The 120,955-nt window shown below is 47.4% G+C and overlaps 5 protein-coding genes, 1 long non-coding RNA gene and 2 pseudogenes across 14 annotated transcripts; 5 read left to right on the top strand and 3 right to left on the bottom strand.

Moving 5' to 3' along the window:
- Positions 1 to 18,565: 18,565 nt before the first annotated feature.
- LOC103665489 lies at positions 18,566 to 43,250 on the bottom strand. The gene is made up of 3 exons (XR_569305.1): positions 42,890 to 43,250; positions 21,867 to 22,039; positions 18,566 to 18,984 (listed from the first exon to the last, which is right to left on the bottom strand). It is a non-coding gene; the product is annotated as an uncharacterized LOC103665489 (long non-coding RNA).
- Positions 35,402 to 36,286, bottom strand: LOC103665488 (annotated as a pseudogene).
- Positions 43,251 to 43,362: 112 nt separating the features above from the next.
- On the top strand, positions 43,363 to 55,173 carry KIFC1 (kinesin family member C1). The gene is made up of 11 exons (XM_008693431.2): positions 43,363 to 43,542; positions 47,797 to 47,937; positions 48,114 to 48,213; positions 48,898 to 48,951; positions 49,069 to 49,119; positions 49,324 to 49,721; positions 50,386 to 51,165; positions 51,812 to 52,102; positions 52,202 to 52,275; positions 52,423 to 52,498; positions 55,032 to 55,173. The coding sequence occupies exons 1-11, from the start codon at positions 43,531 to 43,533 to the stop codon at positions 55,074 to 55,076; spliced, it is 2,022 nt and encodes a 673-aa protein (XP_008691653.1). The 5' UTR covers positions 43,363 to 43,530; the 3' UTR covers positions 55,077 to 55,173.
- A 1,152-nt stretch (positions 55,174 to 56,325) lies between these two features.
- Positions 56,326 to 61,430, top strand: PHF1 (PHD finger protein 1). 5 transcript variants are annotated; one of them, XM_040644754.1, is made up of 15 exons: positions 56,328 to 56,521; positions 57,240 to 57,414; positions 57,507 to 57,588; positions 57,699 to 57,794; positions 58,226 to 58,326; positions 58,425 to 58,573; positions 58,746 to 58,841; positions 59,015 to 59,083; positions 59,221 to 59,344; positions 59,456 to 59,523; positions 59,686 to 59,790; positions 59,914 to 60,103; positions 60,193 to 60,287; positions 60,562 to 60,639; positions 60,801 to 61,430. In XM_040644754.1, exons 2-15 carry the CDS (start codon positions 57,256 to 57,258, stop codon positions 61,087 to 61,089), a joined length of 1,701 nt encoding a protein of 566 aa, XP_040500688.1. In that variant the 5' UTR covers positions 56,328 to 56,521; positions 57,240 to 57,255; the 3' UTR covers positions 61,090 to 61,430. The 5 variants fall into 5 exon arrangements, with proteins under 5 accessions (XP_040500691.1, XP_040500689.1, XP_040500690.1 ...); XM_040644753.1 differs by having other exon boundaries at positions 56,329 to 56,521; positions 60,559 to 60,639; XM_040644757.1 differs by lacking the exon at positions 59,914 to 60,103 and having other exon boundaries at positions 56,326 to 56,521; positions 60,801 to 61,001.
- Positions 61,431 to 61,528: 98 nt separating this feature from the next.
- Positions 61,529 to 63,175, bottom strand: CUTA (cutA divalent cation tolerance homolog). Of its 4 annotated transcripts, XM_008693424.2 has the most exons (7): positions 63,022 to 63,040; positions 62,887 to 62,936; positions 62,420 to 62,628; positions 62,189 to 62,248; positions 62,035 to 62,080; positions 61,870 to 61,919; positions 61,529 to 61,756 (listed from the first exon to the last, which is right to left on the bottom strand). In XM_008693424.2, the coding sequence occupies exons 2-7, from the start codon at positions 62,926 to 62,928 to the stop codon at positions 61,630 to 61,632; spliced, it is 534 nt and encodes a 177-aa protein (XP_008691646.1). In that variant the 5' UTR covers positions 62,929 to 62,936; positions 63,022 to 63,040; the 3' UTR covers positions 61,529 to 61,629. The 4 variants fall into 4 exon arrangements, with proteins under 4 accessions (XP_008691646.1, XP_040500693.1, XP_040500692.1 ...); XM_040644759.1 differs by lacking the exons at positions 62,887 to 62,936; positions 63,022 to 63,040 and adding an exon at positions 63,059 to 63,175; XM_040644758.1 differs by lacking the exon at positions 62,887 to 62,936 and having other exon boundaries at positions 63,022 to 63,151.
- A 2,117-nt stretch (positions 63,176 to 65,292) lies between these two features.
- Positions 65,293 to 97,362, top strand: SYNGAP1 (synaptic Ras GTPase activating protein 1). Of its 2 annotated transcripts, XM_040644751.1 has the most exons (19): positions 65,293 to 65,359; positions 68,615 to 68,736; positions 70,851 to 70,956; positions 77,143 to 77,234; positions 77,704 to 77,825; positions 79,583 to 79,736; positions 79,955 to 80,053; positions 81,515 to 82,141; positions 82,285 to 82,429; positions 82,656 to 82,800; positions 84,279 to 84,515; positions 84,654 to 84,855; positions 85,064 to 85,242; positions 85,916 to 85,957; positions 86,354 to 87,428; positions 87,833 to 88,006; positions 89,652 to 89,863; positions 91,001 to 91,091; positions 94,697 to 97,362. In XM_040644751.1, exons 1-19 carry the CDS (start codon positions 65,293 to 65,295, stop codon positions 94,841 to 94,843), a joined length of 4,038 nt encoding a protein of 1,345 aa, XP_040500685.1. In that variant the 3' UTR covers positions 94,844 to 97,362. The 2 variants fall into 2 exon arrangements, with proteins under 2 accessions (XP_040500685.1, XP_040500686.1); XM_040644752.1 differs by lacking the exon at positions 85,916 to 85,957 and having other exon boundaries at positions 89,658 to 89,863; positions 91,001 to 91,105; positions 94,697 to 94,844.
- Positions 97,363 to 97,586: 224 nt separating this feature from the next.
- On the top strand, positions 97,587 to 100,429 carry ZBTB9 (zinc finger and BTB domain containing 9). Its single transcript, XM_008693423.2, has 2 exons — positions 97,587 to 97,736; positions 97,923 to 100,429. The coding sequence occupies exon 2, from the start codon at positions 98,005 to 98,007 to the stop codon at positions 99,427 to 99,429; it is 1,425 nt and encodes a 474-aa protein (XP_008691645.1). The 5' UTR covers positions 97,587 to 97,736; positions 97,923 to 98,004; the 3' UTR covers positions 99,430 to 100,429.
- Positions 100,430 to 114,446: 14,017 nt separating this feature from the next.
- On the top strand, positions 114,447 to 114,845 carry LOC103665556 (annotated as a pseudogene).
- Positions 114,846 to 120,955: the final 6,110 nt, after the last annotated feature.

The raw sequence follows: 120,955 nt of genomic DNA, 5'->3' as shown, positions 1-120,955 counted from the left end.
TCTCAATTTGTGCTTTTCCTGCCTCAGCCCAGGAATCAACCATGTCTTTTTCTGGCTTCTTCTAAAAGGATGGTACTTGGAAACCAAGATCTGGGTACTAGATGTCCTCATTGCTACAGGGATGCCATTGTTTCTAGGCCCCATCCACAAACCCAGCAAGGAAATATATGAACATATATATGTGTGTGTGTGTGTGTGTGTGCGCGCACACACACACACACACACACACACACACACACTGTTCCAGATACCATTGCAGCCTAACATACCCAAAACTTAGTGGTATAAAACAACCATTTTATTATGCTTGTGGAATGCTGTCAGGAATTCAGAAGAACACAATAAGGATAGCTCGCCTTTCTCAGTGATGCCTGGATCCTCAGCTGGGAAGACTTACAGACTGGGGGTGACTTAACCACTGACGTGGAATCATCTGGAGACATCTTCTGGCAGTTGATGCTAGTTGTCAGCTGGATCTCTGCTGGAGCTGTTGGCCAGAACACTTACACAAGTCCTCTCCATGTAGCCTGGGCTTCTTCAGCATGGTTACCTTGGAGTAGTTAGAATTCTTACATGGCCCTCATGGCTCTGAAAGGACGTGTTGCAGTGAAAAGGACAGAGGGTACATCACTTTTTAGATCTAGCCTCAGAAATCATGCAGCATGACTTCATTGCATTTTATTGGTTACAAGAGAGTCACAAAGCTATTCAAATTTATAGGGAGGAGATATAGATCTCATAAATCCACCTCTTGGAATGTGTGAAGAGAGTTTAAGAGAGAGTGGGGAGTGAATAAGAGGAGAACAAGAGCACAGCCAGTTCTTTCAAAGAATGTTGCCCTAAAGGGAAGGAGAGAAATGCAGCATAATGTAGAAGGAGATGTGGCATCAAGAGGAAGGATTTTTTTTAATTGGTATATTCTGGTATTTTTATATGCTCATAGGAAAGACTAAGTAGGGAGGGAGGAGACAAGGGGGTAAAGTCGTAATTGTAGTAGTGGTAGGAGTGGTATCCTTGAGTGAGAGGGCCTGAGGTTCAGTGCATAAGTAGAGCAGGTGACCTTGGATAGACACTTAGATTTGGTGCCTGGAGGGAAGACAGAGTCTAGGGGCAGAAATGTAGGTGGGTAGGGAGATGTAGTGTGAGGTGGAGAAAGCTCTCTTCTGTTGCTTCTGTTTTTCAGTGAACTAAGAAGTAACATAATCAGCTGGGCACCAGGGGGTTGATTCACCAGGGAGAGAAAAGAAGCTGTAGACATTTGCAGGGTCCCAGTGCAAGAGTAAAAATGGAGGCTTACATATCATAGGTCTAAATTTTTTAAAGCCATTAATCAGGCTTATGGACTGTTAAGTATGTTCTGTACTCATACCTTGACAAAGGTACCCTCATAACAAAATTTTAAAAATATGTGTGAAGCAACACAATTAAAAGAACATCAAAATGACTACATTTAATTATTATTACATGTGTCTAGGTATCCTATTTGTGGATCACATTTGGTTGGACGAGTAAAAAAGATATGCATTATTTACAAATTAATAAAATATGTTATTTTTAAAATAATTTATTTATTTTAGAGAGAGAGATCAGGGGAGGGGCAGAAGGAGAGGGAGAGAGAATCTCAAGCAGAATCCCCACTGAGCCCAGAGCCCAACATGGAGCTTGATCTCACAGCTCTGAGATCATGACCCGAGCTGAAACCAAGAGTTGGACACAGCCGACTGAGCCACCCAGGCACCCCTAAAATATATATATTATAAAATGAATTTTAGGGGCACCTGGGTGGCTTAGTCATTAAAGCATCTGCCTCTGCCTCAGGTCATGATATCCCTCCTTCTCCCCCCCCCACCCCCTGCAGCTCACCCTGCTTGAGCTCTCTTGCTTGCTCTCACTCTTCTCTCTCTCAAATAAATAAATAAAATCTTTAAATAAATAAAATGAATTTATTTATCTTTATTTTAGCAAAGTCTCTATGTTGTTATAATCAAGATTTTCACTTTATCTGTGTTCTATTGATGGCAATGGGTTAAAGAATTTAAAAGTCAGGGGGCGCCTGGGTGGCACAGCGGTTAAGCGTCTGCCTTCAGCTCAGGGAGTGGTCCCGGCGTTATGGGATCGAGCCCCACATCGGGCTCATCCGCTATGAGCCTACTTCTTCCTCTCCCACTCCCCCTGCTTGTGTTCCCTCTCTAGCTGGCTGTCTCTATCTCTGTCGAATAAATAAATAAAATCTTTAAAAAAAAAGAATTTAAAAGTTAAATGCAACTGTATTCAAATTTTACATTATTTGAATATATTTCCATACAGATGTAAAATGAAATTAATGTAAGATTAAAATTATACTCATGCTTTCAAATATTATTTTTCTAATGTTTAAATCATCTATTCAAACTAAGTATAAAATGCTGGTACTGACACAAAAATAGACACTAGTTCAATGGAACAGAACAGAAAACCCAGAAATGGACCCACAACTATACGTTCAACTAATCTTCAACAAAGCAGGAAAGAATATCCAATGGAAAAAAGACAACCTCTTCAACAAATCGTGTTGGGACAACTGGACAGCAACATGCAGAAGAATGAAACAACTACTTTCTTACATTATACACAAGAATAAATTCAAAATGGATGAAAGACCTAAATGTGAGACAGGAAACCATCAAAATCCTAGAGGAGAGCACAGGGAATAACCTCTTTGACCTCGGCCTGAGCAGCTTCTTACTAGACACATCATTGGAGGCAAGGGTAACAAAAGCAAAAATGAACTATTGGAACTACATCAAGATAAAAAGCTCTGCACAGTGAAGAAAATAATCAACAAAGCTAAAAGTCAACCTACAGAATGGGAGAAGATATTTGTAAATGACACATCTGATAAAGGGTTAATATCAAAAATCTATAAAGAACTTATCAAACTCAACACCCAACAGAAAATCTAGTCAAGAAATAGGCAGAAGACATGAACAGACATCTTTCCAAAGAGGACATACAAATGGCTAACAGATACATGAAAAGATGCTCGACATCACTCACCAGCAGGGAAATAGAAATCAAAATCATGATGAGATAACACCTCACACCTGTCAGAATGGCTAAAATTAACAACACAGGAAACAACAGATGTTGTTGAGGATGTGGAGAAAGGGGAACCCTCTTTCACTGTCATTGAGAATGCAAACTAGTGCAGCCATTCTGGAGGACAGTATGTAGGTTCCTCAAAGAGTTAAAAATAGAACTACCCTGTGATCCAGCAATTGCACTGCTAGATATTTACCCAAAGGATACAAAAATATGGATTCCAAGAGGTACATGCACTCTGATATTTATAGCAGCATTATCAACAATAGCCAAACTGTGGAGAAGACCAAATGTCCATTGACTGTTGAGTGAATAAAAGAAGATGTGGTACCTATATATACAATGGAATATTACTCAGATAACAGAATGAAATCTTGGCAAAAATGATGAGATGACACTTTTTTTTTAACAATGGATTTTTTTTAAGATTTATTATTATTTTTTTTTGACAGAGAGAGAGAGAGACAGCCAGCAAGAGAGGGAATACAGGCAGGGGGAGTGGGAGAGGAAGAAGCAGGCTCCCAGTGGAGGAGCCTGATGTGGGGCTCGATCCCAGAACTCCAGGATCACGTCCTGAGCCGAAGGCAGACACTTAACGACTGAGGCACCCAGGCGCCCCAACAATGGACTTTTATTAATGGTAAATTACAATATATGCCCTTTCCCATCTCCCACCTTTACTCTGCCTAGCTCATCCAAATTAACAAGAAAAGGAGCAAATATTCAGTAATATACCAACAGCAGTATTACTCTTTTTAAAGATTTCATGTGCCAGTAATTTTATTTTTTTTAAGATTTATTTATTTATTTCAGAGAGAGAGAGAGAGAGAGAGAGAGAGCTCTCACAAAGTGGGGTGGGGAGTGGAGGGGCAGAAGGAGATGGAGTGAATCCTCAAGCAGACTCCCTGCTAAGGGCAGAGCCTGACCCAGGGCTCATCCCAGGACCCTGCGATCATGACCTCAGCCAAAATAAAAAGTCGGATGCTTAACCAACTGAGCCACCCAGGCACCCCAATGTACCAGTAATTTTAAAGGGCCACAATATACTTCAGATTTTGCTGGCAAATATTTCTGGATTTCATGATAAGTCTTTCCAACATTTGTGGGGCCCGAATGGAATACGATCTTCCATTGTATGGCTCTGGCTTCGTGGTATCAGTTAGGTGGTATTCTTAAGTCACTGATCTTACCTAGGTCATCTTTACATTCCAACACAGGAAATACCTGTTTCTCACGTCTCAAGAAAAATGGAAATAAATCATCTACAGGAGCTGCACTGAAGCAAGTATCATTCAAAATAATGTAATATCCACATCCAGGGAATGAGGCTGCATGATATAATTCCTAAAGCTTATGAAAGCTTGGTGGAAGAGACTAGCATTGAGTCCTTAATCAACACCCAGTTTCTGAATTTCTTTTCTCTTGTAAAACCTGTCTAAGACCTTCTTTACTTCATTCTTGTCCAGATCGTGGGTTTTCTTGGCCCCGACATTGCCATCCACACTGGGACCCTGAGGTTTCACAGTTGGCTGCACAAACAGGGACGTATTCTGGGCTTTGGAGCCTTCTCAGTTAGAGGAGGAGGCAGAGGCAATCGCACACATGCCCCAGAGCCCCAGGAAGGGGTTCAATGTGCGCACGAAGGACAAAGAAGTCACCCGCCCAGTGGCCAGCCGGGCGCCACACCAGGAGCCAAGCCCATGACAGGGCACACTGGGGTAAGGACATCAAGGCTGCCAGCCCTAAAGGAGGGTGGCTGGAGCAGCCTGGGACTTAGCCTGGGATGTCACTTCTAAGATCGAGTTATAAAAGACATGATTTTCATCTTGCTGGCACTCTATTGCTGGCTTTGATGAAGCAAGCTGCCATGTTGGAGAGGCCCATATGGCAAAAAATTGAGGGTGGCCTCCGGACAACAGCCAACAAGAAACTGATGGCCTGAGTCCAACAACCTTTAAGGAACGAAATCTCGCCAACAACTGCTGGAGTGAGCTTAGAAGCAGGTCCTTCCCTAGATGAGCCTTCAGATGAGATCACTCGCAACACCTTGATTGCAGTTTTGTGAGATACCCTGAAGCAGTGGATCTAGCTAAGCTTCTCCCAGATTTCTGCTCCCCAGAACCCATGAGATAAGTATGTGTGCTGTTTGGGGCCACTAGGTTTTGGGGTAATTTCTTTTACAGTAGTTAATAACTAATACACTGTGCCAGAACTAAGTGTCAGCCCTTAATAACAGAGAAACTCATATATCTTTTGCAAACTTATTCTTTTCGTGTTATGACATGTGGGGACCTCTTAAATGTGGAGCTCAAGCCATAGTCCCTTCTTGTGTGGGTATAAAGACAGTGCTAGGATTAGTCCAAATTTTTTGCTTGCACGTTTTCCTCATGAATTTAAAGAACTACGAAGAGTATAAAAATTCTGATGTCTTATAAATCTTGACATTTTTAAGATTTTATTTATTTATTTGTCAGAGAGAGAAAGGGAGAACACAAATGGGGGAGCCACAGGCAGAGGGAGAAATAAGCTTCCCACAGAGCAAGGAGCCTGATCAAGGAGACTTGATCCCAGGACCCTGGGATCATGACCTGAGCCGAAGGCAGATGCTTAACTGACTGAGCCACCCAGGCGTCCCAACAAAATATATATTTTTTAATTAGTTCCTTTTAATTTTTTTTAACCAAAACATTCTAAAAGTTTCCATTTTTCTTCTGGATTCAGCCATTAGCAGTAGCACAAACTGATGAAAATCACATAAGTATATTATAAAATTTGATAATTATTAAATATTAATATAAAATGTTATCTAAAATGCATCCGTTAATGAGTTTTCAACTAGTTCATGTATCATTGAATCATGTTGCTGGAATGAGGCAGGATTAATTATCAATTCCTTTTCTATTTTTTCTTTTTCATCAGAGTAAGGGCTGAGAGTCCTTATTCACATAAATAAGTAAAAGGGAATGGAAATACTTTTATTATAGCAATAACACTCACTTCTTTGAACTCCTTCTGAATTATATGTCAAAAATCACATAATGAACCATCATTAAAAGTATTTTTAATGATATTCAAGCTGACAACTCAATTATATTCTCTTTTAATTTTGTTGAAAGCAAAGAATTGGAAACCACCTGACTTGCTAACGGATTCATTACTCAATCATTAAAGTCATTTTCTTTCAAAAACAATATTCCAAATATCCTAAATTGTACTTTTTTTGACAACCCAGATGTTTTCACATTTCCTCACCTTGAGAGAATGGCATATAAGCAATGGAAAAGAGGAGGAGGGAAAAGAGACTCGGCAGAACAGTTCTCAGGCAAATCATTTCTAAGGAAAAGGACATATAGCAATAGAGAACGCAAAAATGGGTACCTTCATAACTGGCCATGCCCTCATACCCCTTGTAAGGTCTTTGTGTACTCCTTGGGTTTCGAACACTCTCAGGTGAAGGGCACTGGAGTAGGGAAATGCAATATGATTGTCAGACAGCACGGAGGTCTACTTGAGGCTTACAATAAATTCAGAGTGAGATCAGCCAGCATGGTCGTGTGGTTTTCATTCCCTCTGGCTATGTCCAGCCACATGAGTACAGTGGCAGAGCTGGCAGAGTTAGAGCTTTGCCAAGAATGCCAGGAAAGAAAAAAGTAGCAAAGGAGTCCAGGCCATATGCAAAAGTAACATCAGAATTATTGGTGGAGGCCAGACAGGAGAGAAGTGCCAAAATTTCCAGTTATTTTGATGTTTTTTTTTTTAAACTAAACTCTATTCAACATAGGGCTCAAAATCATGATCCCGAGATCAATAGTTGCATGCTCTACTGACTGAGCCACACAGGCACCCCTAAAATTTCTAGCTCCTAAGGATGAGATCTCCTGGGGCACCTGAGTGGCTCATTCAGTTAAGCATCTGCCTTCCGCTCAGGCCATGATGTCTAGGTGCTGGGATCAAGCCCTGCATCAGGCTTCCTGCTCAGCAGGGAGTCTGCTTTTCTCTCTCTCTCCCCCTCTGCCCCTCTCCACCACTCCTTCTCTCTCTCTCTTTCAAACAAATAAATAAAATCTTAAAAAAAAAAAAAAAGATGAGATCTCCTAGGATTGTAAAGTGAGAAGAGAAGAGGGTCCACGACCAAGCTTTGGACAGCTCCTGTATTTAATGTCAAGGTAGAGAAGGCAATGGTGATCAAAGGCAATCAGAGAGGTGAGGGGGGCATCAGGAAGGTGTTGGGTCACATAGGCTAAAGAACAAGTGTCCCAAGAAAGTAGAAGTCCATTTGTCATCTGTTGCTGGAAACCAAACACAAGGAGGTTTGCAAAGTCCATTGGATTTGGTTATATGGAAGTCATTGGCAGAATTTAAAGAGAGTAAGAGGCAGAAGCCCAACCGGAGTAGGTTGTGGGAAATGAGTGGGAGGTGGGATATGGAAGCAGTCAATACTAACAATACTTACTGGGATGTGAAAAGGAGGAGGACAATAGAGTTTTCTTTATTGTTGTCTTTTGTTTTCACTATAATATTTATTATACTTTATAATATTTTTTTGTTGATTTTCTCTTCTTTATCTGTGTCTCTCCTTTCTCAAAACTGGAATCGAGGGCGGGAACCAACCCTGTCTTGTCCAGGCTGTGCAGTATACAGGATACTTGGAAATATTTTTTAATGGATTAATGAGTGAACCAATGCTAAATTAAAGGTTTACAAAAGTAGTCCTTCTCAAAACAAAGGTATATCTTGATCCAAGGACAAATTCTAGCTTCGTTTCTTTCAATACAAAGGCAATTTTAAGCTCTTTTGGTTAAATCTTGAGAATTGGACATTCAAGTTGATTTCTCCTCATGCCCCAAACCTCCCTAAGGTGAAGGAATAAAAAAGGCACAAACCTACGGGACAAAGAGAACGGGGAAGAGACAAATCAGACAGGAGAAGCCAACCTTTTAGGAATTGGAAAGCTGATAGAGCTGAGAGAAGAGTGTTAACTGACTTTGTCAACCTGGGAAAACAAAACCCTGGTGTAAGAGCAGTAGCTGTAGGTCACAAGACACAAGCTGATTTCTGAGGCAGAACTTGGGGAAGATACAGGAACAGAGGCCCCCGTTCCCTTTGAAAGCAAAGATACAATGGGAAGATGGATTAAAAGGTTTTAAAGAAGCAGTTAGTTCTCCCCACAGTTGGTAACCAGGCAACCTCCTAGGCCAGCACATCATGCTGGGGGAAGATTGGGGAAAGCCAAGCCACACAGATTCTGGCCTTGGGGACACCAGGCCCAACTGAGAGCCGAGGTGAAGTCCCATGCCAAGCACAGGGGCCTTTAGTAAAGTCCACATCCCTAGCAACGAACCCTTCAGCTCCCTTTTCTCAGCTGCTTCCCAGAAGATTGGCAATCTCCTTTTACCCCATGTTAGTCTGATTCTCTAAGGAAACTGAGCCCCTCAAGAAAAAATACCTACAGATTTTGACATTTGGGGATTCTTCAAATTTTTAAAAAATCTGGGTTCTCCTATAGTGAAGGTTACTAGTTCCCACCAAGGCCCTGAACCCAATTTTGATTTGCATTTTTTGAATTCATTTTTTAAAAATTTTCTTAAAAAGGGCCACAAGAACTGTACAAGTTTCAGGGCTCTCCAAACCTGGATCTACCAGAGATAGCGTGCCTTTATACACAAGCATGTATTCATACATATTCTTTAAGAATACATAAATGGTAGTGTATCATACTCATTCTCTGCCTTGCTTTTTTATACTTAATATCTTTATGTACGATTATTTATTTATTTATTTATTTATTTATTTGACACAGACAGAGAGAGAGCACAAACAGGGGGAGTGGCAGAGGGAGAGGGAGAAGCAGACTCCTTGATGAGCAGGGAGCCTGACTCCAAATCCGGGCTTGATTCCGGGACCCCAAGATCATGACCTGAGCCGAAGACAGGCGCTTAACCGATTGAGCCACCCAGGCACCCCTTTTCTTAATATCTTGATATCAATATTTACAGAGCTTCTTCCTTTTTAATTATTGTGTTACATTCTATTGGAGGGATAAACAGTATATTATTTAACCATTAATTTATTGATGAATAATTAAGTTATTTCCAATATTTTACCAATACATACAATGCTGCAGTGAATATTCTTGCACATAATTCATGGTAAGAGTGACTCTCCATGCAGATATCCAGGTGAGTCCTTGTTTATAATAGTGCTCCCTTTGATTCTCAAAAATGTCCAGTGGAACTATATGGCTTAGAATTGTTAGCTCGAAGAATGTGTAAATATTTAATTCTGATAGATATTGTAAAATTGCCGTCTGGAAGTTTGCACCAGTGAACCCTCCCATCAACAATGTGTGATAGTACCATTCCCTTCTTCCATTCCTGCCAACTGAATATGTTATCTTTTTTTTTTTTTTTTGGCTATCAAACTTTTTTATCTTTGTCTATCTGATGGGCAAAAAATAGTATGTCATTGTTATTTTAATTTACATTTCATCAGTTATGAGTGAAATTTGAGCATGTTTCTATTTCAATCAAATGGTTCAAAAACCATTTGGATTTCCTTTCCTATAGTTTATGCCCTTTACCCAGTTTTGATTGATTGTCAGTAGTTTTCTTATTGATTTGAAAGAGCTTTTTATATATTGGAGAATGCTGCCTATTGTTTAGAAATAGTAGAAAAGCTGGAAGTAACAATATATAGATACCTTATTTTAAACCCATGTTCCTCAAACTGGCTTACACACATCCCAGGAAATCCCTGTCCGTGTGGCAGGGAACAGAGTAGATAATGTTTAATAGCATCAGGTCTGGAGCCAGAATACCTGGGTTCACATCTCAGCTCTGTCTTTTGCTAACTGGGTGACTTTGGACAAATCTTTTAAATGTCTTTGACTCAATTAGCTATCTATGAAACTAGGATAATAATAATCTCTTCCTCACAAGGTTGGAGTCAAAGAGCCTACGCCAAGAAAAGATAGCTCAGAAGACCAAAACAAACAATAATATTTGTCCTATTATTTGGTTTCTTAATAATAATCCTAAGGACATTGTTTTTGAGGAAACTCCATACTGTTTTCCAGAGTGGCTGCACCAGTTTCCATTCCCACCAACAGTGCAGGAAGGCTCCCCTTTCCCCCACATCCTTGCCAACATCTGTTGTTTCTTGTGTTGTTGATTTTAGCTATTCTGACTAGTAAGTAAAATAAGTCAGTTAGATAAAGATTAAATACCATATGATTTCACTCCTAGGTGGAATGTAAGAAACAAAACAAATGGGCATAAAGGAAAAAAAGAGAGAGAGAGAGACAAACCAAGAAACAGACCCTTAACTACAGAGAACAAACTGATGGTTACCAAAGGAGAGATCGGTGAGGGGATGGATTAAATAGGTGATGGGGATTAAGGAGGGCACTCATTGTGATAAGCACCAGGTATTGTATGGAGATTTTGAATCAGTAAATTGTATACCTAAAATTAATATTACACTGTGTGTTAACTGATTGGAATTTAAGTAAAAACTTTAAAAAATTAAAAAAAATCCTAAGGACACAAATTTAAAGAAAAGTCATATGGGACACCTGACTGGCCCAGTTGGTAGAACATGTGACTCTTGATCTTGGGGTTGTGAGTTAGAGCCCCCTGCTGAGGGTAGAGATTACTTAAAAATAAAAGCTTAAAAAAAATAAAGAACAAAAGCCTGGAAATACCAGCTCACAGTGTGCCCATCCCCATCCCCCCTCGCAGGGGACAGGGAGACTCTACCCAAACAGGGTTGCCTGAGTATCGGCGTGGCAGGCCCCTCCCCCAGAAGGCTGGCTGAAAAATCAAGAAGCCCACATCCCTAAGGTCCCTATAAAACAAGTGCACACTGCATGGGTCCTGGTCAATAATTTGGGCTCTGGACAACCCTGCAACCTCTCCTCATCAGAATGACGAGAAGGAGAAATCCCCCCAGCAAAGAAAAGATAATGAGTCTGTGGCCTCTGCCACAGAACTACTGGATATGAATATAACCAAATTATCAGAAATGGAATTCAAAGTAACAATGGTCAAGATGATGTGAAGACTTGAAAAAATATTAACGAAAATATTAACGAGAATATAGAATCTGCAAGGGCAGAAATGAGAGCGAATCTGGCAGAAATTAAAAATACTATGAATCAAATGCAGTCAAAACTAGATGCTCTGACCACCAGGGTGAATGAGGCAGAAGAACGAATCAGCAAATTGGAGGATGGGTTAGTAGAAGAGAAAGCTAAAACAGAAACTTGGCTCAAAAAAATCCAATCTCAAGAACGCAGGTTACAGGAGATTACTGACTCAATGAAACGTTCCAATGTCAGAATCATCAGCATCCCCGAGGGGGTGGAGAAAAACAGAGGTCGAGAAGAGATATTTGAACAAATTGTAGCTGAAAACTTCCCTAATCTAGCAAAGGAAACAAGCATTCATGTCCAAGAGGCAGAGAGGACCCCTCCCAAGCTCAACCATGACAAACCTACACCACATCATGTCATAGTGCATTTGGCAAATATTAGATCCAAGGATACAGTATTGAAAGCGGCCAGGGCAAAGAAATTTCTCATGTACCAAGGCAAAGGTATCAGAATTACATCAGACCTGTCTACACAAACCTGGAATGAGAGAAAGGGTGGGGGGGGCATTTTTAAAGCTCTTTCAGAGAAAAACATGCAGCCAAGGATCCTTTATCCAGCAAGGCTGTCATTCAGAATTGATGGGAAGATAAAGACCTTCCAGAATCACCAGTCACTGACCAATTTCGTAACCACGAAACCAGCCCTACAGGAGATATTAAGGGGGGGGTTCTATAAAAGTAAAAAGGCCCCAAGAGTGAGACAGAACAGAAAGTCACAATCTATAGAAACAGACTCCAGGCAACATGGCATCATTAAAATCATATCTCTCAATATTCAGTCTCAATGTAAATGGCCTTAAATGTTCCCATAAAACGCCACAGTGTTGCAGATTGGATAAAAAGACGTGACCCATCCATTTGCTATCTACAAGAGACTCATTTTGAATCTAAAGATACTTCCAGACTGAAACTAAAGGGATGGAATACCATTTTTCATGCCAATGGACCTCAAAAGAAAGCTGGGGTAGCAATTCTCATATCAGACAGATTGGATTTTAAACTAAAGACTATAGTTAGAGATACAGAAGGGCACTATATTATTCTTAAAGGATGTATCCAACAAGTGGATATGACAATTATAAATATATATGCCCCCAACAGGGGAGCAGCAAGATACACAAGCCAACTCTTAACCAGAATAAAGAGACATATAGATAAAAATACATTAATAGTAGGGGACCTCAACACTCCACTATCAGAAATAGACAGAACACCCTGGCAAAAACTAAGCAAAGAATCAAAGGCTTTGAATGCCATACTCGACGAGTTGGACCTCATAGATATATATAGAACACTACACCCCAGAACAAAAGAATACTCATTCTATTCTAACGTACATGGAACATTCTCCAGAATAGACCATGTTCTGGGACACAAAACAGGTCTCAACCGATACCAAAAGACTGAAATTATTCCCTGCATATTCTCAGACCACAACGCTCTGAAATTGGAACTCAACCACAAGGAAAAATTCGGAAGAAACTCAGACACTTGGAGACTAAGAACCATCCTGCTCAGGAATGACTCGATAAACCAGGAAATCAAAAATCAAATTAAACAATTTATGGAGACCAATGAGAATGAAAACACAACGGTCCAAAACCTATGGGATACTGCAAAGGCAGTCCTAAGGGGGAAATACATAGCCATCCAAGCCTCACTCAAAAGAATAGAAAAATCTAAAATGCAGTTTTTATATTCTCACCTCAAGAAGCTGGAACAGCAACAGAGGGACAGGCCTAATCCACGCACGAGGAAGCAGTTGACCAAAATTAGAGCTGAAATCAATCAAGCAGAAACCAGAAGTACAGTAGAGCAGATCAACAGGACTAGAAGCTGGTTCTTTGAGAGAATCAATAAAATTGACAGACCACTGGCAAGACTTATCCAAAAGAAAAGAGAAAGGACCCAGATTATTAAAATTATGAATGAAAAAGGAGAGGTCACGACGAACACCATTGAAATTGGAAGGATTATTAGAAATTTTTATCAACAGCTATATGCCAATAAACTAAGCAATCTGGAAGAGATGGAATCCTTCCTGGAAACCTATAAACTACCAAGATTGAAACCGGAAGAAATTGATTCCTTAAACAGGCCAATTAATTATGAAGAAATTGAGTCAGTGATAAACAACCTTCCAAATAACAAAACTCCAGGCCCGGACGGTTTTCCTGGGGAATTCTACCAAACATTCAAAGAAGAAATAATACCTATTCTCCTAAAGCTATTTCAAAAAATAGAAACAGAAGGAAAGCTACCAAACTCATTCTATGAGGCCAATATTACCTTGATCCCCAAACCAGGCAAAGACCCCATCAAAAAGGAGAATTACAGACCGATTTCCCTAATGAATATGGACGCCAAAATCCTCAACAAGATACTTGCTAATAGAATCCAACAGTACATTAAAAGGATTATCCATCACGATCAAGTGGGATTCATACCTGGGATGCAAGCGTGGTTCAATATTCGCAAATCAATCAGCGTGATACATCATATCAACAAGAAAAGACTCAGGAACCATATGATCCTCTCAATCGATGCCGAAAAAGCATTTGACAAAATACAGCATCCTTTCCTGATTAAAACCCTTCAGAGTGTAGGAATAGAAGGTACATTTCTCAATCTCATAAAAGCCATCTATGAAAAGCCTACTGCAAATATTATTCTCAATGGGGAAAAGCTGGAAGCCTTTCCCTTAAGATCAGGAACTCGACAAGGATGCCCACTCTCGCCACTATTATTCAACATAGTACTAGAAGTCCTTGCAACAGCAATCAGACGACAAAAAGGGATCAAAGGTATTCAAATTGGCAAAGAAGAAGTCAAAATGTCTCTCTTTGCAGATGACATGATACTCTATATGGAAAACCCAAAAGAAGCCACTCCCAAACTATTAGAAGTTATAGAGCAATTCAGTAACGTGGCGGGATACAAAATCAATGCTCAGAAATCAGTTGCATTTCTATACACGAATAACGAGACCGAAGAAAGAGAAATTAGGGAATCCATCCCATTTACAATAGCACCAAAAACCATACGTTACCTTGGAATTAACTTAACCAGAGACGTAAAGGACCTATATTCTAGAAACTATAAATCACTCTTGAAAGACATTGAGGAAGACATAAAAAGATGGAAAGATATTCCATGCTCATGGATCGGAAGAATTAACATAGTTAAAATGTCCATGCTACCCAGAGCAATCTACACTTTCAATGCTATCCCGATCAAAATACCAAGGACATTTTTCAAAGAACTGGAACAAACAGTCCTTAAATTTGTATGGAAACAGAAAAGGCCCCGAATCTCCAAGGAACTGTTGAAAAGGAAAAACAAAGCTGGGGGCATCACAATGCCGGATTTCGAGCTGTACTACAAAGCTGTGATCACAAAGACAGCATGGTACTGGCACAAAAACAGACACATAGACCAATGGAACAGAATAGAGAGCCCAGAAATGGACCCTCGGCTCTTTGGGCAACTAATATTTGATAAAGCAGGAAAAAACATCCGGTGGGAAAAAGACAGTCTCTTCAATAAATGGTGCTGGGAAAATTGGACAGCTACATGCAAAAGAATGAAACTTGACCACTATCTCACACCATACACAAAAATAAACTCCAAATGGATGAAAGACCTCGATGTGAGACAGGAATCCATCAAAATTCTAGAGGAGAACATAGGCAGCAACCTCTACGACATCGGCCAAAGCAACCTTTTTCATGACACATCCCCAAAGGCAAGAGAAACAAAAGATAAAATGAATTTATGGGACTTCATCAAGATTAAAAGTTTCTGCACATCCAAGGAAACAGTCAGAAAAACTAAGAGGCAGCCCACGGAATGGGAGAAGATATTTGCAAATGACACTACAGATAAAGGACTGGTATCCAAGATCTACAAAGAACTTCTCAAACTCAATACACGAGAAACAAATAAACAAATCAAAAAATGGGCAGAAGATATGAACAGACACTTTTCCAATGAAGACATACAAAAAAACAAAGAGGCAGCCCACGGAATGCGAGAAGATATTTGCAAATGACACTACAGATAAAGGACTGGTATCCAAGATCTACAAAGAACTTCTCAAACTCAATACACGAGAAACAAATAAACAAATCAAAAAATGGGCAGAAGATATGAACAGACACTTTTCCAATGAAGACATACAAATGGCTAACAGACACATGAAAAAATGTTCAAAATCATTAGCCATCAAGGAAATTCAAATCAAAACCACACTGAGATACCACCTTACGCCAGTTAGAATGGCAAAAATAGACAAGGCAAGAAACAACAATTATTGGAGAGGATGTGGAGAAAGGGGATCCCTCCTACATTGTTGGTGGGAATGCAAGTTGGTACAGCCACTCTGGAAAACAGTGTGGAGGTCCCTTAAAAAGTTAAAAATTGAGCTACCCTATGACCCAGCCATTGCACTACTGGGTATTTACCCCAAAAATACAGACGTAGTGAAGAGAAGGGCCATATGCACCCCAATGTTCATAGCAGCATTGTCCATAATAGCTAAATCATGGAAGGAGCCTAGATGCCCTTCAAGAGATGACTGGATTAAGAAGTTGTGGTCCATATATACAATGGAATATTACTCAGCTATCAGAAAGAACAAGTTCTCAACATTTGCTACAACATGGACAGCACTGGAGGAGATAATGCTAAGTGAACTGAGGGCTTCAGAGGGGAGGGGAGTGGGGGAATGGGATAGGCTGGTGATGGGTAGTAAGGAGGGCACGTATTGCATGGTGCACTGGGTGTTATACGCAACTAATGAATCATCAAACTTTACATCAAAAACCAGGGATGTACTGTATGGTGACTAACATAATAAAAAATATTATTATAAAAAAATAAAGAAAGAACTGTCATGCAAATTATGAACTAGAATCCAACTGGCACAGATAACTTTTTTTTTTCTTCAGCTGTTGTTTATTGACACACAGTTAGTTTCTATTAGCAACAGGCCTGGAGGGGGCCTCAGTAGTAGGGAAAACGGAAGGTAGGGGGTGGAGGGTAGGAACAGAAGTGCACCATGCACCACAAGGTAGGAGGGGAGAAGTTAGTAAGGGGCTGAGCCAATCCCGTTAAACTGGAACCACTGCCTATGCTGCTACTCTTGCTGGTTGTCTCCCAACCGAGCCCAGATAACTTCTTTTTTTTTTAAAGATTTTATTTATTTATTTGACAGAGATAGACAGCCATCGAGAGAGGGAACGCAAGCAGGGGGAGTGGGAGAGGAAGAAGCAGGCTCATAGCGGAGGAGCCTGATGTGGGGCTCGATCTCATAATGCCAGGATCACACCCTGAGCCGAAGGCAGACGCTTAACCGCTGTGCCACCCAGGCGCCCCTAGTCCAGATAACTTCTTAACAGACTTTATCAGTTAACTAATTGCTCTGATCTGATTTCTGCCACTACAGATTTTTTAAAATAGTTTTTCTCGATGCATCTGTCTAGGGGTTTATTGATGTTAATGATCTTTTTGAAAGCCCTGCTTCAGGTTTCATTGTTTTTTTCTCTACAGTTCTTCTGTTCTCAATTTTATTGATTTCTGCTCTTACTTATGTCCTTCCTCCTTCGCTTTGGATTTAATTTGCTCTTTTTTTCAAATTTCTGGTTTCTTAAAGTGGAAGTTTAGATTACTGATTTGAAAATTTTCTTGTTTTCTAGTTTGTTTAAACTTCCATTTAAGCACTGCTTTGGCGGTATCCACGAATTTTGATGATGTTGCTTTTCATTTTTATTCAATTCAAATTATTCTCTAATTTTCCTTGTGATTTCCTCTTTGACCCGTGGGTTATTTAGAAGTGTGCTGTTTGGGGCGCCTGGGTGGCACAGTCGTTAAGCGTCTGCCTTCACTCAGGGCGTGATCCCGGCGTTATGGAATCGAGCCCCACATCAGGCTCCTCCGCTGGGAGCCTGCTTCTTCCTCTCCCACTCCCCCTGCTTGTGTTCCCTCTCTTGCTGGCTGCCTCTCTCTCTGTCAAATAAATTAATAAAATCTTTAAAAAAAGTGTGCTGTTTAATTTGCAAATATTTGGGAGATTTTCCAAATATCATTCTGTTATTGATTTCTAATTTAATTCGGTTGTGATGAGAGATCATACTTTTTATGATTTCAATTAATTTAAATTTGGTGAGCTTATTTTATGGCCCAGAATGAGATCTATCTTGATAAATGTTCCATGTATTCTTGAAAAGAATGTTGTTTTTCTAAAAAAAAAAAAAAAAAGAATGTTGTTTTTCTGTTGTTGAGTGGAATATTCCCTAAATGTCAATCAGATCAAATTTATTGATGGTGTGTTCAAGCCTTTATATCTTTGCTGATTTTCTGTCTAGTTGTCTTATCAATTTCTGGGACAGGAATTGAAGTCTCCAACTATAACTATGAATATACCTATTTTGCCTATCACTTCTAGAAGTCTATAATATATTTTGAAGCTGTGTTCAATGCATGAACATTTAGGAATGTTATGTCTTCATGAATTGATTCCTTTATTTTTAGGTCCCCTCTTTATCCCTGGTAATATTCCTTATTGTGAAGTCTAATTTGTCTGGTATTAATATAGCCCTTTTGCTTTCTTTTGATTAGTGCTTGCATAGTATACCTTTTTGTATCCTTCTATTTTTAGCTTAAATATGGCTTTATATTTGATGTGTTTCTAGTAGAGAGCATATAATTTGGGTCTTGCTTTCATTTGTGCAACATAGTTCCAAAGTAAAATAGGTAGCCATTAGAGTGAGAGAAAATATTCACAATACATATAGGCAACAAAAGGCCAATAAGAAAAAAGGTGATGAATTTCTACAAATCAATAAGAAAAAGATAGAAAACACAATAGAAAAGTGAGCAAAAAACTTGGAGGGACATTTCATGAAACTGATATTTGATGGCCAATAAACTTAGAAAAAAGTACTTAACTTCATTAGTCATCAGAGAAATTCTAATTAAATAAAGTGCAATACCACTATGTATCCCCAGAAGAGCTAAAATGAAAAAGATTAACAATAGCAAGAGTTGGCAAGGATGTGGAACAACTGGAGCTCTCATACACTACTGGTGTAAGTGTAAAATTTGTACAACTACTTTGGAAAATAATCTGGCAGCATCCAAATTGAAAAAAATAGATGATAGATAGATAGATAGATAGATAGATAGATAGATAGATAGATAGATATCTTCTATGGCTAAACAATTCCACTCTTAGATACAAATGGCCAACAAAAACATGTATTTAATGTCTACCAAAAACATTTACTAAAATGTTCATAGTATCACCACTCATGGTAGCTCCATATTGGAAACTATACAGGTGCCATTTATAGTAGAATGGATAAATTATAGTATATTCTCACAATGGGACATTATAGGAATGAGAATGAACTACAATGGGACAAAACAACATGGATGAATCTCATTGACATAATGTTGAATGAGACAAGTCAGACACAAAAGATGATGTACTGCGTGACTCCATTTATATAAAATACAAAATGGTCAACATTAATCTATATGTTAGAATCAGGAAAGGATTACCCTTGTGGGTAGTGATTGAAAGGGGTATACGAGGCCATCCCATAAGGTAATATTCTGAAATATCCTGTTTCTCTTGAGGGTAGTTGCAAGGCTGTGTTCACTTCGTGAAAAATATCAAGTTGTATATTTATGATATGTACACTTTGGGTATGCATGTTATACTTCAATAAAAAATTTTCAGTGAAGAAACTGAAAAACAAAAAGCCAAATAAATTTTACGAGCCTTTCAACAAAAAACAACAGACCACTGACCCTTACATTCACCTCCCTTCCTGTTTAGATTCCTAGTCTTTATTTTATTTATCGGTTTATTTGGGCATTAATTTCATAATTTTATTGTTTTTTATCAAAGTTATTCATGCATACAGCTTAAATACTTCTACAGGGCTTGTTATGGAAAACAATACCCACCCCATCCCTGGCCTTATCTGCCCACCTCTCATTCCCACCATCAGTCCAACATTGTTCATTTTGGTTAGATGGATAGTCACTATTTATCTATTATGACTGTGCAAGTGTTTCTTACTGCGTAAACTCTCATTTTCCCTTGACCTAATAATTGCCTTTTTGTATATTTATTTCTATGTTCTTTCCATGAATTCAATGCCCAAATATCCCCCAGTGCATATTTCTTCTCAATTTCTTCAAACACATTAAGTAGTCTGTCACTCTTCTGAACGAAACTCCCGTCTGACACCTCCAATGGGTACTGGCTGCCCTCCAGTCCTTGGGGTTTCCCTAAACTGTCTTCCTAGGAATTCTTTCCCTCCTCTCTTGTGGTGGATCCCCTGTTTCATACATATCAGGTCTTCTTTTTTATTTATCTCTTTGTTGTAGTAGAGCATATCCTCTAAAAGTTTCCTGAAAAAAAGGTGCATGGGAAGTAAATGCTTTGAGATCTTGCATGTCTGAAAAATGCATTTAGAACAGTAGACTGGAAAAAAAAATTCCCTCAGAAATTTGAAAGCATTGGGGTGCCTGGGTGGCTCAGTTGGTTAAGTGTTTGCCTTTGGCTCAGGTCATGATCCCAGAGTCCTGGGATCGAGCCCCACATGGGGCTCCCTGCTTAGTAGGGAGTCTCCTTCTCCCTCTGCCCCTCACCCTGCTTGTGTTCTCTCTCTCATTCTCTCTATCAAATAAATAAATAGAATCTTTAAAAAAAAAAGAAATTTGAAGGCATTGCTTCACTGTGATTTAGCTTCCAGTGGACAACATTCTGCACTTGATCCTTTGTATAAAACCTGTTTTGTTTTCTGTAGAAGTTTTTAGGATCTCCCCTTTGTCCTCACTAGTGAAATTTTAAAATGATATAGCTCTGTAACTGGCATATTTTCCTTCAATATGTTGGGCACCTTCACTCTAGAAACTCATGTCTATCAGTTCTGGGAGATTTTCTTAAATTATTTCTTTGATGATATCCTTCCAAGTGTTCTCTCTAGACTGTCTTTATACAATTCCCCAGATCATATATTGGACCTCTTGGACTGCCTGAATTTTTTGTTTTTTGTCTAATTTTTCATATTGTTTTCTTTTTATTCTACTTTCTGGGGGATGTCATTGACTTTATCTTTCATATCTTCTTTTTCTTTTTTTATCTTCTTTTTGTCTATCTTCTATATTATGTTTTTCATTTCTGCTATCACATTTTTTTTTATTTTCAAGAGCTTTTTTTGTTTTCTGAATATTATTTTTTATAGTCTTCTATTCTTATTTCATGAATCTAATTTCTTAATTCTCTTGAAGATATTAATAATAGATTTTTGGGTAAGTTTTCTTCCCCCTTTTTAGTCTCTGTTTCCTCCAAGTTATTTTATTTTTGTTTTGTTTCATTTCCATATTTCAAGAGAGAATTTTTTCTTAAATTTCTGGCCATCCTTGACTGTTTATATTTAGAAGGGGACACTACAAAGCTGATTAGAAGTTCTATTCAATTTGCATGGGTGTTTTCAATTTTGATGTGATTGTCTTAGTTTGGGTTTTCTCAAAAGAGACCCTGGACATGTATTCTAAGGGAAGTACTCAGTGGAAGCACAGGTAGGGGAGCAAGGAAGTAAGACAAGAAAGAGAAGGCAGCCATAATGCTAGCTATAACTGAGAATGACAAAGGCTTAATCCTATGGAGAAATTCTGAAAAAATGGTGTAAAACACACACCTCAGAATTATTGCAAGCAAGGATAAGGGATATTTATCCTTGGGGGTATGTATACAACAAATCCTGACAGTCATTGGTTGAGAGTCACTCTTGGTGGGAGGTTATTAAATCCCTAGCACTTCCAGCCTGCCATATGCCTAAGCAGAGTAGCTTTCCCTGGCTTTGGACAGAGACCACAGGCCAAGAGACTCAGATGCTGGCATTTGGAAGTCAGCAGGAGTACACTGAAGTGGAACTGCCCAGGGGATATGGGGGGGGGGTAGTGACCTAGCTGGGCTATTACTTGGATACACCCATCTGCATTTTTAGGCCTTTTCTTTTGTCCTTGTCATATTTTTTAGACAACCTCTTGTCTGGAGGGTTCCAGTATAGCTGCCAGAGTACTGTGAGCTAAGTGGGGGGAAAGGCTGTGAATGTCAACTTTCAGTGGGAAACTCTAAACTTTCACACCCTCCTATTTTAGGATGATACCCTTGCTGTCTGGTGTCCTCCAGCCCAGAGACTCTCTACTTGGTAACTTCCAGGATATCAATTCTCAGACTTCTACTAATTTGGGAGGAGTAGTCACATACCTGGTCTCAGAGGAGAGGTATTTGGGGTTCAGCTGCTTCTTAAGTGGACTTCCAGCTAAACATTCTGCTTTTGGCCCCATACTCACCTCCATAGGTGACTGTGTCCTTTTGCAGCTTCTGTGATGTAAATTTAGTTGCTGCTCTGCTTTCCACAGCTCTTTCTAGCCTACTAAATTAGTTACTACTTGCTTTTCAGCTTTCCAGTTTCCAACATTTTGTTGCTATTGTCTCCTTCTCTATTCTCTTTGCTGTGTGATTTTGATCATTAAAAAGAATTCCTTAGCAGAATTCCTTCTGTGTCCTTTTATAACCTACTAATTTATTACAGACATGTGTGACATTTTACCTCAATTGCCTGGGAGAACTCTACTCCAGTAACTTCTTAGGAAGAGATTGTCATGACAAAGTTGTGTGAGTAACAGGGCATCTTGTTTGGCTGGTGAAGATGTGTTCCCCTCCTGCTTTCTGACTTCGTTGCTTTAGAAGCTTGAGAGCACTGATTGACCTTTTGCTTTGTATCTACAAGAAAGAGAAAGAGATAATGTGATGTCTGCTCACCATCACCACAAGCCCCAGTACAAATTTGAGTGCCAGTGGTTCATAGGCCCCAGCTCATCAGCGGAAGGAGCTGTTTCCTGAGAGATATCAGGGACTCCAGACATAAGTCCTACTACTGTAGGTCTTATTGTCCCCGTTTGTCACAAACTGCAGCATTAATGTGGTGCTCTGAGGATTGGCTGATGTCATTTTCTGTAGAATATCAGTTGTAGTAACAGCAAAGCTTCCTTAGCAGCTTTAAAAACTATGAGCATTGAACCAGAATAGGAGAGGAGGAACATGGCAGACACTTCATGGTGGCTACAACTGATGTTTACAAACACACGTAAGGCTTCTTGTGGTCTCATCTAAAAACACCAAGGGAGGGAATTTTCTGCCGGACTGGCTGATGCAGGTTGAGACCTATGGTGGTCTGCTGCATTGGTGACCCCTAATGGATGCCTCCCAATATTCACAACATTGTGTAGTCCCCTCTCCTTGAATCTGTGCTGGCCCTGTAACATGATATAACCAATAGGGTACAGTGGATGTGACTATGACCCCATTCTGAGCCTAAGCCTAAAGAAACCCTGGTAGTTTCCATTTTTCCTCTCTTGGGAACTTTGAGTCTCTAGGTAAGAAGTCTGTCTACTGTGCTGGAGTGACTGTGTGGAAAGGCCACATGGAGAGGGAGGGGCCCTGAGATTTCACAATAAAGAACTGAAGAAGCCAGCAACAATGAGAATTGAGGCCTCAGATGTATGACCCCAGTTGAGCAATTGCAGTCATCCTCTGGCCACTCGAGACCTCCAAACTGAGGCTCAAGACATGTGAATGAAGAAGCCTTCATGGACATTCCAGCTCCAGCAGACACCACATGAATCAGAAGCAAGCTACGACCTGCTGGAATTCCTGACCCACTGCATTGTGAAAAACAATAAAATGCTTACTATTTTAAGACACCAAGTTTTGGTGCTGTTTGTTATGCATCAATAGATAACCAAACTGAGCCAGAAGAACTCTGGGTTCTTGATGTTTGAGGGACTTCCCTTACCCACCAAGACATTTAGACTGTGTTCAAAAGAGTTAAACGTGCAGGGCAGCTAAAAGCATGGACTGGTCTGGAAGAAAATATGCATTTTAGAATTTTTTTAAATCTCTAAAAAAATATTAATCTAGGCATTGTTTTCTAATGGGAAATGTCCCAAACATTACCACCAGATTGGATGGCTTTTTGACCCATCCCAGTACAAACTCCCTCTAATACATGGCAAAGGAGCTGGGGCCTTTCTCTCCACTTGTGATATTTTTTAGCAGTGGCTTAAATCTGACGGCTTTAGTTTAAAGCCAGGTTAAGTAAATTCACTTTCATACTTGTTTTAAAAATAAACTCCTGTAAGAGAGAAAATGCTCATCTTTATAGAATCCTCCCCATGTGGTGCTGGCACTTTCTCTTAAGCGGTAACTTAATGTAAGGAAAGGATGATGGGGTTAGAAATCACAGGGGATAGGGTTTGAATCCCACCTCTTTCATGTTTTAGCTGTGAGGCTTTGGAGAAGTTATTCAACCTCTTTCAGTCTGTGTTCCCTTGTCATTAAAAAGTAGAATGCTAATACCTACCTTGAAGGATTGCTTTGTGAATAAAATGAGGTAATGTGTATGAAAGTACATAACATATTGCTGGGCATATGGTTAAGATTCAAAAATATCTTGACTTCATTTTGCTGCATTCAGAGGTTATTGGAGCCAGGATTATGGCTCAAGGAAGTTGAAAGAGGAGCCAGAGGGTTAGACAGCTCAGTGGCAGTTTGGTTAGGTCACCATTACTGCCTTCTCTTCTCTCTATTGCCATTGACATAGATCCTAGAGGTAAAAGATCTTCAAAATAGTAACCAATCATCCTATCTTTCCTGTAACCCCTGTCCCTATTCTCATCACAGAAAACAACAGTTCTGGTTTTATCTCAAGAAAGGAACGATAATAGTTAACACCAATTATACATGAGTCAATTTTTTTTGCTTTGGGGTTTTAAAAGCCAGATTTGTGGCATCAGAAAACAGTTTTGAAAGAATAATTGGAGGGGCGTCTGGGTGGCTCAGTCTGTTAAGCGTCTGCCTTTGGCTCAGGTCATGATCCCAGAGTCTTGGGATCAAGCCCTGCATTGGACTCCCTGCTCAGCAGGGAGTCTGCTTCTCCCTCTTCTTCTGCCCCTCCTCCCTGCTTGTGTGCTCTCTCTCACAAGCATGCTCTCTCTCTCAAATAAATAAATAAATAAAATCTTTTTTAAAAGAAAGCATAATTGGAGAGTTGATTTTTTTCAACATTGTCACACATGCATACACACATACTGACACATGTGTTCATGTCCTCACTCAAAGAGCTGGACAAAATTTCACTGGACTTCAGAGTAGGGAAGTCAAGTAGAGCAGGGAGCTGGAATGAGTTTCACCATTGGCTTAGATCCTTAGAAACTATTAATGTGTTTTTCTCTTTGCCCTTAGCAAGGAAATGAACTCCTCCTTATTTGATTATGGCATCAATATGCTTGTGAGGAGATTCAGACTGTTTCAGAAGGAATACTGAGAGAGGAAAAGAGGGCAACCTGGGTGGCTTAGTCAGTTGAGTATCCAGCTCTTGATTTCAGCTCAGGTCATCTCAGGGATTGGGATGGAGCCCCATGCGTCTTGGTCTCTGTGCTCATCAGGGACTCTGCCTCTCCCCTTGCTCTATCTCTCTAAGATAACTAAATAAATCTTTTTTTAAAAAAAGAAAAGAGGAGCACCTGGGTGGCTCAGTTGGTTAAGCGTCCAGACTCTTGGTTTCTGCCCAGGTCGTGATCTCATGGTCATGGGATTGAGCCCTGCCTTGGGCTCTGCGCTCAGTGTGGAGTCTGCTTCAGATTGTTTCTCCCTTGCCCTCTGCCCCTTCTTTCTTCTAAAAAAAAAAAAAGAAAAAGAAAAAGAAAAAAAAGAAAGAGAGAAAGAAAGAAAGAAAGAAAAGAGCCAATATGCATTGAAATTCAAAATAGGATTTTTCAGCAAGACAATAGGCTTGAAAACTAGACTCTGTGAGAGAGAAATAATTTTCTATATTCACTTAGCTCCTCTTTAAGATCAAGATCCAAACCTAGATTCAAATTTCTACCAGAGGAGGGGCTAATTTAGTCTATTGTCTTTGATTTCCTCATCTACCCATGATGATGATGAGTACAGCTACATCAAAGGATTGTTTCCAAAAGGAACTCTGTCTTCTGAAGTGGCAACTAGAGTCAGGAAGCCAAGGATATGATATGAAAGGAAAAAAGAGAAGCCTGCCATTTCCTGTCTTGGACATTGAAAAAGATAGCGGGGAGGTGAGAGTGAGATAAGAATCAAAGAGGTTTAAGTTGGAATTGGGGGAATAGCTTCAGAAATATCCAGAAAATAGAAGAAATCATTGAGGTTGGCACAAACTGGTGCCCAATTTGATAAGTGGGCAAAGCAGGGTGAACTGTCAGAGAGATAGGGTCTAGTTTGTGATTCTAGTCCTTCCCCAGCGATGAGTATTCAGTTGAGAGCGATGGGCCTGCCTTGGGGCCATGGTGTGGCAGAAAGATGGCAAATGGGAAATGGAGGCATGTAGTTTGGACAGCTTGGGTCAGGGGATGGATGGGAAACATATTGGACATTCAAGGGGTCCACTGGGCTCTGCAGAGCTACGGGAGGTTGAGTCAGCCAGAGAGTACCAGTGAGATCAGACCTAGCCAAAAGAGACATGTGAGACACTCTAAGTGCTGACTTCAGCCAAAGGCCAGCAGGTTAAACATGACCAAGTGCATATTGGCCCATAAACCAGAGAAACCAAAGGACACACTGAGAGCATGAGGATCTGTTCTCCCCTTATACCTATCCTGAGGAGATCACTTAAGCTTCATCTCTCTCTCCATGCACCCCCAACAGCTACTTGGCAAGAAGTCTGGGAGGAGGGAAGACCTCTGAGAGATAGGAGACTCTGAGCATTTTTACTTAGAGACTGAAAAGTATCTGAACAGCCTGTTTATTCTATGGTATTGCACTGAAACAACTCCAGCTTTTAATGCTGCCCAGTAGGTGAAGGTTGTAAGAAAGACCACATTACTTAAAGATAAACTATTTCTCCACATCCCTAAATTGTGGTGTAAGATAATTGATCCTATTAAAGAGCTTAGACATTGGTGGAGCCCTCAAAATGGTCTGCAATAGTCAGTTTTTGGTGTGTAACAAACAGCTCCAAGATCTCAATGGCTTACAACAACAACCATCTATTTTTAGGCTTTTGGTGGTAGAAGTTGGCTATGGTTTCGCTTATCCAAGTTGGGCTTAACAGGGAGTGGTAGAACTTCAGGCTCCTGGTTATGTTCAGTTATTTAATCTGAGGCCCAAGCTGAAGGGGCACTGGATATCTGGAATTTGCTTTTCTCTTGACATATCACAGGGGTGTAAGAGGCCAAGCCAAATCACAAAAGCACATTTTTAAGATTTTTAAAAATTTTTAAATTTATTTAACAGCACAAGCAGGGGTAGCAGGCAGAAGAAGAGGGAGAAGCAGGCTCACTGAGCAGGGAGCCTGATGTGGGGCTCGATCCCAGGACCCCGGGATCATGACCTGAGCCAAAGACAGATGCTTAATGATTGAGCCACACAGGCACCCCAAAAGCACATTTTTAAAAAAGATTTTATTTATTTATTTGTCAGAGAGAGAGCACAAGCAGAAGGAGTGGCAGGCAGAGGGAGAAGCAGGGCCCCAATGAGCAAGGAGCCCAACGCGGGACTTGATGCCAGGACCCTGGGATCATGATGTGAGCCAAAGGCAGATGCTTAACTGACCCAGGCATCCCAACACAAAATCACATTTAAAGTATCTGCTTGTATCATGTCTTATGACATTCTATTGGCCCAAGAAAGTCACATAGCAAAGGGCATGAATGTATACTTAAATAAAGAGGAAGCAAAAAATGGGGAATAACAATCCAAACCACCACAAGACCACCATCACTTGCCCATTCCTCACCCCCTCCCCAAACAGCAATATTCCCAAACTGATTTAGGAAGTATGGGAGTAAAGTTTCCCTTGTGCAAAAAGTATCAGTGGAGCATCACAAAGGTCCCAAAAAGTCAGCATACCAGGCATGACGGAGCAAGATGAGGAAAGCCTAGGTCTTGGAGGATATAGTTGAAGGTCTTTAGCAGACACCTACCTCTAGAACTTTTTGTAATATGAAACGATTTAATGTCCATATTGTTAGCTGAGATTTCTGTCAATTGTATCTGAGTGCATCCAAACTGATACTGGACTCTTATTAGCCCTATTTTTCCATGAGGCCTAGAGAAGTAAGTACTGGAGGTTGGATTTGAACCCAAGATTTGTCTACAGAGCACGTGCTTTTACTTTACTATGATACCTTGCCTTCCTAGTCTTATGTGAGTCTGAAGTCTCTAACATACATGTCAGCTGATGCAAAGGATAATGCAGTTAAATGCCTCCATGGTGAAAAAGCAGAAAATCTGGGCATGGTAAAAAATACCAACATGGCTTTTGTCTGACCCTGTAGCCCTACAGCTCAGAGAAGAGTCAGGACCAGGCATCAGAGGCTACTCAGATATAGGGCTCTACTCAGATAGAGGGCTAGTCCTGGGGTTTGCCTGAGTTTTATGCAGAGAGAGATGTTATATGATGGTGACCCCACTCAACAATTTAATCAACCTACACACTTAAAACAAGCCCTCTCAAGCACCTGCTCCCTTCATCCCCCTGTTCTTCTTTGAAATGACGAAAAGGAAATTTGGCAACTAGCAGGCCAAAGTTATCAATCTTCAAATCTATTCTATAGATCCAGATTTATGGATTACATGGAAATAGCTGTCTAGGTATTATATCCCACACAGGAGGTGTTNNNCAGGTTTACTGAATGAACGAACAAACTACAATCTAGGATCAGGTCTTGATAACCCTCACTGCAAGTCTAGAGTTCTGTTGGCCAGTATATTTAGAGTAATTGAAGCTCAGAGGGCTAGCTGATGCTAGTCAAAGTCATGTGAGACAGATCAGCCTGGATACCCAGGATATCGTGTCTTTCCAGTGAGTAGATTTCTCATACCTCTGTCCAAGGCAATTCCTACTACTAACATAAATATATATGAATAAATATGATAGTCACTGAGCATGAATCAGAGGGACATGGTGAGTGAGGTTTCCCTAGCTCCCCACAGAAGACATTGAGCCATCTCTGCCTTGAGAGGATGTGGGAAATTTGAAAGTGTAATCTAATTTCTCAGGTTTGGATGCAATTTTGTCACACAGTGCAAAATATATATATTATATAAAATTAAAATAATTATATGAACTTAAACTGATATTTTTAAGGACTCCTCCTCCTATTAAGAGAAATCTTCCCCTGTCCAAGCCCCAATCTCTCATCTGTGAGAGTATCTTTAGGGTCTTCCCCATGACCCTACATAGCACTTGGCTCTCAGGTGGCATGATGACTGTCCAGGGTTGTTGTTGTTGTTTTTTATCTATTTATTTGTCTGAGAGAGAGAGTGTATAAGCAGAGGGAGCAGCAGGCAGAAGGAGAAGGAGAAGCAGGCTCCCTGCTGAACAAGGAGCCCAATAAGGGACTCGATCCCAGGATCCCCAGATCATGACCTAAGCCGAAGGCAGATGCTTAACTGACTGAGCCACCCAGGTGCCCCGAATGTCCAGGGTTTTAACAGACCTCCAGTGACGATGGGATCCCTGGTGCTGACACATCTGTGCCATCACTATCTTTTTATACTGGGCTTCTGCACAGAGGGACCAGGATGGGGCATCCGCCTCCACCCACAGGCCTCTGCTTCCACAGCTGGGGCTGTATGGTCTTTCTTAGTTCTTATCTTTTACTTGCTCTGAAGCAGAAGGCCTTCTTAGGGAGCTTGAATTTGCCCATATCTAAGGATAACTTGATTCATGCCCCATTTTGCGGCTATTTCTTTTATTCAGTCACACAACCAGTCAACAAATATTGATGGCCAACTTTGTGCCATCAGTGTGCTAACTAGTGGTTAACAAAAGATTAGGTCCCTGCCCTCATGCAGCTTGTGGCCCAGCTGAAAATATTAACATTTAGTAAGACATTACAATGCACATGAAGTGAGTTATGATAGAGGCAATAAAATGTGCTATGAGAAGTATGAACAGGGACAGCTAATTTAGGGCAATGCAGTAAAGAGCTCGCTAAGGATGAGAACTGAAGGATGAGTAGAAATTAGCCCAGTAAAAAAGTGGGGGGGGCCTTAAAAAACATTTTTTTTTTAATTAGAGGCACCTGGCTGGCTCAGTCAGTAGAGCATGTGACTCTTGATCTCCAGGTCATGAGCATAATTCCCACCTTGGGCGTAGAGCTTACTTAAAAAAAAAAAATTAAAGAGTGGGCGGCTGAGGGGCTCACTGTTTGGTATAAGTTGTTTCTGATGGTAGAAGAAATGCTCCGGAGGTGCCTGGGTGGCTCAGTCAGTGAACCGTCTGCCTTTGGCTCAGGTCATTATCCCAGGGTCCTGGGATTGAGCCCCACCTTGGGCTCCCTGCTTAGTGGGGAGTCTGCTTCTTCCTCTCCTCCTGCCCCTCACCCCGCTCATGCTATCTCTCTCTCTGTCAAATAAATAAATAAAATCTTTTTAAAAAAATGCTCCATGAAACTGTTACTTGGATACAGAGTTATAACCAACATTAAAACAAAAACAACATACACTTTCCCAGAGAAGAGAAAGAGTATATGAGTATATTTTCAAACTATTTTATACTAATATAACTAGGTTAACAACATTAGACAAAGACAGTCTAAGACAGGAAAACTATAGGCTAATCTCAGTGACATACATAGTTGGGAAAATCCTAAACAAGATTTTCATAAGTCGAGGCACCTGGGTGGCTCAATCAGTTAAGCATCTGCCTTTGGCTCAGGTCATGATCCTGGGGTCCTGGGATTGAGCCTGGTGCGTCTCCCTCTCCTTGCTCAGCGGGGAGCCTCCTTCTCCCTCTCCCTCTGCCCTTCCCCTTGCTCGCTCTCTCTGGCTATCTCTCTCAAATAAATAAAATCTTTTTTAAAAAGAAAATATTTTCATAAATCTAATCAAGCTGTGGTGTGTGTGTGCTACTAATCTGACAATAAAAAAGGGGGGAAACCCATAAATAATTATTGTATTGTTTATAGGGATTTTATTGTCTACATAGAAAACCCAACGCATTATTAGAATTGATAGAAAAGCTTAGAAATGGTACTGGATATGAGATTAATATGCAAAACAATTGGTTTTCTTTAAACAAGAAGCTGATAGTAGGAAAATATAGTTTTATAAAAGCCCTTTTATATTTACAATAAAGATTTTAAGATAACTAGGAATAAACTGAACAAAAATGTTCAAGAAAGTTCTGGAAAAATTATAGCATTTATTGAAAGGTGCTAAAGAAGACCTAAATAAGCAAAGAGACACACTATGTTTATGGATGAGAAGATTTAATATTACAATGATGGCAACTGTCTCTGAATTAATCTATAAATCTAATGCAATTCTAATAAAAATCCCTAGTAACAGTTTTTCTGGATTGCACGAGCTGATTCTAAAATTTGTACGGATGAATAAAGGGCCAAGAACAACTAAGATAACAAGTTTGAAGATTTGCCTTACCATATATCAGAATTATGGCAATTATTTAGGAATTAAGATAATCTGGTATTGATACAGGGATAAACTCATAGAGCAGTGGAGCAGAATAGAAAGCTTAAAGATAATAATCATGCATAGATACTGACATAGGTACGCTGTCCTTGTTCTGTGGATCGGATTGAGCATTCAACAAATTGCACTGAAACAACTGGTTATCCATATGAAAAATAAAATAAAAATAGATTTCTACCTCATTCCATACAGAAAAAGGAGACCCAACTGGATTGAAGTCCTAAATGTGAAAAGCAAAACTTTTAAACTTTCAGAGAAAAATATAGGACAGTAAATTATTGGGATAAAATAGAATTTCTGAAATAAAATCCTTGAAAAGCACAAGCCCAAAGGGAAAAGATTGATGTTTGTCTCTGTTAAAATTGAAAACTTCTGGGGCACCTGGCTGGCTCAGTCAGAAGAATATGCGACTCCTGATTTTGGGGTCGTGAGTTTGAGCCTCACATTGGGTGTAGAGATTATTTAAGGGGCGCCTGGGTGGCTCAGTCATTAAGCATCTGCCTTCAGCTCAGGTCATGATCCCAGGGTCCTGGGGCTCCCTGCCCAGCGGGAAGCCTGCTTCTCCCTCTCCCTCTCCCCCTGTTTGTGTTCCCTCTCTCTCTGTCAAATAAATAAATAAAATCTTTTTTAAAAATAAAAATAAAGTCTTTTTTTGGAACAAATAAATAAAAGTCATTATATGTTACAAATTAACAACAAAGCATTTATTACCCTGAGAAAGGATAACAGAATAGCCAAACAATAAGATTATGAGGGAGACTTTTTATTGGTTACCTTTTTAAAACTTTTTAAAAATTTTAAAAAGATTTTATTTAGTTCTTTGACAGCACGAGAGAGCACAAGCAGGGGGAGTGGCAGGGAGAGGGAGAAGCAGGCTCTCTGCTGAGCAGGGAGCCCTACGAGGGGCTCGATCCCAGGACCCTGGGATCGGGCCCTGAGCTGAAGGCAGACACTTAACCGACTGAGCCACCCAGGCGCCCCATGGTTACCTTTTTTAAAAAGGAAAATTCACATAGTGTAGAGTACATTTTAAAGTGTACAGTTCTGAGGTATTTAGCATATTCACAATGTTATGTGACTACTACCTTTCTCTAGTTTCCAAAGCTTTTTCATCACCCCATAAGACTACTCCATATCCATTAAGTAATCACTCCATATTCCCCCAACTTCATCCCCTGGTAACCTCTAATCTGCTTTCTATCTCTGGATTTGCCTATTTGCCTGTAGACTGCATATATCTTATGAAAAGGAATCACATGTGGGCGCCTGGGTGGCTCAATGGGTTGAGCCTCTGACTCTGGCTCGGGTCATGATCTCAGCAGGGTGTCTGCTTGTCCCTCTCCCTCTGCCTTTCCCCCTGCTCATGCACTCTCTCTCTAGCCCCCAAATAAATACATAAAATCTTTAAAAAAGAAAGAAAGAAAGAAAGAAAGAAAGAAAGAAAGAAAGAAAGAAAGAAAGAAAGAAGAAAGAAAGAAAAAAGAGGAACCACGCAGGAGCACCTGGGTGCTCAGTCGGTTAAGCCTCCCACTCTTGGTTTTGGCTCAGGTCATGATCTCAGGGTCTTGAGATTGCCCGGCACTGGGCTCCCTGCTCACTGGGGAGTCTACCTCCCTTCTCTCTCTCCCTCTGCTCCTCTCCCTGTGCATGCTCTCAGTCTCTTTCTAAGATAAATCTTAAAAAAAAAAAAAAAAAGGAATCACGCAACATGCGATCTTTTGTGTCTGGCTTCTTATATTTAACATAATGTTTTCGGGGTTCATCAAAGTAGCATGTATCAGTACTACATTCCTTTTTATGGCTGAATACTTACTATTTCATTCTACCTATATATCATAATTTGTTTATCCGTTCATCAGTTGATGGACATTTGGGCTGTTTCTACCTTTTGACTATTATAAACAGTGCTGCTATAAACATTGTACAGTTTTCTGTGTGGACACATGCTTTTATTTCTCAGGTAAAATTGCTGGTTCATACACAAAACTGGACCCTACTTAAAGTGCTAAGGACAGATTCTAGTCAGTAGAATACTGTTGCGGTAAGGAAAAGAGGCCAGCATAAGTGAAACTCAACTCTGATTCAGACAGACGTCACTGGGCATTTAAAAGGGAGAATGAGGGAACAGGGAGTAGGGGCGAGTGGGGACTTTGTTGAATGGAAGAGAAGAATTACAAAAAGCAGGAAGCGGGGTGGTTGGTCCACGTGACATTCATTTGGGTTTATTAACTGGGGCTTGTCCAAGTTAGGCTCCTACCCTCCCCCAGTGGTTGGGAGGCAGGAACTTACCTTCAGGCATTGGCTAGAACAAACAGTAAGTTCTTTTGGCAGCCTTGAGTTTTCTCAGGCAGGCACTCTAAGTGGGGCAAGGGTCATCCGAGGGATGTGGCCTTGAGCTGTTAGAAATGGTGCTGGGATGGAGCGCCTGGGTGGCTCAGCCATTGAGCATCTGCCTTCGGCTCAGGGCATGATCCCGGTGTTCTGGGATCGAGCCCTGCGTCAGGCTCCTCCGCTGGGAGCCTGCTTCTTCCTCTCCCACTCCCCTGCTTGTGTTCCCTCTCTCGCTGGCTGTCTCTCTCTCCGTCAAATAAATAAAATCTTTAAAAAGAAAAGAAAAGAAATGGTGCTGGCATTTAAGTCTTTATAGGGCTAGATGGAAAGGGCTTAGAGGAACCTGGCTGGAATTTGGTCAGTCATATGGTAATTCTGTCTTTAACTTCTGAAAGAACCATGGTATCTTTGTGTGCCTTTTGAAATACATGTGAATATATTGCTATTCCAAAAATTAAATTAGTAACAAAAAGCACATTAGAGGAGACATCATATATAGGCTTATAACCAAGAAGAATTACTATCTAGAATTTGTGGAGAACTTCCTCAAATCAAGATGGAAAAAGACAATAAACCCAACAGAAAAAGTGAAAATAGTATGAAAGACAATTCCTCAAAGAAGAAACAAAAACTGCCAATTAAAATAACAATGAGATAACATTTTACATCCATCAAATTAGCAAAGATGAGTCTGATAATAGCAAATGTTGGTGACTCTATGGGGCAATAGGGACCCTCTTTTTTTTTTTTTAAGATTTTATGTATTTAGGGGCACCTGGGGCTCAGTCATTGAGCGTCTGCCTTCAGCTCAGGGCGTGATCCCGGAGTCCTGGGATCGAGCCCCACATCAGGCTCCTCCGCTGGGAGCCTGCTTCTTCCTCTCCCACTCCCCCTGCCTGTGCTCCCTCTCTCGCTGGCTGTCTGTCAAATAAATACATAAAATCTTTAATAAAAAAAAGATTTTATGTATTTATTTGAGAGAGACAGTGAGCAGGAGAGAGAGGGATCACAAGCGGGGTGCGGGGGGTGGGGATGGAGAAGCAGACTCCCCGCTGAGCAGGGAGCCCGACATGGGGCTCATCGCAGGACTCTGGGATCATGACCTGAGCCGAAGGCAGAAACTTAACCGACTCAGTCACTCAGGTGCCCCGCAGTTTTGAGGAATTTAAAAAAGCTTTGTAGCTGGATTTGCCCTGGAGCAGTCTGGCCATGTGGACGTGGACAGCACACTGGACCATTTAAGCCATGATGACAGAAAAACATACGTAAGGCCTTCTTCTTCTTCTTTTTTTAAGATTTTATTTTTAAGTTATACTCTACACCCAACCTAGGGCTTGAACTCACAACCTTGAGATCAAGAGCCACCTACCCTACAAACTGAGCCAGTCAGGCACCTTTTTAAAGGCCTTCTTCATAAAGAGGGTATAATAGGCAGCTGGCTGGCTCAGTCTGTAGAGCTAGCAGCACTTGATGTTGGGGTCGTGAGTTCAAGTCCCAGGTTGGGTGTAGAGATTACTTAAAAATAAAGTCTTAAAAAAGAAGAGAAAATATAAGGTCAGATATGAATTTTTCTTTGAAGAATGGAAGCCTGTTTTTAATTAGCAAAGGGCTCACTAACTAGATTTGGAAAACTTCAAAAAGTTAAATACAAATCTCAAAGTGAATGCATTTTTACATTGCATTCACTGCTCTCAAGATTCTGGCATCCAAAGGGAAGAGAATGCATACCACTGCGCACGCGGTGCTGAGGCTGCCACACCCACGATCTCTCAGTTCTTCTCATTGTCTATCTGTTCACCTATCTGTATCCCTCCCTGGGTGAGAACTTCCAAAAAGGCAGGGACGGGGGCGCCTAGGTGGCTCAGTCGGTTAAGTGACTGCCTTCAGCTCCATCCTGGGGTCCTGGGATCGAGCCCTGAGTTGGGCTCTCCTCTCCCTCTGCCCTTCCCCCTGCTCATACTCGTGCCCGCGCTCTCTCTCTCAAATAAATAAAATCTTTAAAAAACAACAAAAAAGCAGGCACCGTGTCTGTCCTGTCTCTTCTGTGTGTCCAGCATCCAGCAGTGTGGCACGTGCACAGCTGTGTCCCTGGCTCCGTGCCACAGCTGGCCCACAATAAAGGCTTCTTTTTTGGGGTTTTGTTTTAATTGCTGAGGCAGCCGCTTTCTTCTTGTTTATACTTATTAGATAAACCAAAAGAACTGTTCAGTTTGTTATATGAACATGTGTAGAGGCATATATGACTGAAATTAACCATCTAACAATATAAAATGTCTATGTTCAGAGTCCATCGACGCTTCGGGATTCTGAGCTATTTTCTAGAATGGAAAACCGACTTAGCATCTCCATCTCCAGCAGATGCATGCTGTCTCCTGTGATAATTAAGGAATGCGATGGTCCTCCCAAGTCCAGAGTACATGTTTGCTGCAAGTGCTGGCTGCAATTTTCTGGTCTTCAGTTCCAACCCTGGCTAAGCTAACACAGTGTCTCCTTGGTGACTACTGATCCTTCTCCTCGTATTCTTTGATTTCTGAACAATCTCTAGAAGTTGCTGCAACACTGCTTGGTTGTCATTCATATACCAAGGAGATCTTCCTTTCTTTAACGAGACTTTCCAGAGACTGCTCCTTTACTTCGGTGTCTAGTAAGCACAGTGTGTGCATGCTGTTCCTTCTGTTCTTCACTTTGTTGAAGAGGCTTTCTGGTCTCCAAGTGTCTGTCCAAAAAACAATAGAAATTGTCTCTCCAAATTTATACAGCTGTAAACTACAGCAGCCTACAGCATTTATTATGGAAGCATTTTGAATAACTTGATAAGAGATTCCCAGTTTTGTTGCTCTCAGAATAAGAGCACTGTATGTTGTCGTCCCAAAGGGATCATCAACATCATTGATATCAGTGTCCTTCAAAATATTATCTACTTCTTGTGCCACTTCTTCTCTATGAGCAAGAATCAATTTTCTTCCATTAAACTCTTCCAGGACTTCATTCTTCCCTTCTGTCAAGTTAAGTGTCTGCCTTCAGCTCCAGTTATGATCCTGTGGTCTTACAACTTCTGGACCCTTGGACGTTGATGTTCTTGGCATTACCCAGGCCCAAGGTGACCTGGTAAAGCATTTCAAAGTCCAGGGGGAGGGAGACCACTAACTGCTGCCTTTCTGAAGAAGCAATTACTGATCAGAGTTCCTCTTACACTGAATTTGCATCCTGCATAAAAATGAAGCAAGACATTAAGTGTAGTAACACATTTTTTTTCTTTTATAACTAATTCTTCTGAGGAGCACTGACCAAAGAAAGGAAGATGGTTTCTTAGACCTACTTTAAAGCGTGTATCTTCCCTGGATTTTTGACATTGCTTTTCAGAGCCATAATGGACCTTAGCCGGGGAGTGGCTGTCTCCCAGGAGGCCTGTCCGTGCAGATGGAGGGTGTGGTGGTGGTGAGTGATGCCTCCTTGGCAACTGGGACTGGAGACTGGAGAGGGAGGTCTTCCACTCTCAGGGCAGGGATCATGTGCATTCACCCCCTTTTTACTTAGCATCTTTCATTTCCCATCAAAGAAATGACAGTAAAATATAGAAAGCCGCACTTCCTTCTTCTAGGCCAATCTCTACCCTACTTATGTGACCAGTTATTTCCCAGTCTGGATAGGAAAAGTTCACCATTATGAGACACTCTCTAGGATGTTCATTCAGTATGGTTTGTAGTAGTGGAATTTTGTGATCCGGACACATGGTGAAAAAGAACATTCCTGTAGCAGTTTGAGATGGAGCCTAGATGGTGCCTGGCCTCTGAAAGTGCCCCATGCCCAGTGTCACATGAGCATTCTCAGTCCCCATCGTGCTTCCCCTGCTATTCCAAATCTGTGCTGTTAGCTGTGTTTGGATGGTCTGGGAGAGCAGGGAGAACGAGATGGCAAATAAGAATCCAGCCATCTGTTTGCAGTTAATGTAAGGAGCTCTCTTATCACTCTGAGAACTGGAAAGTCACCAGGGGAATAATTACCACATGGACTAAAAATCTCTATTATTCTTTGGGTAGAAAAATGCAAATAGGAATTTTCCAGTGTTCCCCATCTAATCTTTGTGTCCTCAAAAACATCTCAAAGGATATCATGAGGCAGGGGGTGGGGGGTGGAGGGGGGCGGGGGGGGGAGATTTAATCCTCCATCTCAGGGAAACCTTTTTAAAATAATTTTTTCATACCTAGGTGTCATAACCATTTTACATGACATTTGAAAACATAGTGAAAAGTTTTGCATTTTTATTATTTTTCTCTACTCTTTTTCTTATGCATCCTCTTTTTTCCCAAACACAATATTGAATGTAGTGTATATGCAAGGGGGTGGATTCTTCATGTACCTGACATCCTAAATGCTTTCCTTTGTGGGGGGATCCAGAATCAGTGATGTGTTTTTGAAAGCTAATGTGCTATAATAACTTTTTTTTTTTTTTTACTCAAATAACTCACAAGGAGGGAAACTCTAGATCTGGACTCTAACTTGGCAAGATAATATGCAGATATGATTAACTATAACAAAATCGGCAAGGTCTCAAACAGGGGCTATCAATATAAGGTTGATGTGCAAATGTAACTTCATATGACAAATATAATTTTAACTTGAACAAACACAATTTGCTATAACAAATAGTCTGACAAATGCAATTTCCTATAATAAAAAAAAAAACCCTTAAATTTTAGGTTATGATTTCTGGAGTCAGAAGTAGCCTATCACAGAAGCTACCTGATTTTATCACTCTCTTATTTACTTATTTATTTATTTATTTATTTTAATTTTATTTTACTTAAATTCAATTAATTAACATACAGCGTATCATCAGTTTCAGAGTTACTCATCATTTGCTTATAACACCCAGTGCTCGTTACATCAAGTGCCCTCCTTAATGCCCATCACCCAGTTACCCCATCCCCCCACCCACCTCCCCTCCAGCAACCCTCAGTTAGTTTCCTATAGTTAAGAGTCTCTTATGGTTTGTCTCCCTCTCTGACTTCATCTTATTTTCCGCTTCCCTCCCCTATGATCCTCTGTGTTCTTAAATTCCGCATTTATCCCACTTTTTAAAATGAAATGGAAAACAAATACAAAATAAAATGAAATAATAGTTAAATTCTTTGACTAGAGACAGCATGCCTAAAACTAATTTTGAAAAAGCTTCTTCCCCTTGGCCAGATATTGGTCTGTTGTAACCTGGCGTCTACCTTGACACCTACTGTCTGTACCTATATCTGTGCTTCTACCTGTAGCCAAGCTGCACTGAAAGACCTCACGTCAACGAAGTTCTTTTCTTACAACACTTCCCATTAGACATCACTGTCACTTGTAACTGATTTGAACCAAGGTTGAATTACTTTTAAAACTTATCATTTATTTTTATGCCACACCTGTTACTGTAGAGTCTTCAAATGATATGGCCGTGTGTTTTAAAATTCGTCTCTTCAATTGGCTCTAAGTTCCCAGAGGGCGGGGCTAGGTCAGTTTGGGCTCAGGGTTGAATCACTGGCAACAGCACACATAGAAGATGCACTGCCCCCATATATATACCATATGTAATATAGATATGTTATTAGAAACATATGCAAATTAAATTCACATCATGTAATACAGTCTTGTCATCTTCTACTTAGTAATCATCCACTGGCAGAGGGGCTTGGCTGGCTCAGTTGGTGGAGCATGTGACTCTTGATCTCAAGGATGTGAGTTCAAGCCTCACATTGGGTGTGAAGCCTACTTAAAAATTTTTAAAAAATTAAAAAAAAATCATCCACTGGCGGAAATTTTGGTTGTTTGCAGCACTTGACTTTTGTAAATTGCTGTGCACATTTCTGGTTATTTCCTTAAACTAAACTCTTAAATTGGAGTGTTACTTTAAGAGGTGTCAGTGCTTTCGAGTTTCCTAAACTTCTAGGAGAGAAGTACCAATTTAATACTCCCAGCAATAATGTATGGGGGTACCATTTCGACACATATTTCATTTTTCTCATTTTCTTTTCATTCTTTTTATCTTATTGTGTACGGTATTCGTATGGTACGAAATGTAAAAGTACCCCCCCTTCCCTGTCACACTTTGAATTGCCTGGTCTTCACTTCCTGCTCAGCTCAGACGATATGGGGGTTTTTCTCCCACTCCAAATACTTCTTTCCCTGGAGGACAAAAGGCTGATAGTGCACCTCAGACCTACTGTAGTTATGTTCTTCTACAATGGGCTACTCAAATCTTGGTGCCTGAAAAAACACCCACTGTCACTTGTGGATTTGGGGCAAGTGTCCTGGAATAGGGCTCCTCCTCTGCTGTGTTTTCAGGAGTGTGTAAGGGCCCCTGGAGAGCTCTTCTGTACCCTTTCCCCTAGAGCCTGTAGACAAGGATCCCCGTAGTGCTGGAATGCTCTGGGAAAAACTGGAGGCCTTCCTCTCCAGAATAAACCACAAAACCTACTCCTCCCCATGACTTCCTGTGGAAATGAGTGGGTCTCCCCCTCACAGGACTGGTAACTATCTATGCCTTGGTTGTGTTACCAAATAACACCCTGGGATAAAGGGAGAACAATTTCGGGGAAATCAACCACCTCTGGCTGGGTCCTCTCAGACCCACAGAACTAGACCCATCCTTTGGGACCTCAGCTCCTGGCCTGTAACCACATTTCTACTCCTGTCAAGATGGAAGCTGCTCTTTCTGCACGCTTATTTATCTCGCTGCTTGTAGCCGAGATGAGCTCTTCCTCTGGAAATCTTTCTTCAACTCCCCACTTCTGAGAAAGGTGATCTGACAGCACTTGTCTTCCTTTTACCATATGGTAATATTTTATTGTCTGTCTCCCCTTCATTCCCAGACTGGAAGCTCTGAGAGGAAAGAGATTATGTGTGTCTTCATCAAAGCCTAGCGCAGTGCATGACCTGAGTGGGCACTTCAGAAATGTTGAATGAATTGTAATTGAAAACTGAAGGACCTATTAAACCTTTTCATAATAGTTTTAAGAAATGAAGTTCACCTTTTAAAGTGTACAAATCAGTGGGTTTTAGTGTAGTTGCAGAATTGTTCAATCATCACTCTACTCTGAGGCCAAGGTCTGAGGATCAAGGTAGTGACAACCAATTTTGTGGGCGAAGGTCAGAGGCAGAATACTTGCAAGGGTCAGGGCCTAAGTAATACACTTCCCAGGAGAGTGAACACAAGAATTTGCTGGGGTAGGACGGGGGGATGAAGGGTTGACATCTTTCAGACAATCCAGGTAACTTTACTGTGTACCTTGCCATCTGTGGAGAGGTTTGCAAAGGGCTGGGCAAGAAAAAACGAACTTGCCAGACAAGCCAGAAAGAGAAGCAGAGGGAGGAAGGGACGAAGGTTGCAGGAATGTGATTTCCAAGGTAAGAAATCTCCCCAGTTTGCAGGAGGAAATCTCAGAGGAGGAGTAAAGGACCGCCAAGGGCGGTCCCGCTCAGCCTGCTCCTGAGATGAGCAGATGGGTGAGACTCTACCAGGACTAGGCATGGAGAACTCTCATCGTCCCCCTTGGCCCAACACCAAGGTCGTGGAGAGAACTGACATCTTTACAATAGCAAGTCTTTCTCTGTAAGCACATAGTATGTCTTTCCATTAATTTAGATTTTCTTCAATAGCTTTCAGTAAAGCTTTATCATTTTATCCACAAAGGCCTGCACACCTATTGTTAAATTTATCTGTTGCTATTGCAGATGGTATACTATTAAAATGTTTATCGCAACCTAATATAAAGTGCACAAATCAAGTGTCCACCTTGACTTTTATATACGTATATGTTCATGTAACCAAATGGCAAATATTTTTAAAGATTTATTTATTTATTTATTTGAGAGAGAGAAGGCATGCGCGCAGGGAGGGCAGAGGGAGAGGGAGAGAGGAAATCTTAAGTAGATTCCCCACTGAGTGCGGGGACCAATGTGGGGCTCGACCTCACAACCCTGAGATCATGACCTGAGCTGAAATCAGAAGTCGGATACTTAACCGACTAAGCCACCCAGGCACCCCTCAAATGGCAAACATTTTTAAAAGTTATACTCTCTGATTGTTGCTGCTGCTAGAAATGCTGCTGCTAGAAATTGTTGCTGCTGCTAGAAATGCAATCAATTTTGTCTATTTATTTTTGCTGTATTGACTTTATACCCAGCAACCTTGCTAAATTCACTTACCAATTCTATCTCAATTTTCTTTTGGAGTTGCTACACACACAATTTCATCCACAAATACGGATATTCTTGGTTTTTTCCAATCCTTATATATTTGTTCCTGTTGTTTATTGGACTGGCTAAACTTCCATTATTTCATTGACTAGGGCTATTGAGAGCAAGCAGCCTTGGCTTGTTTCTCATCTTAAGAGAAATACTTTCAACATTTCACCATTATTGTGAGGTGTGCTGCAGGATTTTTGAGGATGTCCTTTATCAGGTTATGGGGTGGTCTTTAATATCAACAGATGTTTAATATTTTGAGTAGTTTTTATGCATCAATTGACATGAATAAACTGTTTCCCCTTTAATGTACAAACGGGTCCATATTTCCTCTAGTCTAACATTTGTTTTAACTTTGAGAAATGTCTTTTGCTGAATGTTTCTTCTCAGTTCTCCCTCTACCTGTCCATTAAGTGTTGGTCTTCTTGTTTCCTCCCTCACTCCTCTTCTCTCTCTCTTCTTTTCAAGCTCCTGCTTTTTGTAGGTTTCGTAAGCTATCAAAGGTTGGGGGATGACCACCCGGTTTTCCAGACACTGTGTCTCCCCACAGTCTGCTCCCTCCACAACCAGATTTGAATTCAAGTTAAAGCACTGGATTAGAAGACAGGTGGCTTGAGTTCCAGTTCCGTCAATCTCCAAAAATGCACCGAGACAGATTTCCCCCTATCAGTCTCATCAATAAAATCCCTGTCCCACCTTCAGGTTGGCTGGAAACTCCGACGAATAAATGCAGTAGAACCACTCTGCAAAGTACTCACAGGTAAGGGTTTGATGTCTTTGACACTAAGATTGTTAGAGGTAGTGTGAAGTAACATATAGCTTGGGGGGCGCCTGGGTGGCTCAGTCGTTAAGTGTCTGCCTTCGGCTCAGGTCATGATCCCAGGGTTCTGGGATTGAGCCACGCACCCCAAACCCGGCTCCCTGCTCAGCGGGAAGCCTGCTTCTCCCACTCCCACTCCCCCTGCTTGTGTTCCCTCTCTCGCTGTCTGTCAAATAAATACATAAAATCTTTTTTAAAAAAGAAAGAAAGCTGCAACCTTAAAACACAAAACAAAACATATAGCTTGGATTTTAAAGCTAATGGAATCTAGATCCACTCCCAGTCAGCAGTGGGACCTTGTGCTTGTATCTTAACCTTTCCAAACCTGCCTCCTTCGCCCAGCTTGCAGATAAAAGAGGCAAAACACCCGACACACAGTAGAGCTCAGTGAATTTAGCGATTAAAAGAGATAATGCACGTGCAGACAGCCTGAAAAGCATAAAATACTCCATAAATGTAAGCAGTATACCGTCCGTGGGTTGGAGGCTCCGAAGGCCCTAAGCCACCTCCCCAGCACCAGTATCAGCGCCCAGGTACTTAGTAGGTACGGTGATGAAGGGGACTGCAGAGAAAACTCGAATCCCCACTGTCGGGCTTCCAGGAGGGCCAAGCTGTACCCAAGGTCCCTAAGTTTGGTGAAAAATGCCCAAATGACCAGGGAAGGGGCAGAACGCCACTCTCACATTCGCGGGAGGGCTCCTGCTCCCACTCTCCGGGAGCTTTACCGGGAGTACAACTGCGGAGAGGCGCCGCTCCACCAAACGCAATCACGACGATCCGATCGGAGGTAACGAGTGCTCTCCCTGCTGCAGTCGCTAGGTGGGGCCCGTCGCTTCCGTCCCCCTAAACAGGTCCCCGTTTGCGCACGCGTGATTCCTACCCTCCAGCACTCCCACCCCCACACCAGCTTCGTCCGTGCGGCGCGTTCCAGGCATTTTCTGACGTAAGGCGCTGCAGCTGGGAGCCGAGCGGAAGTGCAGCGCGACTACTGCTGCAAGACGGGTGGGTGAGAGAGGTGGAAGTGGAGCCGGAAGTGTGACTAACCAGCCTGCCTCCCCGACGCCGGCGAAGCAGGAAGGAGAAGGTGCAGGCCTGGCGGGGTGTGGCCCCGGGAGGCGGAGGGCTCTGCGATTGGCCCTCGGCTGTGGCGACGGCGACGATTGGCCCTTGCGTGCGGAGGGAGGTGAGAAGGGTGGCGGCGGTTGGAATTCAAAAGTGGCGGGTGTGGCACCGAGGTGGTAGCCACCGCAGCCCGGAGCGCGCGTGCTTTGTGTCGCGGGCCGGCGAGAGAACGCGGGTCCCGGGAGCCCCGGCGCGGTGTCCTCTTCCACTGTGCTCCCCTGGCGCGTGTGGCACGGAACTGGACATGGAGCCGCAGGTGAGTAGAAGCCGCGTCGGGTCTCCTGTCCCCGATGCTGACGAGCCCCCGGCCGGCCTCGGTCCTGCATGCTTGGAGGGCGAAAATCCGTGCGTCCTCACGGAGTGGACAGGAGGGAGGGAGAGGGCGGGGAGCAGCCCCAGGAAGTCGGAGTGCATGTCCGCCCGCCCTTCCCCAATTTCAGGAGTCCCCATACACCCTTCCTGGCTTTCATGTCTCCAGGATTTCCCATTTCGAATTCTTAGGCTTGTCTGACTCGTACCCACTTCTCCATTCCTGCCGACGATGGCAGTATGTGATTGAGAAGGGAGAGTTCTGAGATTCCGTCTACCGCTGGGGAAATGGAGCTTGAGGCCAAATCCCCGCTGATGATCTTTCCAGTTCTCTCGTTGCCGTCGCTTTGGAGTGCAGAAAGGGTATAGAGAGATTGGGGTAATCTGCACGGAAGAACTCCTCATTCTCTCTTCTTCTCCAGGTTTTACAGAGGTCTCTGCTCCCTGAGACTGGTTTGACTTAGTTTCTTCTCTTATCGGCGCCTTACTGCACCCCACAACCATCTGCAGCCTCCCCTCTGTAGTGGAGAGAGATGTGTGACAGCGAGAGTGTATTGACTTTTGGTGCCAGAAAAAGGCTCCTGTCTGGATCCTCTGTTTACTAGTATTTCACATTCAGATTTACCTAAAGCGTGTTTCAATCTGAAGAGATGGTCTTTGTATCCTGACAGCTAAAAAGCAGATCAGTATGATTGTGACAGTGAAAAATAGTAGAAGCCTTCTCACATTTACTGAGCACCTACTATGTACCAGGCTCAGTTGTAGATACTTGGGATGCAACAATAAACACAATTAATCCCCGTCATCTCTATAGATGCCATTCTATGAGAAGCTGCTGTTGTATGGGGAGACGGGAAGTATATCATAAGTTATATAACTCTGTTCTTTGTGCACATTTCTGCAGGCAGCAGGAAAAATAATGCCACCTTCTTTTTTTTTTCTTCCCCTTTTTATTTGTATAGAAGCCAGTGTCCTGGATATATCACAGTTTAAGTATTCCCCCACCGTGGACATCCAATTTCATTCCTTTAAAAATGTATTGAGTCCTGCCATGTAGCAGACATTATACTGGTTTTATAGTTGTGAACAAAACAGATATGTTCTTTTGATGCTCACAATCTAATGTAAGGAAAGACAATAAACCAATAAACTAAAATTTAAAAAAAAACAGGGCATCAAATTGTTCCAGAGTTTTCTCTATAGGGATGCACTGTAAACATCCTTGAATATATCCCGTTGTATCTGGAATCTTTCCATGTTGTTTCTTACAACTTCATGTGAATCTGCAATGAGTTTTAAATGAAAAGTTTAATTAAAAAACAAAAGAATAGGGGCACCTGGGTGGCTCATTCGGTTAAGCGAACAACTCTTGGCTTTGGCTCAGGTCATGATCTCATGGGTCATGAGATCAAGCCCTGCATAGGGCTCTGCACTCAGCAGGGAGTCTGCTTAAGATTCCCTCCCTCTGCCCGTCCTCCTACTCGAGTGCACTCCCTCTCTCAAATAAAACAAGTAAATCTTTTAAAAAATAAATAAATAAAACAAGTAAATCTTTAAAAAAAAGAAAAAGAAAAACCCAGCCCTTCCTCCTGTTCTCTTGGTTGTTGGAACTGTGGCAGGCATCTTGGAATCAGCCTGGACTCCTCCATCTCCCTCACTGACTGCCCTCTACTTCCCCTTGCCAGGCCAGCTCCTAGTCAGACCAATACTTGGTTTCCAGTAACCCAGCCCCTCCTCTTCATCCCCACTGCCTGCCCTCTCTCAGACGGATTTCTACTTAGCCCTCAAGCTCCTAAAACAGCCCCTCTCTGCTGAGTTCCATGAAAATTAAGCTCTATGCATTCTTTATATCTAATGAATTAACTTCTCTCATGCATCTAGAACAGTAAGAGGTGTATACATCCTTGGGAGAATTGAGAAAATGGATCATTTTTTTGTAGAGCTTAATTCTTTTGTGGTACTCCAGTTTGGAAAGTCTGCCCTAAAAAGTAAGCTCTGGGAGGTCAGGGATTTTGTTCATTACTCTCACCCCAGCTTCTAGAACAGTGTCTGGTACAGAGCAATCTTGCAACAAATCTTAGTGCAACAAATCCTTGTTGGATGAAGGAAGAAAGGAATTCTCTCTGCCTGTCATACCCCTTATCTACTCCCATTCATTCTTCACATTGCTTCACATGACCTTTTTGGTACACATCTAGTCTATATTATTCTCCTGACAAAATCATCAGGGTCCCTCTTGCCTTCAGTAAACGCTCGACTCCTTATCATGGCATGCCGACTGCCACAGTCCTTTCCCTTCATCTCCCCACTTTCTGTGCACTCTCCATGTGTCAGCTAAACAGAACAACTTGGCATTCCTTGCATGCACCCCTCCTTGCTTTCTGCCTGGGATGTTCTTCCTTGGCCCAAGCCCCCTGACTAACTCTTTCTCATCATCAAGGTTTTGCCTTAGAAGACCTTTTGGAAGTGTTCTCTGACACTCTTCCCATTTGAACTACATGCTTATCCCTTCCTTGGGACACTTTTTATGAGAGCATTCAGTAAATGCTTCTCTTCCCCATTTTCCATGAGTATTTTGAAGGCAGGGATCATATCTTTTACTCCCAAACCCAGATCATTTTCTGGCACATAATAGTTGGCACTAAGTAAATATTGAATGAATGAAGTAAGCCAAAGAGCAGAGAGACTGGCCCTGGAATTAAAAGTTGCCTGTAGTGAAGATCAGAAGTTGATCTGTCTACACAGTGCTCTCCTAATGGTGGGATCAGAGTAGGGTTTACATAGGAAGGACCTGGTTTTAGCACGGAGAAGTTCTGTGTCCTCAGAAACTCGTTAGTTCCGGGCAAATTAAATGGTTGGTCACCCTAGACAGGAGTAGCTGTGGAGTGGACATAATCTCCAGGCACCAAATTGAGGTACTTAGGAGAGGATCTCTCTTTCCCACTGCCCCCACCCCTCACCTGTACTTTGGTGGTCTCCAAACTGGGTCATGCTGCTTCTTAGTCTTCTCCATGCAAGTCAGCCTCCTTACAACTATTTTTTATAAATAGGCTCTTTTGTATATTTTTCACATGCCTGATCAGGAACTGTATCTGGTTTTCCACATATACGAGGATAAAACCTAAACTCCTCCTTAGCCTGGCATCAAAGCCCTGCAGGTCAATATAGTCTAGCAGTTAAACACATGGCGTCCAGAACCAGACTGTCTAGATTCTAACCACAGCTCTGCCTTTTACTCACTGATGACCTTAGACAAGCTATTTTACCTCTCAGTGCCTTCCTCCCTCCTCTGCGAATTGAGGCTAATAACAGCACTTCCTCAGTGGGCTGCTGTAAGGATTAAGTTGATAACGGAAGCACTTAAAACAAATTCTAAAATGTTACCCACTTGAGGCGTCTGGGTGGCTCAGTCTGTTGAGCATCAGACTCTTGATTTTGGCTCAGGTCATGATCTCAGGGTCATCAGATCGAGTCCCACGTGGGGCTCAGGCTGGGTGTGGAATCTGTGTAAGATTCTCTCTCTCCCTCTCAAAAGAAGTTTTTTTTTTTTTTTTTTTTTAAATAAGTAAAATGTTACCTGCTCCTCCCATGTAGTCTTCAGCCTTAGCTATCTTCCACTCTCTCTCTTATTTATGATTCTCCATTCTAGCCGAAAGTGCCTGTTGGTTTCCCAGTCAAATCATGTGTATGTTTGAGGTTTTGCCTTCTGAGAAATTGTCCGTTTCTCTGTGCTTGTTTAAGCACTACCCTTGGGGCGCCTGGGTGCCTCAGTTGGGTAAGTGTCTGATTTTGGCTCAGGTCATGATCCCAAGGTCCTGGGATCGAGCCCCTTATCAGGCTCCTTGCTCAGCGGGGAGCCTGCTTCTCCCTCTTCCTCTCTCTGCTGGTCCCCCTGCTTGTGTGCATTCTCTCTCTCAAATAAATTAATAAAATATTAAAAAAAAATAAGTACTACCCTTAAAGTTAGCTGAAGTTCAGCATCTGTCCACCTTTTCCCTTAGAGCTTTCTCCCACCTTTGCATTATGTCCCACTTCTCTCTGTGCCTTCTGGGGGCACATCAACTGTGGGCCCCGGTTTATATACAAGAGGTACTCAGTCAGTGCTTGTTGGTGGTTGAGAATTAGGCTAGGGGACCAAGAAGGGGAGTTCTTGGGACATTTGGGTTCCAGGGTGTTGTCTGAAGGGTCTCTCTTTTCCCAGCAGAGGTCCGCCTTGTTGGAAGTGAGGGGGAACATAGAGCTGAAGAGACCCCTGGTCAAGGCTCCTTCTCGGCTGCCTCTCCCAGGAACCAGGTGTAAGAGGGGGCCTGACCAGATGGAGGATGCCTTAGAGCCCGAAAAGGTGAGCTGGGTTTGGAAAAGCTTTACATGTACGTGTGTAGTGTGTGTGTGTGTGTGTGTGTGTGTGTGAGAGAGAGAGAGAGACAGACAGACAGACAGACAGACAGACGGAGAAAGAGAGTGTATGTCTAAACCAATCAGGGAGAGTAAATGGACCCTATTCTTGTCTATCTCCAGAAAAGGACACGAGGACTGGACACAGTGACCAAACTTGCCACATCCCACCCCAGGGCACCAGCCCTCACTGCAAGGTCACAGCCACAAGGCCAGACAACAGGTGGGTTCTAGCAGTGAGCAGAAACCAAGGGCATGGAAGTCCAGTGCTTTTCAACTCACTTATTTCTTCTCTTTCAATTTGTTTATTTTGAATAGGTAATAGGTTTCACTTGTTTCAAAATTCCAAAGGCACAAGGGGCAGCTGGGTGGCTGGGTGGGTTAAGCATCTGACTCTTGATTTTACCTCAAGTCATGATCTCAGGATCATGAGATCGAGCCCCACTATGGGTGCGGAGCCTGCTTGGGATTCTCTCTTCCTCTCCCTCTGCCCCCCCCCTCCAAATTCCAAAGGCACAAAAGTCATTATACAGTCTTACCCCTGTCCCCCAGCCACCCAGTTCTCCTCCCCAGGGGTGTTCTGTCCCTTCCAGGGGCATTCTGTGGGGGCTCAAGCAAATCCGGACATGTTCTCCAACATTTTTTTTATATAAATGGTAGCACACTTGACACATGGTTCTGCCCCCTGCTCGTTTTGCTTATCTAGGTCCAACTTATTTCTTGGGGTCGGGAGTAATTTCTGGTCCAGGGAAGTATATCTTCAGAAGCTGGCCAGATTTCAGGGAAGAGGGAAGTTATTTTATTTCTAATCCTCAGAAAAAAAAAACGACTCTGTGCCTGGCCCAGCCAGAGTTCATGCCACCCTGAGACTGACTGTGCTACTTTTTCCTCTCTCATCTCCCGACAGCTCCAAAAGTTCCCAAGAAGACAGGACCCCGATGTTCCACAGCTCTTGTCACAGGTACTAGTGCTTCAGGGCTGGGGCTGAGAAGAGATTTGGGATATGTGTAAAGGGAGCTGATGGAGGTGGAAGGACACTGGTGCTGTGATTCCTTATGTCAACTCCCCGATTCTCTAGTTTTGAAGAATCAGAAACCAGGCCCTGCTATTCCCGCCCAAAAGCCTGGAGGTAGGTGACAAGCATAACCATTGGGTGAGAGGCTGGGATAGGGAAGAGAGGAGGTGGGGAGTACCCAAAAAAATCCATTTGGTTCCCTTGCTGTCTGGAGGGGAAAGAGATGTAGCAGCAGGTGTGGAGGCCTTAAAGGCTAGGATGGAGGAGAGATAGAAAGCCACGACCTCCCTGACTTTGTCCTTGCCATGTCCATCTTAGCAGCTGCCCCTCCCATGCTGGGAGGGAAGAAACCCACCAAACGTCCAGCCTGGGACTTAAAGGGTCAGTTATGTGACCTAAATGCTGAGCTGAAATGCTGCCGCGAGAGGACTCAGACATTGAACCAGGAGAACCAACAACTGCAGGACCAACTCAAGGAGGCCCAGCAACAGGCCAGGGCCCTGGGGGCAGAGTGCAGGACACTGGAAGGGGAGTTGGCCAAGGTGCAGGCCCAGGCCGAGCAGGGCCAGCAGGAGTTGGGAAACCTCCGGGCCCGTGTCCTGGAGCTGGAAGAACAGCTGGGCACACAGGAGAGCTTGGTGCAAGAGCTCCAGAAAGAACAACTGGGATTGCAGGAGGAGCGAAGGGGGCTGGCCGCCCAGCTGGAGGAACAAGAGGTAAGGGCCACCTTTCTCACCAAATGCCAACCCTCCCTCTGGGTTACCCTGAAGTCTCTTTGGGCTCGGTGTCCTTGGCCACCTCTCTGCAGCAGTATTCCTCTGTCCTTCTCCACCCCTGTCCACTCCTGACTGCGTCTTGCTTCTGCCCTATTTCTCCCTATCCTGTCTGCTTTCATAGTGTCCTCCACCCCCAATCTGTTTCCCCTAGTCCTCCATTTCCTCCTCTGTCTCTTTCCTGATCAAAGATCCCCACGGATTTTTTTTTCTCAGTTTTCTCTTCTTCTCAACTCCATTTGACTCCTTGGTGAGCACCAACTAGATGGAATTACTTGCAGTTTCTCAAATGATTCAATCTTCTCTTCAGGGCATTTTGCATATGCACTTCCTTTTTTGTAGAACGTTCTTTCTGTTCTCCGTCTTTTCCTTGGTTTATTCCGATACTTTAGGGTGTCAGCTTAGCTATCATCGTCCTTGTGCCCATTTTGGCTGTTCCCATAGCACTCCCTAACCTGGCACCATGATTCCTATTTTCTTACTCTTTTCTTAGCAGACTGTGAAGTCCTTGGGGACAGGGGCCACCCTCCCTCCACTCCGCACTTCGTCATGACTTGCCCTTATTCTTCACTGTGTCTCACCTCTGTGTCCATTCCGTCCCGGACAGAGGAGCCTGCAGGCATCGGAAGCAGCTCTGTCAGGCAGCCGAGCGGAGGTGGCCTCTCTGCGCCAGGAGGCTACAACCCAGGCGGCCTTACTGGCGGAGCAAGGAGAACGTCTCCATGGGCTAGAGATGGAGCGCCGGCGACTACACAACCAGCTACAGGAGCTCAAAGGCAATATCCGTGTGTTCTGCCGGGTCCGCCCTGTCCTTCCAGGGGAGCCCACCCCATCCCCGGGCTTCCTCCTGTTTCCCTCTGGCCCTGGCGGGCCCTCCGATCCTCCAGCACGCCTCAGCATCTCCCGGTCTGACGAGCGTCGCGGGACCCTGAGTGGGGCACCAGCCCCCACCACCCGCCACGACTTCTCCTTTGACCGGGTATTCCCACCAGGGAGTGGGCAGGACAAAGTGTTCGAGGAGATTGCCATGCTTGTCCAGTCAGCCCTGGATGGCTACCCAGTATGCATCTTTGCCTATGGCCAGACAGGCAGTGGCAAGACCTTCACGATGGAGGGTGGGCCTGGGGGAGACCCCCAGGTGGAGGGCCTGATCCCTCGGGCCCTGCGGCACCTCTTCTCCGTGGCCCAGGAGCTGGGCGGCCAGGGCTGGACCTACAGCTTTGTGGCAAGCTACGTAGAGATCTATAATGAGACTGTCCGAGACCTGCTGGCCACAGGGACCCGGAAGGGCCAGGGCGGTGAGTGTGAGATTCGCCGGGCAGGGCCAGGGAGTGAGGAGCTTACTGTCACCAATGCCCGATATGTTCCTGTCTCCTGTGAGAAAGAGGTAAGCACCGAGGGGCACTGCGACTGGAGAATGGGGAGGAGCAGACAGGGTGGCAGAGGATGTGCGTGGATGAGGGAGGGAACAGGAGAGCGTGGAAGGGTGGGGGAAGCATAGGTTACGTGGGTGGGTCACCACATCAGTTTTGGCCCGTGGGCTGTAAGGTAGATCTGTCTGCCTTAGGGAACTAGCAGTGGAATGACACACGGGCCGAGGGCTTCCTGGCCCCTGCCCGCTGCATCTCAGGGCCTATTTCCTACTACTCCCCTTGCTCAGCTCACTCTAGCCATGCTGGCCTCCTGGCTGTTGCCCAGCCATCTCGTCACATTCTCCAATCAGGGCCTTTGCCTGACTGTTCCTCTCCTGGAACGGCTTGCTCCCTCCCTGCCTTCAGAGTTTAAGGCCAGTGCTGTCCCTGGCCATCCTGTCTGAAAGTGTAACCCTCACCCTACCTTCACACGCTCCTTATTGTTCTATTTTCTCCTCGGTACTCTCAGCCATAACTGTACGTTATGCTTAGTCATTCTCTCTCTTCACTGGCTAGAAAGAAATCTTCAAGAGGGCAGGTGCTGACTCTGGTTCATTGGTACCGACATAGCTGTGTGCTGACTCCCTGCCTGCTTTTGCCCCTTGCTACTCCCGTCTTCAGGTGGAGGCCCTGCTCCATCTGGCCCGCCAGAACCGGGCAGTGGCCCGCACGTCCCAGAACGAGCGATCATCACGCAGTCACAGTGTGTTCCAGCTACAGATCTGTGGGGAGCACGCTGGACGAGGCCTGCAGTGTGGGGCCCCCCTCAGCCTGGTGGACCTGGCTGGGAGCGAGCGGCTAGACCCTGGCTTAGCCCTTGGCCCTGGGGAACGGGAACGCCTTCGGGAAACACAAGCCATTAACAGCAGCCTGTCTACCCTGGGGCTGGTCATCATGGCCTTGAGCAACAAGGTGGGAATGGGGATGGGGGCCGGTGGGACCTGGGGTAGGTTGAGGCTGCTCATGCTGAACCTTGTCCTACCTAATCACCTATCTCCCTCAACTCTCTAGGAGTCCCACGTTCCTTACCGGAACAGCAAGCTCACCTACCTGCTGCAGAACTCTCTGGGTGGCAGCGCTAAGATGTGAGTGAAAGGGACAGACAGACAGAGGGGGTTGGTGGAGACTGTGAGGCTGGCGTCAGGGGCGGGAAAGGGGCAACAGTGGGAACCTGGTGCAGGGTCCGCCCAGCCACTAATGCTGGGGTTTGGCCCCCTCTCCTCTCTCCACAGGCTCATGTTCGTGAACATTTCCCCCCTAGAAGAGAACGTCTCCGAGTCCCTCAACTCCCTACGCTTTGCCTCCAAGGTGCAGTTACCACCAAGCCCAGGCCCCGTCAGGACCCCTGGGTGGTTGTAGGTCTCTCCATTCTGACCCTTTAGGGGCCCATTTAGTCCTTTAGGCCAAGGGCACATTTATCTGGAAAGGATTTTGCCAGGCATTGGGGCGATACCTCTCTGGATCCATTTTTAGCTATTGGGTCTTGGGGTAGTTAAGAGGTCAAAACTATATAAAAGCTATAGACAACGAATGAAGTTTTACCACCGCCCCGTGCACCCCATTCTCCCCACCTGCCCTGGTAGAGGTAGTCATTTTTAACATTTACCATTTTACTTATCCTTTCAGTGTTTCTTCTTGCAAATATAAGCAATATGCAGGTGCTTATTCCCTTCCTTCTTATATAGAAGACATCTCTCTTTTCATATATATATGTTGTTCTGTACTTTGTTCTGCTTAACAAGACATCCCTAAGATTACTCCCCACCAGCACACAGAGATCCCATTATTTTTATGTCTGCCCAGGGCTCCGTGGTGTGGCTGCACCAAAGTTTATCCACCAGTTCCCTCTACTGGACACTTGGATTGTTTCCACCCTTTTTTCTGTTACAAACAAGACCGTGTTGACTAACCTTGTACATATATGTCATTTGTATTTGTTTAGTTATATCTAACTGTGTAGGGAGAGATTCCTGGCAATGGGATTGCTGGATCAAAAGAGACTTAGATGCGGGCGCTTGGGTGGCTCAGTCGGTTAAGCATCTAACTCTTGATTTCAGCTCAGGTCATGATCTCAGGGTCATGAGATCAAACCCCACGTCTCGTGGAGCCCATTTAAGATTCTCTCTCTCCCTGCCTGTCCCATGGGTGCACATGCTCTCTCTCTCAAAAAAAGAGAGTAGTGTGAAGTCAGGCTCCAAAACCCACTTAAACATTAAGTGGAGGGAAGGCCATGCCATGAATTTTCTAGGAGACTAATGCTCCTTCCACTAAAGTGTCTTTGCGGCCTGTCTGTGGAGGGTAATTTTTTTCTCTGGCTGCTCCTTTCTTGAGGGTATAGCCCTATGATAGGTTCTGGCTTTATTCAGCATCTCCGGTCAGGTGTGCCCTTCTGCTGTACCCGGGCTTCCCTGCAATGAGCATTGGTTGCCGCCAAGGAAGTAGTCCATTCCCTTGGTACCCCACCCTGGGCTTCTGCTTTGATCGGGATTCCCCTTGCTATCTTGCAAGTTCAATTAAAGTTGTATCAACATCATTAACAGCCAACAGTATAAATGCTTTAGTATCCTAAAGTTATCGCGTTATTAAATTTCACTTGATTGTCTCAGAAATGGCTTTAATATATTAGGCTTTTCCCAATAGGGATCAAAGCAAGGGCCACCCATTTCATCTTGTTGAAATGTCTCTTAAATTTCTTTTAATCTGTAATGATCTCACCCCTTTTGTGGTATTTATTTGTTGAAGAAATAGGGTCATTTGTCCTATAGAATATACCATATTCTGGATTTTGGCTGGTTGCTTCCTCCTCCTTCCAAACTTTTTGTTATCTAGTAGATTTAGGGGCTTGATTAGATTTGAATCAGACTTATGTTTCTTGACAAGAAAACTTAGATGGTACTTTCTATTACATCAGGAGGCACCTAATATCTAATTGTTTTACTTTTAATGAAATAAAAATCAATCATGGGATTTGGGTGTTACCAGCTTGTTACCATTTGAAAACTCCCTATTGACCTAGTGATTTCACTTAGTGATTTTATCGAACAATGATCGTACCTAGATCTATTATTAGGGAGTTTAATTTTCTCAGTCACTTTACATTTTTAGTCTTGTTTTTTCTATAAAGAACTTTCCCTTGCCATATATTTGGTAACTCTGAAATCCAGTCTATATAGGAAAGGCAGGGTAAATGCTAGATTCTTTATCAATTTTCAGTATTAGAAGTTGGTATCTTAGCAACTTCCAAAGGTGACCATGTGTTTTTGTCTGGGGCGTGTCATTTTACAGATGCTTATGGATTTGATATATATCCTTTGTAGTCATTATTCTTTCTGATGCTCAAATTGCCCCATCTTTGGCCAGTGGGAGCTCCTTTAAGTTAGCTCCTGTGTCGTTTAGACAGGACCCAGTAGTCTTTATTCTAGATTCATCTTGTACATATCCTGCCTAGACTTGGGATCATTTGTTTTTGAAGGAGCGTTGGTTCTTAAATGAGTATTGTTCATGTTTTATCTAGCTTATTAACCAGTAAGCTGTGGGAGGGATTGGAGTGTCTGGGCCACAGTACTGCTGGAAATAGACTCCGTCGCTCCATCTCTCTCTGCTCTCTGCTCCTATGGCTGCCATTCCTTCTCAGTTGCTCTTTACTTTCTCCAGACCTGGTGTGGTTAGTGGGCACAGAGCTAACCTTTACTGAGACCAGCCTGAACCTGTCTTAAGAGCCCTTGTTTCAGTATTTTCTGAGGGCAGCCCCAGTATTGGGGGTGGGAGGCGATCTTGGAGAAAACTGTTATTTTGTTTACTCAGAAAACGTTTTTATCCTGTCTAAACCCTCTGCCCGCAGGTGAACCAGTGTGTTATTGGTACGGCCCAGGCCAACAGGAAATGAAGACAGATCCAGATCCTCTGAGTGTGTTTGGGGGGTGGGGTGGGGGGGCTGAGGGATGCTTTATGGGGGGGTGGGGCGCTGTGTGACCTGGGTCTATCAAATAAAGAACAGTTTTTTTTTTCTTTAAATAAAGGTTTTATTAGCGATGGCCCATTATCTGTAAAAATGGGAACTGCGGATCTGTGTACTCTGCCAAGTATTTGTTTTGCAGAGCAAGGGCTTCAGGCCATCTCTTGGAGTCTAGGTGCCCTAAGCCTCCCTATCAGGCCATCTCCTGGAGTCTAGGTGACCTAAGCCTCCCTTCACCCCCCTCCCGCGTTGTCCGCCTCCAGGAGATGTGCCCCCCTAGCCAACCACCGTCACTAGTCTGCCGCCGGCCACCCAGCCCCACTAGGGAACGCTCCTCTGGTGGGTGTGGGAGGGTGGGAACCCGAGCCCAGGGGCGGGGCCGACGCGCCCTCCCACAAACTGCTGGCTCTTCCTCCCGCCCTTTCCCTCTCTTCCCGTTCGAACCGCCAGGGCCGGCCCGCCCGCTGCCCATTGGCTGGCTCTCGGCGGCGTTACCGCCTCGCTACTAGCTCTCCGGGCCCTTGCACCCGCCCTGGAAGCGCTGGGCGGGACGCACGCCCGCTGACTCGCTGGCGCCAACCGCTAACGGCCACCGCCCCATAAAGGAGGGGCTCAATCCTCCCAGGTGCCGCGCGCGGGAGGGGTCACGCGTGCGCAGAAGCGCGGCGGCGGTGGGGGGGAACTTGCCATGGGGAGGGCGGGGCCGGGGGCAAAGGCGGGAGGAGGGCGGGGCACTCCAGGGAGGAGGGCGTGGTGGGGGCGACGGGAAGGGTGAATGGAGGGCGGGGTCGTGAACTGGGGCCGGGGGGCGGGACTTGGAGTGACCATGGAGGTTGGGGGGGCAGTTAACGGATGTGGCATGGGGCGGGGGCCAGGCTGGAGGCCTGCTGCCGGGAAGGGGGGATTCCCTCCTGCCCCGAGGGCGGGTCTCCCTCCGAGGAAGGGGCTGCGGGAATTCCTTCTCCCTCCGGGTCTTGACTTTCCACCCGCCCCAGCCGCGGAGAGGCCACCACTCACTCTCTCGGCGCCCTCCAGGCGCTTTGGAGGTGAGGGAGGTGGGGTGAGGTGGTGCCCGCCCCCCCACCGGCTCCTCCTTCCCCCCAGTCCTCCCCTCCCACCACCCTCCCCCCCGAGCCGGTTTGTCCCTCCCCTCCCCTCCCCTCCTTCCCCCCGCCGCCTCCTCCTGCCGCTGCCGCTGCTTTGGCTGCTGCGTCATACGCCCCAGAGCTGCCGGGACGGAGGGGCTGGGCCTGGGGACCCCCCGGCCCTTGCCTGCCCGCCCTCCGACGCCCAGACGTGCCCTCCCCGCGCGGGGGGTTCGCCTCGATCTCCCACGTCTGCCTCTGCCCGGCTCCCGGCGGCCCCAGCTGTCACTGGTAAGGAGGCGGCGGGAGGCGCCCGTGGGGGGGCAGGGAGCCGGGGGTCGGCGCGCAGGGCGCGGGCGGGAGAGCCTCGCCGCCCAGGCATCGGTTCGGGCTGGGCCGACTCAAGTCCCCTCTCGGACTCGCCGTCATGGGGAGTAGAGACCGGGACTGGGACACGCCCCCCTCCCGGGGCACTCAGGGAAGTTATCTAACCCGGGGGCAGGGAGCCCCGTATTTGAGGGTGACCTGACATAACCTGGCGTCAGGATGATTGTTCTGAATGAGACACGCGGGCTCGGGGAGGCAGCCGTTTCTATTCTGGAAAACATTTCCAGAAAAGCTCCCAAAACACATATCTGGGTAGCAGAGCACCCCAATTATGACACCTCTGAAGAGGAGGAGGTGACAGCAGAAACTGAGTGGTAACCTTTGCTTCTGCAACCATCATTTCTCCTAAAACCTCGAGGCCAGGATATAGTATCCCAGGGGAGTTCTGGAAGCTGGGAAACTAGAGAACTAGGTTGGGGGGTGGGGGGTGTTAGGGAGAGGAGAGCCAGTCACCAGAGTTGGAAAAGCAGGAGTCAAGAAGCTTGGGAGGGGTGCTGTGTGGTTTCCTATCCAGGTGTCTCAGATTTGGAGACTGGGAGCACAGCTGCTTGAATCCTTGAGGCAAAGAAAAATGGGGAGTTTCTCAACATTCATAACCTTCTCCCATCCCACTTCTGGCTAGGCCCCCCCAGGATGCAATGGCACAGCCCCCCCGGCTGAGCCGCTCTGGTGCCCCCCCACTTTGGGACCCAGCCTCCCCTGCTTCCACCTCAGGCCCCAGGCCTCGGCTTTGGGAGGGTCAAGATGTGCTGGCCAGGTGGACGGATGGGCTGCTATACTTGGGGACCATCAAGAAGGTAAGGCATTTGACCTCTGACCTGTTACCTTTCCCCCGTTCTCCTTATGTAGTTCTGATTCCTGTTTCATCCCGTGTGCTCATCCATTCCAGGTGGACAGTGCTCGGGAGGTCTGTCTGGTCCAGTTTGAGGACGATTCCCAGTTTCTGGTTCTATGGAAAGACATTAGCCCCGGTGAGACCCTAGAGGCCCAAGCGTGTGCATGCCATGGAAAGCAGAAACCTGGCATGGGGGATGGAAAGGGGGCCTAAGGACAGGCCCCGCAACACTGTGTTCCCCCACAGCTGCCCTCCCCGGGGAGGAACTTCTCTGCTGTGTCTGTCGCTCTGAGACTGTGGTCCCTGGGAACCGGCTGGTCAGCTGTGAGAAGTGTCGCCACGGTGAGAGGGCGGGACACTTGAATGGTCTAGCTTGCCCTAAGCCTTCCAGGCTGCCTCTCAAGTCTTCCTTCCACCACTGGTCCTCATGCCACCTGTCCTGGCTGAGTCCCCAAGCCACTGCTCCAGCCAGTCTCAACTCTGTAACCTCACTCCCTTCGAGCACAGGGAGAAACAGCCATGGAATGGGGAGGTGTGAGCTTTGTAGACAGGATGGTTCAGATACACCCTTTTCTAACTGTAAGACCTTGGGCAAATCCCCAAACCCCTAGGAGCCTGTCCCCTCACCTGTAAAATAAGGGTAATTCACCCACTACAGCCCGATCATGGTCAAGGATGAAATGAGGTGGCCAAGACTCCTCCTATCCCAGTGGCTAGCACACACAGGTATGCAGTGCAGTAAGTGGCCTACCATCAATATTATTGTTATTAAGCTTATCACCAGGACTGCCACGTTCCAAGGGCCCCAGCCCCTGGAGAAGGAGAGGGCACATCCTGGGTCTGCCGCCAGTGTGTCTTCGCCATTGCCACCAAGGTAAATCACTTTCCTGTGGGAGCCTCCCATCCACAGCCTCTCCCAAGCCTTTCCGCCCCTCCCTCCCCTGAGGCAGCTTGCCTGTTCCCTCTCTGCAGAGGGGGGGTGCACTGAAGAAGGGCCCCTATGCCCGGGCCATGCTGGGCATGAAGCTGTCCCTGCCATATGGACTAAAGGGGCTAGACTGGGATGCTGGACATCTGAGCAACCGGCAGCAGAGCTACTGTTACTGTGGTGGCCCTGGGGAGTGAGTAATGACGACTGGGGGGCGGCAGGGGTTAGGGAATGACTGATGGAGTGGGGGAAGGGATCCCAGGGAATGGAGGAGAAAGAACAGGACGAGGGGAGTGCTGAAGAGGGCTGGGGCCATTCGGGTGGGGACAGTGTCTGGGGGTCACTCGTCCTGTGCTGCCTCGCAGGTGGAACCTGAAAATGCTGCAGTGCCGGAGCTGCCTGCAGTGGTTCCATGAGGCCTGCACCCAGTGTCTGAGCAAGCCCCTCCTCTACGGGGACAGGTGAGACGGAGCCCTCTGGCTCTGCTCCCCACAGTCCCCCACGCCGCCTCAGAGCCCCGGCCTCCGAAGCTTGCCTCCCCTGCGCGCCCCATCCTTGCTGGTGAGTCCTCCGTAGCCTGGTATCGTTTCTTTGTATAAGGTGTGTACTCTCTCTCCCTCTTGCCCACTTCCAGGTTCTATGAGTTCGAATGCTGTGTGTGTCGGGGGGGCCCTGAGAAGGTCAGGAGGCTACAGCTTCGCTGGTGAGCTGGCATGACCTCAGCATAGATCCTCTCTCAGCACCCCCAGGATTTCACCCTATGTGCCCAAACTTCCCACCTCAGAACTCTCTAGGCTTTTGTAATGCTGCCACAACCTTGACAACTCAATATTTCTCCAGGGTGGATGTGGCCCATCTTGTCCTCTATCACCTCAGCGTTTGCTGTAAGAAAAAATACTTTGATTTTGACCGTGAGATCCTCCCCTTCACCTCTGAGAATTGGGACAGTTTGCTCCTCGGCGAGGTAAGGAGTGATGAAGCTTTGGGGGTGAGGGTGGAACAGAGAAGTATAAAGAAGGAGGGAAGGGAGAGGGACCACTGCTCCCCTGACCCCGTTTTCTTTCCCCTTCCCCAGCTCTCAGACACTCCCAAGGGAGAACGTTCTTCCAAACTCCTCTCTGCTCTCAACAGCCACAAGGACCGGTGAGTTGGAGGGCGGCTCAGAAAAAGATGCAGATATGGAAGACTGGGAGGGAAGGGGCTGCAAGCCATCTGGGAAGGTCATCTCTGAAAGGACTGAGTAATGGCATCAGAGGGGCCCTGTATTACTGCACTGACCCTGTATCATTTCTCTCCTCACCCCAGTTTCATTTCAGGGAGGGAGATTAAGAAGAGGAAATGCTTGTTTGGTCTCCATGCTCGGATCCCTCCCCCTGTGGAGCCCCTTACTGGAGATGGAGCCCCCACCAGGTCACTGGTCCAGGGAGGATGGGGAAATTCTCAGGGTATTAATGGGGGAGGCATACGTATGGAGATGGGGAGGTCTTTGGGGTGTCCGGGAGGGGGCTGGGGGGATAAGGAGGCCTCTTACAGCTTCCCTTCAGGGCAGGGCCCTGGGGGAGGGGTCTCACGTCCCCTGGGGAAGCGCCGGAGGCCGGAGCCAGAGCCCCTGAGGAGGAGGCAGAAGGGGAAAATGGAGGAGCTGGGGCCACCCTCAGCAGTGCGCAATCAGCCCGAGCCCCAGGAGCAAAGGGAGCGGGCTCGTCTGCAGAGGGCACTGCAGGTACAGGGGCAGGGGGATCCCCATGGAGCCAAATGGTGGTGTGGGAAGGAATCAAGGATTATCTCTCAGTCCTTTGCTCCTTCTTCTAGGCCTCAGTGTCTCCACCACCCTCCAGCCCTAACCAGAGTTACCAGGGCAGCAGCGGCTACAACTTCCGGCCCACAGACGCCCGCTGCCTGCCCAGGTCAGTGCTCCTTCATCCTCCAACCAGTTATGTACCCCTGGAATTTCTCCTCCCATTGTCTACATCCTCTGGACTTTCTTACCCAGAATTATTTTCCATCTCCCCCTTGGCTACTCACTTCTTATCCTAGAGAGACTTCCAGTACCAATGTCTGATCCCTAGTATTCTGGGGATGGGGATTCCTTGGGGCTGTTTGAGCTCTGCTCTTCTCAGTGGGAGAGGGTCCTGTTCCCCTGCTTCAGGTCCTGACTTTCCCCCTCCCCAACCCCAGCAGTCCCATCCGGATGTTCGCTTCCTTCCACCCCTCTGCCAGCACCGCAGGGACCTCTGGGGATGGTGAACCCCCAGACAGGTGAGATTCTTCCACTTTACCTGTGCCACCCCTCTTCACGTCTGTGCTCTTAAGTTCTTCAGTCTCTAACCTCATTTCTCTGTGCCTCTGATCCACATGTGAGCTCCATTTTTAGTCAGTCCTTATCTGCATCTGGACTCACAATTGCCTTCTCTTCCTAGGTCACCCCTGGAACTTCACATTGGTTTCCCCACAGACATCCCTAAAAGTGCCCCCCACTCGATGACTGCCTCATCTTCCTCAGTCCCAGCCCCCTCCCCAGGTCTTCCTAGACGCTCAGCACCCTCTTCTCCCCTGTGCCGTAGTTTGTCTCCTGGGACTGGGGGAGGAGTCCGAGGTGGGGTTGGCTACCTGTCCCGAGGGGACCCTGTTCGGGTCCTTGCTCGGAGAGTACGGCCTGATGGTTCTGTGCAGTACCTGGTTGAGTGGGGAGGTGGGGGCATCTTCTGAATAGCCTGCCTCTGCCTACCTCCCCATTCACACACACCGGCACTTTCATACCCTGACCTCTGACCTCACCTACAGCTGGGATGTACCTGGGGAAGTAGGGGGGTAGTTCTCTCTACTGCCCAGGCTGGAATCCAGGTGGGGGGTTGGGGAAGAGGCTCTCTCTTCTCTACTCCCCTCCTGATTCCTGACCCTTCCCCCATCCCTCTTCCCATTTCCTTTGATGTTATTTTGTTACAGCTTTTTAAATATTTTTAAAATTATTTAACCCCTGGGGACGGAGACTGGGGGGGGATGATAAAGGATCCCAGACTGTATGATTGAAATAAAGGTAAATAAACAAATCTAGAAGCCCTGGGTCATTCTGGAAGAACACAGGGACTAGAAGCACTTCTAATCTTCTCAACCAAATTCACATACATGACAAGGAAAAAGGCAAAAGGCAGAGAAAACCAAAGACAGGATTTATTAGGGGCCCAGTCATCACCTGCAAGTCAGAGGGCACTGAAGTATACAAAGGGAACATGGCAGAAACAGGGCTCATCACGGTGGGACTGTGCTGGAGTCGGAAATGGACTCTGTAACCTGGCGTACCCAGTGCAGGTATGGGGAGTTCCCCTGCTCCACAGGCAATGCAATCACCTCAGCCACTTCGTAAGGGTGCACAGAACTGTGAAAACATGGGGGGATCACTCAAAGATCTACCTAAAGGAGCCTACCCCCTCAGACTGCCCAGCAGGTGCCACCCCACACCCTCACTGCTACCCATGTCAAAGTTCTCACCGAACAAAATCTGTCAAAGCTGGAACCAAGGAACTTTGGGTTTTAATCATCTAAGAAGCAAAGACAAACATGACTGAATCGAGGAGTGGGGTTGATTTCAGGATCTCAGATGAGGGAACAGGGTCAGGGAATTGAGGTTTCATTGGATGGGGAAATGTTTCTCACCATCAGCACCTCACTGTCCTCCTCAATCTTTCCTTTCCACTCATAGCTGAAAAGGTCAGGGAGAGAGTGTTGAGGGAGCAAAGATTGCCCTCAAGGAAAAGCACTGCCAATCAGCCCCTAGAGTTAGGTTAACCCCCCAACTCCTATGACTCACATGGATGTAATCTGAGGGATGAGGTTAACGCAGGCTGCCAGGCGCTTCTCCACCACAGCCCTGAAGGTGAAGAGAAAGCCCCATTAAGAAGGCCCCATGACCCGGAGTTTTGCACTGGCAGCCCAGAGCCAGGGTTCCTCGGGCAGGAAGCTGAGGAGTGCACTCTTCTCTCCCACCCCCAACTCTCTCCCGTCATGATCCTCCTTCCTCGCTCCACACTGAGGTCCCCACCTGGCGATCTCCTTGGCGACCTTCTCGTTGGGGCAGGTGACAAAGGCTGCAGAGACCGAGCCGGGAACATAGCCGGAGGTCGAGGCGGGCGAGGGCTGGGACGGGGGGCTTCCTGAAGCCATGGACAGCAGAGCTCGGGGAAGCAAGAGAAGGCGGGAGGCCACAGGCAGCAGCGCCGGCATCCAAAGAAGCGACAGGAGCAGAGCGGCCTGAGAGCACGAAATGAATAGGGTGTCACCCCGCAAATACCCGAGGAAATTGCATCTCGGGAACCCTTGGATAAAGACAGGCTCTGCTTTCCCTCTTCTGCACCCCGAAGGGAAAGGTCCCTGAAGCTGGGAGAGAAACTTGGGAAATCAAGGCGGACTCGGTTTTCACCCCCTCCTCAGGAGCCAACCTCTAGGATTTTTGGGTGCGGGTGGTGGTCGAGGCTTCGGGAACCGGAAGGGGCGGGGCCGGCCACTCACCCCTCCGCCGAGCAGGATTGCGGGAGCCCGCACCCCCCTCATGCAGCCTACTGTGGTTGAGTAGGGATGAATATCAAAAACCGCACGTAAGGCCGAGAAGGGACCCCAAACATAGGAAGAGCGGCCTCTTCTTACCTGGGCAGCACCCACGTGATAAGAAAACAGCACATACCACGTGACAGTAGAAGCAGGCCCGCGAACCTCCAGAGCCAGCCAATCCTGGCCCTCACATGGGCCAGTTTGCCCCGCCTCCCGTCGGGGGAGGAGCGAAAGGGAATTTAGCCAATCGAGAGCCGAATCTGCGGACGTGCACGGAAATGGCACTCTTGTTTCCGTGTAAACCGGAAACGGCCAATTGCCGGCTGAGGAGAGCCGCAGCGGCGTTCCACTGTCACGTGAGGGGGCCGGTCTCCCTCCGGCAGCTGTACCTCAATGAGCTGCGCCAAGAGGCCAATCGCAGGCCAGCCCCGCAGGCCACGTGATGAGAGAGCTGGAGCTAGAAAGGGGGGGGTGCTGCAGACCCCGCTGACTCGATGCGACGGGTTGTGGAGTGGGGAATCATACTTAAACCCCAGAATGTACCCAGTTACAGCCCCTACACTGTTCCCGAGACCTTGAGGAGTGGGAGGGTCTGAGAAGATTGAACCTCAGGGGGTAAAGAGAGCGCCCCCTGCCTCTTTGGTTAGGACTGACATATGCCTAGGTTGGGTAATGAACAAGGATAATTTGAGAAGCCAGCTGTCCCTGGGCAGGGGATAGTGATTAGGCAGAGATGGGCACAGCAAGACGATGGCTAGGTGGGGAAAGATGCATTTTAAAAGGACAGAGTGAGACCCTGTAAATGGGATAGAGAGTGATGAAAATGGGGCTGAGGGCAATTCAGCCTTCTTAATTGAAACCCCAAAGGTCGAGACAGACTCGTGAATGGAGGGGGAGGGGAGAGGGGAGAGAGATGGCTTCAGGTTGGGGATGTGGAGGACACCAGGAAGTAGTGATGGTCCTTTTGTCCCTTACCCACCTCCTATTTAACTCTCCAGGACTGGTATACCTCTGAGTCTTGGGTCTCCTTCCCTTAACCCATCCCCCTAGGAGCCAGGACCTGTCCTACATAACTTCCCTGGGGCCCAAGCACATTCAGTGACCCAAAAATGGAGAGAGGGGCCAATGAGAGGAGAGAGAGGTGGGAGGAGGCAGCAGAGAAAAGGCTCTTGCCACTCCCCCTACCCAGTATTCCCCCTCCTTTCAAGGTTTGGGGTCTCTGGTCTGCTGGGTGGGCGTGACTGGGCGTTTTATCAGAGTTCTCTCATACCTGTGTCTCTGGGGATGGGGTCGCCCTGAGATCTGTCTTTGGGTTTGGAGTTTGTTTCTCAGCTAGATCTCTGTAGGGCCTTTCAGTATTTGCAGTGGGATCTTTCTCGGGACCGAGTTTCCTTTTTGTTTTGGGAGTTTCTGTGACCTCCGTCTCTCTCTGAGGTCTTTCAAAGTCTTCTTTATGAGTTTGGGTCTCTGCATTCTACATCTCTGAGCTACATGAGTGTCTCTCCCTGTCCCTCTCCCTTCTCCCCATCCTCAACCCCCAGGTCTGGAGTTTCTCTATCTCTTGACTTATCAGTCTCTGAGTCTGCAGTTTCTTTTCTCTGAGATGTAAGTCTGGGGTCTGGTATCTCTCTCTGGATCTGAGTCCTCTAAGAGCTAATTCTAGGTCTGGGTTTTTTCTAAATCTGGATCTCATCGTGTTCTTTGACTCTAGGTCTCTGATCTTGGTTCCTGAAATCACCATCTGATTCTGGAGTCTAAGATTTCTGTGGCTGTGGAGAACCTTTTTGAAACTGGACACTCATATTTTGACCTCTGACCCTTCTCTCAATGGGGGATCTGGGGTCTTTTTTTTTTTTTTTTTTTTTCTGAGATTAGGGTCTCTTTTCCTCTAGATTTTGGGTTTGTGCCTCGGATTAACCCCCCACCCCCAGGGTGGGCAGCAAGGTATCTTTCTTTGTGGGTCTGGGGTCTCTTCAGTCTCATGATCTGAGGTCTACATCTTTAGAACTGCCCTCTCAGTCTGGTGTGTTTTTGAGTCAGGGGTCTCTCTCCCTAGTTCTCACTGAGTAGGGGTGGGGGCTGCAGAGTCTCTCTCTCCTCCTCCTCCAGCTTTCTCCTCTCTCGCTCGCTCCCCCGCCCCCCTCTCTCTCTCTCTCTCTCTCTCTCTCCCGGCTGCCGCTGCTGCCGTTGGCTCCTATTCTCCTCCTCCTCCTCCTCTCTCCTCCTCTCCGCTCCTCTCCGCTCCTCTCTCCTCCTCTCTCCTCCTCCTCCTCCTCCACCTCCTCCTCCTTCTCCCCCTCTCTCTCCCCCTCTTTCTCTCTTCTCTTTCTCCCCCGTCCCCCCCCCGCCCCCTCCCCCCCAGGCCTGATGAGCAGGTCTCGCGCCTCCATCCATCGGGGGAGCATCCCCGCGATGTCCTATGCCCCCTTCAGAGGTACGGTGGGGAGGGGAGGGGGAGGGCCAGTTGGGGGGGGGCAAGAGGGGGAGGGGCAGGGGTGGGGGGGGAGCAGAGCCGGGGCCAGGGAGGGGAGCAGCTGAAATGGAGGGAGAGAGAGGAGGACCGGGAAGGCAGGAATGGGAGCGATGGGGAAGGAGGGATTGGAGGCCAGAAGATAGGGGTAGATAGGGGCCGGAGGGGCCAGGAAACAGGCTTTGAAGGGGGCTGAGGGGAAAATGATGAAGGGGAAAGAGATTGCCAGAAAGGGTAGGAAGATAGAGGGATAGGGTTGGGGGAAGAGGTGCAGAAATAATTTGGAGGTGGGAGCTGAGAGATGAGGAAAATATTAAGGAAATAGAAGGACAGTCTTAAGAGAGGGGCTAGGAGGGGGCAATGAAAACATAGGGGTGAAAAGAGAAGCAAAGAAGATGGGGGGGTAGAATACGGTGAAGGGGCTCAGAGAATGGTAGGGGGTTGAAAAAGAGAAGAGGATGGAGGGAGAGAAGAAGGGGCCAGATGGAGAGAGAGGGAGGCAGTGGGGGGTGGGGGGAATGGAGGGTCCAGATGGAGGGAAGAGAGGAGAGAGGGAATGGGCTGGGGGAGGAGAGACCAGGGCAGGGGGAGGGCCAAATTATGTGTGTGTTTATTGAAGGGGGGAGGGGGCAATAGAAGTAAGACTGAGTGATGGAAGTAGAGGGCAGGTTAGGACCCTGCCCCAGACTCTGACCCTCCTTAAGGCCTTTGACCAGTGAAATGTAACCCCTGGGGTCCTATCCGCCCCCTTCACTTCACCACTTTTTACCCCCCTCCCCCACCACCAATCCCTATTACCATTCTCCCTCCCTCCTCTGGTGTCCATCACCTATATCTTTCCCCCCATATGGTGTCCGTTCCTTATATGAGTCCCCCTTCTGTGCTTCCCTTATATCAGTTCTTTCTTTGGTCCATTCTCTCTCCCTCTCTTCTATCTGGTAGCTCCCTTATATCTCTACCACGTCTTCACCTGTCCTTCATGACCCCCTTGTCTTAGTACCCCTGATAGGTGCACCTCATTTCTTCTGCCCCATGTCCACTTGGGCTCTTCTGGTATATTCCCTTGTCCCTAGGGATTTACTCTCATTTCTGCCTTCTTTTCTCTTGATCCATCCCTATGATTTGTCCCACAGCCCGTCCTCTATCCCTACCCCATTCCCTGTCTTGTCACTGCAAGTCTGTGCCTACCCGCTTTCCCCTAACACCTCAGCTCTTACCACCCATTCCTCTTTTCTTGTCTCCTCTACTTCCTGGGGTGTTGGAGATTTGGGTGCAAAGATGCAGGTTTTGATGGTTGGAACGGGACCTAGAAGACATCCCCATCTGAGCCTTGTGGGACTTCTTTTCCTAGTAAAATTTTCCGTTTTCTCAGCTGTGTTTGTCTGTCTCTTGCATCTGCCTCCCAGAATCATCCTTACTTAAGTCTAGACAATATGTGTGTGTGGGGTGTGTGTTTCCAGAGTTGCTTCTAAGCTAAGTTCCCTGCGGCCTTCCTTGCTCCCAGGAGGAAGGTGTCCCCTGAACTCTAACCTGTCTCCCTGTGGCCACAGCCTGAACCAGCCCCTCCCGGAATGATTAGATGTATCAACAGATTTCTCCTCTGGGAGTCCTCAGAGTCTGAGTGCAGTGGGCATGTTGCCTGCGGTGCGTGCAGTCTCAGAGCCTAGGAACTGATGATCTCTGTATCTAGAGGGTATCAGATAGAATCTCTGGGATGGCATTGAGATAGTGAAAGTCTTAAAGTATTGGGTTTTCTAAATATCTGTATTCTAGGGGTTCATCTCTGACTCTGATCTGCAGGTTGGGTAAATTTGAAGAACATGTTTGTAGACAGAAAGGGGCTAGATTTTTCAAAACTTTCCTACTCAGGGTATTAGAATGAAGCTTAACGACCAGTTCTTTTCCTGCACTATACCCATGATTAATTATCTTGTAAAGGTGACAGAATTAGATTTTTCTTCTTCTAAATTGTTTCTCACTGTGATACCTTAAACTTATTTTCTACAACTTTGATGTTACCAATTTGATTTCTTTCTGTCTTCCATAGTGCTTGTTCCCTGTGTCCCTTTGATGGTGTGTGGCACTGGGATTTAAAGGAGACAGTTGGCAGGGGTAGGGGCATGGGAAGAAGAGCTAAGTTGGGTAAGATGCCCCTGGGGGCATCTCCGAGCATGGGCAACGCTTGGTCTACTGTTTGTCCCCATCCCCAGCTTGAGCTTTTGGAGGAACCCCTTCCGTCCCAGGTCTGGATCTTCCGTTTTTCCTTCCTCTCTTTCTTCCCCAAGCTCCTCACTGTGCCTTGGAGAGGTTCCTCACATGTGGATCTGGCTTCCATCCTGTCCATGGAGACTAGGTGAAGAGAGGGGGCAGTATCGAATCTTTGATCTCTGGGCATGGAGTGGGAGAAGAGATCAATTCAGTCTCTGTTCATTCAAACAAAGTCATGTTTCCTACCTCCTCACTCTCCAGCCCCTCCCAGAGCCAGGTGTTGACAAGACCTATCTTCCCCCTACCACCAGAAGAACCAGAACTTTCCCCAGAGTTGATCAGGGTTGGGCTAGAGGAGGAGGGAGATGAGAATAGAGGAGAGGCAGGAGGAGAGGACTTTGTGAACAGGTAAGCTCCCTCACTTCCTCTCTTTTCCAGATGTTTAGCTCTCAGAATTTCATGCCCAAATGTTCCTACACCCCCGGCCCCATCCTTCTTTCCCACAGCTGTGTAGCTTTTTCCTCTCACTCTCTTACAGCTGGGGGAACCACCTTCCCTCCAAGTCCTTGTCTTCTTCAGTTATTTGGATGCCCTCCCTCCTCCCAGTCCCCTGCCACCACCATCTCTGTGTACTTCTCTTCTGCCGGTTCTGCTGTACCCTCCATCTTTTCATGTTTTGGGTATGGATGAAGAGCACCGCCACCTTTCTCTGCCTCTGAATGTGCACCCTCTCTGTCATGATATAATCCCCCTCCCTGAACCGCCCGTCTGTATTTCTTTCCTGCAGTTTACAGAGCCCCCATGTGATGTGATTTCCCCTCCCCTCTTTCCTCCCAGATATACAGGCGTATCTTCTGTTCCCTTAAATAAGTTACCATGTGCCTCACCCCCGTCTGTGGCGGGTGGGGTCTCATTCTCCTACTTTGTGGACTCTCTTCTTGCCATTTTGGGCCTCTGTCTCCTAAGTGCATAGAACCTCCCTTACCATTTCTGTGTGTCTCTGTCCCCCAGATGTACGGGGACCCCCTATGCACCGAACCCAATACGTTCATTCCCCATATGATCGTCCTGGTTGGAACCCACGGTTCTGCATCATCTCGGGGAACCAGCTTCTCATGCTGGATGAGGACGAGGTGAGCAGAGTGGGAAGGTTGGGGAAAGACTTCTGGGTAGCATGGGAGAATGTGGAGAGAAAGATGAGGAGAATCCTCATTAGTGAAGGGGTGAGAGACACAGAGAAAGCAAAGAAGAGAGAAACATTTGCAAGCAGTCGGAGGAGGGTGGCCATTGAGATTTGGATTGCGATGTGCAAAAGTGCAAGCATCCTCTCACCTTGGCCAGGGGGTCTTTCAGGGCCACGTGCAGTACTGGGGAGGAGATGCGGTTCTGAAGACTTGGGGGTGGCTCCTGTTGTGGCCCTGCCCACATTGTGGGATAGGTTACGCTGGGAAAGGAAAACTGAAGGGCTTGAAGAAAGGGTGGCAAGAAATGGGCATTGCTTTGAAGGGATCACCTCCCAAGTGGTCCTCGGGAACCCTTTCCTGTTCTTCCCCCACCCCAGCAAGACCCATCCCTCACCACTCCCAGGCCTGCCCCTATGATATGAGGAGTGGGAACTGAGGGAAACCGGGACTGGTGGGGGCCGGAGGGTACTGGGAGAGATGACAGAAGTCAGTGAATCTTGGTGTGGATGGTGGTGAAGACTGGGAAGTTGCCCGAGGTCAGGGTTTAGAGAGACCAGGAGGGCTTTCACCAGGGACACCAATCTGGAAAGAATATAAGGGAGGAGATGCCTGGGGAATGAGGGGAACTGGAAGTAGGGGACATTTTCTAAAGATGTGGGAGTGGGAGAAGGGCAGGGACTAGCCAGAGTGTGGGAAGTGGGGGCCATGCAGGGCCATTAGAGTCAAGCGAGTATGGGTTCTGACTAGGCACTGGGTCAGCAGTGGAGGACCCATCAGAGGAAACAGAGGGTGCAGATATGAAAGGTGGATGCCCAGAGGTGTGATTCAGGGAGTGGGGGTGATTTGGGGGACCAGCTTTAGAGAGGTAGCCTTGGAGACTAGTGAGGTGGTGAGAGGTGCTCCTGCCACTGTTGGGGAGGGTGTGGTGAGGCAGGGATAGAACTGTTTGGGGTTAACCAGGGTTTGGAGGGACCTGAGGGTCAAGGAAGAGTGTGGACAGGCTGGCTAGAGCTTCCAGGTCACAGAGTGAAGTCCAGGTGTCTAGGAGAGGACATGGTGACTTTAAAGGAAGAAGTGGTTCAGGATTGGGGGGCATTTGAGTGATTCACTAGTGGTCACTGGTCTTGACCAGGCTGGGGTCTGTAGAGTCAACTGGGGGAACTGGAACCAATAAGAGTGGGGACTGTTGTGAGGATTGAGAGGTGGGATAATGAAGGAATGACAGAGCTGGGCACAAGTCCAGGGGACCGGAGGCCAGAAAGCTGAGGGGCAACCCAAGTGGCCAGAGTCTGGAGTGGGAAGGGTGTGGGGGTGGGATGGGTAGGTGAGCAGTGTGTAGGGCACAGGGGGCTGGAAGTAGGTGGGCTGTGGGCCTGGAGCTAGGGACTAGCAAGGTAGGGTGGTTCTTGTAGGGGTGGAGAAGATTGGAGGATTCCAGTTGGGGATGAGGCTCTGGGAGAGGGAATGGCTCAAAAGAAGGAGGCAAGTGAAAGAGGTTGAGTGGGGGGCAAGGGAAGGAGATGAAGGGTGGGGGAGGTGACCAGGCCCTTTGAGGGGGGCGGGGAGGTTGGGTCCCAGTCTGGCCGAAAGCCGGGCCGTGGGAGGGAGACAAGCTGTAGATCCTGATTATAAATGCAGCTTCTGCTACCCCCGTGACAGGCACGGAGGGAGGGAAGGTGGTGAGGGAGGTGGGAGGTTGGGAGGAAAGCGGGGAGAATGGAGGAACTGAAGGTCAAGGGGAAAGGGGATTACCAGAGTAGCAGACTCCTGCGGGGTTTCAGGAAGAGCTGAGTCGGGTTCGGGAGAATTTCCCGGAGGGTGTTTCAAAAGAAATGGAGGGAGGAAAGAGGAGGATGGGACGGGAGGGAAAGGAGGGAGAGAGACTTGGAGAGAGAGGAGAAGGAGAAACCGACTCATCCCGAGACACTTAAAGAGTGTCCAGGAGTAGGGGCCGAAGGTGGGCAGGCCCGGTGGAGAGGGAGGTTCATCCTTCCTTCGTGGGGGAGGGAAAGAGGAGGGACGGCCTGGGCCAGTGAGGTCTGACACACCCCCGCATCCCCTAGATACACCCCCTTCTGATCCGGGACCGGAGGAGCGAGTCCAGTCGCAACAAACTGCTGAGACGCACGGTCTCCGTGCCGGTGGAGGGGCGGCCCCACGGCGAGCATGGTACGGCGGCCGAGCAGGCTCTCGTGCCCCGGACAGTGGCGGGGAGAGGGCTGAAGGTGGCCGGGGCTGCAGGGGAGGGGGAGTCGGGGAAATGAGGGAGCTGTCAGGGGGTGGGAGGAGGAGGAGGAGACACAGTCTCTTATCCTGCGAGTGGGAGCCTGGAAGGAGAAGGCGCCCTCCTCTGGGATCTGGAGCGGGACTGGGGCTGTGGGTGAGAGGCCCCAGTGGTCTTTGCTCTGTTTCGCTCCTTTCTCCTCTCCAGCAGCGAAGTTTGCCTGTTTTCCTGGTGCTTGTAAAAATAGTCTCCTTAGATCTTTAGCTTCCTGTCCGAGCGTTCCTGCCCCTGCCCCTCCCAGCCCTTGGTCTGGGATCGTGGAGAGAATGACCTAGTTCCTGCCCTCCCCCCAGACCTCTGCCCCACCCCCACGCTCCTGGTTCCTCTTCCAGACCTTCTGGCCTGTGGGCCCTCCCTCCCTCTTTTCTTGCCCCCTTTTCTCTTCTCTTCAACTGCTTCTATTTTCTGCAATTCTGTCACCCTCTTTCCCTTTCCTCTCCAATTTCTCTTCTTTTCCCCAGCCCTCTTGATTCCTCTGTCGCACCCCTCTGCTCCCGGTGGAACTTCATCAGACCCCCATCATCTCCTTTCTGTCTGTCTGTAGAGCTATCTGCTCAGTCTGTCTCTCCAACTCTCTCCCTCTCTCCATCTGTCTCTTCCCCTCCCTCCCTCTCTCTGCCCCCCCTCCACCCCCCTCTTTAGTCATTTAAAAAAAGATTTTTGTCTTCCTGAGAAGTTCGCTTAAAAGGTTTCCATGGGAACAGTGAGGGGAGATGAAGGCAGAGAACAGAGATCTGCAGCCAAGGTGCAGAGAGACGCCCTCAGCCCCCAGAAACCCCCTTGTCACTGCTCCCTACCACTGCATTCCCCTTCCAGGACTAGGGATCCAGTTCCTGCATCCCCCCAACCCCAGTGACCCCTTTCTTCCATCAGCAGCCCCTTCCCTCAGGGATCCAGGTTCCCAGTTTCTCTTCCTCAAAGAGATCCAGTAGCCTGTCTCCATCCCTTAGCTCCCTATATATAGCCCTCTTCTGATAGGCCCAGGTCTCACTGCCCTTGGGGGCCAGCTCTGGGACCCTGGGGTGGGTGGGTGGGCAGGGATTGTGTCATTGTCATGGAAGCCTCTAACCATGGGGGTGTGTGGATAGCACATTTCTGTGAGGCAAAGCCAGGTGGTGGTGGTGGTGGTGGTGGTGGTAGTGGTGTGTAAAGAGAATGTGTGTGATGTCTGTCACATCTGTGTGTGTGTGTGTGTGTGAGTCATGTCCATGTCTGGGAAAGATTTGTGTGTGTGCACATGTGCATACCTGTATGTCCAGGCCAGAATGGTCACATGCGCACCGAGCATGTTTATCATATGTGAGGTGGTTGATACCTTTGCCCACATAATTTCCATGTTTCTCCTTGTCCTGAGTCCTCAGGGTCTGGGGTCTCTGGTGTGGGTCTCCTGTGGGTTTTGGGTGGGGGCACCCGTGTGTGTTTGGAGTTGGGGATGGTGTGTGGAGGTGGTTGTGTTGGGGGTTCAATAGGGGCTGGAAGGGGGTCCTGGAGTAGATCTAGTTGGGGGGAGGGTCTAGTGAAAGAGTTGATAGCTGGTGAACGTTTGGGGTTTTCAGGGGGACGTGGAATGTGTAAAGGGCATGGAGGATATGCAGGGACACAGGGATCTTTAGGGGCTTGGGGGCCTGGGTCCGCGAAGGTGTGTGCTGAAGCTGTGGACGCTGGAGCCCAGGAGAGGTCGCCGGACCTTCGAGGGGCATTGGAATCCAGGGCTCCTCCTCTGCTGGGTGGAGCCGCGGCCCCTCGTTCCCTCCGCGGTTTTGGTGGGGGGTCCTGCTCGGGAGGGGATGGTGGGAGGCCCGGTTGGTTTTGGGGGTCCCCTCGCCCCCCTCCCCCGTCTCTCTCGCGCTGTCTCCGGGCGACGGGGCTCGTGACAGAGGCGGCCACGGCAGCAGCGGTCGCCTAGCAACGGCGGCGGGGCCCGGGCAACGGCGGCAGCGGCGGGAGCGGCGGCGGAGGGAGCCGTTCCCGCGGCCGTCACCGCGCGGCCGTCCCGGCCGTCCCGGGCCCCGCCGCCGCCCCCAACGCGCCGGGCGGCGCGAGCCGGGCCGCGCCGCCCCCTCTCCCGCCGCACCCCGCCCCTCCCCCGCGCAGGGGCGGGGCCCCTCCCCCACCGGGGACACCCCCGACCCCCCCCAGGGGGCGGTGCGAGGTAAGGGCGGGGCCGGGCGGACGAAAAGCGCGCGTGGGGGCGGGGGCGCGCGTGTGCGTGGGCGCGGGGAGGGGGGTGGGGAAGCCGCGGCGGCGGCGGCGGCGGCGGCAGCTGCTGCTCCCTCCGCATGTTCTCGCTGCATCTTCCGAGTGGGGGGAGTTATGGTAACTGGAGGGGGACAGCGGAGGTGGGGGGTCGGGGACCGGCCTCCGGGGGGCCAGGGTCGCGAGCACGCGGGGGAGGCCGGTGTGGGGTGGTCTCGGAGCCCCTTGGTGGAGACGTGTGTCCCGTGTGTCCGTGTATGTGTGCGTGTCCATGCTCTTGTCCCCCGTGTGTCGATGCCATGTGTACCCGGGGCCCAGTTCCTCGTGCACACATGTGCAGCCAGCTGTGTGCAAGCCTGTCCTGTCATCGCGCCTCTGTCCGGTTCCTGTCTAGGAGGCTGCTGGGCCGGCCACTGGCCATACTGGTACATGTCACCTCTGACCCTGGGCTTGCATGTCCCTGGCTGGGGCTCACCTCCCGTCAGTCTGCTGTGTGTAGGGATGTGTGGCAGCATGAGCAAGATTTTCTCTGTCCCTGGTGGCAGGTGTGTGTCTTTGCATGTGTTCCATCATTGGCCTGGGTATCTGTGTCAATCCCAGCACGGGTGTCCAGGGCGTGTCTGGATGTGGGTGGTGTGCAAGTGGGGGAAGGGAGTGAGTGTGTGTGAGTGGGCTTCTTGGAATCCTACTATGTGTGAAACACCTTTGGGCTGGCAGGTGTGAGCCCCTGGTCTGTCTGGGAGTGGGAACAGAAAAGGTAAAAAGGAAAGGAGTGGAGAGAAAGTGGAAAAGTGGGGAGAAAGGAGGTGAAGAAGAATGAGGGAGGTTTGGCTAGGAGAAAAGGAATAGCTGGAGAATGGGAATGTAGGAGATATTTGAGCCAGATTGAGGAGAAAAGAGGATAAGAGAGCTTAAGATGAGGAACTGGATGGAGATGGAGGGAGAAGGGGTCTGGGAGCTGGGGAGGAGGAGTGGGGAGAGCAGAGAAGCCTGTTAGGAAAGCTGTCTGAGAGGAGAAAGGGGCTGACGAGAGAGGGCACTGGTTCATGTAGGCTGTACAGGACCAGGCTTAGTTGGATGAGGGATGGCCACTCAGGCATGGAGGCTGGCTCATGGTGAGGCCTGTCACTGCAGGGACTGTCATTAGAGCTTCCTGTCCCCAGCACAGAGTTTTGCCCCCCATTTCTCTGCTCCGTCCAACTCTGTTCCTCACCCTGCTCTGGCAGCCTCCCTCCTTGGCTCCCCTCAAGAGCTGCCAGCTGGGTATGACAAGGAAGAAAGGCCAAAGGGAAGGTTAGGGATTTGGCGGATTGGAGGGCAGGGGGAGATTCTGGGGGTGATGGCAAGATTAGAGAGGTTGGAGAGGCAGGAGTCCAAGCCCTTGCTGTGTGTGTGTGTGAGAGTGCAATTGTGTGTGTACACAGGGTGTGGACATGTGTGGGTGTGTGCACAATGCCTGTGTTACGGGTGTGTGTAGGTGGCTGTTATGTGTGTGCTTGCGTGTATACATCGTGCAGGAATGGGACGTGGAGACCTGGGATCACAGTGTGCGCTGACCAGGTTCGCTCTGTGTGTGTACACGGGTATGTGCCGTGTTTTCTGTACATGCATGTGCGTGCAGCACTCATAACAGAATGTTCTGTGTTTCTGTCACTCTTTTTTTCCTACGTGTTTTTCTTTCTTGTGGTAGTGAAAGTCTTTGTAAGCATTTGTGTATGTGGCCTCCATGTACCTGTGACTTACGTGTGAGTTCATGGATTTTAGTTCCTGGTAACACGTGTAAGGTTATATCCAAGAGCCAAGTAAACCAGTTAGCAGATTTGTTCTCTGACAATTCTTTAGTTCCAAAGCAAATTTTAGTGGATTTAAAGTTAGTCTTTGTGCCTTTATTAGAGGAGCTTTGCATATAAAAGTAGTGGCTGAGTTTGGTTCTCTGGACCGGGAGTGAGGCAGTCATACCTAAGAAATGCAGAGACTAAGAAGAAGATACCCTGACCCCTTAGATGCATCGTTGAATGTGTCCTAGAAGGGTAATTGATTCGTTTTTTTCCTCGTTTTCATCTCCTTGGGAGAGCAATCATGGATGCCTGCGTCGGAGTCAGAGAAAAGCTGGGGGAGAAGAAGGGGTTGTCCTGAGATGGAATGGATGTGGTCATACTTCTTATGTGCATGAAGGATGTTTGTGTTTTTGGGGTACCAGGATACCTTGCTGTGGTTGGGATCACAGCATACTTAAGCATGTATCTTAGAGGTTAAACCGACTTCGTGTGTGTGTGTGTGTGTGCGCGTGTGTGTGTGTGTTAGGCTTAAACGTCCATTCCTGTAATGTGCTGCCCACATGATTGTCCAAGGGACTGGGGCCACACGTCCACACCAGCAGCTCTCATGTGGGTGTCTAGGTCGAAATGTGTACTCCCTTGTTGCAGTGTTCACATATGTCTAAGCATGTATCCCGTGGGGTATGTGGGCCTCAGGGTCTCAGAATGTGGATATGTGGCACCCCCCCCTGCCGGGCTCACAGTTGTCTCTATGTCTCATAAGCACCTAGATCCCTATTTTTTTGTGGTTATATACACATACCGCCACAGTTCAGTGTACGTTTCTGTGCTCTACACACTGTTCCCAAGGGTCTGGCAAGGGTTCCTGTGTCATGGGGCCCATATTTTTGTGGGCAGACCTTCTAACACCTGGGTTTTAGAGGCAAAGGGAAGCTGGAGACTGATTCTAGGGCAGGTTGCTGGTGATTTGCAATTCTGGAAGCAGACAGTGAAAATGTAGCAGTGGTCTTCCCTTGTTCTGGAACCTAGAGAGTTAACAGGCAGCTCTTCCGGTCCACCCCTTTCCCAGCCTGTAGCTTCTTGTTGCCGTGGAGATGATAGCCCCGCCCCTGATGCAGCACCTGCCCCCCCATTGGCTGCAGTGGTGACTGTGGGGCTGAGGGGGGAGCCCAGGCCTGGGCAGCCATTCTGGAGCTGGAGCCGGAGCTTGGCATCCCCCCACTTTCATTCTCCTCTAGCCCCTTGGTCCCTCTAAATTCCCTGGCAGCAGAGCCTCAGCTTCCCTCCTTGAGCTGCCATCCCTCTAGACTCTTGGCAGTCCAAGCTTCATCCGCATTCTCTTCCCCTCCTCCTCTTCTCCCTACCCTCACTTGGGAGTCCCCTGAACCTCCACTGCTCATCCTCCCCGCTCCCTGCCCACTCCCCTGCATTATCCTCTTTTTTTCTCCCTCCTCCTTCCCTTCTGAGCCCCTGCCTCTGCAGTGCACGTGGAACTGGCCCCTTCTCCCCTCCCCCCCCATCTGCCCCTTCCTTGGATTTTCTGTCCCCAGACTTCTTCCCCTGCCACTCCTCACAGGTCTCTTCTAAGACTTCCCCCTCCAGACCAGGGAGGGGGTCATGGGAGGCAGCCCTGGCTCTTCAGACAGACAGGGGTTCCAGGAGAGGGGAGCAGGTGAAAGATGTGCCCAGCTGAGGGGAGAGGAAAGCCTTCCTATGGGCAATGACCTTTAACCCAACCTCCCCCCCCAGCTAGCCCCTTCCTGGGGGGGTGGGCACCAAGGACCTAGCTTCCGTGGATCTTTGGTGTCCTTTTATCACTGGGGTTTTACTGACCCTCTCAGCCATGCCCTTCTGCTGACTGCCAGTCCCAGTCATGGGCCTAAGGCCTCCCACCCCATCCCCCTCTGGGGGCTCCGGCTCGGGTTCTTTACCCCCTCCTTCCCGCCGCCAGCCTCTCAGCTGCTGCTTTCCGGGGGGTAGGTGAGGCTGGAGCTGAGGGGCAGAGGGAGGTGGGCGAGCGGGCTGGGGTCAGAAGTGGACACCTGGGCTAACAGGGACCCCTCCCAACCTCCTTTCTGGCTCTTTTCCCCTTTCCAGAATACCACTTGGGTCGCTCGAGGAGGAAGAGCGTCCCAGGGGGGAAGCAGTACAGCATGGAGGCCGCCCCCGCTGCGCCCTTCCGGCCCTCGGTGAGTGAAGGCGCCCGCCAGATGTGGCTCAGCTGGGCCCCCTCCCCTCCAGCCCCAGCTGGAGCTCCAGCATTCCGAGAAAGGGGGCAGGAGGGAGAGAGAGTGAGAGAGTGCGTCCGCTTGCCTCTCCCCACCTCTTTGGTTTCCCCCTCCTTGGCTCTGTCCCCCTGCTTCTCAGACTAGCCCTCCCACCTTTTCCAAGCTGGTGTGTGTGTGTGTGTGTGTGTGTGTGTGTGTGTGTGCGCGCGCGCGCGCGCGCGCGCGGCGCGCATCCGTGCGTGCTTGCACCCGTTGGGAGCAAAGGAAGACAAATTGGTAGCAGGGCTCCTATCTCCATTTCCTCACCTCTAGAGACTTCCCTTTTCCCCCATCCCACTTTCATCCAGGGACTCTTTACCAGCTGAGGCGTGAGTAGGTAGAACTGACCCTGCCCCAACCCACCCATATCCCCATTTCCCCCCCACCTCAGCAAGGCTTCCTGAGCCGGAGGTTAAAAAGCTCCATCAAACGCACGAAGTCACAACCCAAACTTGACCGGACCAGCAGCTTTCGCCAGATCCTGCCTCGCTTCCGAAGTGCTGACCATGACAGGTACAGGGGCTAGAGTGGGTGGGATGAGTTGGATGCAATATAGGGGGTTCTTGGGTGAGATTGGAGGAGAGGGGGTTTTTTGGGTGCAGAGAATGAAGGCCCTGGATTGACTGAGGGATGTTTTGGGCCAGGGCACAGAATGGAGAAGAGGCAGCAGCAGGAGAGGGGCAGGGTGCAGGGAGAGGACAAGCAGAGAGGCAGGAAGGGGAATGAAGGTGAGGCCAAGGAGGGACTCTTCTGGCCAACAGAAGGATAGGCTCCAGCCCAGGACTGAAGGAGCTGTACAGGACAGAGAAGGAAGAGTGGAGCCTGGAAGGAACATTGAAGGAATCCAGGGAAGGGGGTAGTGGTTTGGTAGGAGAGGGAGCAGTGTGACCTAGGGAGAAGGGTGTGAGGGGATGGCAGCAGGGTGGAGTGGGGCTGGGGCTGGCAGATAATAACGGAGGAGGGAAGGGGAGGCTGGCACAAGTATACAGGTGGACAGAACGGGGAGGGGAAGCTCTAGGGTTAATCACGGACTGAAGTATCAGGAAGAAGCCCTCAGAGAATTTCAGGGGGTACTGTCTCTGAGGCTGGGGTTGCAGGAGATCTGATATTTGCTTCTGTTGTCTGCTTCTTGGGGTCCGTCTTTGGGTTTCCCCTCACCCAATCACTCACCAGGGAGAACCCTATCCTTCCTTTTCCCCCATGTCTGGCCGCCCCCAGGATTGGGCAGGTAGGGAGGTTGGGATAGGTGAGTCACACCTTCCCCTGCCCCCCTCCCATGTCACCAGAGCTGGATTTGGGCCTGGCGGGGGGGTGAGGGCATGGTATTCCTGGCCGCGGGGGCGGGGGGGCCGGGGGAGCGTCGCGCTGACGGCAAAGGAGCCCAAGATGACGGGGCTGCTATAAATAGCTTCATGGAGGCTCCCACACCCGAGCTCCCCCTCCCGCTTTCCTACTGCTCTCCACTCTTCCTCCCCTAGCCATCTCCAGCCGCTCACTATCCCATCCCTCTGTATTGTGTGGCCCCTCATCCATTCCCTCAGCCCCGTTTACCTACCTTCTGCTGTCTGGTGCAGTCCCTGCTTGTCCCCCCATCTCTGTTCCCACGCCCTTCTTTCCGGCTGCTCCTCCTCATCTTCTCCCATCCTCTGTCTTTCTGCACGTGGCTTTGCCTCCACCTGCTCCCTCCTGCCCTACCTCCCCCTCTTCCCCAGGCCCCATTTTCCACCTCTTCTCACGTCTCTGCCCACAGCTTTCTCCTATTTCTTGTGACTTACCCTCCCTCTTTCTCCTGATTCTGATAAAACTTGTCCTCTTCTTGGATTCATTCATTCTTTGAATCATTAAATGTTTCTTAGGTACTAGCTCTGTGCCAGGCCCAAACAAACATCTTCTTTGTACTTCTGGTTCTTTAAAAGACTTCCATTTTTTGCCCCTTATATTGAGGTTCTGGTTTCAGCTAGAAGTCCCACCTAGAAGTGGCCCAGGCCCACCTGTTATCTTTTCTTTTTTTCCCTACAGATATTTCCAGGTGTCCCCAGTCCTCACAACCCCTTAGGTGTGAATTGGGGGGTAGGGGCTACTTAAAGGGTCCTGGCTTCTCTCACTTTGCTCATGTCCTTCCCTAAGGATAGGCCAGCTTTCTTTCTGTCTGTGTCTGTTTGGGAAGGGAGTTCAGGAGGCTCCTTCCCCAGGTCTCTATCCTAGAGCTGGCCCCTGGGTGTGTAAGAAAAGTGAGGCCCTGACCCTGTGCTCTGACCCTTCCTTGCCAGGGCCCGGCTGATGCAGAGCTTCAAGGAGTCACACTCGCATGAGTCCTTGCTGAGCCCTAGCAGTGCGGCCGAAGCCTTGGAGCTCAACTTGGATGAAGATTCCATTATCAAGCCAGTGCATAGCTCCATCCTGGGCCAGGAGTTCTGTTTTGAGGTATTGAGTCTAGTGGACTGGGGAGGGCAGGCGTGATGGAGGGTGAGGGCACAGAGGCCTGGAGAAAGTGGCACAGGTGGGGATGGTAAGGGAACAGAAACCTCCAGGGCTGGGAGAGAGGAGGGTAGGCCAGGGAGGAAGACATGGCGATGGGGTCTCAGGTGTTTAGGAATCACCTCCCCTCTGGAGCCCCATCTCAACCCCCCACCTCTCTCTAGGTAACAACGTCTTCAGGAACAAAATGTTTTGCCTGTCGTTCCGCGGCCGAACGGGACAAATGGATCGAGAACCTACAGCGGGCAGTAAAACCCAACAAGGTATCGGGAGTAGAGGAGACACAGACAGCATGGGCAAGGCAAAGGTCAAGCCACAGGGGAAGCTGGGGGCCTAGGGGGCAAGGTGAGCTAAAGGGAAGGGAGGCTTGGGGAGGAGGGGACCTGGATGAGCAGGAGGTGACCTCCACTTTTCTCTGAGTCCCCATTTCTTTTACCATTCTTTCTGCCTCCTGTTCTGTTACCATAGAAGTCATAGACTTAGAGCGTTGATCCATCTTCCTTGGAGGCAAGCAGTGCCCCACCAGCACCCTGACATCTAGCTGGACATCTAGCCCCTGCTTGCTGCGTCTCTGCAAGACTCTTATGGTTGTCAGTTAGCCAAGCCTGTAGACCTTAGTTTTCTCTCCATAAAGCTGGTGGGAATGGGGTTTATATGGCAATTAGATGATCTCAAAAGTCCTTCTGGCTCAGAAATTCTATGAGCCTGTGTTCTTCCCAAGGCTTCTATTTCTCAGGAGAAATGCTCCCAGTTCCATTAGCTCTTCTCGAATCCCAGGTTCCAGTGAGCTCACAGTCCTGGCAACCCTCCTCTGGGGGAATCCCTTGTTTCTCATTGTCCATAACTAGACCCAAGAGGCTGGATGCAGTCTGACCTGCGCAAAGTCTGAACACCGTGTTCTCTTCATGCGGTGGCATCCCCTGAGCTTGACTAGGACCTTGTGGTCCGCTGCATCCCCTAGGCCCTTTCGCACTAACTCTGCATATAGCGTCATCTATCCCGTATTTATGCAACTCACTTTTTTTGTTTTTGCAATCTCTGATTATCTTTGGAGGACTCCCCAACTCTCCCCTTCAAATTCCACCTTATTATTTTGGGTTTATTCTTCAAGCTTCTGAAATTTTTCCTGGTGCTGATTCTGTTGTCTGTCGGATGAGCCGCTCTCTGTATTAGTTGTCTAGGGCTGTTCGAACAGCTTACTACAAACTGGGTCGCTTAAAACGAGAGAACTTGATGCTTCTACGGTTTTGGAGACCAAAAGTCCAAAATGAAGGTGTTGGCAGAACCTTGCTCCCTCTGAAGCTCTAGGAAGAATCCTTCCCTGCCTCTTTTTGTTTTTCTCATTTTTTCTTCCTTGCCTCTTGATAGCTTCTTGACTTATGGCTGCATCTGTCTGATTTCTGCCTCTGTGTGCCTCCGATTTCTAAATCTCCCTCTGCATACAGAAATGAGGCATTGGATTTAGGGCCCGCTCTAATCCAGGATGAATACATCTTAATATGAGTAGATCGGCAAGGACCCTTTCCCAACGAAGGCCGCATTCATAGGTTCCGAGTGGACATGAATTTTGGAGGGGTGGGACACTGTTCAACCCGGTACACATCTTCTCAGCCTTATGATTGCAGTCTTAGAAACCCTGTCTTGTTTTCTCACTGCCTCTCCCCTCTTGGTGTCTCTGTCTCTCTCTCCCTTCCCCTTTATCTGCCGCGCCCACCCCACCACAGGACAACAGCCGCCGGGTGGACAACGTGTTGAAGCTGTGGATCATAGAGGCTCGGGAGCTGCCCCCCAAGAAGCGGTACTACTGCGAGCTCTGCCTGGACGACATGCTGTACGCGCGCACCACCTCCAAGCCCCGCTCGGCCTCAGGGGACACCGTCTTCTGGGGCGAGCACTTCGAGTTTAACAACCTGCCGGCTGTCCGCGCCCTGCGGCTACATCTGTACCGTGACTCAGACAAAAAGCGCAAGAAGGACAAGGCGGGCTATGTTGGCCTGGTGACTGTGCCCGTGGCCACCCTCGCTGGGCGCCACTTCACAGAGCAGTGGTACCCCGTCACCCTGCCGACGGGCAGTGGGGGCTCCGGGGGGATGGGGGGCTCAGGAGGAGGCGGGGGCTCGGGGAGTGGCTCAGGGGGCAAGGGCAAAGGAGGCTGCCCGGCTGTGCGGCTGAAAGCGCGTTACCAGACGATGAGTATCCTGCCCATGGAGCTGTATAAGGAGTTTGCAGAGTATGTCACCAACCACTATCGGATGCTGTGTGCAGTACTGGAGCCCGCCCTGAATGTCAAGGGCAAGGAGGAGGTGGCCAGTGCACTGGTTCACATTCTGCAGAGTACGGGCAAGGCCAAGGTGAGTGCTGTGCCCTCAGGAATAGGTGACCCGGGAGTGGGCACTTGCTGGGGAGGGGGGGCATAGTAAGGATAGGGCACTTCTGTCTTCAGAATGAGCTTGGGTTGTACAGAGGCTGACCCTTGGATTTTCCCGGGCCTCAGGACTTCCTTTCAGACATGGCCATGTCTGAGGTGGACCGGTTCATGGAACGGGAGCACCTCATATTCCGCGAGAACACGCTCGCCACTAAAGCCATAGAAGAGTACATGAGACTGATTGGTCAGAAATACCTCAAGGACGCCATTGGTATGGCCCACCCTCAGGTCTTCTTCCCAAACCTACCAGATGCACATCCCAGCCCTAAACCTGGCTACTCCAGACCCCAAGCCACCCTTCCTCAGCTTGATGCTTCCAAGCCTAGAGTCCCCGGACTTCAGCCTCCAAACATGGGATTCCGAGATTCCCCAACCCAGGCAGCCCCCATCCCTGCCCTTGGCAAGCGTGACCACCCTCTGTTGTGCCCCCACCCCAGGGGAATTCATCCGTGCTCTGTATGAGTCTGAGGAGAACTGCGAGGTGGACCCCATCAAGTGCACGGCGTCCAGCCTGGCAGAGCATCAGGCCAACCTGCGGATGTGCTGTGAGTTGGCCCTGTGCAAGGTGGTCAACTCCCACTGGTGAGACTGGGAACGCTGGGTGGGGGCCGGGGCCGGGGTCGTGTGTTCATCTGTTCATCCATCTGTCCATCTGCAAAAAGGACCGAGTACTGGTTACGGGCAAAGTGGTGTGCTGGGGGCTGTAAAGCAAACAGAGAGGAATGAGGCCTGGCCCTCCCCTTAGAGGGCCTCACCCGGAACGAATAGGGACAGAGTAGATACCCGGAAAGCCACAGAACAGTTGTTGTATGTGTGAAGTGCCAAGTGAAGGTTCCGCCGGGAAACAAGGTCAGAGAAGGCAGAGCCTTGATTGGGATAAGCAGGGAAGGCTTCACGGAGGAGGTGTCCCCGGGGCTGGGCTTTGAAGACTGGGTTGGGTTCTGATAGGCGGATGTGGTGGGCAAAGGAGACATTGTAGGAGAAGGCTGTGAGACGGGCGCATGTTTGAAGGTGAGCGGCCCAGGAGCTTTCGGGGGCCAGCAGTTAGCTTGGGTTTAATGGAGCCCGTGGCTCATAATGGAGACTGGAAGAAGAGGTCCAAACGGGGGGTTGGAGTTAGAATCTGGAAGTCCTCAGCTGCCAGGCTAAGGAGATTGAGTTCACTGGTAGGTCATGGGATGCCATTAGCGGTGCTGGTGCCAGGAAGTATCACAATTGAGAAGATTAATCCTTAAGTGGTGTGTACAGGGAGTGACTGGGGTAGGGAGAGCAAAGTGCAGGCTAGTTGTAGGTGATTGTTGTTGGATAAGATGTGGATCAGGATGGTGGCAGGGAGGGGAGAAGGGGGCCCCCCCGATGTGAAGGCCCCTCGGAGGAAGGGATCAGCTGGAGTTGTCAACTGACTAGGAAGAAGGGAGCTTGTCTGTGGGGAGTCAAGGATGACTCAAGAGGCCATGAGGCTGGTGTTTGAGACCTGTGGCCTCATTGACAGAACCAGGGAAGTCAGGAGGAGGAGCTTGTTGGAGGTGTGGGGGCGATGGTGAGCTCTCTTTTACACTACACGAGTTAGAGTTTAAGGTGTCAATGGGACACTGAAGTGGAACGGGGGGGAGTGGGGATCACGCAGGGGCACCTCCATCCCCATTTCCCTGGAATCCAGAAGAGTTGGGGGGTCCGAGCTCCCTGTACCTCAAGTGACCCTCCATCTCTCTCCCATCTCTGTCTCTCCCTGGTGTCTGTTTTTCTTCTACTCCTCTCCTTGTCTCTCTCATACACCCTCCGTCTCTCTCCCGCATGTCTCTCTCCCCTCACCTTCTCTCCCCCTCCATTTCTCTCTCCCTGATCTGTCTGTTCCCTCTGCCATAGGCCTCTTCTTCCAGCAGCCTCCCGTCTTCCTGCTGCAGTCCCTCCCTCCCTGTCTCTCCCCGACTCTGTTTCCACACCCTCACCTCCTACCACCCCCCTCAGCATGTTCCCTGGAAGCTGAGGGTCTCTGGGGCTCAGTCCCGGTCTCTCTCTTTCTTTCTCTCTCTCTCTGTCTCCCTGCCCCTTCCCCTCAGCGTGTTCCCGAGGGAGCTGAAGGAGGTGTTTGCATCTTGGCGACTGCGCTGCGCAGAGCGGGGCCGGGAGGACATCGCTGACAGGCTGATCAGCGCCTCGCTCTTCTTGCGCTTCCTCTGCCCAGCCATCATGTCGCCCAGTCTCTTTGGGCTCATGCAGGAGTACCCAGATGAGCAGACCTCACGAACCCTAACCCTCATCGCCAAGGTCATCCAAAACCTGGCCAACTTTTCCAAGTGAGGGAAGCCTCAGGCAGGGGAAGGGTGGGGCTGGGGGTGGGCACGAAGGATCTCCCGAGTCCCAAGAGACCCTGAGACGGGTGGGCCTGAGGCCTTCTGTGTGTGTGACCTCTACCTTCTGGATGCCTTGGCCAGGTTTACCTCAAAGGAGGACTTTCTGGGATTCATGAATGAGTTTCTGGAGCTGGAGTGGGGTTCCATGCAGCAGTTCCTGTATGAGATCTCCAACCTGGACACACTGACCAACAGTAGTAGCTTTGAGGGTTACATCGACTTGGGCCGAGAGCTCTCCACACTTCATGCCCTGCTCTGGGAGGTGCTGCCCCAGCTCAGTAAGGTCAGCAGACGCCCCTCTGCCCCCTCCTGAGATGTCTCCAAAGGCTCCTGTGGCCTGAGAGACCAGCCCCTGCACACATTTTTCTCCCTTCCCTGCCCCCAGGTGTGTCTCTACCACTTCCCCAGTTCAGACACCCTTTCCCCTGCACCCTCTGGGACCCTCTTAGAGCTGGGCACTTAGCCCCCAGGTAACAGCCTCATCCTTCCAGGAAGCCCTCCTGAAGCTGGGCCCACTGCCCCGGCTCCTCAACGACATCAGCACCGCTCTGAGGAACCCCAACATCCAAAGGCAGCCAAGCCGTCAGAGTGAGCGGCCCCGGCCTCAGCCTGTGGTGCTGCGGGGTCCATCAGCTGAGATGCAGGGCTACATGATGCGGGACCTCAACAGGTGAGTATCTGGGACCCCTACGCCTGTGCCCTAGGAGCCCCTACTTTTCTGTTCCGGATACACTTCACTGGGCCTCTGTGCATCTCTCTAGGGCTTGAAAGAAAGGAAAAAGAGGCAGGGTCTCAGAGAAAATGGCAAGGAGACAGGTTAGGCTGAGAGCCCTTTAAGGCCAGAGGGAGCAGGAATCTCCGAGCCCCGGGAAGCGTGCGGAGGCTCCTCTGGCTCCAGCTTGTTGTAAGCCTGGGGCTTCCTGCTGCAAGCTCTGATTTGCCTGGTCCCTCACTGGCCCATGCCTGTCCTAGAGCCGAGGTTCAGCCAGACATGTTGGACTAGCCGTGTAGTATCCAAACACTGAACCGACACTGTACTGGTTGGTAAATAAGCGCTACCCCAGCCCCCCACCGGAACCGAGCAGAGCTCAGTCACGATCCAGCACGGGAGAAGTAACATGGGGACCCTAGCAGGGCCTCCTGAGCTCCAACATCCGTTCCAGTGTGGCGGCCTCGGCTGCTCCTTCTCTGCTGACCGCCCTGCTTGTCCCTCTGCTCTGGTCTCCCTCCATGACACCATACCCATCCCACCATTCCCGCCTCTCCTTCGATGTGTCCATGCCTTCTGCCCACCTCTCTCCTTCTCTCTATCTGTGCTTGCCCCTCTTCCCATCTCTCTCCAGCTCCATCGACCTTCAGTCCTTCATGGCTCGAGGCCTCAACAGGTGAGGGGCTCTCCCCTCCCCCGCCCCCCTCTCCTCTCCTCTCTGCTCCCCTCTCCCATGCCAGTGGCCTTCACCTTCCTCCTCTCCTCTTCTCCTCCATGCACCCTCATCTCCTCCATATCTGCCCGGACCTGCCCCTCATCCCTCCTCTTGGTGCCCCCATCTCCCCTCCTCTGGGCCTCAATCCCTTCCTGGAGGGGCCTTTTCCTTTCCTTTTTCCCACGTATCCCCTCCCATGCTCCCTGCCAGCCCTCTCCAGAGCTTCCACCACCAGCTCCCCGCCCTTCCCTGCGGGTCCCACTTCTCACCCCGAGGCCTGTGCCAGACCACAGCAGGCTCAGTTGCCAGGGGCCTCGGTCTCACCTCCTGCCTGTATGCCCCTTTCCCTTCCCACAGCTCTATGGACATGGCTCGCCTCCCTTCCCCAACCAAGGAAAAGCCACCCCCACCACCCCCTGGTGGGGGTAAAGACCTGTTCTATGTAAGCCGTCCACCCCTGGCCCGTTCCTCGCCAGCATACTGCACGAGCAGCTCGGACATCACAGAGCCAGAGCAGAAGATGCTGAGTGTCAACAAGAGTGTCTCCATGCTGGATTTGCAGGGCGACGGGCCCGGCGGCCGCCTCAACAGCAGCAGTGTGTCCAACCTGGCGGCTGTTGGGGACCTGCTGCACTCGAGCCAGGCTTCCCTGACCGCGGCCTTGGGGCTGCGGCCTGCGCCTGCTGGACGCCTCTCCCAGGGGAGTGGCTCGTCCATTACAGCGGCTGGCATGCGCCTCAGCCAGATGGGTGTCACCACGGACGGTGTCCCTGCCCAGCAACTGCGCATCCCCCTCTCCTTCCAGAACCCTCTCTTCCACATGGCTGCTGATGGGCCAGGTCCCCCAGGGGGCCATGGAGGGGGTGGTGGTCACGGCCCACCTTCCTCCCATCACCACCATCACCACCATCACCACCACCGAGGTGGAGAGCCCCCAGGGGACACCTTTGCCCCGTTCCATGGCTATAGCAAGAGCGAGGACCTCTCCTCAGGGGTCCCCAAGCCCCCTGCCGCTTCCATCCTTCACAGCCACAGCTACAGTGATGAGTTTGGACCCTCTGGCACTGACTTCACCCGTCGGCAGCTCTCACTCCAGGACAACCTGCAGCACATGCTGTCCCCTCCCCAGATCACCATTGGTCCCCAGAGGCCTGCCCCCTCAGGGCCCGGAGGTGGGAGCGGCGGTGGGGGCAGTGGTGGGGGTGGCGGGGGTCAACCGCCTCCATTGCAGAGGGGCAAGTCTCAGCAGTTGACGGTCAGCGCTGCCCAGAAACCCCGGCCATCCAGTGGGAATCTGTTGCAGTCACCGGAGCCGAGTTATGGCCCTGCCCGTCCACGGCAACAGAGCCTCAGCAAAGAGGGCAGCATTGGGGGCAGCGGGGGCAGCGGTGGCGGAGGGGGTGCGGGGCTCAAGCCCTCCATCACCAAGCAGGTATGTGAGGGTGGGAGGAAGGCCAAATGGGTGAAGAACAGGGAGGGAAGGAGGAAATGGTTTGGGGAGGTAGGGGCAGAATAGTCTGGGGTCTGAAGTTATAATTTTCTCACCTCCTTTCATTCATTAAACAAACTGTATATAGAGTCCCTGCTACGTGTCATGTCCTGTTCTAGGCACTGTGGGTTTGACAGTGAACGCCACACAAACATTGCCCTCGTGGAGCTCACCTCTCCAGAGGAGAGACGTGAGAAATCATTAAATAGCATTCACAAGGGCATCAGCACCAGAGCAGGGGAACAAGACTGGGATGGTCATCTCCTCCGGCAGCACTCTCTCCTCCTAAATCCACCCTGCCTTCTCCCACCTTTCCTCTCTCTTCACCCCACCTGGCCCCATCCCAGCATTCTCAGGCGCCATCCACGCTGAACCCCACCATGCCAGCCTCCGAGCGGACGGTGGCCTGGGTCTCCAACATGCCTCACCTGTCAGCTGACATCGAGAGTGCCCACATCGAGCGAGAAGAGTACAAGCTCAAGGAGTACTCTAAGTCGATGGATGAGAGCCGCCTGGACAGGGTACGCTGGGCCCCTGACCTGCCCATTACCCACAAGGGAAGCCTCTAGACGCTTCTCAGGGAAGCACCCGGGGTCAGGTAGTTACAGTGGAAAGAAGAAACAAAAACCCGATCCCCTTTCTTGAGAAGCCTTCAGTCTTCTAGGGGAGGCTGGGCACACACAGTCGGTTAGAAAACTAACTTCCAACTTTATTTTGTGGCTTATGCGCATCATAGACTGCAGAGAAATATTCTTTGTTAAAACTTATTTCCCAGGGAGAACATAAGCCCTGGCTCCTAGGACGACTCCGGAAAGGGAGGGCTGCTCTACCAGCAGTGGGAGCTGCTAAACTGCGTGGGGGGCAAAGGGGTTGCAGTTGTACTACAAATGATGTCCAGCTTAGCCAGGCATTGTCCCACCGGCATAGGTGACAGAGGGTTGGTGTTGGAAATTGGTACGTATTGGCCCATGTGTGGAAAGACCAAACTCTCAGCTGGAGCAGAAGACAGCAAGAGTTCAGGGGCACACACAGATAACTTAGCAGAAAGTTCCTTGGGGAAGCTGTTGCTCCAAGGACTCTGAAGAAGAGAGTGGCTGTAGGATTAGGTTAATGTAAAGACTGTAGGACCCCAACTTGGGGGAGAAGAGAGAGGTTTCTTGGGAGCTGTGGTCTTTGAGCATAGGAAAATGTTGTGCCTGACCTAGATGGACTTGGTGGAGCAAGTTCCATGAGAGAATTAAGCCCTAAGCCCTAATGCCCCAAGGTAGTCCCCTTAGGTAATAAGTAACATCTGTCCTTTGTGTCTACAATGGGGTTGATTATGTATGTATCCTCTTTGGAGAATGAAAAAATACTCTCTCAAATCATTTTTTCTGTTCTATGGCTCAGATGACATATTTTTGTTGAGGAAGTCTCTAGACTAGGACCATCCAGTAGAATTTTCTGCAGTAATGAGAGATGTTCTATGATTGACACCATCCAGTATGGTAACCACTGGCCACATGTGGCTGATGCAATTGAGGAATTAAATGTTTAGCTTTTATTTACATTTTAAATAACCACACGTAGCTAGTGGCTACTGTACTGGATAGCACACAGCTCTAGGGTCTAGAGCCAATAGGGCAGATAAAAATGACTCTCCTGTGTCCTTCTAGTCCCAGAATTCTGGGATCATTATCAACAGAGAGGCAGTCCTGGATTCTCAGGCTGGACTTGTTTGAAGCCCAGACCCGCGATCCCATATAACCTCTCCTTATCCATTGTCTTTTCTTCCTGGCTCTTCCCCATGTGCTCTGGTTGGATTAAGGAATCACTTTAATCTTTAATTTCTGGGTACGGTCACTCAAGGTGTGTCCCTGAATCTGTCTAGGTTCTTGTGTGGGTCCTCATGTGTCCAGATTTACATGTGAGGGCAGGTATATACTTCTCAGGGTATAGGAGCATACGACCTTGGTCCATTTTAAAGCAGCCTTAGTTAGCTCCATAGTAGGGCCTTCTCAAAAGCCACCATGTCTGGTATGATCAGCAGGCAGGGAAAGGGCTGGACAAGGCAGTTGGGATGTCCCTCCCCATGCAGTGGCTGCACAGTAGGCCGGGACAGAGACTGGGTGGTGGGGTTGGGGTGAGGCACCCCTCACAGTGCGGGGTCGTGTGCCCGGCGGGCAGGTGAAGGAGTATGAGGAGGAGATCCACTCACTGAAGGAGCGGCTGCACATGTCCAACCGGAAGCTAGAGGAGTATGAGCGGAGGCTGCTGTCCCAGGAAGAGCAGACCAGCAAAATCTTGATGCAGTATCAGGCCCGACTGGAGCAGAGCGAGAAGAGGCTAAGGCAGCAACAGGTGGAGAAGGATTCGCAGATCAAGAGCATCATTGGCAGGTGAGGGGCGGCCTGGGGAGGGGTAGCAAGGGAGAGCCTGAGGCTGAAGAGAGCCAGTGAGCTCCCCCTCCAGCCTCCTGCCCCAAACTCAGGACACCATGAGGAAAGCCCACGACCCTGATCCCAGAGATTGCCACTCACTCACCAATCACCAGATGGGAAGAAACTTCTTGCCTAGTGTATAAATGTCCCTGTTCCAAATCCTAACTTCTCTTCTGACAGAGTAACTTCTGGAGCCCTTGGAAAATGTGCCTGTTACCGTCCATCACTAAGTGTCTGGCACCAGCCTGGGCTGGGACTCCCCACTGGTTATTCTCAATCCAGCCTGTGATGTTCTCCCCAAACCCACGCAGAGATCCCTAGCCAGAGTAGCTCCTAACCATCCCTGTCCTGGGTAAACTCTCCAGCCCTGAAAAGATGTTCTGTTAGAAAGTGATGACCCTTCTTTCAGCGTGTGCACATTTTCAATTGCTCTGCCAAGCCCTGGCCTCCAAAGAAGGTGTCTTGGCAAGGGGGTCAGCTATCCTGAGAAGTGGATGGGATCTTAGGCCCCACTCGAACCAGAGCCAGTTCCGTTTTGATCCACTCTGAATGTAGCTTTGAGTAAGATTAATTAGAAGAAAAAGGCTTGAGTTGAAACTTATTTTGAAACACTGCTCTAATGGATATCCTTGATGAGAAATCACCTTGAGAATCTCCATCAAAGGCAGGGAGGTGGTGGGAATGATGACCGTAGGTACCCCTCTTGGGCTAGGGGTATCCCAGGGGAGGCACTGGAGGTGTCCTAGGTTCAGTGAGGCGGAATGGGACATAGAAGCCAGGCCTTAAGCCACAGAGGGGCTGTGGGAGGGCACTGTCCTGAATGGGAGGTTGGAGGGCCGGGGGGGGGGGTGTCTGGGTGGTAGAGGTCTTTGAGGCCCCCAAAATTGTCCTTAGCAGGGAGATGTGAGGGTCCCAGAGAGGAAGGTTAATACAGGGAGTCTTTTGGGTCCTAATAATGGAAGGATTCTGAGAGCAGAGGAGAAGGACGCCCGAGGCTTTTCCAGAGAGCTACAGGGGTTCCCCAGGATCAGGAGTTTCACCGGCAGGCTCCAAGCCCGTGCCCGCCACTAACCCCACTGAAGCCCGTCCCTTCAGGCTGATGCTGGTGGAGGAGGAGCTGCGCCGGGACCACCCCGCCATGCCTGAGCCGCTGCCCGAACCCAAGAAGAGGCTGCTCGACGCTCAGGTGGAAATTACAATGTCATTTATCTTCTCCGTGTCCCATCCCCATCCATCCCACTGTCCTTCGTGCACTCACTGCACCAGCCACCCAGCCCCATCGCCATCTGTCTCCCACTGTCCTCTGTTTGTCCACTGGCTGCTCCTGGCAGCCCCCCCAGTGACCCCATCTTCATCCCATCGTCTGTGCCTTTGTCACTCCTGGCAGTGTCAGCCCCACCCCTGTGCCTTCCTGCCCTGTCTTTCCCACTCCTGTCTGGGTCTTGGAACATCCGCCAGAACCTCAGTCTCTCTGCCCCCAGAGCCCACCCAGTTCCTGGCACCCCTGCCCTGTCTGTGCCTGCCCCTGTTCACATCAGGAAATTCAGCTTCCTCTGAGCCCTTCTTGGGCCAGAAGGGCTAGAGGCTATAGTTTGCTGGAATAGAGCACAGGGCAGTATGAGTTCTAGTTTCTCAGGCTCTGAATGGCCCCCATCACCACTGTTCTCTTGGCTCCCCAATTTTCCTGTTTCCTGGGCAGCTCCTCTTCTGACTCTTTAGCTCTTGAAGGTCCCTCCCACCCCATAAACTCTCCTTCCCTCAGTATTTAAATCCAGGGAACGCCTCTGGCCTGTCCCTCCCTCTGGTCCTCACACCTGTCCAGCTCTCCAGCTGCCCTCCCTCTCTCCTCAGCCAGCTTTTAGGACCTCCCTCCTGCACTCTTACCCCTTGCTCTCCCCAATTCTGCTCACTTTCCCACCCACGCTCCTCCTTCCTTTGCTCTGACCGCCAGGCTTCCCCACCACTACCGCCAAGGCTCCTGACCCCATGACCCCACTCTCTCCCCCTGCAGCTCCTCATCAGGTAATTCTCCTGGTTCCGCTTTGACCACGGGCGGAGGACACAGGGGGAGGTGACTCCGGACCACTGCAGGTTGGTCGTGAAGCCCACTCCCCTCTGACTCTCTGGAGCCTCTCCCCACCCCCCCCTCACTGCTGCCCTCCACACCCGAGAACCTCCACAGACCCTACCCTCCTGACACCTCCTGCACAGACCCATCTGACCAAAGAGAGCACTTCCTGCTGCTCCCGGAACTGTTCAGTGACACCCTGCCAACACCAAGCATTTTACCCTGGACAGGTCCAGCACATCCCCACATCTCCTTCGACAGAACCCACCGCCCAGCCTCCTCTCAGTCCTCTTCCTCTGCCTCTCCAGTGTATGTCTGTCACCCCCCATTTCACCAGAGCGTCCTTGGGAGTTGGGACGTTGGGGGTGGGTTTTGTTAAGGGGTGGCAGTGATGATGGGTTAGGGGACCCTGGCTAGAGGGGCTGTGCTGACTGCAGCAGGTAGGTGGGGTTTCCTCTTCCTTCCCTAACCTCAGTTCTCCACCCCTCCTTCCACCCCTCACCTTTTCCTCTCTCTTCCTCCCTTCCATCTATGAGGTAGAAGGCATCTGCAGCTCCTGTTGGGCCCCACTGGGTGGGAATTAGGAATGGGTAAGCTAACTCAGGAGGACTTTGGGAAGGGGCACTGGAAAGAATGCCATTCAGGATGTCAGGACACTAGGCAGGGTGAGTGGAACAAGAAGGAACAAAAAAGGAGCCTTGACAGATGTTAGGACACAGACTGGCCCATGTGGCGTGGGAGTTGGAAATGGGGTGAGCCGTCTTCCTAGATAAGATCATGGGCTCAGTAGCCATGTGGATTCCCAGGCAGAGATGCCAGGAACAGCATGTTAAATAATCTCTCTTCTTGTCAGAGCTCACTCCCCCTCTCCCGCCACCCAGTGGCCTTGCTGGACGCACAGTCCTACCTAAAAACCAGTAAATGGGAACCTGTCAGCCACTGACATCATTTCTGAGGTGCTTTTCTGTGGGACTGAGCTGCAGTGGGCAGTGGCTCCTCACACTGTAATTTTAACTCTGCCTGCCCAGCCTCTGTGTCAAAGTGGTTAGTGATCTGTAAACAGATGCTAAAAGGCACCAGGGGACCTCACCATTTAAAGGACTCCTGCAGCGAATTCTTTTGTAAAATGAATAATGGCACCCTCATTTATCTACTTTCTAAATTTGGGTCCATGGGGGTGTAGGGGGCATGCCTATGTTCTGTCGCCAGCAGACAAGCAGAGAGGAGGGAATCTGAGGTCCCCTTCCCTGCCCTCCTGCCATATTCAGGATCCCCCACCATACGTAATTTCCTCTCTTGCTGACTTGGGGAAAGTGTGTGAGATGCTCAGCAGGCTAAGGGGGAGGCTTGGCTTAAGGCTGGGGTTTTCGTGACCTTCTCAGAGGTGAGCTCTTTGATTGGGAAGGGAGAGCTGATCCAGGAGCCTCGACTTGGAATGTTTTTGTATCCTACAAAGATAAGGTTACATGTAACGGGCCTCAATGCCCCCTGGCCTGGGAAAAAATTAGGACACTTTCTAAATCACTTTTAGGCATTGGCCCCTCTGCAATGCAGCCATTGGCTTAGAAATTAATTTTGTGCCTGTATTTTAAAAAGCCAAGTGAGCGACCAGAAGTGTAGTATAGGTGGCTTTCTTCTCTCCCAGCAGAGGAACAGAAGCAGAGCCGAGGGCAGGAGGCAGGAGGCAGAAGCTAGCTGGTCCAGGGGTGGGAGTAGGGTCTGGTACCCCTCTCCCAATAACTGGGATCCCAGGGAGAGGGGTTGAAAGGAACATGGGGGTGGAAAGGAATGAAGCAGTTCTGCTTCCTGGGGACACAGAGATGGGGGCATGCTGTGCCTCTGCAGACGCTCCTAGTCATTTCTGCCTTTAGCACAAGAGAGAGGCAGCCCTCCCACATGTTTTTACCGTCCCCCATCACTTCCCTGAATCCTTTGTCCCCCCACCCCCCAGTACAGTTAAACCTCTCTAATTTGGAATGTTATATTCAATAAGATGACCACTCTGAACAAGTGACAAAACTGAATGGCAGTGTCTATTTAATGAAATGCATGTCTTCAAAATACATACAGTAAGTAGGACTCGAAGAACAAGGCTTTTCCACTCGAGGCCCTCAGGGAGCATGTGTTAATGAATAGAGAGGATTCAAAAGTCTGTTGGCTGGTACCCTCCTACAGACGCGTTTCCACTATTAATTTGCTTAGCATACCCTTTCTTCAGAGCTAAAGGAAAACTCAAGCCCGGTTTTTGTTCAAATTATGAAAAAAGTCCAAATCCATGGGGGTTTGGATTAATGAGGTTTTGCTGTACTGCCTCCCCTTGTTCCCTCAACACAAAGTTCCTACCTCGGACTGGGGGTGGGCTGGGAGGGGGTTCCAAGAGAGGAGGAGGGAGGCTGGGTAGGGGAAGATACAAGGGATTAGGTTGGGGGTGAGATAGGAACTTGTTTCTTCTGAACTGGTTTCCTGGTATGACTCCCTGGGTTGAAGGCCCATTAGGATTCAGGGGGTGAGATTCTCTTCTCCCTGATCCCAGAAGATGTAACTTCTACTGCAGGTGAGAAATAAAACAGGAGGATGGGGGTGGGGGGTTGTCCTGGGGGCAGGGAGGGGGACATGGTTTATGGAGCGGGCTGGTTAGGGGGGGACATGGCTAAGGGGGCTGGCACCCAGGCCCCCGCGAAGCGTCTCAATAAGTCCGCGCTCTCCTCTTTGGTGTCTTGCAGGAGAGGCAGCTTCCCCCCTTGGGTCCAACAAACCCGCGTGTGACGCTGGCCCCACCTTGGAACGGCCTGGCCCCCCCAGCACCGCCCCCCCCACCCCGGCTGCAGATCACCGAGAACGGCGAGTTCCGAAACACCGCAGACCACTAGCCCACCCAGCATCACAGACCTTCTTCTCCCTCCCCATGCACCCCACCCTGGAACAGCACCCACCACCAGGACTGGATGTCGCCGAGGGACAGCGGGATTGCCTCCCTGAATGCCTCCTTGGGGGGCACCAATCCCCCACCCCCACTGCACCATTTCCAGGGGGGAAGAGTGGGGACCCTTAGCTGTCCCCTTTTCCTTCCTGTTGGGGTGCTGCCCCCTGTGACCCCCCCAGGGACCCTTGCCCCAGGACACCACCTACCCCACACAGACCCCTTCACTCCGGGGTGCTATCCCCATCCTCTGCCTCATCGTTCCCCTGAGCACTGGGGGACAGACCCTCACCCCCACCCTGGGGGTGTGGCACCTCCAAACTTTCAACTTCAGGGTGATTTTTTAGCAGTAACCAGAGCTGACAATCTAACTCCCCTCCACCGCCCCATTTTGGCCTCCCCTGTCCCCCTTGTTATGGGGAGGGGACCCCGGGTGAGGGGGCCCTATTACCCCTTGATTTCTCAGGAGCGTCTGGGGGGGCTCAGCACGCACAAACTCCTTCTCCTCCTACTACTCTTAAATTTACTCCCTCCCCACCCAGAACCCAGATGGGGTGGAGGGGCCACCGGGGCAGGGAGGGGGCGGCAAGGGGGGAATGGGAGTCGTCTCCCCTTCCTCCCACACCTGATCTGCTCTTGGCTGGTCCCAGAGCGGGGTGAGGGGGCTTATGCCCCCCCCTCCCCCAGTGTGTTGGGTGGGGTGGAATTGAGGTTAGGGTGAGGGGTTAGGGTCTAGGAGGGTGTGTGTGTTAGGGAGGACAGACTAGTTGATCTGCCCTACCCTGACACACACAGCCCCCCTTGCCCCTCCCCTCTCTCTTCTTGGTCTCTACTCCCAGGGGGAGGGGGGAACTTACTCTAGGAAAAGCCATGTCTCTCTCCCCCAGGGTGGGGGGACCTGTGTTGGAGGAGGGGTGTTGGGGGCCCCCTTCCATGACTCTGTCCCCCTGGGGGAGGTAGGACAGGGCTGGGCTTCCCTCTCATCCTCCCCCCTCCCCAATCTCCCTCCACCTCCCTCCCTCCCGCCAGCTCCACAATTTTTCCGTGTTTCTCTGTACATAGCTCTCTGGCGGGATAGGGGAGGTAGGATGGATGGGGTTTAGGGTGGGTAGGTCATGGGAGGGGAGAAGCCCCTCCTTGGCACCCCCTCTTCCCTGACTGCTGTCCCCTACCCAGCCTTGCCCCCTCATCCCTTCTTGCGTTTGGTATTGAGACTCTTTCCAGACTTCACCCTTCTTTCTTTTGTATGGACAGTTCCCCTTCAGTCCCATCCCCCTACACACATACACCCAGCCGGGGCCAAATTTATACTTATATAAAAGTTGTAAATATGTGAAATTTTATTCCTGTGCCCTTTTCCTTGCTTTCCCAACCTCAGACCCTACCCCTGGACCCCCTTTCCTCCTCTCTTTGGCTGTTGTAATTATCTGGGGTTTGTACTGTACATATTGGGGGTGTGTGTGTGTGGGCTGGGGGCAACCCCTCTGTACAGAGCTTCCTGGCCCCCTCCCCCCCCACGCTTCCCTCCCCCTCCATCACCCTAAGGGTAGGGAGAGGCTCTTCCTACCTGTTTTATTTTGTTTTCTCGTTCTCCCTCCCCACCTTATCCCACCCCACTCCCAGCCTTCTCTGTCCTCCACCACTATCCCTTTTTCTCCACTCCCAGCCCCATTTCCTTTTTTTCTGGAGTGTGTGGTGAAACAAAAATCATGTTTAATAAACGGAGATTGTTCTTTTATCGCTGTGCTGACTTTCCTAAGCTGGGACCTTCGGACGGACCAGCAGGGTCCTGCTTTTTGACAGGAAGCTGACAGCCTGGGAGAAACTATATCCCTGCGTGATGCCAGAGTCTCCGCCAGAATATCATTCTCCCACCCAGCGACGAGATTTATTCTGTTTTCGAGCAGGGGTTGTGCACTGGCCAAGCTTACCCAATCTAGCTCTCCCCTCACCACTGCTCCCCTTAACCCGAATGAGTAAAGAGGCCAGGGAACAGAAACATTATCTGATTAAGAAATTCCAAGTATATATCTACAGACACATATACATATATATTTAGTAATTACCTAGAAATAGGGTTTATTTAATTGCTGGTTAAAATGCTCCGCAGGGAATGCAGGAAAGAACTTGGTTCCTTAGCAAATCTTGAGTTCTAATCCCAGGCCCGTCACTTGCCAGCCTCGGTTTCCCCGGAGGAAACAGCACGGCAACACCTACCTTGCAGGGCTGGGGGAGGGTACAAGGTGATGTGGACAATGGCTAGCCCACACAATAGGTGCCCACTTAATCTCGCCTTCTCAGCACCTAGCAGGGGGAGGGCGCTACATTTAATCACCCGCAGGGCTAACGGGTTGCCCCCTCCTTCCGGGCTATGGTCTCTTGAGGCCTGGGTCGCCGTCCTCCCGCAGGGGCGGCCACCCCATCCGCCGCCGCGCGGGGGCCAGAGACCTCCAACCAGCTCGGCCTTCTCGCTCGCGCAACCAATCAACACGAGGCTTGTAGGCTACCGCCTTCCGATTGGCTGCGGCTCTGGCACCGCCCACCGCACCTGGCGTTGGCGTCCGGCGGGAAGGCGGTGGCTTCCGGCCCGGGATTGAGCGGTGTCCGCAGAAGCGTTCCGGGCCTTTGCCGCGTGTGTACCGGCGGGGGCGTGGCGGCGGGAAGGGCCTGCCGGCCGGCGCTCCCGCTCTCCCGGCGGCCGCGGCTTCCCGGGAGCCGGGCCCTCTGGGCACCGTGAGAAGGAGTGGAGCGGCAGGCGGGAGCGGTCCGGGGCCGGCGAGGTCGGGCGCGTGGCTCGAAGGACCTCCTCATCTTCCTCCACAGGCCCTGGAAGTGAAACCCCGGTTGGTCTTTTGTTGTGGTTGTCTAGTATTTCTTTTTTCGGTGGGGGCGTGCGCGGGGCTGATCTGCGGAAACCACTACTGACTGAAAAGTTTCCACAGGTTGGGATGGGGGAGGCGGGTGTTGTGTGAGGAGACGTGGTTGCCCTTATCCAGAGCTTCTATGACCCCCGTGTCTTTCCTCCACAGCCTTCATCCCGCGGGGGGTGCGCCCCCAGCCCCTCATCTCCAGTATTCGATCCCCTGGGATCTGTCTTTCTGAGGCGGCCATATGGATACCTCGACGCCAATGCCCGCCGTCCCCCCGTCCCCGACCTGCAACCCTGCCCCACGGACAATCCAGATCGAGTTCCCGCAGCATAGCTCGGTGCTGCTGGAAGCCCTGAACCGCCACAGGCTAGAGGGAAAGTTCTGTGATGTGTCCCTCTTGGTGCAGGGCCGGGAACTTAGGGCTCACAAAGCAGTGTTGGCTGCTGCCTCTCCTTACTTCCATGACAAACTTCTTCTGGGGGATGCGCCACGTCTCACTCTGCCCAGCGTCATTGAAGCCGATGCCTTCGAGGGGCTGCTCCAGCTCATTTATTCAGGGCGCCTCCGTCTGCCACTGGATGCTCTCCCTGCCCACCTCCTCGTGGCCAGTGGCCTCCAGATGTGGCAAGTAGTAGATCAGTGCTCAGAGATTCTTAGAGAACTAGAAACCTCAGGTGGTGGAATTTCAACCCGTGGGGCGACCTCTTACCACACACTTCTTTCCACCACATCCTCTCCAGGGGGCTGGTGCATTCGCTCTTCCCCTTTCCAGACCCCAGTGCAGTCTTCCACCTCTACCGAGAGCCCCGTTTTAGGGGAGGGGAGTGAACTGGGAGATGTGTTACAGATTCAAGTTGAAGAAGAGGAGGAGGAGGAGGAGGAAGAAGAAGAAGAAGATGAGGAGGAGGACCAGGGGTCAGCAGCACCCTCTCAGACACCTCAGCCTCAGAGAGTATCAGGGGCTTTTCCCTGTCCTCATGGATCCCACCCACTGCCCATATCCACTACTCCCCGCAGGGTTTCAGAGGGTGAGAGTGCACCACTTGAGTCACCTGCTGCTCATACTGCACTGCCCCCCAAAGTCTTCTACATTAAGCAGGAACCCTCTGAGCCTAAAGAAGAGATATCAGGAGGTGGAACTCAGTCTGGAGGAACAAAGGAGGAGACCAAAGTGTTTCCTGGAGGGGACACCGAAGGGAATGGAGAGCTAGGCTTCTTGCTGCCCCCAGGAGCAGGGGCAACGTATGGAGGAGGAGGAGGAGGTCCATCCTGGAAACCAGTGGATCTTCATGGGAATGAAATCCTGTCAGGGGGTGGGGGACCTGGCGGTGCAGGACAGGCTGTGCATGGGCCTGTCAAGTTAGGAGGTACACCCCCTGCAGATGGAAAACGCTTTGGTTGTTTGTGTGGGAAGCGGTTTGCAGTGAAGCCAAAGCGTGACCGGCACATCATGCTGACCTTCAGCCTTCGGCCCTTTGGCTGTGGTATCTGTAATAAGCGCTTCAAGCTGAAGCACCATCTGACAGAGCACATGAAGACCCATGCTGGAGCCCTGCATGCCTGCCCCCATTGTGGCCGTCGGTTCCGAGTTCATGCCTGTTTCCTTCGCCATCGAGACCTATGCAAGGGCCAGGGTTGGGCCACTGCTCACTGGACTTACAACTGACTGCTGAGGCTGCACACTAATTTCTAGGATAAGAAAGCCACTGCTGCTGATTTATACTTTCCCCTCATAACCATTGCACCCCTTTCCTGGATCTTGTAATCATGCCAAGAAAATAGATCTATTCTGGATATCTTGTTCTTAGTGTGGGTGTCAACCTGGCAGTTTTGGGAACTCAGATTTCTCATCTCCAGGTTTTTGCTAACCACCCCATAGGAAGCCAGTTTACAGGGCATACATAAATTGATCACTTCCCCATAATAGACCTTTCATAAAGGAAACTAGATTTCAGATTAGAAGTTTGTTTGGTGAGAGAAGAGTTAGAGCAAAAAGATGTAATGATAAACGTTTCAATTGGTCTCCATGAGGTGTTAAAGGAGCTGGTCTCCATTGTAGGGATGTTTGATTCCAAGGTCTAATAATTCAGATAATAATAAACTCTACGCTCTCCTCTCCCTTGTCATTGCTGAAATGATTTAGGCAGAGTTCTTTTTAAGTACTCTTAAGAGTACTTTATTCTGTTCGATCTTTCCAGAAGACTGTCAGATCGTAACTTGCTCTGCACCTTCCCAACACTTCTGTTTTTAATGTTGTAGTTGAGCACTTTAACAAATTGAGCATTCCATGTGTTATTCTTTGAACCCTCTTTTTAATAGAGGGTATTCCCTCAACAGCCTGTGCCTCTTGTTTACCTTTGTCCACCACTGATCACCCATATGTTGATTGCAGTGATTGGAATGTGACCAGTGAACTCAGGAGATGGCCACTGACCTAAGACGCTCTCAGGGTAGCACCTCTCTTGAACAAGTGGCTGTTGTCAGAGGCTGAGACAGCATATACAGAAGGCTGAAGAGTAACTGTACAGTAGGACCACACCCCCTTCCTTTCCATCCCACTTACACATGATAGGCCCTTTGTTGAGAGATAGAAAAGTAGATACTGGAATGGGGAGATTGTCACAGGTTACTTAATTGCTTCAAATAAACTTTGCCCTGAAACCTAAGCTGACAATGGACTGGATTGAGTAATTTACGTGGGAGAGACAGCATGAAAACAGTTGCAAAGACTTGGATGTGCTCCTTATGTGGCAGGGTTATGTTGATGGGGGAAGAATGGGATGGTTTCACACTGGTGCAGAGAACTCTGTCGTGGACATCAGTGGGCCAGGTTCTAGGCCCTGACCTGCCACTAAATGATCTCAGGTAAGTTACCTTATGTTTCAGAGTATGAACTGGTTTTTGTTTTTTTGTGGGGTGGTATGTATCTCCTAACTGGTTCTCTGTCTTTATTTTTAAAGAAGTTGGTTCACATGATCTTTACCTATAATCTTCCCTGACTTTATTTATAATGTATGTTTGGTTGTTTGGTTTGTTCTACAAACATTTAGTGCAGTGCACTGTGCTAGACCCTTATACTCTGACCTCAAAAAGTTCACAGCTACTACCAAAGCTAGATAAATAATGGCAATGTGGTATGATAAGTCCATCTTAGTGGGCAGTACAGGGTACTGTAGTGGCATAAAGGAAACCAAGAGAAGGCCTTATACATCAGCGAAGATTTCACAAAGATGGCTGTGTACCAGTTTATGGCAACACTGTGGGCGGCTTAGTTGAAGTTTTAACTAGGGCCAGGGTTGATAGCTTTCCCCAAAGCATGTTCCTTAAAAGTTATTAGGTGTGGTACCCAGAAGAGGCTGAAAATGGGACTTTAGGGCTGAGAAGGTAAATTCTAGCTGTGATCTGTCAGCCTCTCTAAAGAGCCATGCCATGGTACCATCCCCATGGTAAGGACTGTGAACACATTGGGAAAGGGGTCAGGGAGAGAGTGTCCAAATCCCACCCACCTGCCGTTCTTTTGGCACGTGTTCTGCCGGTGGCTACAGACATGTCTCAGAGATATTATAGGTTCAGTTCCAGACCACTGCAACAGAGCAAGTCAAATGAATTTTTTAGCTTCTCAGTGCATATAAAAGTTACGTTTTTACAATAGCCTATTAAGTGTGCAGTGGCATTATGTCGAAAGAAAATGTATATACCACAGGGCACCTGGGTGGTTTAGTTGGTTAAGCGTCTGACTCTTGATGTCAGCTCAGGTCTTTGATCTCAGGGTCGTGAGTTCAAGCCCTGCATTTAGCTCCACACGGCATGGAGTCTACTTAAAAAAAAAAAAAGTACGTACCTTAAAAAAATACTTCATTGCTAAAAAATGATCATCTGAGCTTTCACCAAGTAGTAATCCTAGATCACCATAACAAATACATTAATAATGAAAAAGTTTGAAATATTCCAGGATTTACCAAAATGTGATGCAGAGACACAAAGAGAGCAAATACTGTTGGAAAAATGGTGCCAATAGACCTGCTCCAAACCTTCAATTGCAGACCTTCAATAGACTTGCTGTAAACCTTTAGTTTGTAAACAAACAAACACAACCAAAACAAAACCCTGCAGTATCTGCAAAGTGCATTGAAGGGAAGCACAATAAAATGAGATGTGCCTGTCTACCCATTGAGCAGGATCCTTTGGTTGCAAGCAAGGGAAGCTGGCCCTGACTAACCTTATCAAAACAGGAATCTATGGAAGTATGTGGGCTCCTGAAATGGAAGGAAGGGATGAAGGACCAGCCTTTGGAAGGATAAGACCTGGGTAAGGATAAGCTTTGGGGGTCCAGGGAACAGAAACTCCTGGGGAATCTTTTCTGGTTATGTTTTGTGATGATGATCCAGTCATTCTTATTACTTGTGTTACTTATCTCAAGATAAAATTTCCCAGGAGAGGGGCACCTGGGTGGCTCAGTCAGTTGAGAGTCTGACTCTTGGTTTCGGCTCAGGTCATGATCTCAGGGTCGTGAGATCAAGTCCCACATCGGGCTCAGCGTGGAGTCTGCTTGAGATTCTCTCCCTCTCCCTCTGTCTCAGGTCTGCCCTCTGGCCAGAGCACCCTAATCATATATTCCATCAAGGCAACAAAGTGGGCATGTAATCCTTAAGGGGAAATTGAAGTCCTGGGATAGAAGAGTGGAGAATGGTGCTAGCCATCCCACAGGAACAGAGGCCCACCCCAGACAATCACCACATGTTGCCCATTTTGGGATCCTTATAGCCTCAGATACACCTGGCACTTAATAGGTGCTCAAGAAATGGTGAACCTGCCCAACCAATACCTCTGCCCTCTGAACTCAAGGCAGAATCCTTCCCTCTCCTTAATCCCCATAGCATTTTGTTATTTCTACTGTAAGCCCATTAAAATACCATGTTAGAGTTTTGGTTTTGTTTTGAAGCATTAGGAATTACACAGAAAACAAGTTCCATTATGAAAGATCTGGATTTACACCTGGTGCCCCACCTCAGTCGTGGAGCGCCTTCTGCAGTCTCCTCTGCAAATGGGCTCTGTGATATAGGTTTCCGTACACCCAGGCCTGTGAGGGGTCGTGCAGAGGTTCCCACCAGCCCAAAAACAACAGTATGGTAGCCATCCCCTCCAGTGGCTTGCTTATGGCCACACACGCTATTGCCCACGCCGCCTGGGTTCCACTTGCAGTAACAGCTTCTGCGGAAGTGCAGAGTATCCTGGGGAAGCCATCCCTCACCACCCTAGTCTCCCCAGGGCCAACCCAGGTCACTGGTGGGCAAACTTCTCTTTTGGGAAGTCCATTCTCCCATTCCTGGCTACAGTGTTGGAGTCCTCAGATTGCTTGGAATCTCCCAGGCCTCCAGCAGCACAATCACCTGTGACTTGGCTCTGGAAGCAGCCTGGTGGCCAGCCTGTCAAAGCCAGCACCCAGCCCCAGTCTTGAGTGGCCATCACCAGCTACCAGGCTTCAGGAGGTGCTAGGCTCATCAGAGTTCCACCCTGCCCCATAGACTAGGCAGGTTGCAGCAAACAGAAGCAGTTGGGTTCTTTTATAACAAAACAGCAAAACACCAAAAAGGAAGTTGAGAGAACCCCACTCTTTATTATCCAAGCCACACACAAGCCTTCCTGACACCTGTAACCATATGCATTGCATGAAGTAGAAGATAAACTCCAAGCAGCCGGTTTAAAAAAAAATTTTTTTTTAAACAAATTTGGAAGTGTACCTCTCTGCCTCTGTCCTTTCCTCCTTATAGTGGAAGAGATGTCACTCCTGACTAAGGCTGGCCCCCTTCACAGAGCCCTTGCTCTTTTAATTATCCCCTCTGTCCAGCATCTTCACTCTGGAGTTCCTCGTTCACACATAATCGTGCTCACAGGTCTGTAAGAGTTAATACATGTAAAATGCTTAGAACGGTGCCTTGCCTCAGTAAACTCAATTAATGTTAGCTGTTATTATGAGTGAGACTGTTAGTTCCCTACACCTTTACTGGGTTCAGTGTTCTCGGATTGGGTCACATATATGAAAGGAAAAATATTTTCAACTAAAGGGGAAGTGAGGCATACTCATTGGTATTATTACCTTTCTCATAAATGCTAGAGTTCTTCAGGGGTCTTTTCACCCTCTTCTAACTTTATACACTCCTAGGTGATTTTTATCCACTTTTCTGAATAAAACCATTTAAATACTGATGACCCTTAATTTTATATCTCCAATTTTCCTGACCCCCAGACCCACTTAGATTTCCTCCTTCTTTCCTTCCTTCAACAGCAGGGCCTGTTGGGGCACCTTAATGGCTCGGTTGTTTAAGGGTTTGACTCTGCATCTCAGCTCAGGTCTTGATCTCAGGGTTGTGAGTTCAAACCCTGCATTGGGTTCCAGGCTGAGCATGGAACTACTTAAAAACAAAAAAACCCAATAGGGTCTGCTGTGTACCCGGCACTGGTGAGAAGACCAGGACTGTAACTTTAAGAGACAGACATATAAACCGGCTATGTAGTACTTCATAGACATCTCAAGCTCAATGTGTCTAAAATGCTGTACCCCATCTCTAGCCAGCTGCTCCATTGTTTCTGGATTTAGTGAAAGTTCCACCATCCACCCAAATGCCCAAGACTGCAAGCTGGGAGTGTTCCTGGGCATGTATCTCACCTCCAATACCTGTCCTACCAATGCTACCTCCTCAATATTTCAAACGGATGCATTCTTTCATTCCCACTACTGTTACTGCAGCCTCCTGACTGGTTGTCTTCTGTCCTGCTTCCCTCTATGTCTCATTCCACACACTGTGGCCAGAGTGATCTTTCTAAAGCATGAAGTACTGTTTCCCTAGCTCTCCGGCTTAAACCTTTCCTTTGCTCCCTCCCGCTCTTCAATGAAGTCCAAAGACCAGCTCCCAGTTACTGCACTTGCCGCTCATGTCTCCTTTGGGCCTCTGCTTTTTTTGCTCCTCATGCTCATCTCTGCCTAGAATCGTTACCTACCTAGAAATAGTCTTCAGTGGGCTAATTCCTACTCTCTTCAGATATCAGCTGAAGCATCGCTTCCTTTAGAAAGCTGACCGTTAGGCCAAGGTAGGACCTCTGCTATGCGCTCTAGTAGCTCTAGTAGCTCTTATTTCTCTGTGTCAGGAAAATTCCTTGGCATTCCCTTTACTCAGTAGGTATTTGCCAACTACCCACTATTACCCATTATATGTGGGTGCTGTTTTAGGCTGCTGGACAATGCTTGCCTTCATAAGATTACATTCTAGTGCTGTAAGGAAAATAAACCAGGTCATAAGGTAGAACATAACAGAAAAAGAAGGCATACTGTACACATTGATTTGGTATCCAAAGGAGAAGATCCAGACATGCAAAGTAGGGCAGGGCAGATGATTCCAGTACAGTGTTTAGCAGATGCAAAGTCCAAGAAAGAAAATGAGAATGGTATGTGTGACCAGGAAACCAGTGGACTTGGGGAAGAATGAGATGTCGTCTTAGTCTATTGGGGCTGCTGTAACAATACCATAGACTAGGGGGCTTATAAACAACAGAAATTTATTTCTCACAGTTCTGGAGACTGGGAAGTCCAAGATCAAGCACTGACAGATTGAGCGTCGTGAGGACCTGCTTCCTGGTTCATAGACGGTCACCTTCTTACCATGTCCTCACATGGTTGAAAGAGATAGGAAGCTCTCTGGAGTCTCTGTAAGGGCACTAATCCCATTCATGGGGCTCTACCTTCGTGTGGCTCAAAGCCACACCTCCTAATACTATCACAGTGGGGGATAGGATTTCAATGTATGAATTTTGGGGGAACACAAACATTGAGTCCATTGCAGATGTGATTGAAGAGGTAGGCTGGGGCTGGGTTCTATAGAGCCTTTCAGATCGTATTAAGGCATTTGGATTTCATTCAAAATGCAATGGGAAGGCAATAAAGAGTTTAAAGTAGGGGAGCAATGATCTTTTAACATTTTAAAGAGATTCCTCTTGCTACAGAGGGAATATTGAATCATTAGGGGGCAAGAGTGGAAACAGGGAAATAAATTAGACTATTTCAGTCGGGCAGACAAGAGATGGATAAAAGCAGCAGATATGGAGAGAAGTAGATGGATTAAAGCTATTACATTTGGAGGTAGGACTGACACAGGACATTATAACAGATTAATATAGAGATTGAGGGAAAGTAAAAAATCAAGGAAGACTGCTAGAGCTTTGGCTTGAGTAATTGAATAAGAGACCATTTACTGAGTGGAAGACAGGAGTAGAAGAACTTGAGAGTGGATCAAGGGTTTTATTTGAATGGCTAGAAGCAGCTGGCTGTTACTTGTACAGTGTTTTTCTACACCAGGGGTTAGCAAACTCATGTTATAAAAGATCAGATAGTAATATTGAGCTTTGCATGTCAAGAAGCAAAATCAAGGATATTATATAAGTGCATAAAAATTAAATTTCCACAATTTTTTGTTGACAAAACTCAAAGTATAATGATTGAGAACAATTTTTTTTTCTGTAATACAGGTCTGCTGCTTAATTGGGGTACAAATTTAGTGTTCCCTGTCATCAAAACCAATTGCAAATGTTTATTTGTTAATGCTGATCTGTAATGAGATTTTACGTATTTCATCTTTGAAAATGTCTTCATACAGATAGTACTGCCAAATACTGATATTAATCCAATACCATGTAATTTTAATTGAGCATATTCATCACCTGAAAGGCATTTATGGAATTCTTTTATATTCTTCCCTTGATACTTGCCTTTTATCATGTCATTACATTGTGGATTAATCACATCCAGATGAAGGTTAGGTGGAAACTCCTCAATTGCACAATTAAATGAAATACAGAAATTTTCTCTGCACTTGTATTGAGGTTTGAAAAACACTGCTGGAACTGTAGTTTGAGCTCAAAAAATATATATGCTGCAAGTCCATGTGGGGATGGAGATCTTGCTTTTTGTCTTAACTTCTGATAGTACAGGAAGTGTATACAGCAGCTTGACGTTACCTGCGATTCAACAACTTTGATGATTTTGCTGCAGTATATGTGTCGTATATTGGCACTGCTTTGCCTTGTAATTTTAGATTGATTCATTAGGAAACATCACCATGTCTGCAGCAAGTGTCCACCGATGGATGAATGGATAAACAAAATGTGATATTTACATACAATAGAATGTTAGTCAGCCTTAAAAAGTTAGGAGATCCTGACGCGTGCTGCAACATGGGTGAACCTTGAAGACAATATGCTAAGTGAAATAAGCTAGTCACAAAAGGAAAGATACTGTTTGATTCCATTTCTATGTGGGATTTAGAACAGCCAACAACATAGAGACAGGAAGTAGAATGGTGGTGGCCAGGGGTGGAGGAGAGGGGGAAATGGAGAGTTGTTGTTTCATGGGTACCAAGTTTCAATTTGGGAAGATGATAGAGGTTCTGCAGATGGATGGTGGTGATGGCTGCGCAGCAGTGTGAACGTACTTGTTGCCTCTGAACTGTACGATTGAAAATGGTTTAAATGGTAAGCCTTATGTTAACTATATTTTACCACAATTTAAAAAAGAACAAGTAAAGGAACCATGAATGAACAATGACTCTAAGCATTGGGCATCAGTGGCTGCAAACACCACAAAAAAGAAACAACCAGACCTTATGGAAAACACCACCACCGCCTATGAATTAGTCTGGCCCGAAATATTGAACTGAATGTGATCAAACCTCAAAATATAACTACTGAATCACAGGAAATGCAGAGGGCAGGGAAACATGTTAAACCATGCCACAGTGAGGTAGTCAGCAACATTGAGACTTCAAGAAATTCTAAGGAACAAACACACCCCATTTTCTTCACCAAAATAATTGTAAAAGGACAAAAGGGAGGGAAGGAAACCTGTAGTTTAAAAGATTTTATTTTTTTTTAAAGTTTATTTATTTTTTTAGTAATCTCTACACCCAACATGGGGCTCGAGGTTCAAGAAAGGCACACTTCCAATGGAACCACCCAGGCACCCCCTAAAAGATTTTATGTTATTTTTTAAAGATTTTATTTATTTAAGAGAGAGAGATAGTGACAGAGAGAGAGAGCGCGCACAAGCAGATGGGAGAGGGAGAGGCAGGCTCCCCGCTAAGCCAGGAGCCTGGCATGGGCTCCATCCCAGGACCCTGGGATCATGATCTGACCCGAAGGCAGACGCTTAACTGACTGAGCCACCCAGGCAGACCCCCACAAAAGATTTTAAAAGACATGTTCACTGGGGTGCCTGGGTGGCTCAGTCAGTTAAGCGGCCAACTCTTAATTTTGGCTCAGCTCATGATCTCGGGGTCCTGAGATGGAGCCCTGCATCCGCTCTGTGCTCAGCAGGGAGTCTGCTTGATATTCTCTCTCTCTCTCTCTCCTTCCACCCCTCCCCCTCCCCGCTTGTGCTCTCTCTCTCAAATAAATAAATAAATAAACCAAGCATAGTGTGCAGACCTTATCTGGATCATTGTTTTTAAAAAAGATTAAAAAAAACAACTATGGCCCTTATGAGACAGCTGGGGACTCAACCACTGACTGGACATTTGATGATACTAGGAGTTACTGTTAAAGTTTTTAGTTGTGATAAGGGTATTGTGGTTAAGGTTAAAAAGAAGGGGCCTTGTCTTTTGATGGCATTTGTTATTTATGGGTAGATAAATTTATCCATAGTTATGGATTGAATAAAAATATGAAATATACACATATATGAGTTCTAGAGAATTGTATAAATTAAATTATAATTTGTGTATACATAGTCAATTTTTTAAAAGATTGAGAAATAAGTTTGGGAATAGATATACACTTTAAGGATGTCTGATCAGAAATTTTATAAAGACTTTTTTAAGGTTTTATTAATTAATTTATTTGAGAGAGAGAGCATGAGCAGGGTAAGGAGTGGGGGGGGGGTGGAGTGGAAAGGATCTCAGGCAAACTCCATGTTGAGTGTGGAGCCCCATATGGGACTCGTTCCCACCGCCCTGAGATCATGACCTGAGCCAAAACCAGGAGTCAGACACCCAAATAACTGAGCCACCTAGGTGCCCCCAGAAATTTTATATTATAAACACATTCTGGTTTGTGTGCTGGTCCAAGTTAATAAAACATTCTGCTCGACTATTAAAATCATCAATTGCTCTATGTATAGATGTAGAAAGATCTCCAATATGCTTTGTTAAGTGAAAAAAAGCAAAGTGCAGAACAGTTATATGTAATATGCTATGTTTCGTATGAGAGACAGTGAGGGTGGGGAGGAAATAAGAAAGGTGTATTTGCTTATATTTGCAAAAAGAAGCCCTACTAGAACAGACAAGAAAACAATAAAAATGGGAAAGAAGTTGAGGGAAGGACAGAAAGAAGACTACGTGTACTTTAATATTCCTCTATGTGTACTTTGAATCACATAATTCCACTACCTAATCAAAAAAGAAGAGAAATTTTGGGGATGCCTCGGTGGCTCATTCAGTTAAGTGTCTGCCTTCAGCTCGGGTCACGATGTCAGGGTCCTGGGATCAAATCCTGCATGGGGCTGCTTGCTCAGCAGGGAGCCGGCTTCTTCCTTTGCCTGCTGTTCCCCCCACTTGTGCTCTCTCTCTCTGACAAATAAATTAAATCTTTTAAAAAAAGAAAAGAAAAGAAATTTAAAATATTATTTTAATTTGAGAATAAATAAATCGAACCATATCATCTTGGCACCATAATCACAGAAAGAAAGGATTCCGAAGACTACAACCCTAAAGGGGATGTACTCTAAGGACAAAAAAACTCTGGCTATAATTTTATTTTATTTTATTTTATTTTATTATTTATTTATTTATTTATTTATTTATTTATTTATTTATTTATTTAAAGATTTTATTTATTTATGTGACAGAGAGACAGCCAGCGAGAGAGGGAACACAGCAGGGGAGAGGGAGAGGAAGAAGCAGGCTCTCAGCCGAGGAGCCCGATATGGGGCGCAATCCTGGAACGCCAGGATCACGCCCTGAGCCGAAGGCAGACGCTTAACGACTGCACTACCCAGGCGCCCCTATTTTATTTTTTAAAAAGATTTAATTTATTTGACACAGAGAGAGACAGCGAGAGAGGGAACACAGGCAGAGGGAGAGGGAGAAGCAGGCTTCCCGCTGAACAGGGAGCCTGACTCGAGGCTCAGTCCCAGGACTCTGGGATCATGACCTGAGTCGAAGGCAGATGCTTAATGACTGAGCCACCCAGGTGCCCCTCCAGCTATAATTTTAAACTTTTATTTTTGTTTATTTTTAAAGGTTGTAATTTTTTTTTTTAAGTAGTCTCCATGCCCAATGCGGGGCTTGAACCCACCAACCCTGAGATGAAGTCATGTGCTCTACCGACTGAGCCAGCCAGGCACCCCCTACAGTTTAAACTTTAAGTCCTTAAATATTAAACTCTCTTAAATTTTAAACTTCTTTCAGAAGTTCTATTGTTTGTGGTATTATCAGTAATGGAATTTTGAAAATATGTTTTTTTCTTATAAATAGGTTAAAGGACATAAGTAATTATATTAATAATGTAAATAAGTTTTAGTATAAAAGAAAAGATATTGTATCACCAAAGAAACTAAGTGAAAACGTAATAATGTGAAAAATGAAAAATCAGAATGAACTCATGAGTTTTCAAATATGTGTTTTTCTGTTCCTGTCCATGGAAACGGATTAGAAGCAATGAGCAACCCTAGTGCCTTTGTTGTGATCTCTAATACCATTCCCCATTAAAGCAAAGCATGGCCTTGTACAGCACAGGGAATATAATAAATAATATTGTAGCAACTTTGTATGGTGACAGATGGTAATAGACTTATTGTGGTGACCATTTCGTAATGTATATAAATATTGAATCACTTTGTTGTACACTTAAAATGTATACAATATTCTATGTCAACTATTCTTCAACTTAAAAATTTTTTAAAGGGTAACAATGGAAAACAAAAGAAACAAAAAAAAACAAAGCATGGTTTATTTAAGAAACTGCTGGGTCCAGGTTTAAAGCCAACATTTTTCAAGGTGTGCCTGGGATATGTTTTTATGTTAAAAACAAGAAAGTGGGGCACCTGGGTGGCTCAGTCATTAAGCGTCTGCCTTCAGCTCAGGGTGTGATTCCGGGGTCCTGGGATCGAGCCCCGCATTGGGCTCCCTGCTGGGAGCCTGCTTCTTCCTCTCCCACTCCCCCTGCTTGTGTTCCCCCTCTCGCTAGCTGTCTGTCAAGTAAATAAATAAAATCTTAAAAAAAAAAAAAACCAACCCAAGAAAGCTATAGAAGTGGGGTGCCTGGGTGGCTCAGTCAGTCGAGTGTCCAACTCTTGATCTCAGCTCAGGTCTTGTTACCCAGGTTGTGAGTTCAAGTCCCACGTTGGGCTCCACACTGGGCATGGAGCCCACTTAAAAAAAAAAAAAAAAGCAAGCAAGAAAGAAAGCAAGCTGTAGAAGAAAATGTCATAACAAAAGGACCCTGAAGCCCATATGAAGGTGCCCCTACTGAACAAAGTTATGACATTCTGAACAACTAAAAGAATGATTGTATTGAACACACTGAATCGATGATAATTCATTATTTTGTGATGCTACCCAAAATGAGAGTACTCAAGGAGTCTAATTTTTACCATTTAAGGCAACTATTAAAACAACGGAGATTACTTTCTAGTTTCAAGAGGGAAAGTATTAACTGTAAATCGGGGGATCATCTGTCACCACCCTAATCTAGGGGTTCAATCTCAGCATCACTAATGGTTAATCATAGGTGTCTTCTAATGGGATGCAGCATTAACCATACGACAATATGATAACTATATGACTTTATTATTCCTAGTACCTTGTATCCGAGTTCAGGCATCCCTCAGGATTTTTAGGAATCCATTCCTAAAAACATGTTGAATAGTGAATTTTTAGGTAGTGGGAGTCTGTAAGTCATTATTTTATTTTTGTATGTCATTATTTTATTTTATTTAAATTCAATTAATTAACATATAATGTATTATTAGTTTCAGAGGTAGAGTTCAGAATTCATCGTTGTGTATAACACCCAGTGCTCATTACATCCCGTGCCCTCCTTAATGCCCATCACCCAGTTACCCAGTCCCCCAACCCCCTCCTCTCCAGCAACCTTCAGTTTGTTTCCTATGGTTAAGACTCTCCCTTTCTGATTTCGTCTTGTTTTATTTTTCCCTCCCTGTATGTCATTATTTTGAATGAAAAAAATAATAATGTATTTCCAGCATGTCTAAAAACCCCAACCAATTTCCCTCAGTGCTTAAAACACTCTAGAAAAAATATATAACAATTAAGCAGGTTTTTCTGCTTAATGTAAAGCCTTTAAAACACCAGTTACTTAATTGTTTAACACTTAATTAACTCATTAATGAGTTTATTTGTGCAGTAACACAGATACAATGTTGTCCTCTTAACTTCAACAATTGCATATTGTAATGTAAATGAACAGTGAAATGATATGTTAAAGACACATAATGGAGGCAAATAACACTCAGCAACAGTGAAATAAACAAGGCAAGTTTTTAAATGTGGTTACTGAAATTGCAGTGTCTCCTGAGTGAGGTTGGAGATGAGAAGGGAGATAGGAAGGTTGTAGTCACTGTTGGTGTTTAGCGGTGGATGAAGGTGAACCAGAATGAGCTCGAGAAGGAGTGAAACAGTAAATGTCTAGGGTTTATCCATGTCCAGGTCCAAGAAGCTGGTGGGTAATCAGCTTTCCTTGGCAATGAGTCTCACAAGGGAATGGTCATGAATTGTCTTCTGAAAGTATTGACAAAGCATGACAGGAACTAAAAATGGACAAGTATTACATTCCCTTAGATTGTGTTATGCAGCTTCTGATAACCCTAGACTGTGCTGGAAATTGCATTTTTTTTTAAAGATTTTATTTATTTATTTATTTGACAGAGAGAGACAGCCAGCGAGAGAGGGAACACAAGCAGGGGGAGTGGGAGAGGAAAAAGCAGGCTCCCAGCGGAGGAGCTTGATGTGGGGCTCGATCCCAGAACGCGGGGATCACACCCTGAGCCTAAGGCAGACACTTAATGACTGCACCACCCAGGCACCCCGGGAAATTGCATTTTTAAAAAAGATGTTTTTATTTATTTTAGAAGGGAAAGAAAGAGAATGGGGGGAGGGGCAGAGGGAGAGAGAGAATGCCAAGCAGACTCCCCCCCCCCATGAGAACGAGCCTGATGTGGGCCTTGATCTCACAACCCTGAGATCATTGCCCGAGCCAAAATCAAGAGTTGGTTGCTTAACTGACTGACTCACCCAGGTGCCCCGGAAATTGCATTTTTGAATGTGATTTTTCTGCTCTTGTCATGATCATGCTCTCTTATACGCAACAGTGATCATTCTGTCTCCATGATCCAAAATTTCCTTTAGTGGTGCCCGCCTGACTCGGTTGGAAGAACATATGAATCTTAACCTCGGGATTGTGAGTTCAGGTCCCACGTTGGGTGTAGGGATTACTTAAATAAATAAAAACTTTAAAAAACAAATAAAATTTCCTTTAAAGATTTGTTGTCAAGTATTAGTCTGCTACGGCTGCAATTACAAAATACCACTGGCTGTGTGGCTTAAATGACAGCTATTTCTTTTCTCACAGTTCTGGAGACTGGAAGTTCAAGATCGAGATGATGCCAGCAGTTTCGTTTTTCCTGAGGCCTTTCTCCTCTGCCACCATTCTCACTGCTTTCCTCACATGGTCTTTCTTTGTGCAAGGGCACTTCTGATATCTCTATTCTGATCAGGACACCAATCATATTGGGTTAAGCCTTCACTCTTATGATCTCATTTAGCCTTAATTATTTCTTTAAAGACCTTATCTCCAAATACAGTTACATTGAACATCCGGGCATCAACCTAAGAAGTTGGGGGTGGGGACACAGTTCAGTCCGTAACACTGCTCTTCCTCCAGCTTAGTTCCCTCCAGCATTATTCCCTCCAGCGGAATGTGTTCCTTGAAGGAGCATGGTAAAGCTCTCCACAATGAACAACACTTCAATCATTTGTCTTTATTTTCTCTCACATGGGAAATAAGGTATTCACAGGAAATGGAAGCACATGCATGGCCATGCATATATCTCTTTATGCTTTCACCTCTTAATACACTTTATCACTTCCAAAATACATGTTTCTCTAGTCCCTTTTTTTAAAACTTAAATTTTTTAAGACTTTATTTTTAAGTAATCTCTACATCCAGCATGGGGCTCAAACTCATGACCCTGAGATAAAGAGTCCCATGCTCTACTGACTGAGCCAGCCAGGCGCCCCTCTCTAGTCTCTTAAGTTCACCTGCTTTCTTCAGTTTCTCCACTCGAGTCAATTTCATTTTCTAACGGCGGGGGGAGTGGATATAGAAAATGCATAACATCAGACTGTCCCTCCTTGCCCCAATGCCACACTGTCTTAAAGATTACTGTATCTTCACAGTGTCTTGATATCTATTAGCGTAGGCTCTCCGACTTTGTTCTTCTACTTCAAGATTATATTTGCTATCCTTTGCAATTCCATGTACATTTTAGGGTCCATTTGACATTTTTCACAAAATACCCGCTGGGGTTTTGCCTGTGATTACATTGAATCTATTGATCAACTTAGGAAGAACTGATATCTTTATTGAAACTTCCAATCTATGAATATTATATAACCTTACATTTATTCAGTCTTTACTGATCTCCATAATAATTTTCATTGTAAAATACACACAATAAAGATGGTGGCTTTGGCAGCGAGGGGCACTAGGGCTCTGCGACAAGGACTAGACCCCTGCGGCTTTTGTCAGAAAAAGTCCTTGGCCTTGAGTGAACTGAGAGAACACTTTGCACAGTTTGGCCATGTATAAAAGTGCACTGTACCTTTTGACAAAGAGACTGGATTTCACAGAGGTATGGACTGGACTCAGTTTTCTTCAGAACTTAAGAATGCACTACAACAAGAAAATTGTATTATTGATGGAGCAAAGCTCCACATTCAAGCTCAAAGACCAAAAGTTTTACAAGGGGATCAAATATCTGATGAAAGATTTTTGAGACTATTACTACCGATTAAATAGACAAAATTGAGAAACATACACATAATACTTAGCATTTTAACTATTGTAAAGTAACGCAGTAGTATGAAGTACGTCCAAGATGCAGGGAAACCATCACCACTATCAAGTTCCAGGATGTTTTTAAAATTGTTTTTGAAAAATTTTTATTTAAATTTAATTAGCCGACATATAGTACATCATTAGTTTCAGATGTAAAGTTCAGTAATTCATCAGTTGCGTATAACACCCAATGCTCGTCACATCACGTGCCGTGTTTAATTCCTGTCACCCAGTTACCACATCCCCCCACCCACCTCCCCTCCAGCAACCCTCAGCTTGTTTCCTGTAATTAAGAGTCTCTCATGGTTTGTCTCCCTCTCTGATTTCTTCCCCTTTAGTTCCAGAACTTTTTCATTACCCCAAGCAAAAACCCTGTACCCATTAAGCAGTTACTCTCCATTCTTCTCTCCACACAGCTGATCTGCTTTCTGTCTATGGATTTATCTAGTCTAAATATTTCATGTAAATGGAATCATGCAATATATAGCTTTTTGTGTCTGGCTTCTTTCCCTTAGGATGTTTTCAAGGGTCATCCATGTTGTAGAATGTATTGCTATTTCATACATTTTTATGTCTGAATATTTCATTGTATGACTGTATTATATTTTGTATATCCATTCATCCATTGATGAACATTTGGGTGGCTTCCCCCTTTCGGCTATTGTGAATAATGATACTAGGAACACTGGTGAACAAAAATCTGTTTGAATCCTGGTTTTCAGTTCTTTTGACTGTGTACCCAGAAGTGGAATTGCTGGATCCTATGGTAATTCTATGTTTAACTTCTTGAGGAACTGCTCTTCTGTTTCCACAACAGCAGCACCATTTTACATTTCCACCAGCACTTTGCCCATTTTTAAGTTGAGTTGTTTATCTTTTGATTGTTGAGTTGTAAGAGTTCTTTACATATTCTGGATAGTAGACCCTTTATGTATATATTTGGCAAATATTTTCTCCCATTCTATTATTTTTATGGCAGAGTCAGAGGGAGAAGCAGGGACCCTGATGCAGGACTTCATGCCAGGACCCTGGGATCATGACCCGAGCTGAAGGCAGACACTTAACCGACTAAGCCACCCAGGTGCCCCTGATATATATATTTTTTGCAAGTATTTTTTCCCATTCTATGGGTTGTCTTTTCACTCTCTTGATAGTGTCCTTTGATGCACAAAAGTTTTAAATTTTGATGAAGTCCAGTTTATCTATTTTTTGTCTTTTGTTGCTTGTGCCTTCAGTATCGTATTTCAGAAACCATTGCTAAATGCACAGTTATGAAGACTTCTCCCTGAGTTTTCTAAGAGTTTTATAGTTTTAGGTCTTTGATCTGTTTTGAGTTAATGTTTGTGTACTGTATAGGGTAAGGTTCCAGATTCAGTACTCTGCATGTAGGTTGTCTAATGTCCTTTCATTTCAGCCTGAAGAGGTCCCTTTAGCATTTCTAACAGAGCAGATCTACTAGCAAAGAACTCCATCAACTTTTATCTGGGAATGTCTTAATTCCTTCCATAGTCTTGAAGGATTCATTTTGCTGAATGTAAAATTCATGGGTGACAGGTTGTTTTTTTTTCCCTGCTCTTTAATTATGTCATTGCACTGCCTCTGGCCTCCATGGTTTCTGATTAAAAATCAGCTATTAATAGTTATTGATTATCCCTTGCACATTATGATTTGCTTCTCTCTTGCTGCTTTCAAGATGCTTTATCTTTGCTTTCAGCAATTTGATTGTGTCTCAATGTGGATCTCTTTGAGTTTATCCTACTTGAAGTTTGTTGAGCCTCTTGGATGTGTAGTATCATGTCTTTTTCAAATTTGAGGGGTCAGCCATTAATTCTTCGAATATTCTTTCTGCTTCTCTCCTCTACTTCTTGGGACTCCTATTATGCGTCTGTTAGTAAGCTTGATGGTGTCTCACAGGTCTCTTAGGCTCTGTTCATTTTCCTCATATTTTTTCTTCTGCCCTCAGACTGGATAATTTCATTTCACCTATTCTTGATTCTTTTCTCTGCTCAAATCAGCTGTTGAAATCTCTAGTGGATTTTTCATTTCAGTTATTGTACATTTCAGCTCTGGAATTCCTATTTGCTTCCTTTTATCATTTCTATCTCTTTATTGACGTCCACCTTTTCTACCCCTGTGAGTGAGCCATACTTTCTTGTTTCTTTGCATGCTTCATAATTTTTTGTTGAAAACTGGACATCTTGAATACTATGGAAAAAAGGAAAAGAAAAGGAAAGGAAATTACTCTCTAGGTCTCTCCAGATAGGCTCTGGGTTGCAATAACTCCTTCAGTACTTAACTAGGCCATTTACATCTCTTTCTTGGCCTTCACTTCCTACCTGCACTGAGGCTAAGGACCAGCCAGAGATGAATGCTTATGCTCTTCTCAGGTCTTTTCCGAGCATACATTCTGCCCTGGACATGTGTGTGGATTTCGAGCTTCCCCAGTATACATGAGAGCATTTCAAGACCCCTGGTCTCCCCCAAACCTCCCTGGCTTTTCCTCCCAGGTTTTTATTGTGTCTATTGTTTGCTCCAACAGCTATATTTGCCCCAGGGGGCAGCAGCTTATTCATTTGTCTTTCAATATCTTCAAAGAATGTTCTCTGCATAAGCTACTCTGCCCTCATAGAATTTTGAAATAGGGAAACAAAGGTAAGACCCTTATGTCAGTCCTTCAGGAAAACTCTAGTCAGGCCAAAACAGACTAACATAATTCCTTGGGAACAAAGTCCATTCTGTTCCCTCTGGAACCAGGTACACACACTGGGAATACAATATGCCATCTTTGAGACTGGCACCATGCCAGGGAGAGAGTGGGCAAGACTAAATGAAAACACCCCAAAATTCTCTTGCCTTGTTACAGTGGCTTTTTTCCTGGTTAAGCATTCACTTGGTTGCTGTAAGCCTTTCACTACCTTCCAGAGTTCTATAAGGTTGATTCTGACAGGGTTTTTTGGTGTTTCTGGGGGAGAGCTTGCTTTCCCCGGAGGTTCCCACTCCATTTTTACTTGTGTCACTCTCAAAGATGTTTTGAACTTTTAATTTTAGCAATCTTGTACATCTCTTGTCAGATATTTTTCTGGGTATTTTATGTAATTATAAATGTTTTTTTTTTTTTTAAATCTTATTTTCGGGGCACCTGAGTGGCTCAGTTGGTTAAGTGTCTGACTCTTGGTTTGGGCTCAGGTCATGATCTCAGAGTCCTGAGATGGAGCCCCAGGTCAGACTCCGTACACAGGGAAGAGTCTGCTGGAGATTTTCTCCTTCTCCCTCTGAACCTCCCTCTGCTCATGCTTTTTCTCTCTCTTTTTCTCTAAAATAATAAATAAATACGTCTGTAAAAAATATATCTCATTTTCTGATTGGATATTACTAGTATATAAAAGTTCAATGTATTTTTAAATATTCAGGGATCATACTGAATTTACCTATTAATTCTAATAGTTTCTGTATGGATTCTTTTGGATTTCCTATGTCATCTGTGAATGACAGGGTTTTCTTTTTTCCAACCCTTTAATTTATTTTTTCTTGCCTTATTATGAAGGTTAGAACCTCTAATACAATGTTACATTGATGTGGTGATGGTGAGCATTCTAGTTTCAAATCTGATCCTATGGGGAAAACTTTCAGTATCTCACTATTGACTATGATGTTTGCTGAAAAAAAATTTTAGACCCTCATTTTAGGTTCTTCTAAGTGCCATTGATATACTGAATGAAGAAAATGACAGGCTCAAGCTAACTAACCACAAACTCAGGAAGGGTGTGAGAGCCAGAATGTCACTATGACAGTATTGTAAAAGACATGCATATCCTGCAGCTAGAGGGAGGATTGAGCTGAGAACCAAGCACAGGACTTGACTGCAACAATAGCAGAATTATAGAGAAGGCTTAATTCACAACCCTATTAAGACTCCTATATCAGGGGCACCTGAGTGTCTCAGCTGGTCAAGAGTCCAACTCTTGATTTTAGCTCAGGTCATGATCTTAGGGTTGTGAGATCGAGCCCTGCATCAAACCCTCCTCTGACCTCCACACTGGGCATGGAACATGCTTGAGATTCTCTCTCTCCTTCTCCTTCTGCCCTCCCCTCCTGCTCACATGTTCTCTCTCTCTCTCAAGAAGAAGAAGAGGAGGAGAAAGAAAAGGAGACTCCTACCTCAAAATCAGTGCCCTGATAAGAAAAGAAAGACATTCTTGTACCTGAAATGAGGATATTGTATGGACAAACTCAAGCCCCAGGTTCCCCTGAACTTGCTAGGCCTAAAGAAATGTCTCATTTCCCTTTTTTGGAGGATAACAGCTTCCACTTATTTAGAAACATGAAACATGTGGAGCCAAATGCCTTGTAAGATGATAGCTGCTATCCTCAAGATTTGCCCCCAACCTCCCATGGTTTCTAGGCCAATAATTTGGATTATTTTTCATCATGGCCCAACTGAGGAAATACTGATTCCACTTTGGGAGAAAAGAAATTATTCATGGATCTGGATCTGTCTAATATGTACCAGTAGTGACTGGGAAAATACGGGATATTGAAGATGTTGGATGAAGGGGACTGGAATTTAAGACTGGATAGGGAAGAGTATATTAATATAAGGACGCTCTCTGGTGACTTAAGATTTAACGTCCTGGAAAAGACACCTAGAACTGATCCTAATACATCACTGAGGAAGCTCTTTGATACTTGGAAAAACAATACCCCAAAGTAAAGAGAGATGGAGTTGCTGGAACTGCCTTGGAAATTTTAGTGTAAACATGCTAGAATGTATTTATCTTAAGATAAAAGATCCAATCAGTTGGCTGTGTTCCCTGGAAGGCCCAAAGGACAGTCCCCTCAATAAAGGAATAAGAAATGTGCTAGAGATGACAATATCATTAGTAGATGTTCTTTGAATACTAAGTTTCATCATTAAGGAGGTTGATAGGAAACCAGAGTCCCTACTGTCAATGAGGGTGATAGGATTTTGAGAGTAGAGGCCCCGACTTAATTATTAAAGGCAAGGTGCATATAATTACCATATTAGGCAGCAAAGACAGAATGGCATCCAGAGGGAAGAAACCCATGAAGATTTGTGGCAATGGCTAATAGGCCATGGTATTACAAGATAGATAGAAAGCCAGTTAAGATATTACTCAACCTATATAACCAAAAAATGATCAAAAGTAGATGAGCCAAAGGCTGATGTTTTCAAAAATCATGATCCCCACCCCCCCAACTCAATTGCTAGGCTTCAGCCAATTCTCAGACCCAGAGAAGATTAAATTATCCTGAAGAAGGACTCTGTGACAACACCATAGCAATTCCTCTTATCCTAAAGGGACCTATTGCAATTTACTAAGGAAACTGTACACAGGAAAAAAGAAAAACAGCAAGATCTTTCGAGAGGTGTGGGTTTCATAGTCTGAGGTGACACTGTGTCAGATACCCAAGGTGCATCATCACCCCCCTGTTAATGAGGTATGGAGCCTAGGTGATAAATGGAGTCCTGGCCCAAGTTTTTCTCATAGTGGGTCTGTGGTTCCATCCTCTGGTAATATCTCTAATTCCTAAAAGCATGGTAAGAATGGATATATTTAGATTCTGGTAGAGCCCTCACAGTGATTCCCTGACCAATGGAGTAAGAGCCATAATGGTAGGAAAAGACAAGTAAAATCCACTAAACTGTCTCTCCACCTCCAGCCAAGCCAAGATAAGTTAGAAGTAGTTTTGCATTCTACATGGAGTAGCATAGATTAGTATCATCCTCAGATACTTAAAGAATTCAGTTATTTTATACACACACACACGTGTGTGTGTGTGTATGTGCAGTTGTATATATTTCCATTATTTATATATTTTTCCATATATTTCCATATTATATATATATAAAATAAGGCCACTTATTTCACCACTGTGATGTCTGTGAAAACTAGATTGATCATGGTGAATGGTAGTGGACTATGTGCTAGTCCAACATAGCCTCTGGATCTTGTATATGGGTTTTGATTTGGTAATTGTATTCTTTTCTTTTTTTAATTAAAAAAAGTTTTTAAGGATTTTATTTATTTGTGAGAGAGAGGGAGCGAGCA

This window comes from Ursus maritimus, unplaced genomic scaffold (genome assembly GCF_017311325.1).
Source record: "Ursus maritimus isolate PB19 unplaced genomic scaffold, ASM1731132v1 scaffold_30, whole genome shotgun sequence".
NCBI classification, from domain to species: Eukaryota; Metazoa; Chordata; class Mammalia; order Carnivora; family Ursidae; genus Ursus; species Ursus maritimus.
Note: the sequence above shows the minus strand (reverse complement) of the source record. Positions and strands in the feature narration are given on the sequence as shown.

Bases quoted from the DNA above. Each gene is read 5' to 3' on its own strand.
- SYNGAP1 (XM_040644751.1), top strand. From the start codon at position 65,293: ATGAGCAGGTCTCGCGCCTCCATCCATCGGGGGAGCATCCCCGCGATG. The intron at 77,826-79,582 runs GTACAGGGGCTA...CTTCCTTGCCAG, and splicing joins CGAAGTGCTGACCATGACAG to GGCCCGGCTGATGCAGAGCT. The intron at 79,737-79,954 runs GTATTGAGTCTA...ACCTCTCTCTAG, and splicing joins GCCAGGAGTTCTGTTTTGAG to GTAACAACGTCTTCAGGAAC.
- PHF1 (XM_040644753.1), top strand. From the start codon at position 57,256: ATGGCACAGCCCCCCCGGCTGAGCCGCTCTGGTGCCCCCCCACTTTGG. The intron at 57,415-57,506 runs GTAAGGCATTTG...CATCCATTCCAG, and splicing joins ACTTGGGGACCATCAAGAAG to GTGGACAGTGCTCGGGAGGT. The intron at 59,084-59,220 runs GTGAGCTGGCAT...ATATTTCTCCAG, and splicing joins AGGAGGCTACAGCTTCGCTG to GGTGGATGTGGCCCATCTTG.
- KIFC1 (XM_008693431.2), top strand. The intron at 52,103-52,201 runs GTGGGAATGGGG...TCAACTCTCTAG, and splicing joins TCATGGCCTTGAGCAACAAG to GAGTCCCACGTTCCTTACCG. The intron at 52,499-55,031 runs GTGCAGTTACCA...CTCTGCCCGCAG, and splicing joins CCCTACGCTTTGCCTCCAAG to GTGAACCAGTGTGTTATTGG.
- ZBTB9 (XM_008693423.2), top strand. From the start codon at position 98,005: ATGGATACCTCGACGCCAATGCCCGCCGTCCCCCCGTCCCCGACCTGC.
- CUTA (XM_008693424.2), bottom strand. From the start codon at position 62,928: ATGAGGGGGGTGCGGGCTCCCGCAATCCTGCTCGGCGGAGGG. The intron at 61,920-62,034 runs GTGAGAAACATT...TTTGCTTCTTAG, and splicing joins AGGACAGTGAGGTGCTGATG to ATGATTAAAACCCAAAGTTC. The intron at 61,757-61,869 runs GTGAGAACTTTG...ATGTTTTCACAG, and splicing joins GCTTTGACAGATTTTGTTCG to TTCTGTGCACCCTTACGAAG.